At 53.2% G+C, this 118,037-nt stretch overlaps 7 protein-coding genes across 57 annotated transcripts in view; 2 read left to right on the top strand and 5 right to left on the bottom strand.

Annotated features, from left to right (window-relative positions):
• Positions 1-10,944: 10,944 nt before the first annotated feature.
• On the bottom strand, positions 10,945-13,842 carry Inha (inhibin subunit alpha). The gene is given in 2 exon segments (NM_012590.2): positions 10,945-11,992; positions 13,496-13,842. Coding segments are annotated over 2 exon segments (1,101 nt in total). The 5' UTR covers positions 13,767-13,842; the 3' UTR covers positions 10,945-11,162.
• Positions 13,843-14,416: 574 nt separating this feature from the next.
• On the top strand, positions 14,417-40,455 carry Obsl1 (obscurin like cytoskeletal adaptor 1). Of its 14 annotated transcripts, none has more exons than XM_087566756.1 (21): positions 14,417-15,780; positions 17,202-17,471; positions 17,549-17,800; positions 17,946-18,248; positions 18,398-18,694; positions 20,406-20,678; positions 22,065-22,337; positions 23,097-23,369; positions 26,116-26,388; positions 27,132-27,407; positions 27,482-27,769; positions 27,924-28,199; positions 28,792-29,061; positions 29,177-29,449; positions 30,123-30,389; positions 31,168-31,280; positions 31,794-31,950; positions 32,090-32,251; positions 32,564-32,668; positions 32,976-33,245; positions 40,367-40,455. In XM_087566756.1, exons 1-21 carry the CDS (start codon positions 14,769-14,771, stop codon positions 40,375-40,377), a joined length of 5,694 nt encoding a protein of 1,897 aa, XP_087422882.1. In that variant the 5' UTR covers positions 14,417-14,768; the 3' UTR covers positions 40,378-40,455.
• Positions 34,176-41,602, bottom strand: Tmem198 (transmembrane protein 198). 5 transcript variants are annotated; one of them, XM_087564341.1, is made up of 7 exons: positions 41,432-41,602; positions 41,288-41,322; positions 39,851-39,978; positions 39,340-39,544; positions 36,625-37,200; positions 35,315-35,517; positions 34,193-35,034 (listed from the first exon to the last, which is right to left on the bottom strand). In XM_087564341.1, the coding sequence occupies exons 4-7, from the start codon at positions 39,503-39,505 to the stop codon at positions 34,897-34,899; spliced, it is 1,083 nt and encodes a 360-aa protein (XP_087420467.1). In that variant the 5' UTR covers positions 39,506-39,544; positions 39,851-39,978; positions 41,288-41,322; positions 41,432-41,602; the 3' UTR covers positions 34,193-34,896.
• On the top strand, positions 40,409-45,127 carry Chpf (chondroitin polymerizing factor). 2 transcript variants are annotated; one of them, XM_087566335.1, is made up of 4 exons: positions 40,409-40,935; positions 42,177-42,472; positions 42,959-43,138; positions 43,468-45,127. In XM_087566335.1, exons 3-4 carry the CDS (start codon positions 42,962-42,964, stop codon positions 44,722-44,724), a joined length of 1,434 nt encoding a protein of 477 aa, XP_087422461.1. In that variant the 5' UTR covers positions 40,409-40,935; positions 42,177-42,472; positions 42,959-42,961; the 3' UTR covers positions 44,725-45,127.
• Positions 45,128-45,383: 256 nt separating this feature from the next.
• On the bottom strand, positions 45,384-66,698 carry Asic4 (acid sensing ion channel subunit family member 4). The gene is given in 10 exon segments (NM_022234.2): positions 45,384-46,194; positions 46,342-46,446; positions 46,629-46,708; positions 46,788-46,879; positions 47,350-47,503; positions 49,662-49,718; positions 50,151-50,313; positions 50,499-50,626; positions 50,728-50,872; positions 65,806-66,698. Coding segments are annotated over 10 exon segments (1,620 nt in total). The 5' UTR covers positions 66,388-66,698; the 3' UTR covers positions 45,384-46,080.
• Positions 66,699-73,949: 7,251 nt separating this feature from the next.
• On the bottom strand, positions 73,950-81,290 carry Gmppa (GDP-mannose pyrophosphorylase A). 17 transcript variants are annotated; one of them, NM_001025056.2, is given in 13 exon segments: positions 73,950-74,217; positions 74,514-74,682; positions 74,870-74,962; positions 75,120-75,166; positions 75,317-75,414; positions 75,535-75,669; positions 76,584-76,714; positions 77,862-77,921; positions 78,208-78,394; positions 78,693-78,796; positions 80,223-80,320; positions 80,421-80,481; positions 81,041-81,290. In NM_001025056.2, coding segments are annotated over 12 exon segments (1,263 nt in total). In that variant the 5' UTR covers positions 80,461-80,481; positions 81,041-81,290; the 3' UTR covers positions 73,950-74,116.
• A 3,605-nt stretch (positions 81,291-84,895) lies between these two features.
• The window catches only part of Speg (striated muscle enriched protein kinase), a 57,418-nt gene continuing 24,276 nt past the window's right edge, over positions 84,896-118,037 (bottom strand). For 11 of the 17 annotated variants that reach the window (XM_087566741.1, XM_087566742.1, XM_087566747.1 and 8 more), the window contains 35 exons: positions 116,226-116,401; positions 115,818-115,906; positions 114,917-115,092; positions 112,207-112,467; positions 110,930-111,088; positions 110,634-110,823; positions 110,313-110,536; positions 107,112-107,231; positions 106,651-106,755; positions 106,280-106,486; positions 105,806-105,929; positions 105,546-105,721; positions 102,222-102,334; positions 101,489-101,657; positions 101,242-101,338; positions 100,923-101,123; positions 99,553-99,610; positions 98,933-99,010; positions 98,668-98,846; positions 98,220-98,246; positions 97,629-97,781; positions 97,022-97,064; positions 95,950-96,018; positions 93,790-95,749; positions 93,351-93,482; positions 90,301-90,417; positions 89,971-90,138; positions 89,741-89,863; positions 89,385-89,552; positions 88,689-89,268; positions 88,023-88,262; positions 87,714-87,937; positions 86,827-86,902; positions 86,399-86,548; positions 84,896-86,131 (listed from right to left, as the gene is read on the bottom strand). In XM_087566741.1, the coding sequence (XP_087422867.1) occupies positions 85,939-86,131; positions 86,399-86,548; positions 86,827-86,902; positions 87,714-87,937; positions 88,023-88,262; positions 88,689-89,268; positions 89,385-89,552; positions 89,741-89,863; positions 89,971-90,138; positions 90,301-90,417; positions 93,351-93,482; positions 93,790-95,749; positions 95,950-96,018; positions 97,022-97,064; positions 97,629-97,781; positions 98,220-98,246; positions 98,668-98,846; positions 98,933-99,010; positions 99,553-99,610; positions 100,923-101,123; positions 101,242-101,338; positions 101,489-101,657; positions 102,222-102,334; positions 105,546-105,721; positions 105,806-105,929; positions 106,280-106,486; positions 106,651-106,755; positions 107,112-107,231; positions 110,313-110,536; positions 110,634-110,823; positions 110,930-111,088; positions 112,207-112,467; positions 114,917-115,092; positions 115,818-115,906; positions 116,226-116,401 (7,325 nt within the window). In that variant the 3' untranslated portion in view covers positions 84,896-85,938. 17 annotated transcript variants of the gene reach the window in all.

Genomic DNA, 118,037 nt, shown 5'->3' with positions numbered 1-118,037 from the left:
GCAAAAGTTGAGGTGGGAATGACTGGAAGCAGAGCTCGATGGTAAAGCACGTGCCTAGCATGAAGCAGTCACTAAATTAAATTCTTACTACTTTAAAAACAAAAACAAAAACAAAAACAAAAACAAAAAAAAAAAAACCCACAAACCCAGCGCTTTAAAAGATACACACACGGGCTCAGAAAAACAAGCACCATATGTTCTCACATGCAGATCTCAGCCTCGAACAGTTAAATGTGTAGATCCAAGAGGAATTAAATATGGGTGAAGGCCAAGAAACTAGAAAGGGGCCTGTGTGGCTGAGAGAGAAAAAGAGGCCTTATGTGAGGAGAGTGAGGGAAAGCAGGAGAGAAGTGGGAATTGTTAGGACCGGCTTCAGCTGGTCCAGGGAGAAGGGACAAACCCCCTGTATTACTTTGTAAGCTAATTTGAGTTTCCTTGGAAAAAAGAAAACAGTTTTTAAAGACACAGAAATACCATGGGCCAGTAACAGTGTTACATGATTTATTGCCATGAATGAAATTGCTTTCTCGAAGAATGCCATGACATCATGCTCTCAACTTGTAAGTAACAACACACCGCTAAAACCAGAAATGTGTAGCTGGCCCTGCCAAGCACGTGACCAAGACTTCACAGCACAGCAGGGGAACTGCCACTCGAAAGTCCCTCATGTTCCACCCCCAGGATACAGGAGGAGAGAGCTGCTGTTGGTAGCTTCTTACCTCCCTTAACTTCCCTGGAGTAGCCTCTGCAAACACTTCTATCAAAAAGGATTGAAGAAAGTTGTGGCTGTTGCTGGCTTAGCCTGCAGGCCAAGGGTATCTTCACACCAGGACAAGTCAGAAGCAGAACACGGATCTGAGAACCTGGTTTAAAGCCCGCTTATTTCTGATACTTTGGAGCATGGCTGCCATAGAGGAGTGATGTCATAGTTCACCTCTACGATGTATGCTATCGCCCCGACCTCCCTACTTCTGATACCAAAGAAGATCAGAAGCCGAAACTTGAGAGTTCTTGCAAAAAACAAAAGTGTCACAGAGGGGTTAGTGGTGGGCAGAGGGAAACTGAGAGATCTACTTGTTCTTATCCACATGGTCTGTGCTTGGGATGGGAAGGGAACCAAAGAAGGGAAATAGAAAGGTATGAACTGGCTTCCACAAATAGTTTTGGTGAATGACCTTATACTAAGAGAAGAGAAGTGTGTGTGTGTGTGTGTGTGTGTGTGTGTGTGTGTGTGTGTATGTGTGAGTCTCTGTGTGTGAGTCTATGTGTGTGTGTGTCTGTGTGTGTGTGAGTCTCTATGTCTGTGTGTGTGTGAGTCTCTATGTGTGTGTATCTGTGTGTGTGTGAGTGTGAGTCTCTGTGTGTGAGTCTCTATGTGTGTGTCTGTGTGTGTATGAGTCTGTGTGTGTGTGTGTGTGTGTGTGTGTGTGTGTGTGTGTGTGTCTGTAGTACACTCAGCTCCAGAATTGGATGGTAAGAAGTCCTTGTTCCATGAGTTTCCTCATTGTGTCTCCTGCCTCTGCTACCAGACCTGGCCATCTTGGATTAAGGAGTGTACCACGTGAGTTTCACCAAAGTCAAATACACAGGCGCACTAGAGGAGGTCTGGACTGAGAACGTGCACTAGACCTTGAACCTGGCTCCTGAAGACACTGGGATGAACCTGGGCTTGCAGAGGAAATCTAAGGAGAGATGCGGAGGCTAGCTGTATGTGCTCAGAGAAGCTGAGGGCTGGGCATGTGATTCACAACAGAGCATGTGCAAGGCCTTGGGTTTGATCCCCAGAAATTAATTAATTAATTAATTAATTAATTAATTAATTAATGGGAAAAATGCATAGAAACTGGATCCTGAGAATAGTCAGGAGACGAGAAAGCAACAAAATAGGGATTTTCCTATGTTGGTGGCCCAGGAACAGCACTGCTCACCCAGCCTGAGAAGCATTCTGCATCGAATAAACAGAAGGATGCATGGTGACCTTATAACCCAAGATAACTTAAAAACTGTTTCTGCTTACTTCATCTGCCCTACAAACCCATGCAGGTAGTTAAAGACAGGCTGTAAGATGCTTAGCTTAATACAAGACACAGAAAGGGAAAGGAAAAATGGAGGCTGTGTTATTTACTCAGACCGGTCTAAAAAGAGACAAAGTTGGAGAGGAAACATAGGTAGAAGTAGCTATGGGGTAGAAGAGAATGACCAGAGAAGAACCACCACCGCTCATCATGCACAGCAACACTGAGTTGAAGAAGTGCAGGGCTAGAGAGATGGTGGGTCTGCAGTTAAGGGCACTGGCTGTTCTTCCGGAGGACCCAATTCAATTCCCAGAGCCCACATGGTAGCTTACAACCATCTATAACTCCAGTTCCAGATGATACAGCATCCTCATTCAGATCATGCATGCCAGCAAACAGCAATTCACATAAAATAAAAATGAATACATTTTTTTAAAAAATTGAAAAAGTGTTTCCCTTGTGTGTGTTGCAATCCTCAGCATGAAGAAAAAGAAAGAAAGAAAGAAAGAAAGAAAGAAAGAAAGAAAGAAAGAAAGAAACCAAGCAAGCAGACATAATTCCACACTTGAGAGGATGAAATAGGAGGGTTGTCATGGGTTCGAGGCCAGCCTGGGCTACAGAGTAAGACTGTCTCAAAAAAAGAAAGAAAGAAAGAAAGAGAGAGAGAAGAAAAGGAAAGAAGAGAAAGAAAAGAAAAGAAGAGGAAGAGAGAAGGAAAGATGTTGGGGAGGGGAAGTCAGGATCTGGGAGAGAAAGAAAAGAACATCAAACAGACGACATCTTGGGCATAGTCCACAAAGGCCTGGTGCAATCAGTTACCTATGTGACGCAGGTTTCCTACCTCAGTTCTTCCTGCACAAAGAACGAGAGGGAAGAGACACAGTCCACAGCATAGGAGGAGACAGTGGGTGAATGAACAGTGAGACATGGGGCACAGGGAACTCTGGGAAAAGGTGAGAACCCGGGATTAGGTCTGTGGGAAGGAAGTGAGTGGGGGTTTCTCGGGGGTCTCTACAGAACAACTGAGAGGATTCTTTTATTCTTTGTTTGTTCAATCTTTTCTCAGCCCTTGGCTATGGCCCACGTCCTTGGGGCTAGTTTCTAGGTAACGAGAGCACACAGAAGTGCGGCTCTTTTCCCAAGATTAGTCCTTAGAGTATGGAAGACTCAGCCATCACTTTACGATACCGTCTCTCATTCTCACCACCACCACCACCACCACCACCATTTGCTGTGTCAAATGGCACGACCTTTAGTTACCAAATTTAAAACAACGCAGAGTCTCAACGTAAAGACCCAAATAGATCTCACTGGGTTAAAATTAGTGAGTCAGCAGGGCTTGATCCTCTACGGAGCCTCTGGGGGAGAATTCCTGTCCTTGTATTTTCCAGATTTAAGTGGCCACCTGCTTCTCTGGCCTGGTTCCCTTCCTTCTTCACAGCCAGCAATGGTTGCCTGAGTATCTCTCACAACACGGCTGACTGCCCTTGACTCTCCTGCCTCCCTCTTTAACACCCCTGCTGTCGACACTGAACCTGCCTGGAAGATCCAGGATGTAATCTCCCTACTTTAAGGTCAGCCGATAAGCAAACAGAATTATATCTGCGATCTTAATTTTCCCTTGCCACATGACAACATATTTACAGCAACCAAGGATGCAGACATCTTTCCTTTCCCACAAACACGAGGCGCGCTGCAGCCAAGTTAGCACCACAAGACATGGTTCCCGTCCAAGGTTGTGTATGGAAAAGATGCTGCAGCAACCTCCGCCCTCTCCCCACACCAGCCCCAACCCTACACCAGCCCGCTCCGCCCCCCACCATCCCAAACTAACAGAAAGAGATCTGAAAATGAACAAATTCATAAACATGCTGGACATGAGCCCTTGTACACTCAAAACTACAAAAAACTCTCAGGATGGATGGCAGAGAAGAAGCGCCACGTCTCAAGGACGCATAGTGAGAGACACGCTGAGGAACGAAAACAAACTAGATAAGGTACTGCAGTGATGGGCTTGCCCAGTCCTGAGTTCAAGCCTCAGCACATACACACAAATAAAAAAAAATCAAAGACCAGAAAGCAGCCTTACATGGAGGGATGGAGGTACTAGAAGAAGGGCTTCTTGTAGACACCAACAGGACCCTGATTTTCCGAGATAACTACAGCAGGTACACCAAATGCCAGGCACACCACGCTTGCCTTCTCCTGAGGACGTGTTGGCCTGTATATGGGAGCTACGGCTATGAAATCATAGGTAGAAAGCGGGGCAGTGCTCCCAGAGGCTAATAATGCTTTGGGTGAGAGCAGAGAAAGATCCAGAAGTTCAAAGAACCCCCACTCAGTACTGTATCGTACCCCTATAAGACAATTACACCATACAATGGCAAATGCCCTAGATTGCAACCTCCAAGCCACACACAGAGAAAGCAAAGACACAGAGAACCTCGATCAAAGATGCTGCCATCATTCATAAGTACCATGCAAACAGAGTAAAACTTTTCATTTTGTTCTGTTTTTGAGGCGGGGCCTATTATGTAGCCCTAGTTAGACTGGAACTCATTATATAGTCCTAGCCAGCCTCGAACTCACAGAGATTGGCCTGCCTCTACTTCCTGAAAGTCTGATTTTCGGTTTTGTTTTTATATAATTTTTATTTTATTTAATGTGTATTGGTGTTTTGCCCGCATGTATATCTGTGAGAGGGTGTCAGAAGCCCTGGAACTGAAGCTTCAGACAGGTATGAGCTGCCACGTGGGTCCTGGGAATTGAACCCCGGGCGGGTCTTTTGGAAGAACAGCCAGTGGTTTTAACCGCTGAGCCATCTCTCTAGCTCCCCATGAAAGTCAGTGTTTTAAAAAACAAATAAAAGACTCGACATACCAAAGACCCCTTGTGAAATTGCTTATAAAGAATAGGACTTTAGCTGGGTAGTGATGGCATACACCTTTAATCCTAGCATGCAGGAAGCAGAGACAGGTGGATCTCTGTAGATGATGCCAGCATGGTCTACAGAGCTAGCTCCAGGCCAGCCAGGGCTACAAAGAGAAACCCTGTCTCAAAAAACCAAGCCAAACAAACAGAAGAGGCCCTTAGAGTGTTCTATAACCATGGAGAATGTCACTCACTGAGAAGTACACACGTGGTCAGTAAGCAATAGGCATTCACTGGAATGACTTCCAGGGCACACTAAGAATGTGTGTGACCCCGACAGCAGAATGTTAATCCCACAGATTCCAGGAGAAAAACCACCAACTCAAGTCATCATCACCGCCAAGTTAAAGCAGACTTTTTTGTTCATGTACACAGGGCTGTCTCTCTGCTAAGGCATGGTTCAAAAATTCAGCATGGGGAAAATATGTTTTGGGTTTTGTTGGGTTTTTTGTTTTTTTTTAAAAGTATTTATTTATTTATTTATTTATTTATTTATTTATTTATTTATTTATGTGAATACACTGTTGTTGTCTTCAGACACACCAGAAGAGGGCATCAGATCTCATTACAGATGGCTGTGAGCCATCCTGTGGTTGCTGGGATTTGAACCCAGGACCTCTGGAAGAGCAGCCAGTGCTCTTAACCTCTGAGCCATCCCTCCAGCCCCCCCCCCTTTTTTTTAGCTCCAGAATAGGGGGTTTCCAAATGAGGGATTTGGAAGGCAAATGAGTGGAGATGTAGAAGCAGATGTAGAAGCAAGTCGATCATAAAAGCTTCCGGGAACAAGGTGGTCACTTTTTGAAACAAGGCATACTTGCCATTTCTGGGAACAGGCAGTGCAGAACCTTTTGTAATCAAGGTTGCAGGTAGGTGAGGCACAGCCCAATCCTTGAGAAACAGAGGTTTAATCATAAACAGAAATGAACACAGTTTGACTCTCCTGTAAGACGGCTCTCAAGACTGAGACGGGAGCGGGTTCTTTCATCAGGACCTCAGACGTCTTCTTAGCCCATGCATCACACAAAATACGGACAGTGTTTGTTTTAAAAATTAAAACGATGGGGCCAGCAGGATGACTCAGGTCAAGGATCTTGCTACCAAGCCTAATGACCCGAGTTCCAAACCCGGGCACCAAATGGTAGGAAGAATTGATTGCCAGAAAATTCCCTTTCATATATGTGCTCTGGAATGAACACGCATATACAAAATAAATAAATTAATAAAAAATAGAACTTACTCTGTAGTGCAGGAACTCAGAGATCCTCCAGCTTTTGCTTCCCAACTACAGGAATTAAAGACATGCACTTCCACTCCAGGCTTGTATTTTTTTTAATCTTAATTCTGAGAATCAACTAATACTTTTGATGTCACCTGGAAGTTTCGAAATAAAACTGGAGTTAGTGGTGGTGCATGCCTTTAATCCAAGCATTCCTATGTCCTAAACCAACTCCAAGCTGTCCTCTGACAACCACATGTATACCAGGACATGTACACACACACACACACACACACACACACACACACACACACACACCCGGAAAGGAAATTTCAAAAACTAAAACAAACAAACAACACCCGCCACCCAAAAAACACCTGGTGAGTTCCAGGCCAGCCATGGCTATAATGTGAGACCTGATCTATAAATGGCAGATGTCTGTGAGTTTGAGGCCAGCCTGATCTACAGAGGGAGTTCCAGAATAGGAAGAAAAGCCCTGTCTCAAAATCTCAAAAGAAAAAAGAAAGGAAGAAAGAAAGAAGGTGTGAGAAGACATTATATTCAAACAAATAAAAGAAGGAAATATCCAAAAACATAGGAAATTCTGTTTGAAAAGACCTAGCAAAGGCCAACCGATGTTTGTAAAATTAACATATAGGTCTATTGTGATTCGATTGCAGGCACTATAATAAGGATTCCCCTCCCCCCCCCCGGAAAAAAAATCAAGCAAGTGAAGAAAAACTTCTAATGTTTAGAGAAACGTCTTATTAATTTCAAAACTGAAAGACTTCTTCAGAGGTCTTATCGCCCACAGACCCACTGGGAACCAAAGAGAAACACTGGCATACAGAAGTGAATCCATGAAACAGAGTGGAAACAAAAAGTAACATGGACAGGACTGATAACGTTATTCAGACTGGAGCATAAGACAAGCTCAGGCAAAACAGGCAGGAAAGTGGGGGAGGGAAAGGAAGAGAGGGAACACAAAATGGACAAGATGATTTTAGATTACAAGTGATTGTCTGGGTTCAGGATGTCCTCCTCAATGGACACAGATCCTTCTGTCTCTTCAGGAAGTAGGAGAGGGCGCTGGTATAGAGGCACACACATACTTGACAACTTCTGGAATCTGAATCTCGGCTCTATCACTTTCCAGGGCCTCATCCCTATGTGCACAATGGGTGTGACGTCAGCGCCTGCTGACATCAGTTGTCCTGCTCAGTTGTCCTGAGCCTTTAGCTGTATTGTACTAGCACTAAGTGCTGTGCATAGCAGGGAATGAATAATACAATTAGCAAGGCAAGTCTATTTCTTCCAGGGTAGGGGCTGTGATCGCTTAAAGGGAAAAAAGCTGGAAAATAAAACTAAAGAAAACTCCGGAGAGCCAGTGAGATTCATGGGGCAAAGGCTCCTGGAGCTAAGCCTGATGACCTGAGTTCAATCCCTGAAACCCACATAGTGGTAGGAGAAGCCAAGTCCAGGCTGTCCTCTGACAACCACATGTGTGCCAGGATGTGTACACACACACACACACACACACACACACACACACACACACACACTTCAAAAACTTCAGCAAACAAGCAAACAAAAAAATGTAGTGAGTTCCAGGCCAGCCAGGGCTATAGAGTGAGACCCGATCTATAAATAAATAAATAAATAAATAGATAGATAGATAGATAGATAGATAGATAAATAAATAGATAAATGTAAAGAAAACTCACGAATATAAATCTGGACATAATAATACCATTTATAGAAAGATCTTTCTTTCCTTTCTCTCTCTCTCTCTCTGTCTCTCTCTCTGTACTCTGTCTCTGTCTCTCTCTGTCTCTGTCTCTCTCTGTCTCTGTCTCTGTCTCTCTCTCTCTCTCTCTCTCTCTCTCTCTGGGTATGTGTCACAGGAGAGCCCAGCCACTTCCTTCCACTGAAGTAGCTGTTGACAATGATTCAGGTGAATTTCATTTTTATTTTTCATGTGGAATCATTACCATGAGAATATATCAACATATTGTAATAATTTTTGAAAGTTGAGATTAAGGAACAGGAAGCAACCAAAGAGACAGAGGCCCCCTGCTACTTAGGAGTTAGGAAAGAAGCACGGAGGAGGTGACATCAGAGCCATTGTTTTGAAAGAGGCAGTGCTTTAGCATGGGAGATGGGCAGGAGACATGGGGACTTGAGAAACTGATATGATTGAGCAATGACCAGGATTTGTGTCCTCGAAGTCTGGAGGGCTGTGATTGGGTGCTGTCTTGGTTTGTACCTTATGTAGGGTGATTTTGAAATAACAGAGCTTGGACCGGAGATGTCGCTGTGTGGTGAACACTTCTAGCCTGTGAAAAGTCCCAGGATCGCATCAGATAAACAAATAGAACCTCTCACTCCCCGAGACTGGAAGTGCGAGGTCACAGTACTGACAGATTCAGGACCCAGTGAAGGCACACACTCCCCTGCCCAGATGGTGCCTTGTGGGGTCTTCATGAGGTTGAAGAAGTGTGTTCCCTCACACACTGTTAGGGGCTCCTGGGTCTCCATAACCTCATCGGTCTCTTTTTGTTCTTTCTTTGCTTTTGTTTTGGGTTCTGGTTTTTGGTGGCCCTTACCTATATTTTCAGTACTCACGAGGCAGGAGAATCTTGAGTTTAAGACTAGCTTGGACTACATAGTGAGTCCCTACCCAGAAAGAAGGGGCGGAGGGGCAGAGGAGATGCCTTGGGAGGTAAAGTGTTTACTGGAAGAGCATGAGGGCCTGAGTCTGACCGCCCAGCATCCGTGTAAAAGCCTGGTGTAGAGGCTTACGTCTATAACCTCAGCACTGGAGGTGGGGGGCAGGGAGAGGTGGACCCCATCTGCGTTCAAGTGTGCGTGACAGAAAAAAAATCGAAATGGAAAGTAATTTCAGAATAAATAACGGTTCTCTAAAATGAATGAATGTACGCTGTGGAGGATCTTTACTTCTTGTTCTTTGTTTTTCTTGCTTTGTCTTGGACATGTAAACACTTTTACTTACAAGAGCCATCTGCCAGCTAGCCTAGTGCAGGGTCTTGCATCCCTGAGTAGAGCTGTCCAGCAGCACAGACACATGGAGGGTCTCAGCAGGAAGAATACGGAGCAGGCAGGTCTTAGAAGATGAAGTTCCCAGGGAAAGGCCTTAGTGTTGGGGCAGAGAGAGAGGTCTAGCCTGGAGGCCAGGGAGCGAACAAGGGATCATAGGCAGCCTTGAGAAAAAGCCCCTGGATCCCCACTGGCTAAGCCTGTGCAGTGCACTCCCCAATCCCGAGTAGGGACCACCGAACTCTAAGTACAACACAGTTCTAACCCTGGTGGAGATGAAGGTACTGGGAAAGCCTCAGCTGTGAACTCAGCCCATCTGCCCTATGCCTTCAGAGCCTCCTAGGGTGAGTGAACCAAGTCTGGGTCTTATGTGGGGACCTGCACTGGGGCCCCTGTGCTGCCAGGAATAGAAACTCCTTCAGGTTTATTCAGGTGGGGGAGGGGTGTCGAAAGGACTCTGACCTCTGGGATTCTTTCCCTCTGTGTCTGCACCCTTCACTGAGCTGCTGGAAGGAAGCCTTTGACAGGCCTGAGGCTCTGCTAGCACGAAAACACATTGGAGTCCTCAGTCAGGAGCCAAAATTACTCCTGTGTCCCATGCTGATGGACCGAATACTCCAGCCCACTCCTACACACATTCCATACTGTGATAGGACCAATCTACTGGAAGCCCTCGCATAAGGAAGTGTGAAAAAATCCAGAGAAGGAAGTTCTGAATGTCCCATTTTGGAGGCAAAACAAATGAGGAAAAAGAAGAGACAGAGAGAGGGAAAGGGAGAGGGAGAGGGAGAGGGAGAGGGAGAGGGAGAGGGAGAGGGAGAGGGAGAGAGAGAGAGAGAGAGAGAGAGAGAGAGAGAGAGAGAGAGAGAGAGAGAGAGATTGTTAAGACACTCTGCTTTCCTCGGAGTGCATATAAAGTATATGGACCAGTTCACCAAAAAATACATTTCTCCACCTGTGGCTACTCTTTTCCATTTTCCTGACATTATATGCTAAGTTAAATGTGTAAAGATACAGAGGAAGCACCAAGGGAGCCTGAGTCCCACCCAGGTTAGTGAGGCTATCCTGCAATCCCTAGAGCTTGGAAAGATGCCTTCAGTTCAAAACCAGTCTGGGCCATAAGATGAGCAGTTAGGGGAAGGATGAAAGGCCCAAAACCGGTTTCTTAGCAATCCTGACATCATCAGCTCATGGAAATTCTTGTATCTTCCTTCTGGTCATCAGACTTCGGATGACACTGCCTCTCTCCTTGAGAATTTCTCTGTGACGCTGTCAACTCATTCATTTGCCCCTTCCTTCCCACCCAAGCTCTCAGGAGGCATCGAGATCTGCTCTGCTCTGGACAACTGCCCAGTGGAGTTGCAAAGTCTATGAATTCCTGACCTTGAGGTAGACACCAGTCAGCCAGACCAGAGAATGGCTGCATGTGTGGGGGTGGGGGTGGGATATGACAGCCTTAGATGAAACCACTATGCTAGTAAATTTCTTTTAGGTGTGGCAAGAGAGACTATGTGACATATCCAGTTCAGCTTGTGAGGGGACAATGTGTCCCTAGAGTGGGTGTCCAAAACTCTGGGACACTTGGCATCTTCCCAACAAATTCACATCTAATTTTACCTCTTAGACTATAGATCTCTAAAGCCAAAAGCAGTTAACTCAAAATCCCACAATGCAATTCTCTCTGACCCCAGACCTCCCCAACCCCTTATCAAAGTCAGTCTGGAATGCATACAAAGTCATACACACTTCCTTCTTTATTGTTATCCACAGGACCTGGGTGGAGTGGGGTGTGGAAGCCTCAGACAGAAAGATGAAGGGAAAAGGAAGTGGAAACTGTCTACTTTCCACACCCCACCTTCCTCCTAGCTGACGACCGACCGACCGACCGTGGGATGGTGAGGTGATGGTGGCCAGGGGCTGTGGGAGGAGGAGACGAGGTGCTTTTAGATACAAGCACAGTGTTGTGTAATGAGGTTCGGTACCATCTCATACTTGAAAGAGTAGCCTCCATCTGAGGTGGTTCGGACGCGTAGGGACCTCATGCTCCCTGGTAGAGCTGCACAGCAGGGCTTGGCCCCTGGCACCAAAAACAGGGGCTGAGCCGGGGTAGGGGGAGCCCCAGGGACTGGCAGGGGCAGATCAGATGTGGGCATCCCGCAGCTACCATGGCAGTAGTGGAAAATGAAGCTGGGAGGGTGTACGATCCAGCGGTCCCAGCCCAGCTCCTGGAAGGAGATGTTGAGGGCAGCTCGATGGCAGAAGGCATGGGCAGAGGGTTCCTCTGGAGGCCTCTGCAGCAAACGCAAGGCTGCAGGAGACCAAGGCCAAGGCATCGAGGGAGCTGAACGTCGAGCCCTCTCCCCCGCACTGGGGGCTCGAGCCCTAGTGTGGGCCACCAGGAAAGGAGTGGTCTCAGGCCGGCCTGAGCAAGAACAGAGTGGGCACCGCAGCAGCAACACGAGGATGGGGTGGGTCAACAGAGGGAAAGCGGAGGCCGCCAGGTGCAGGACAGCCCAGCGTGGGGGGCTCTGTCCCAAGGACACAGGCACAGCCATGGGCCCCCCAGATGACAGCACCAGAAGATCTAGCAGGGGCCTAGAGCTATTGGAGGCTGCTGTGCTCTTCCTGTCGAGCCCCGTGTGGAACCACAGCTGGGCTGAAGTCACCTGGTGGCTGCGTATGTGTTGGGATGGCCGGAATACATAAGTGAAGAGACCTTCCTCAGGCTCCTGGGCAAGCCCTCCAGCAGCTGCCTGATCCTCACAGGTGGCACCTGCAGGAGACAGAGAAGGGAAAGAGACGATAGCCTTGATCTGTGGGACCTGAGACACCTCCACCTGAGAAGAATGTGGACATCATCACCCAGAGCTGACTATGTATCAAACATCGAGTGCCACTTAGACCCAGACACCCTCTGGAATCTTGGGAAAAGTGAGAGGGGCTCCCCAATTTTCTATTCATCATCAAAACACAACACTGGCAGATTTTCTCCTAAGCAATGTGTAAGAATCCATTTCACTCTAGAGTTCGTCCTCAGGTATACTTGTGAAGCTTAAGGTAGTGGTCAGCAGATACCCTGAAGTAATTCTCATGCCTTGGGGGCATGGGCGTGTCTTTTTGCTTTTGCTCTATCCTGGCATGTCAGAAACTTAAACGATACATTTCTTAAAGTAACTGTGTTTTTACACAGTTACTTACAGGGTAGGGAAACAACTTAGATGGTCAAACTCTTGTTGCTTTATCATTAAGACCAGAGTTCGATCCCAGTACTCACATAACGAGCTGGGTGCACTCCCATAGTACTGAGGAGACAGACACCTGGGGCTTGCTGGCCAGTCAGTCTAACTTATAAGTGAGGTCCTGGTTCCGTGAGAGAGACTGTCTCAAAAACTAAGGCAGAGAGTGACTAAGCTGCCCTCTGACCTCCACACACGTACAAGCATATGCATGAACTAACAAAGAGGAGGAGGAAAAGAGAAAGAATGGACGGAAAAGGAGAACAGAACAGAGGCCAGTCCGTCCCAGGAAGTGCAGCTGCCATTCCTGTCCCAGTGTACACACAGACTATATGGTAAATATTATGGACCAGCTGTCATCAAGACTGGCAGTTGGGGCCGTACTAGAACACGGCCTCTCTCACTATAAATTCTAACAACTGATCCATTCTCAAGACAAGACACTAAAGTGACTGACAGTCAGCTAGTTAAGTGGCAAGACTGGGATTCCACTTGATCTGAAATCCACAATTTCTGCTACTATGCTGCCAGGGGCTGAAGGCACAGAAGCTAGGAGACCTCAGAGTGGGCCAGATGAGAAAAACCCAGCAAGAGGACTTTACCTATCCAGTCATCCATCAGGAGATAGAAAACACATACTGGGGTGAAAATGAGACTCCTGGGAACATAGGCAGGTTTCCCAACTAAGCATTCTGCTGCATCCCTGAAATCCTCTCAAGTCCCAACTGCCTACAGCTAATGAAACAGGATGTGTGTGAGGCAGGGGACACACAGGACAGACAGCAACCTGAGCTCTGTCTCTACAGAGCCTTAGCTTTCCTATTCCAGGCATGCTAGGCTCACTGGATCAGTCCAGCTTGAGAAAGAGAGGTCACCACTTATTTGATGCCGATCAGAGTGCCTTAGGAACTGACCCCTTGCTGCAAAGCCAGCTGAGCAGTAGGGCTGCCATTTTTGCCCAGAGCTGCCTGACCCCCAAGCCCATGAAATAGGTACCGGCTACTTTTCAAAGTTGACCTGCCAGTCCCCAACTTCATTACCTGTGGCTGGGAAAAGGATGGCCTGGGAGACATCCTCCTCCTCTGGTTCAGAGGTCCTGTGCATGAAGCCCCCAAGGGCATGTCTTCGAGGCAGCCGCCTTATTCCAGGACCCCCACCTTCCCCATCCATTGCTGGGGGCCCCAAGGCATCTAGGAATAGTGCCTTCACTTTGGCCAGGACAAGCTCCCGGACAAGTTCTGGCCCCTGGCAGCTGTCCACATCCTGTAGAGTCAACAGCAAAAGGAGCAGCAGAGACGGCTGGATCACCATAGTTCTCTTGCCCTGACGACAGGGAGCCCACACTCTGCCCTGTGCCCTTTCTGTCTAGGACCTCCCCACTCTTCCCTCCCCATCCCACTGCTTGCCTTCTTCTACCCTTCTTCCCCAGTCTCCCCCAGTCCTTCCCACGCCCTCCAGTCCCAGTTGCCCCTGCCCATGGCATTGAGACCTCCTATCTCTGACGCAGATGTCTGTGGCCCTGAGCCTTATCTCCCACTCCCGCCAAGAATGTGGGGGAAGGGGCTGTGATGGGTATTCACCCCAAGTGACCTGACCCATTCAGGCAAGCATACAACCCACCACACACACACACACACACACACACACACACACACACACACACACACACACAGGGTGCTTAGGGTTGGCCAGTCATCAAATCATTTGTCAGGAGGACAGAATGCCCCAAACCCCTCAGACTTTCTGGGGCTCTTTTCAACCGTAGCAGCTGCTAGGCCAACGTGGGAGGGAAGACCTGGGGTTGAGGCTCTGGGTGGAGGGCAGGTGGTCCTGCCTGCTCTATCTATACTTAGCCTGGAGGAGCCAGTCTGGGCTCTTGACCTCCAGCTGTGTCATCAGAGAATATTTTTGGGATTGGCAGCTGCAGGCGACAAAGTCACTCAGGCCCAAGCCTGGCCGGCAGTTGGAGACCTGGCTGCTGGAGGTGGGAGGGAGGAGGGGAAAGAGGCCCAGAGGCCCAGGCTGTGGGAGGGGGCTGGGAGAGGCTCCTAAGAGCAGGAAGCCAGGCCGCGGGCCGTCTAGGCTGTAGGGCCCCTCGCTGCGCAGGCAAACAGGAAGGACTGCCCCCTGAGTTCTGGGCTCGGGGCCCGGGAATTGCCGCGCAGCAGGGCTGCAGCCTGGGTCCAGGATAAGGAGACGAGCAGGCACCAGCGGTCACAGGAGTCCCACCGGTCCCTGATCCCCCTCCGCCACGCCCTGGTCTCTGCTCCCGGCCTTCCCGCGCTCCCAGGCAGGCCATCTGCAGCGGCCGCAATGAAGGCCAGTTCAGGGGATCAGGGGAGTCCCCCGTGTTTCCTACGCTTCCCGCGGCCCGTGCGGGTGGTAAGTGGCGCGGAGGCCGAGCTCAAATGCGTGGTCCTGGGAGAGCCGCCGCCCACCGTCTTGTGGGAGAAAGGCGGGCAGCAGCTGGTGGCCTCGGAGCGCCTGAGCTTTCCAGAGGACGGCGCCGAGCACGGCCTGCTGTTGAGCGGCGCGCTGCCCACCGACGCCGGGGTCTACGTGTGCCGCGCCCGCAACGCGGCCGGAGAGGCCTACGCGGCGGCCGCCGTCACCGTGCTGGAACCCCCGGCCCCAGAGCCCGAGCCCCAGTCTTCCGAGTGTCCGCCGCCGCCTCCGGGCACCGGGGAGGGCGCCCCGGTGTTTCTGACGGGACCCCAGTCCCAGTGGGTGCTGCGAGGGGCGGAGGTGGTGCTGACGTGCCAGGTGGGAGGCCTCCCGGAGCCCAAGCTGTACTGGGAGAAGGATGGGATGGCCTTGGACGAAGTGTGGGACAGCAGCCACTACACGCTGGAGCCGGACCGCGGCGCGAGTGACGGGGGCGCAAGCCTGACGTTACGCATCCTGGCAGCGCGGCTGCCCGATTCCGGGGTGTACGTGTGCCACGCCCGCAACGCGCACGGCCACGCGCAGGCGGGCGCGCTGCTCCAGGTGCACCAGCCCCACGAGAACCCGCCCCAGGATCCCGATGAGCCCCCCGTACGCGTGATAGAGCCGCTCAAATGCGCGCCCAAGACCTTCTGGGTGAACGAGGGCAAGCACGCCAAGTTCCGCTGCTACGTGATGGGCAAGCCTGAGCCCGAGATCGAATGGCACTTGGAGGGCCGCCCTCTGCTCCCCGACCGCCGCCGCCTCATGTACCGCGACCGTGACGGTGGCTTTGTACTTAAGGTGCTCTACTGCCAGGCCAAGGACCGTGGCCTCTACGTGTGCGCGGCGCGCAACTCCGCGGGCCAGACCCTAAGCGCGGTTCAGCTGCACGTGAAAGGTAGAGCACTGTGCCTCCAGTGCCCTCAGAGATTCTCCTTGCTCATGTCCACCCCCACGTCCTGAGGAATATTGAATTCCCATTTCCAACGTGCCTCCCACCCTCAGGGATGCAGATTTAGATGTCTCCAGTGCACTAGTGTATTTCTTAGCAAACTACCCAGGCGATTTCAAGGCAGATGGTGAAAAACACTAAGCTAAGGAGTAGAAGACCGCGTGTAAACCTTACCAGTTCTAGAACATTCCTATCCTTTACTCTTTTAGGCCTCCTTTCCCAATTGGATTCCCGTCGGTAGCAATCTCTGTAAAATAATAGACCCAAGTTGTGGGTGTAAATAACTAAGGCTAAATTTATAATATGCTAATCAGTGAGAACAAGGGGGCTGCTGTATTGGAAACACACATTTGGAGTGGAGGCTGTGTTCACAGCTTCAGGCCCTGAATCTGTTAGGAAGGCTGGCGCAAACCTCCCTGGAGCCACTGTTCATTCACAGGGGATCTGCCAGAGGAAAAGTACCAGGCAGTCTGTATTCTCTTTTTTTTTTTTTTTTTCTTGGTTCTTTTTTTCGGAGCTGGGGACCGAACCCAGGGCCTTGCGCTTCCTAGGTAAGCGCTCTACCACTGAGCTAAATCCCCAGCCCCCTGTATTCTCTTTTAAGTGTCAAAGATAAAAGCAAAAGACATGAGGGGGAAAGTTTACCTTACATGTTTTCAGAACTCATGAGCAGAAAATCCAGAGAAAACAAGACACTCTCACGTCACACTGGAAGCTAAAGTTCCCCGTAACGGGACTTGATCACAATTTGAGACATTACATTTTCACTGTTTGTTGCCCAACTTTCTCCTGCCAAGGAAAGCATGTTGGGAAATTCCCTTGAGTGCTGCCTGGCACTTAACCAAGTACCTGAGCTGTGGCAGCATCCTCACAAGTCCTAACTCAATGTGCTGAAACTTGCTAGGCCAGTGAGACACTGGAATGCCCTCAAGAAAGTAAAGGAACTTCTCTGAGTGGAACCAAGACTTTTTTTCCCCAGCAAGTTAACTCTCTACCGGTTTCCTGTTTCCGAAATACGGTTTTGAAATATGGTTAGAATGCTGTCAAAATGAAATTCAGTGCAGACCCTTGCAGAATTACAGAAAAGTTGTAGAGTTGGGGGCCAGTTTGAAAATCACTGATCTGGTTCAACACTTGCCCTCCCTACCTTCCAATTTAACACAGGAGCAAATCGAGACACAGAGATGGTATAAGACACATTCAAGGTGATAGGGCTGGTGGGTATCAGGGTCAGGCTGGATTAGGCCAACTAAGTTTGCTGGGAATTCAGCTGCCATTCCTAGCCTGCTAGGGAGAGGATTACTGTCTGGTATACATTATCCTCAGCTAGTCTCTCTCCTGAGCTTTCTCTTGTTCTCTTTCTACAGAACCGCGCCTCCGGTTCACAAGGCCTCTGCAGGATGTGGAGGGTCGAGAGCATGGGATCGTAGTCCTAGAGTGTAAAGTACCCAACTCTCGGATTCCCACCGCCTGGTTCCGAGAGGACCAGCGACTGTTACCCTGCCGCAAGTACGAGCAGATTGAAGAAGGCACTGTGAGACGCCTCGTCATCCACAGGCTGAAGGCAGATGACGATGGTGTCTATCTGTGCGAGATGCGGGGTCGAGTGCGCACGGTAGCCAACGTGACGGTCAAAGGTCAGCTGGCCAGTGGGAGGAGGCTAAGGCCGGTGGTGCCTCGTTCCTGGGCTGACGGATTCCCACCCACATCTCAGGACCCATCCTGAAGCGCTTACCCCGGAAGCTGGATGTCCTGGAGGGAGAGAACGCGGTGCTGCTGGTGGAGACTCAAGAAGCTGGGGTCCAGGGGTGCTGGAGCCGTGATGGGGAGGAGCTGCCAGCCACCTGCCAGAGTAGTTGTGGTCACATGCATGCCCTGGTCCTTCCTGGGGTGACCCGAGAAGATGCTGGCGAGGTCACCTTTAGCCTGGGCAACTCCCGTACCACCACCCTGCTCAGAGTCAAATGTGAGAGCAAGAATGCTTGCAAATAGGAGGGTCGGGTCAAGGGGGGTGCCAGTTGCCACTGTCTGGGTTGGGAAAATGGATGTAAAGCAGGAGTGTGGCTAGGGGCTTGTACAAGGTTCAGGTGAAAATCCCACCCTTATCTTAGGTGTCAAGCACAGTCCTCCTGGGCCCCCTGTACTGGTTGAGATGTTCAAAGGCCAAAAGAACACAGTCCTGCTGACCTGGAAGCCCCCAGAGCCACCTCCAGAAACCTCCTTCATCTACCGCCTGGAGCGGCAGGAAGTCGGGTCTGAGGATTGGATCCAGTGCTTCAGCATTGAGAAAGCTGGAGCCGTAGAGGTGCCAGGGGACTGTGTACCCACCGAGGGTGACTACCGCTTCCGCATCTGCACAGTCAGTGAACATGGCCGCAGTCCCCATGTCGTGTTCAATGGCTCTGCTCACCTTGGTGAGTTAGTCCTTTGCGACCTGCCCATCAGTGTCTGTGCCCAGTCACGATCTCCGTGACCTTTCTTCCCTTCTCTGACCCTTAGTGTTTTCCCGTCCTCCAGCTTGACCTTTTCTGGTTCTAACAACCACACCCTGTCTCTGCCCCAGTGCCCACAGCTCGCCTGGTGTCAGGCCTGGAAGATGTGCAGGTGTATGACGGGGAAGATGCCGTCTTCTCCCTTGATCTGTCCACCATCATCCAGGGCTCTTGGTTCCTTAATGGAGAGCTGCTCAAGAATGATGAGGCAGAGGGCCAGGTGGAGCCTGGAGCCCTCCGGTACCGAATAGAGCAGAAGGGCCTGCAGCACAGACTCATCCTGCAAACGGTCAAGCACCAGGACAATGGGGCCCTGGTAGGCTTCATCTGCCCTGGTGTGCAAGATTCTGCTGCCCTCAGTATCCAAGGTTGGTAACTGGTGGACACCTAGGCAGACAGGTTCAAAGCACAGAAGGCGTGTTTGCCCGAAAGAGGCGGATACTGTGCCTGCTCCCGACAGCGGGGCTGGAAGAGTCAGGGGCGTTCATGATGGGCTCAGATTGAGAGCACGGGCGCCCAGTTTCAACTCCCACATATAGAGCTTCTCTTGGGCTCACAGCATTATCCCCATTCTTTGGATTGTTTGCTTTGCAGTCAGGCTAGGCATGTAGCTTGTGGTAGAGCACTATGCCCAGCATGGGATCAACTCAATACTACTACTACTACTACTACTACTACTACTACTACTACTACTACTACTACTACTTATTATTATTATTATTATTATTATTATTATACTTGTCCTCTCATTTGAAAGGTATGGGTCCTGGCCCTAGTCCCTGCCTGCTTTCTGTCCTCTTGTCTAATTACCAAGTAAGACCCTATCTCCTAGCCAAGTCCACCTTGAACCAGGCACAGCCCTAATCACTTGATTTAGGTAATTAGCACCATTCTGCCGATAGCCTCATAAAACAGGTTCTTAGCCATTTCCCACTGTACATGTAGGAAGACAGGCACAGGGAGGTTTAATGGCCTGCTCAGAGTTACAAAGTTAACGAGTGATGGTTCTGGATTGTGAATCCAAGTAGTCTGGGTCCAGGACTGCACCCTACCCCCATACTTCATTTTTTAACAAGGAACAAGAGGGAATATACCATCATTCGGGGCTGGGAGAGCTGAGAATTCAAGGGCTATCCTGGCGCTCAGTTTACTTGCTATGGCTAGAGAACCTGGGGTCTTAACGATGGTAGCTTCCAGCATCAGCGGAAGAGAGCAAAGTCAGAAATGTCAAGCTCAGCATTTCCAAGTAACAAAAGACCACTAACACCAGAGGGCTTAGCCACTTTTCGGTTGCTGTAACAGAATAGCTGATGCTGGGTACTTTATAAAGAAAAAAAATTGTTTAGCTCACAGCTCTGGAAACTGAAGTCTGAAGTTGGTCAGCCCAGTCTTTAGTGACCCTTACCCCAGCTTTTCACTAAGTCAGACCATGACAAAGAAATAGAGGGGCAGTCATGACGAGAAGGAACCAAGTACATAGGATGAACTTGCTTTCTAGCAACATATGCAAGGACTCAGTGGGTTCCTTTGAGAGCTACCTCCCACTAAGCTTCAGCATTAAATACTTCTTCCTTTTCCTCCTCCCCTGGGCTTACCTTCTTAGATGTTCCATACACTGCCACCCTGAGGACTACAGTCCCATCACATGAATGTCTTCCTGGGAATAACTCGGAACAAACCATAGCAATGCACAACCCTTTTCCTTTTCTAAGTCAGGGAATTGAACCTAGCACCTTATGTGCGCACTCCATAGATGGCGCAGCCGCCGTTCCCTTCCCCCTTGACCCTCAAACCTGTTTTTTTTTTTTTTTTTTTTTTGGTTCTTTTTTTTCCGGAGCTGGGGACCGAACCCAGGGCCTTGCGCTTCCTAGGCAAGCGCTCTACCACTGAGCTAAATCCCCAACCCCTCAAACCTGTTTTTAAACATTCTAACGGACATCCAGGCTTTAGTCACTGACAACAGTTGTCTACCTGGTGTATTCGCCCCTACACCAGCACACAGACTAGGTAAAGGGTTGCATATCTGAGGAGCAGAATAGCCCAGAGATGTTGCAAGTGACCAGGTTTCTCTCCGTGCAGAAAGCCCAGTGCACATCCTGAGTCCCCAGGATAAGGTGTTGCTGACCTTCACGACCTCTGAACGGGTAGTGTTGACCTGTGAGCTCTCAAGAGTGGATTTTCCAGCAACCTGGTACAAGGATGGGCAGAAGGTGGAGGAGAGCGAGTCGCTCGTAGTGAAGATGGATGGGCGCAAACACCGACTGATCCTGCCTGAGGCTCAAGTCCGAGACAGTGGTGAATTTGAATGCAGAACGGAAGGGATCTCAGCCTTCTTCAGTGTCACTGTTCAAGGTCAGGAACCTTGCTGGCTGCTTCTGGCTGAGGCTGATTTGGGGAGCTTTGTAAACCCTGCCCCTGTGGTCTGTTGGCTTGGTGGGGGTCCCCTTTTATAGAGGGCTTTTTGCTTGCTTTGTGGTTTTTGCCTGGGGCCTAGGGCCTTGTGGGTGCTGGGTGAGCATTCTACTACTGAGAAACATCCATGGTCGTGCATTTGCATCTTAAATCTCTCATGGACCCCCACATCTAACACACTTGCCCACCTGTGCATATATACCCTCTGCTGGATTCCATGAGGGGGCCTAATGCAATTGAGGGAGGAAAAGGGGCGGGGCTGGCATTTATTGAGACCCTGCTCTGGAGCTAGAGTTATGCTAGGTAATTTGCACGTATGCTATTTTGTTTGGTTTTCATATCTCAATAACACATAATCTCCAGTCCACAGGTAAAGACATTGAGGCCCAAAGAAGTATTGTGACTTCCTTGTTATCAGGCAGCCAACATAGATGGTGGCCTGGCTTTTTCTTGCTACTTATGGTGGTTGTAGTAGGCGGGAGTGTTAAGTATATTGGTCCAGGGGTTCCCATAAGACAGGAGTACACTAGAAGTCTGTTAAAAATGCATGTTCCCAGGTCTCCTGGGCCGTCCAAAGCGGAAACATTCGGGACTGAGCCTGAGGGATCGTCTCTCTAGACAGCTGACAATAATGACAGTCATTGGGGTTGGGGATTTAGCTCAGCAGTAGAGTGCTTGCCTAGCGAGCGCAAGGCCCTGGGTTCGGTCCCCAGCTCTGAAAAAAAGAAAAAAAAAGTAATGACAGTCATTCACTCAGCTGGGTGACACATGCGGATTTGAGGCCAGCCCCAGCTGTGTGAGTCGCTGACTCTCAAGGCAGTCAGCATAGGCGCTACTGATCCCTTTGAGTTGAAATCCTGCTTCAACTCAAGAAACCCTGTGACCTAAGGTTTTCCCATCAAGCCACTCCATGGCACCATGATGGTACCAGCTTGGCCTGCAAGCCCTTAACATCTGGGCCTTAAGCATACCACTGCCCAGAGGAGTGGTTGCTTCATCCTGACTGAGTCATCCTCCAGGCCTGTCCTTTCTGCCCTGTCCTTGAACAGTAAACCCAGCCAGGTGCCTTGTGGTTCCGATCTCCATTCTGCCTGTGTCAATGTTGGCTGCCACTGTGTGACCCCTGGGTGCCTCCTACCCTCTGTGTTCCCACTCAGCTACCTTTGGGGATCTATTTCATCTTCCATGACAACAGGATCTCATGCCGCCAAACTCCTGCGTGGCATGGCTTTAATTACCCATCCCTCCCTACTGCCAGTGACCTCCTGCTGCCCTCGAGTCTCCTGTGTAAGGGGTACTTATGATCCCTCTCTGTTCCCCATCAAGATCCCCCAGTGCACATCGTGGACCCCCAAGAACATGTGTTTGTCCATGCCATCACTTCCGAGAGTGTCATGCTGACCTGTGAGGTGGACCGAGAGGACGCAGCTGTGCACTGGTACAAGGATGGGCAGGAGGTGGAGGAGAGTGCCGTCATCGTATTAGAAAAGGAAGGGCCCCGTCACCGCCTGGTGCTTCCTGCAGCTCAGCCCTCTGACGGGGGCGAGTTTCAGTGTGTGGTGGGAGACGAACGGGCCTACTTCACAGTTACCATCACAGGTGAGAGCAGCTATCCCACGTGCTCCTGCGTGTTGTCACTCTTGCTGCCCCCTCTAGCCTCCCTGTGTTATTGAGTCCTGAACACATGAGTCCTGCTACTCATCAACAGGGAGCCCTACCTTTTACATCTTCCAGGAGACCCCCTGCTAAGAGGGTTCCTGGGGACAGTAGTTCTGTTACAGAGCCATGGACTAGGTGTGGAAGGGGTCAAAAAGTCTCAGAAGCCTATATGGTATCCCAGTCCATTTGAGACCCAGCCCCCTTCTCACAGTACTTTTGTTTTTAATTATTTATTTTATGTATATGATTACACTGTGGCTGTCTTCACACACACCAGAAGAGGGCATCGGATCCCATTACAGATGGTTGTGAGCCAAAATGTGGTTGCTGGGAATTGAACTCAGGACCTCTAGAAGAGCAGTCAGTGCTTTTAACCGCTGAGCCATCTCTCTAGGTCCCCCATGTTTCATTCTGTCCTTGTCCTACCCTAGAGACTGTAAACATTCTACAGTTAATGTTGATGCCACACTCCCCATTACACAGCTTCCACACAAGCTTGTGTGTACTCTGGAAATTATGTCAATGATGGCTACTCTCGGGGACTTATGTAGCACTAGCTGTGAGTGACTGCCTAGAGAATGATTTCTTCAACACGTGGCTGACTTTCAAAGCATAGGAGAGGGGCCTGGATTAGGAAGGGTAGCAGGACACCCCAGTCCTGTCCCCTCTTGCCTAGGACCAGATGTCTCTGTCCTTCAGATGTCTCTTCATGGATTGTGTACCCCAATGGCAAAGTGTATGTGGCAGCTGTACGCCTAGAACGTGTGGTGCTGACCTGTGAGCTGTGCCGGCCCTGGGCTGAGGTGCGCTGGACCAAAGATGGGGAGGAGGTATTGGAGAGCCCAGCACTGCTCCTGGAGAAGGAGGATACCATCCGGCGCCTGGTGCTGCCCTCTGTCCAGCTTGAGGACTCTGGCGAGTACCTGTGTGAAATCCATGATGAGTCAGCTTCCTTCACCATCACCGTCACAGGTGTGGGCCCACCCCAGCCCCCAGAGTCACCAGAGGACAACCCTGAGCCCGAGGGGTGTTGAGTGAATGTTTCTCCACATGCGAGCTTGCTGGTGTCAGGGAGGGAAGTGTGGGTTGAGGGTGCATGCACCAGGGACCCTGATGGAAAGAGCCTGGATCCCAATTGGAATCAACGAGTCCTTCTCTGGTGTCAACAAAGCCAGGTCTAGCTTTGTCCCACCAGGCTCACTGACTGAACCCCACGTAGGCCAGGTGTCTGGGCTGCTGGTCAGTTAGCTGCCAGACTAGCTGAGGAGGCAGTTGCTAAGCAGGGGTCACGAATGGGGAGACCCTTGGACTCCGACTCTGTGCAGCCCACAGATGTGTTTTGTTTGGCCTGCAGAGTCATACCAAAGTCAGGACAGTCCAAATAACAACCCGGAGTTATGCGTCCTCTTGAAAAAGCCGAAGACCCAGCGGTTCTGGTCTCGTCTCCCACCGTGGCGACGAACAGCTGGCACTGAGTAGCAGCTGCCCCATAGTATGGGGCCCCCATTTCTCTGTTCCACCCTCCCTGCCATTCCTCCTGCCTCTCCCCAGACTTCTTTAGCCATTGACTTAACCTTCTTGGCCCTCGCAGTTTGCAACCCCCGTGTTAAACCAATAAATGCACCAATAAACATTCCAAGAAACCTCATGATAAATAAGTTCACTTAGGGTTGAGGGCTCCACAGAACAGACAGGCAGGGAGGACCTGGGAGGAGGCCTTTCAGAGTGACTAATATGGGCTGGGCTCCATGTATTCAGCAACATATGAGCAGACATGTATTTCCTCCTCAAAGAGCACAGCCTAGTAAGAAAGCCAGACACATGTCAGAGTGTAGGCTGTCAAGGACAGTGCAGGAATCCCTGGGCTGCTGGCCACTCTCCTAGTCAGGGAAATGAAGATGTTTATCTGCTTGTAATGGAACTAAGTTGAGTTAAGGGAATATTCTAGGTATGGAGAAGTAGAGGACAGCTAGAAATGTCGCTGGTTTATGCCAGAGTCCTCAGGATTATAGCTCACAGCCCCATTCCCAGTGTGCATGGTAGAGGAGGGGGCATTTAGGCACTTCCGGACATCACAGAAGAACCACAGTGGTAGCACAAGGACAGCTACCCTATTCTTCACAGTCCTCTTGCCTTCTTTCCTGACTTGCCCAAGGAGCCATGCCCAGGATGAGCTGCTTAGGGATTTCCACTCACTATACCCCAGATGGAGTCCACAATTGCAACAAGACTCCTTCTCTAGTTCCCAGCCCTGACCAGACATCACAACCACAACCAAAGCACCATAGGCTGTCACTGTAAAGTTCACACAAATGCCACCTCACCTCCAGGCCTGAGTGGATCAAGTCCCACCACACCCAATGGCTTCTGTAGTTATATCTTTCCCCCATCTCACTGCCCCAACCTCTTCCACAGTCATTCCATACAGAAGAAGCTGCCTTCTGTAATCCTCTGGCCTTGTCATGACTGGATCAGACATTTTGAAAAAAAAACGCCGTCTTGTCTCCACAAGACATGGCTGTTTCTGAGCTCAAGTGTACTGTGTGGCTGGGTTTGGCCGGGTTTGGCCAAGAACTGAAAAATCTTAGGCAGGAAAGCCAGCAGTTCCCTTGCCTGACCACAAGGGGGCCAGGTGTACGCTAGTCTTCTGGAAACTATTTGTAGGAGAGCAAGAGGGGGTGGTATTATGGACAGGCAAGCTTGGGCTTGCTGAGGGTCTAATAATACTGACTTAGCTCCTTTTCTGTGGAAGAGTGATCTGCCCCTGAGTACAAGCTCCCTGAAACAGTGTAGCATCCCTGGGAAACTTTAGACAGGTCTTAACAACTTTGGTATACAAGGATTCAGTCCCTAGTTGCTTAGGAGGCTTGGATACCCCCTCTCCCCCACCTGCAGCAGGAAGCCTGCCTAGGACAGAATGCTCCCTCTCCTGCTCCAGGAGCTGTAGCTGTCCCGGACCTTAAGGGCAATCCATTGCTTAATCATTTCATGACTCAGTTCTTTCATCTGGAAAATGGAGACAGCATAGTGCTTTCCTCCAGACATCAGTGTGAGGCTCAACAGTGCTCAGAACCACGACTGGAGCATTAGGAAGTGTTTGTTTTTTACAGATCCTGGTTCCACCCCTGCACAGTTTTGAAAGCCCCCAAGCCCTCATAACCAAAAGGCTTCTTAAAAGTTCAATAGTCGTCCGCTATGATGGTTTACACCTTTAATCCCAACCCTCAGGAGATAGAGGCAGGTGATTCTCTGTGTTTTCCAGACTATCCTGGTCTACATAGTAAGTTTCAGACCAGTCGGGGCTATGTAGTGAGATCAGAAGTTTGGCAGTTAAAATTTATTTCACTAAAACTGAGTTTAACTGATGCATACTTAATTATTCTTTAATTATCTGGCAGGGCTAGTATATCTGTATCTCTGTGAGACTTGACTGTATCTTTTAGTATATCTTGCTGAGGGTAAATATATTAGACAGCAAAAATGTCAATGGGAGTAGTTATAAGAGGCAGAGGCAGGACCTGAAGGTATCTACCAAATGAGGAAAGTCCAGAAGATTCTGGGTTCTGTAGATGACTGGTCTTGAGGATTTCAGGGACAGACCAGGAACTTACTGTTACTTATTACTCAGAATGCAGGGCCGTTATTAACACGGGCCAGCAGGGGCCCCATGCTCTGCGCGGTCATGCTAGTTGACAGTTGTGCTTGCCGTGTTCTGCAGAGCCCCCTGTGCGGATCATATACCCCCAGGATGAGGTGACCTTACATGCTGTGAGTCTGGAATGTGTGGTGCTCACATGTGAGCTGTCCCGAGTGGACGCTCCTGTACGATGGTACAAGGACGGGCTAGAGGTGGAGGAGACGGAGGCCCTGGTGCTCCAGAGTGATGGGCCTCGTCGCCGCCTGGTGTTGCCTGCGGCCCAGCCGGAGGACGGGGGCGAGTTTGTGTGTGATGCTGGGGATGATTCAGCCTTCTTCACTGTCACTGTCACAGGTGGGTAGTTTCCGCAGACACCTCCAGGGAGGTAAAGAGACGGGGTGCTATAGGACTTACATCTACTCTCCCTACTCCCCCCGTTTCCCTTCCCCCATGCCTCTGCCTACCAGACTCCTCAGTCTTAGTCATCAGAGAACTCAGTTCAACCCGGGACAGTGTCCACAGGCCTGGTGAGAGGGAGCCTAGCAGTTAGGATCATTCATTCATTCATTCATTCATTCATTCATTCATTCAGCAAATGCTTATCTAACAACTAGCGTATGCTTGGCACCATCCTAGACGCTGAGGTACAAAGTGAACCAGTGAGCTACAAGTTTCAGTGTTCGTGGAACTCATGTTGGGAAGTGGTAGTGAGGCAAAAAAAATTTAAAAAAAATAAAAAATTTTTTAAATTTTTAAAAATTAAAAAAAGAAAAAAGGAAAAATGGATGGTTTATGGAGGAGCAGTAGCTGTCAGAGGCAAAGCATAGAAAGGAAGGAAGTGTGGATGGATCTTTTTGGGGGGTACCAAAATTTTTGGGTAAGTAGTTTTTTGGGGGTCACCAAACATTTTTGGAGGTACCAAAAGCTTTTTGGGGGTGGTGGATCTAAGGAGAGGTGAATGGATAAATTTGGGTATAAGTCTGTCTACAAGTCCTTTTTTTCATAGAAGCCCCTCAGGTCTTTACCATAAAGTGTATTGGAGAGGTAGGGAGAGGGCATCAGTCAAAACCGTATGCCCTTTTCTGCCCACCCACCAGCTCCACCAGAGAGAATTGTGCACCCAGTGGCCCGATCCCTGGATTTGCAGTTTGGGGCTCCAGGACACGTGGAGCTACGCTGTGAAGTGGCCCCGGCTGGGTCTCAGGTGCGCTGGTACAAGGATGGGCTAGAGGTAGAAGTGTCAGATGCACTGCAGCTGGGTGCGGAGGGGCCCGCCCGCACTCTCACCCTGCCCCACGCCCAGCCTGAGGATGCCGGGGAGTATGTATGTGAGACCCGAGATGAGGCTGTCACCTTCAACGTCAGCCTGGCTGGTGGGTGTGCTGGGCCAGCCTGGGGTGGGGAGGAAGGGGCTGGCTTGGGCTTACGACCCCCTTTCCTCGTACAGAGCTTCCAGTGCAGTTTCTGGCTCCAGAGGCAGTCCCAAACCCGCTCTGCGTGGTTCCTGGGGAGCCAGTGATGCTGAGCTGTGAGCTGTCCCGAGCAAGCGCACACGTGTCCTGGAGCCATAATGGGAACCCTGTGAAGCAGGGTGAAGGACTAGAGCTTCGAGCTGAGGGTCCTCGCCGAATCCTCTGCATCCAGGCTGCAGACCTAGCTCACACAGGTGTCTACACCTGCCAGTCTGGGACAGCCCCTGGGGCCCCAAGCCTCAGCTTCAATGTCCAGGTGGCTGGTGAGTACAGCCTGGGCAGAAAGCCTTCGTAGTCCCCATATCCAGGGCTCCCCCACTTCCTAAGACATCATATCTTTCCCTTGCCCCGTTTCCCCAGCCTGTCTCCCTGTCCTTCTCATTGCCCTCCCAGTGACCCCTAGCTCTGACCCCACAGAGCCCCCGGTGCGGGTAGTGGCCCCCGAGGCAGCCCAGACGAGGGTTCGAAGCACCCCAGGCGGGGACCTAGAGCTGGTGGTGCACCTCTCCAGGCCAGGGGGCCCTGTGCGCTGGTACAAGGACGGGGAGCGCCTGGCAAGCCAGGGGCGGGTGCAGCTGGAACAAGCCGGGGAGAGGCAGGTGCTGCGGGTGCGGGGGGCACGGAGAGGGGATGCTGGGGAATACCTGTGTGACGCATCCCAGGACAGTCGCATCTTCATCGTCAGTGTGGAAGGTAACAGTGCACCCCTGACACCCATTGTTCTCTTGCACCCACAAAGACCACCTCCCGTCCTCTGGGCCCTTTTCATCTCCTACACCTCACTGCTCTCTATGGCTCCCACCAATGCGTTTGTGATTGTCACTGTAATAGGGCAAATTCCTTTTTCCAGCACCCTAGCATGGCAGGATGTATGGCCCAGTGGATAAGAAAAAGACCTGTAGAGTCAACTTGCAACTCAGACTCAGTTCTCTGGGAATTGTGTGACATTTGCATAGCCGTTTTATTCCTCTGAGCCCCAGCTCTGAAATGGGATGGCAGATAGGTTGCTATGACTACTAGATGCTGGAACAGGGCCCATAATAAATGATGTATTGATACTAGAGGGTTGGGAAGGGGAGCTAGGCTGGGATTTCATGGAACTTACTGAGTGTGGCCAGGAATTGGCCTCCTGGTCTTTGGGAGAATCCCCACAACCAGCACACAGCAGAGCCTCACTCAAGGTGTAGTAATTGGTGGGAGAATGAGAGCTTGAGTCCTGAGGAAGGGTGGAGAAGGACAAAGGGAGAAAGAGGTATCCAGTTCCCTGCCTCACCCCTCCTTCCAGAGCCCCCTCCAGTGAAGCTGGTCTCGGAACTGACGCCCCTGACAGTCCACGAGGGTGATGACGCCACATTCCAGTGTGAAGTTTCGCCACCAGATGCCGAGGTCACCTGGCTACGCAATGGAGCCATTGTCACTCCAGGGCCACAGCTGGAAATGGTCCACAGTGGTTCAAGCCGCACTTTGATCATCCGAGGCTGCCAACTCAAAGACGCAGGGACCGTGACGGCACGAGCTGGAGCCACTGACACAAGTGCCAGGCTCCATGTTCGAGGTTTAGTGCGACCGAGCATAAAATGCTCTGTTCCCTGTAACCCCCTGACGACCGTGGCCTAGAAGTGAGATAGGCTTCAATATCCGGCTCCATGATCTCTTGTCTTCCCTTCCAGAGACAGAGCTGCTCTTCCTGCGGCGGCTGCAGGATGTGCGGGCGGAGGAAGGCCAGGATGTGTACCTTGAGGTGGAGACAGGCCGAGTAGGTACACCTGGAGCTGTCCGCTGGCTACGAGGTGGGGAACCTCTTCCCCTGGACTCTCGCCTGACCACGGCCCAGGATGGCCATGTCCACCGTCTCTCTATCCATGGCGTCCTGCTTACCGACCAGGGTACCTACGGCTGCGAGAGCCACCACGATCGCACTCTGGCCAGGCTCAGTGTGAGGCGTGAGTGCCCAGTCTTCTCCTAATTCATCATTTACTTGGCTGGCCCAGAGTCCCCGAGACCCACCACCACCACCAAAGTGCTCCTTTCTACTGAGGAAAGCCTGCCCTGGCCCTCCCAACCTGGGGTTAGAGCCAGAAGGCTCCTGCTCAAATCAAAAACCTCTTTTTCTACTGTTTTCTAATTACCTCAGAAGTCCAAATGGACTTTGCTTTTCACTCCCAACTTCCCAGATGGCTCTGCTAGCAACATAAATGTTATACTCTAGAAAGACTCTCTGTGGAGTTGGGGATTTAGCTCAGCGGTAGAGCACTTGCCTAGCAAGCGCAAGGCCCTGGGTTTGGTCCCCAGCTCCGGAAAAAAAGAAAAAAAAAAGACTCTCTGTATTTAACCCCCATACCCCCACAGCGCTCCACACCGAGACTCCTCAACCCTCAAACTCTAACAATCCCATGCTTTTTTTTCCTTCTCCTAACCACAGTACACCTCTCCCCTGACCAAATCTAGCCAATTGTGTCTGTCCTTTCCTCCCTCCCTCCCATCCAGTCCGAACTGTACAGCCAAGGCCTTTGGTGGAGTGCTGGGGGTGGTGCAGAGCATGCTGGGAGTGAGTGAGCCCCTGCACTCTGCCCAGGGTCAGAACTGGCATTCTCCTTCTCTCATCTCCCACACTAGCTCGGCAGCTGAGGGAACTTCGGCCTCTGGAGGATGTGACCGTCCATGAGGGGGGCAGTGCCACCTTCCAGCTGGAGCTGTCCCAGGAGGGTGTGACCGGAGAATGGGCCCAGGGTGGAGTGCGGCTACACCCAGGGCCCAAGTGCCACATTCATTCAGAAGGCCGCACTCACTGCTTGGTGCTAAGCGGCCTGGGTCTGGCTGACTCGGGCTGTATCTCCTTCACTGCGGATACCCTTCGATGTGCCGCTCGGCTCACAGTGAGAGGTGTGGCCTCTGCGCCCCTGCCTACTAAATCCTTGTGTGTGACTACTGACCTAACCATGTGCCTCCTACTGACTGCCCTGACAGAATGGGGAATCCCTGGACTCTTTGGATCTGTGTGGGCCACAGTGACCACCTTGCTTGAGTACAGCTGCTCCTGTTGTCTGTAGCCCTGCATCTGGTGCTACCATATCTGTATGGTCCCTTTTGTTTGCCTACCTGGACATGTCCCCACTGGCTACTTACCATGACTCAGTGACTTTCTTGGCCACCTATGTGTGCCTCCTGTAATACTCCCTCTGATGAGCCACCAGAGAAAGCTCTAGTACTAATTCTGTCCGTGGCCCCCATGTTTTAGCCCTAATGATCTCCCCATTAGCCTCAGCTCTAGGGACCCTCAGTGCCCTGTGGAGCATTTTATGCCCCCCCCAGCCCAGTGTCTTCAGCTGTCCACTCCAGCCATGTGGTCACTGCTGCCCGTGTTTGTGAGTGATTCTTTTGCCATTTCTTCTTCCACCTCTGCCATTGCCCTCCAGCCCCAGTGTGTCCCCTGCTGACGACCTCAGAATGTGACCCCTAACCCATTGGCTCTCTGGCCCTCCTATGTCCCCTACTCTACAGCACCTCTCAAATTTCCTGACCTCAAACACTGTCCACTCAGTAGTAGCCTCCATGGACCACCTGCATGTGTCTGCCACTGACCCACTGTGTCTGTGTCTTGTACAAGTCGGATTCTCATTCCTCACCCTGCTCCTTGGCATTTCTCCCTACCCACTCTCAGAGGTCCCAGTGACTATTGTGCAGGGGCCACAGGACCTAGAAGTGACTGAAGGTGACACAGCCACGTTCGAGTGCGAGCTTTCCCAGACTTTGGCTGACGTAATATGGGAGAAGGTCAGCGCATGGGCCTAGTGCACACCTATCGGCATAACAATAATTCGAGCAAGAAACTAACACTCACTGGACCTGTGAGACTGGCACTGGGCTGAGATTGATGTCACATTTAATCCTTTTTAATCCTTACAACACCCTGTGAAGGTACACCTTGTTGTTACCAGGCTTTCTAAGGAATACATTCTGTGAGATGAATTAGTTGCTCAAGGGCAGACAAAAGTACAGCCTATGTTGAAAACCAATTTTAAAATCCACACTCAGTGAGTCCATGCATAACTTTGGGCTTTCTGAGCCACTGGTGCCAGTTCTGTGTTCTAAAGTCCTCAAGGGATGGCATCTTCTCAGAGAAGTGACCAAAATGGGAAGATGTGGGACAGTCCTAGCTGGGGAACACAAGGAATCCACTAGTGCGCTTCTAGCTAGCTTGGCATCCACAGAGGACAGCGCCATCTTCCAGGGTCGCAACCTCCAGAATCCTACTGGGGTCGGTCTGACCTATTATCCCACCCTTAGGATGGGCAGGCGCTCTCTCTCAGCCCGCGCCTCCGGCTCCAGTCTCTCGGCACGCGCCGCCTTCTGCTTCTGCGGCGTTGCAGCTCCTCAGACGCCGGGACCTACTGCTGCGCTGTGGGGACAGCTCGCTCGGGGCCTGCGCGCTTGACCGTGCGCGGTGGGTACTCAGAGATGCCAGGGTATTACTTTGAGCGCCCCTACACTTTACCCGCGTCTAGGGAGGGGGCGTGGCGGATGTGTGTCCTGGCTCCGCCCCGCCCCCGTCTCACGCTCCCGCCCCCCCCCCCCCCCCCCAGAACGAGAGGTGTCTGTGCTCGGTGAGCTCAGGTCGCTTAGCGCCCGCGAAGGAGACAGCGCTACATTCGAGTGCACCGTGTCGGAGTCCGAGACAACCGGACGCTGGGAGCTCGGAGGCCGCGCGCTGAGACCCGGAGGCCGCGTTCGCATCCGACAGGAAGGTGTGGGCCTCTTTCTACCCTCTGTGACCCCTTGTTACCTTGCCCAGGGTTCAGGCAGACTCCGCCCCATTCAGATAAGCCCCGCCTCTAGCTTGAGCAGGCCCCGCCCCACCAACCCGCTGCTAGGGTCTTCCGGACTTTCCTCCGCCGCCAGCTCTGAGTCCTGCCTAGCTCCTTTTGGCGTCCTCTCTCCAATTCCGCGCGCTGAAACACTTCGGAACCTCCCCGGGACTTTGCTTGGGTGCCACTCTCCTTCTCGAATTCTCCCGGGAAGCGGCTGAGACCTCAATACCTCCCCATCCCCAACCCCAGGGAAGAAACACATTCTGGTGCTGAGCGAACTGCGAACCGAGGACACCGGAGAAGTCTGCTTCCAGGCGGGACCCGCCCAGTCCTTGGCTCGGCTGGAGGTGGAGGGTAAGCTTCTGAGGCGAAGGCGACAGGGAAGGGTATCATCTCCCGTCCTGGGACTGACTGACTAGCCGCTGGTCCTAGAGATGCTGCTTCTTCATCGCTCCTCTTGAGGGACTCTCTTGGGGCAGGTCACAGAGAGCAGGTCATTTCCTCAGGAGGAGACCGAGAGGAAGAGACTTTGAACTGGGCATGCAGGGAAACGGACTGGTGCATCGGAGGGCTTGTGCCAGGAGTGGAGGTCGTAGGGAAGATGCATCTCTCCTCTAGGGGCCGTGCTTGTCCTTATTAAGCCCCTGTCCCCCAAACGCAGCGTTGCCTCTCCAGATGTGCCGCCGCCCACCTCGCGAGAAGACGGTTCTGGTCGACCGCAGGGCGGTGTTGGAGGTGACTGTGTCCCGCCCTGGGGGCCACGTGTGTTGGATGCGGGAGGGGGTCGAATTATGCCCGGGAAGCAAGTATGAGATGCGTAGCCACGGCACCACCCACAGCCTAGTCATCCATGACGTCCGACCTGAGGACCAGGGCACATACAGCTGCCAAGCAGGCCAGGACAGTGCTGACACACAGCTGCTGGTAGAGGGTGAGTAGATCCCACTGGGCAGAGTCACAAGAAACAGGTTGCCCAGGCAGGAGGGGCTACCTGGAAGCTGCAGTGCCCAGCTACACCTATGGGGGGTTTTCCAGGACTCAGGGAAAGATTCTTGGCAGTGGGTTCTGATGCAGGTGGCGGATGGGGAAGGGGGAGGGGTGGGAGAGATCACACTCAAGGCTGAAGAAGAGAGAGAACCCAGTCTCAAAAGAAGCTTCCCTGACCTTCCTAGGGCCCTTCCTACTAGGGCTTCTCACTTTCCTCTGCTTGTGGCGCGTGCTTGTCTCCCCAGAACACCTGATTGCTACTAGTTGCTCCTTTCCCCACTCTCCACCAGCATCTGCTGGCACCTGTCTTTCACCTCCTCCTGTCCTCTTTCCAGCTGGCTTCTGGTCACCTCAGTGGGTTCCACAGCAACCTGGGAAGTTCCCTCTATTCTTTCCCTCTTTGATGTAAGAAGCACCCTCTCTACCCTATCTTTGCATTTCTTTCACATATTTTGTTGTGCGTCCCACCCTACCTGCTCCCACCTTCTTGGCCCTACAGACATCCTTGCCAGAGGCTCTGAAAGCTTGGGACCCAGCTCTTCCCAAGGGTATCCAGACTCTGCTAGGAGAGGAAACTGGCTTGGCCCTACTCTCCCCACCCCCAGTCCCACATGCACTCGTTCCTCTACAGGTGACGACTGATACACACCAAGCAGGTGCCCTCGGACCATTTGGAAGGATCGTACCCTTATACTGGGCAGGGTGGGGAGGGAGGAGCCAGAGGTATCAGGTAACAATAAAGACTGTTCACGCCCACACCTGTCTGTGTGCCATGGGAGGGCAGACCATGCTTGGAGCCCCTGTAGTCAGTGTCACGGCTCCAAGGCTGCAGTGTTTCCAGCTTGGTTGATGAAAAGTACCAGTTATTGAAGACTTCTGGCAGAGGCCGCATAGTTTGGCACATTTATAAAAGATGTAAAACAGGGCGGGAGGAGACAGAAGCATGAGGTGTCTAAGGTGGCATAGCAGACACCAGACATGCACCGTGCATTTAAGCCCTTTTCCCTCCACCCTCCCAAACCCAACCCAGAACAGCACCCCTCACCCTCATCCTCTGCCACTGCCCTCAGGCTGGTGGCTTTGCAGAGGTCAGGGGACCAGGGTGAGGAGTGCTGCTATCAGTCCCGTGGACAATAACAAGAACCCTTAGATGAATGGTTGGAAGGTAGAGCAGTAGGGGAGGCGGGTGGGCCTCCTCCACACAGACATGCAGGAGAGTGGCCCATGGGACCCCAGCAGCGGGGACAGGAGGCGGAGCTGGCCCTGAAGAAGCCCTGCCAGTCAAATCTAAGGCAAGGGTCCCAGTATCCCCGCCAAGCCTACCCCTTCACACACATGTATGGGCAACACACAACCCTGAGCACATCCCAATGGGGCTCACACCCCGAGTCCCTCGGGAGCTTGGACGGGAACTTCTCCCTCAGGCCAGGCCTACCTAGCCTGAGACGCAGCCTCCCTTCTGGTGGCTGGCCAACCCTCTCCAAGGAGGCGAGACAGCCAAAGGCCACAGGGCCTTGCAGCCTCAGTAGTGGCCTGGCAGGCGTCTCGAAGATGTCAGAGCTGGTGACTGGAGAGCCCAGACAGCGGGAACATGACTACACCCGTACAGGGGGTCCCGAGCAGGCTGTCAGTGGTCCCCGGGACCCATACTCATAGTCCGTGTCTGTAGGTGAGGCCATGAAGGAGCTCAGAGAGCTCCCAGTTTGCCGGTCCCGGAAGCTCTGGATGTAACTCTGTGGGGAAGGAAGAACAGGTCTGAGTCCTGCCGGAGAACTACCTCTCCACGTTCCACCCAGGCCTGCACTAACTCAAGCCATCTCCAAACTGAGCCCACAGCCCTGAAACCCACCATATACCATATCCATTTAATGCCAGTACTTGGTACACCTGTCCCTATCACCAAAGCTGAATCAGAGCCCAGGTACAGAGGTTCTGTCCCCTAAGAAGACTGAGTACTGTGTGGTCAGTCTACATTCCTCCCACCCTGGGGCTGGAGGGGTTCTGGGGCCTCACCGGGGAGAGAACATCTCCATTGAAGCGTTTAATGGGCACTGGCCTGCGTCTATAAGCAGGGTCAGGGGGACCAGGCCTTGGAGGTGCCCGAGGACCTCTGGGAGGAGCCCGAGGGGGTCTCTTCTTCCGCCGCTTCTCCTTGCGTTCTTCCTGCTGCCGGATCCTCATCAGCTGCACTCGCCTTCGCTGCCGGCTGATGACCACTGTAGAGGAATGGGCACAGAAGAGACTCAAGTCCACATAGCTCTTCACAGGGGCCCTCTTCCTCTCTTCCCCTCAGAGGCTTTAGGCTTCCACAGGCCCTTGCCCACGACTACTACCACCCCCTTCCACCCTTTCCTGATTTCACACCTCCAAGGCCTGTATGCCTAATATCAGCCCCCCCCACACACACACTGTTGCTGCTGTCCCTGGGTCAGACACCATCCCATCATCTTTTAGCTGGACAGCTCCTTCACTATTTCCTTTCTCCATCCACCTCCCCCCTCTAACACAGCAGTTCTCAACCTGAAGGTCCCAACCCCTTGGGGTGGTTGAACAACCATTCACAGGCGTCACCTAAGACTACCAGAAAACAATATTTACGTTACAATTCATAACAGTAGAAAATTACAATGACGATGTAGCAACAAGACTAATCTTATGGTTGGGGGTCACCACAACATGAGGAACTGTATTAAAGGGTCATAGCATCTGGAAGGTTGAGGACCGCTGCTCTAATGCATTCTACATTCCCAAACATTAGCCTATGTTCTTTCCTCTCCTACTCTAAGCCCTCCATGGGCGTCTCACTGTGCTTGTAACAGAGTTCAGCAAACCTCACGAACTGACCTGCACCAAGCAGCCTTCCTTGACCACCCTTGTATCTCTCTCCATACCACTCTGCATAAGAGAAGTTAACTTATTGTCTGTTTGCATGATCTATGATCTGTTTCTTGATCACCTTGATTGCACATCCTTCATAAGAGCATTAACCTTCTCTGGTAGCCTTTATCAAGCCAAAGCCCAGCACATGTTGAGCAAGCATGCTACCTGAGCTACATCCTCTCCCCTGCTTCTGTTTCATCTCTGCTATATTACCCCAGTGCCTAGAGTGGACTTGACCTAGAGCCAGTGTTCCACACATTCTTTGGGATGAATATTATTACTTAAGCCTGTTTTCCTAGACCCTGTCCAAGTCAACTTTCTAACCCATCGAGGCCCTGATTTTTCATGTGTAGTTTCTGTCTCTGCTCACTAACCCCTCTATTTCACCACCCGTCTTCCTCCACCCCTTCTTCCCATGCCCACCCTAGCCTGTGTCCTCTCACCTTCCGTGTGGGAGTCCCTCTCGGTTGTCACCCTCCACTGCACCAGAACGCCCATCAGGCTAAGGAGAGGCCAGAGTGCCAGCAGGGCCCAGCTCCGCCAGCAGAGGGGAGGCACAGGGGCAGCCCGCAATCGCTCCACCACGTAGCGCCCCAGCAGTAGCAGTTCGGCAAAATAGTCTGCGGCGGTGGCAATGAGTGCAGCACCCGTCACGGCAGTGGCAAGGGTGGTGAGTGGCCGGGGCCAGCGCAGCGTGAGCAGGGCACAGAGCAGGCCGCCTCCCAGCAGCAGCCCCAGTGGGCCCCATACGGAGCCAGGCTGGTAATAGGGTGCGGAGCCTAGTAGGGCAGCAGCAGCGAGCAGCAGACCGAGCAGTAGCCCCACCAGGAAGAGGCCCACGCTGCGTACCAGCATGGCTACCAGTCCGCAGAGCAGTCCAATGCCCAGTGCGATGCCCGCGCTTGCCCCAGCACTCAGCTGCGTCTCCAGAACCCGCTCTCGGTAGCACAACAGGAAGATAACCACTGAGCCAAACAGCAACCCAGTGAGGAAGAGTACAGCCTTGAAGCAGCGGTAACCTGGAGGGGAACAGGGCCAGTGAGGGGCCAAAATGAGGTTACCAGACTAGAAGTCAGAGGGGTCGGGGACATGAACAAGGGCATCAGAGACATGGGTGCTAAGAATTGGAGGTCATGAGAGCTCAAGGGGGAGCTATGGAAGTCAGGGGAGATCATGTAGATGTTTTCTGGGAATCGTTGGGAAGACATGTAATTATTGAACTAATGATCTAAAGCCTTTGAAGGTCAAAGTTAAGAATCACTGGAGTTGAGTAAATCGGCCATGGGGCAATAGGGTCTTTAGGATCACAAGCTCCAGAAAGATCACTGGAGTCACAAGGGGATCAGAAATGGAGTCTCCGGTGCCTCCGAGGAGGACTATTCAGACATGAAGAACCTGTAAGTCAGGAAAAAAAAATCTATAGTGCTGAGGTCACATAGGTTTAGAAGGCATATCCTTGTGTGGTCACAGGGCTTCAGAGATAAAGCAGTGCTGGAAAGTTATGGAGAGGACAGAGCTTGGTTTGGGGAGAGGAGGTCTTTGTAGGTCAAGGGACTGGACAAGAGTAGTGTCATTAAGATTATTAAAGACAAAGTGGAACACTGAGGCCAGAGAAATGGGAGCACTAGAGGCCACCATGTGGAGGATCAATCTATTGACTGGAGTTACAGGGATCAGATAGAACCAGTGGGTGAATACTAGGAGCTAAGAGGTTGCAGAATCTAAGAGGACTACATGGAGAACAGGGGGTTGTAGGAACTTGGGAGCCATTAGTGGTACTTGAAAGAGGAATGGGGTGCAGAGCATGAACAATGGGGAAAGTAGAAGTCAGAGTTGGGAGTCAAGGAGAGGCAGGGAGAGCCAAAGAGAAAGATGATAAAGAGAAAAGGGAGATTTGGTTCCAAGAATGGGTGTATCAGACCCCAGAAGGTTCTGAAGTCAAGAGGAACAGAGTTTAGAAAAGGCTCTGAATCTCCAGTAGGGACATCCAAGAAGGGTAGGATGATACAGGAGCTGAGGGTAAGGAATGAGGCTATTCAGAGCACCATGCAGAGGGAAGAGGTACCCAGAGCAGAGGGGGCGGGATCTTTGGAGACCCACTGCATGTCCTAAACCCTTGTGGGGGGCATTTTTCCTGCCCACTCTGCAAATGTACAAGAAAGACGAACTGATCCTATATTCCACATCCTATATTCCCAACTATTCTAACACACTTCTGGCAAACCATGCCAGTCTCCCTGCCCAAACTGGTTCTGATATGTATAATCTTCTTGAAGGCCTTCTTTGGGTCCCTATTCATAGAAGACACTCTTCACTGTGAAGTTCTATAACTTTCTGAAGAATCCACTGGGCCTTTATTCACTTTAAGCTGACACTAGCCCACAGGTTTCCTTTGTGAAAATGGGAAAAAGGTATACTTTTCTCTAGAGAAGGTAGCCTTGGGCCAAGATAGTTGTCAAATGGACCCACACACACCTGTTCAACTGAACTGCAGTTACTACTCACCCACCCCACCCCACTGAACTATGTAATCCTTTTTGGCTTTGAGCTTCCGTTCCCTTGCTTTGGCTTCCTGAATGCTGGGATTACAGGCATACCACGCCCTCCCCCATACAACCCTTGACAACAACCATCCTTATGGGAATCTGCCTTGTAGGCGATCTCCATGTGTATGACTACCATCCAGCCCACTCTAATATGTATCACAAGTGTGAATATTCCAGGTCCCACCCCCACCATACAATATGCCCTGTTGTAAGGGACCATGTTTAATCACCATTCTTTTTAGTGTCTGCTTATCCTAGTGATCCAAACATATCCTCACCACGATAGCCATCATTCTATGAGTACCTACTAATTCTTGTCTGTATGAGACGAATGTTGTTGTCTTTGGCCAGGTGAAAAAGCTGAGACCCAGGTTAACATGCCCATTAGATCACAGTGACTAACATAGAGCCGGGTTCAAACTCAAAGAGCCTAATTCAGAACCTGTTCTCTGTAGAACCTAGAGTCAACGATCTACAAATATGTTTGAGATCAGCAAGAGAAAGAGATAGCCATGGGGGTCGGATGGGCTGAAAATGATTTTGGAGACACCAAAAAAAGGAACCTTAGGGAAAGAGTGGAGGGCCACAGGTGAGGGATGAGGGGGATCTCACCAAAGAAGCAGTAGACGACTCCAAACAAGCAGCACATGATGCAGACGAGGGCAGGCAGTGCCTGATACCTGCGCTCCAGAGGCTGTTGACAAGGTGCACCCCAGAAGGTATCATCCGGCTCCGGGGGCAGCAACTGAAACCGCAGAGTTTCCATAGTACCCGGCATAGTGCTGGGAATGAAGGAGGGTCACCCTCCCAGGACAACCTGACGGGGAGGAAATCGGGGTCAAGAGTCAGTCGTGGGTCTCCACCAGAATAACAGTGCGAGTGGGGGAATTCAGCAAGGGCACAGTGGACAAAGGAATGGTGCCCACATCAGGCAGCTCTAGAAGCGTCTCTAGAACAGGGAGCAAAGACAAAGGGAAACAAGTGCCTGGCTAGAGGCGGCTGGGATGGACTTAAAAGAGGGACTAGATGGGGCTAGACGAGGAGAGGGAGGGTGCTGCTGGCAAAAAGAGGCAGCCTGAACACCATCTGTGGGAGGCTTAATTTGGAAATGTCCAAGATCTACCTGGGCTGGAGGTGACCCGAGCTTCCGAGCAAAGGAGGGTGTGCAGGGCCGGAGGATCGGAGGTTGTTGGACGCCAGAGGCTCCGACTAACTGGGGTCCGGGCAAAGTCCTCCGTGCGAAGGGGGTTGCTGGGCCGGAGAGACGGGTCTCTGTGCGACGGCGTCGTCGCCCCACCTCCAACACCCGCTGGCACTGCAGCCCCACAGTCCGGTGACTCGGGCCCGGCCCGGGGAAGAGAAAGGAGCAGGAGCTCGGGCTGTCCCGGAGCGCGGCCCCATGCCCTGAGCCCGCCGGCGGCCTTTGGTGCTGATGGACAGCTCCGGCCTCTGCTCCTGACGTCACTCAGGGTGCACCATCCTGGCAGGGGCGGGCTGCTTTGACGTCATCCGGGACGCACCAACCACGCAGGGGGAGACAGGAGACTCCGCCCCCGGCGTCTGCCTCTCCGGCGCTGAGGAGGGGGCACTTCCGGGGGTCCTTCCCCTTTAACCTCCTCCCCTCTTCCCTTTCTGGTAGCTGACGGCTGAGACCCCACCTTGGGGGCGGGGCCCTCTCGGTGACACGTCGGACAGCAGCTGCCTGGGAGGCCCCGGCGCGCAGTGCTGCTCTAAGGGCTACAGACCTACCCGGGGGTTCCGGGCTTGAGCTACTATCTCTGCTCCGCGGGGAGGGAGCGGGCCCGCCTGCTGGGCTCGGGCCCTCCGGATCCGCCCCCTCCCCGGTCCCGCCCCCTCGGAGCCGCCTGGGGCTGCGCGGGGGCCCGGGACCCGCTGTCGGGACGCCATGCGGGCGTCGCTGCTGCTGTCCGTGCTGCGGCCTGCGGGGCCGGTGGCCGTGGGCATCTCTCTGGGCTTCACCCTGAGCTTACTCAGCGTCACCTGGGTGGAGGAGCCTTGCGGACCCGGACCACCCCAACCCGGCGACTCTGAACTACCGCCGCGCGGCAACACCAACGCGGCGCGCCGGCCCAACTCGGTGCAGCCCGGAGCGGAGCGCGAGAGGCCCGGGGCCGACGAAAGCTGGGAGCCTCGTGTCTTGCCCTACCATCCCGCCCAGCCAGGCCAGGCTACCAAGAAGGCCGTCAGGTACTCATCCGCTCCGTCCGCCCTAACCCCTCAGGCACCAGCCAGGATGCGCGCGCTAAGGAGGCCGCCAGAGGCCGGGTCAGGCTCCGGAAGGAAGGGGCCGGCCGGCCAGGAAGTCCTTGGGCCTCGATTACTTCCTATGACCCTGCTTTGCAGGGAGACCGAGGGCCAATTTGAAGCTTTTTCTGGATCCCGTCCGGGTCTGAGCTGAGCTAAACCGACTCCATCCAATAGTACTCCAAAGACCCTCTTACCCCCCCCCCCACTGGTCTGTTTAGGATTAGAGAAATTAGTGTTAAGGAGGATACGTGTATAAAAAGGGGGAAAGAAAAAGGAGGGAACTGGAATTTACCTGTATTTCATTCCTAGATGGGTTTGAAGGGCCACCTTGGGATGAGATGGGAGAGGGAGGAATGTACTCATCACATTGATGTCTCTGCCCACGAATTGAAGTAATTTCTTCTAAGTAACAGTGAATTCCAGTTGTACAACTTACCTTCTACCTTAGGAAGGTGAGTCACTGTCTTAGTTTGCCCCTCTCCAAAAGACATTCTCTGCACCACTATGCCATATGCTTCTACACCTCATTTGTAGGTCATATTTGGGGGCGGGGATGATGGCCTATTCATGCAGCAGGAAGTTTATGCACTGTGTGCCAAGCATTTTACTGTTTAAATGCAATCAGTCCCATTTTACAGATGGCACAAGTTAAGTAATAGGCTCAGGGACACAACTACTAGGTTGCAAAATCTGGAATTCTCTCTAATGTAGCTCTCTTACCTGCATCTGCATTGGAATTGCTATCTCCTAAATGCAATACCGTCTGTGAGACCAATATTTCACTTAAATCATGTCTCGTGGGAGAGAAGTTATTCTTATCCTCTTCGTGGGTGCAAAACAGGTCCAGAGAAGAAATAACAAGCGAAGCTGTATGCTATCTTGTTCATAACTGTCTTTTCCCAGAACTCGGTATATCAGCACGGAACTGGGCATCAGGCAGAAGCTGCTAGTGGCAGTGCTGACCTCACAGGCCACGTTGCCTACACTGGGTGTGGCTGTAAACCGAACTCTGGGACACCGATTGGAGCATGTAGTGTTCCTGACCGGTGCGAGGGGCCGCCGGACACCATCAGGCATGGCGGTGGTGGCACTGGGCGAAGAGCGGCCCATCGGACACCTGCACCTGGCGCTGCGCCACCTGCTGGAGCAACACGGCGATGACTTTGACTGGTTTTTCCTAGTGCCTGATGCCACCTACACTGAGGCGCATGGACTGGACCGCCTAACTGGCCACCTCAGCCTTGCTTCAGCAACCCACCTCTATCTTGGCCGACCCCAGGACTTCATCGGTGGAGAGACTACCCCAGGCCGTTACTGCCACGGGGGCTTTGGAGTGTTGCTGTCTCGCACACTACTACAGCAACTGCGCCCCCACCTGGAAAGCTGCCGTAATGACATCGTCAGTGCTCGCCCAGATGAGTGGTTGGGCCGGTGCATCCTTGATGCCACAGGCATTGGCTGTACTGGTCACCATGAGGTAAGAAGATAAGCCTCCCGATAGTATCTCCTGTCAGAGCTTGCATACTTCCCCAGGAGAGATATGGGGTAATGGAGAGACAGGTCTAGGTTTTCTCTATTAATCTTTTTTTTTTTTTAATCTCAGCAGCTCTCGGTAAATTACTAGATCTGAGCTTCCATAGCTTCATGCATGCTAATGGAAACAATTATTAGGCAGGGCTGTATAGGGATTGGAGAAAGTAAGAGGTCCTTGCACATAATATATATTCAGTGTCAGCTATTTTAGTTAGCTCTGTGGACACCTCTGAGACAGCTTTCACAGAGGAACTCACAGAGACCTAACCAGTACAACATCAGCTGGTAAAATAGACTTCAAATCCACAGAACTCTGACTTCCAAGTCCATAAGTGATTATAGGATTAGAAGACGAGGCGCTAGCTAAGAGATGGAGGGAAGACAGCTCTGTCATTGCTCCCATTTTGAATGCTTCCCTTCCTCTCCCCAGGGAATGCACTACAACTATCTGGAACTGAGCCCTGGGGAACCTGTGCAGGAGGGGGACCCTCGTTTCCGCAGCGCCTTGACAGCCCACCCTGTGCATGACCCTGTGCACATGTACCAGCTGCACAAAGCTTTTGCCCGGGCTGAGCTGGACCGCACATACCAGGAGATTCAAGAACTGCAGGTACAGCTTGGGCTTGAGGGTAGGGGAGTCAAGGGATGAAGGGGAGCAGGTCCTGAGAGACCTTGGGAATAAAAAGTCAGTGATAAAGTTACAGAGCAGGCCCACAGCCAGGTCCTTGACCTTTGTGGAACCACCAGGAAGCTCCCTTTTTAACTTTTAAACTGTCTCGACCTGTGGAGAAACTGTTGTGGGGCCCTTGGGTTTACAGGGCAGAGGTTTGAGGTAAACTGCAGGTCCTCTCTAAGTATCACTGACTGCTCACAAAGCCTCCAGATGTATACTGACTATGTGATCCCCTGCCTTGCTCATGGCCTTTTTTTCCGGCCCAGTGGGAGATCCAGAATACCAGCAGACTGGCTGCTGATGGGGAGAGGGCTTCTACCTGGCCAGTGGGCATTCCAGCGCCGTCTCGCCCTGCCTCGCGCTTTGAGGTTCTGCGCTGGGACTACTTCACGGAACAGCACACTTTCTCCTGTGCTGACGGCTCACCCCGCTGCCCGCTGCGTGGGGCCGACCAGGCCGATGTGGCTGATGTCCTAGGAACAGCCTTAGAGGAGCTCAACCGCCGTTACCAGCCAGCACTGCGGCTCCAGAAGCAACAGCTGGTGAATGGCTACCGGCGTTTTGATCCAGCCCGAGGTATGGAGTACACACTAGACTTGCAGCTGGAAGCGCTGACGCCCCAGGGTGGCCGCTGGCCCCTCACCCACAGGGTACAGCTCCTTCGGCCCTTGAGCCGAGTGGAGATCTTGCCTGTGCCCTATGTCACCGAGGCTTCTCGGGTCACTGTGCTGCTGCCTCTGGCTGCAGCAGAGTGTGACCTGGCATCTGGCTTCCTAGAAGCCTTTGCCACTGCAGCACTGGAACCTGGCGATGCCGCAGCCTTGACCCTGCTGCTGCTGTATGAGCCACGCCAGGCCCAGCGGGCAGCCCACGCAGATGTCTTCGCACCCGTCAAAGCCCACGTGGCCGAGCTAGAGCGGCGTTTCCCTGGTGCCCGAGTGCCCTGGCTCAGTGTACAGACATCCGCGCCCTCTCCGCTGCGCCTCATGGATCTACTCTCCAAGAAGCACCCGCTGGACACTCTGTTCCTGCTGGCCGGGCCAGACACAGTGCTCACACCCGACTTCCTGAACCGCTGCCGCATGCACGCCATCTCGGGCTGGCAAGCCTTCTTTCCCATGCACTTCCAGGCCTTCCACCCTGCTGTGGCTCCACCTCAGGGCCCTGGGCCACCAGAACTGGGCCGTGACACCGGCCACTTTGATCGTCAGGCTGCCAGCGAGGCATGCTTCTACAACTCCGACTATGTGGCGGCCCGTGGACGGCTGGTGGCAGTCTCCGAGCAGGAGGAGGAGCTGCTGGAGAGCCTGGATGTGTATGAGTTGTTTCTACGCTTCTCTAGCTTGCATGTGCTGAGGGCAGTGGAACCAGCCTTGCTGCAGCGCTACCGGGCCCAGCCATGCAGCGCTCGGCTCAGCGAGGACCTTTATCACCGCTGTCGCCAGAGCGTGCTCGAGGGCCTTGGCTCCCGCACCCAGCTTGCCATGCTGCTCTTTGAACAGGAACAGGGTAACAGCACCTAAGGCCTGCACCTGTCCCTGCTCTTCCGCAGTAACCTGGAGCTGCATGCCAGCCTCGCTGGACAGGGCCGGCTGTAGCCTCAGACCCTAGGGCAGCCCACTGGTCCTTTGTCTCTTGCTTTGTTGGACCCATGGGCTCAGGACAAGCCCTGAGACAGGTGCCCTAGAGCCATCCTTTCTTGTCCAGTGTCCCTGCCCCCTTGACGCTGCTGATTCAGGCTGTGGCCTCTTGTGTTTATGCCTAACGCCAGCCATGCTTCCGGGGCTCTTGTCCTGGGGGCTGGGCTGTAGATGAGTTGTTGGAGAAGGTGAGAGCTGAGAAAGGAGGGTTACGGGATCTACTGCCTTCTCCCTTCTGGATCCACGGTGAAGCCCTGGCTTAATAAACTGGCTAAGAGTGTCCTGATGAGTGGAGACTGGTGATTCAGTTTGGCAAGGAAGGAGTGGGAGTAGGGGATTGACTGAGGATGGAGGAGCCCTGGGGCTGCAGAGCCTTCTTTTCCTTTCACAGGGATCAAGTCATGGATGCCCAGCCCCCAGCAAGTGCATGGACGAGCTCTCGCTCTCCTGCCTCTCTCCCACCCTCTCCCCCTACACACACACACACACACACACACACAAACACAGAGAGAGAGAGAGAGAGAGAAACAGTCACACAGAAACAGACACAGAATTCTTTGTGTCTCTTTATTCCCAAGTTCACCAGCACTTTATAAAACCAGTCTCTAGGGAGCAAGGCCTGAGAAGGCCACTCCCTCTCCCCCTAAGCTTAGCCAAGGTCTGAAAGGTCTTTCCACCCACTCCCCACGAAGGGAACTTGTGGTGGGGCTGGTACAGGGGGAACTGGGAGCTGGGCCAGGCCTGCTGGGCCACCCACTCCCCCTGCCAAGAGGGAGCTGGGCCTGGAAAGAGGGAAGTAGAACCAGCCCAACATGCCTAGGTCCCAAGGAGTTGCCTTCTGCCATTAGGGTTGGGACCCTGACTATCCTGTGTCACCCTCCCCTGCAGCCCCACCCTTCTATGTCTGTGTCCCACCCCCACCCAGTCCCTAAATATATACAAATGTACAGAGGGGCTCTACCAGGGTTCCGCCTTCCTCCCTCTCTTCCTCCCTCCCCTCCTCAGGGGCCTCTAGTCCGGTCTCTAGCCCTTCCTGGACACCTGCCTGGGAGCAGGGAGTATGGACAAGAAGGACTCTTGTGCAAGGCAGCTGAGCCTAGGTCAGGGAGAGCAGGACCCTAGTCCTGGCCTCTCAGTGAGCACCACCCCTTCCCTTAGCCCTGGGCTGCCCCAGACCTTCTGTCCCAGGAATAGGAGATGTGTGGGGTTTCATGGGTACTTTCCCCACACAGCACCATCCTAGCAAGCAAAGTCTTCAAAGAGGCTTCCTGGGGGGCCGTGGGGGTGGTGATGGTTGGGAAGCAGGTTGCTAGCCCCACCACCCTCAGCACGGCCTCGACTTGGACAGGGACTCTGAAATGAAAAGGGGACAGATGGGACAGTGGTCAAGTTGTGTTTTCAAGTCTCAAGTTGTCTTCTCCCTTGGGGTGTCTTGGGAACTTTCAGGAAGTGGCTCTGGGGAAAGGGAGTTCTTCCAGGTTGGGAGGAGAGGTCACCTACCTGTTCCTTCAGTTCCTGCAGCCCCAAAGTGGAGATGCCCCCAGTGGACGTCCTAAGTGGGGTCTTGGGCCGTCGCCACACCCTCTTGAGTCGATCCCAGGAGACCTTGCAGGTCAAAGTAGGGTGTTGAAGAGGCCTCAGTTGTAGGACTTGGTGCCTAATAAGGCACCAGTAGGGCTCCACGTTCCTCAACCCAGCCTCTTCAGACCCAGGCTCTCAGGCACTTCTAGAACCCCGAGTCCACTGCCCACTCAGGAGCCTGCACCACTCTCTCTGCCTTTCCTTACCTCATAGATGTAGTCAAGGATCTCCAGCAAGGTGAGGATGCTAGCCCCAATGAACAGGCCCATCTGTCCCCCAAGGTCCCCTGAGAAGAAAGAGGGGAAGGGTCAGTGGGAACAGGCTGGGCTGATCCACACATGAGTGTGGCAAGGGTCAGGACTTACCCAGCAAGGCTGACAGACCATAGGCAGCTCGCTGTTCCATGGCTTCAGAGGTTAGGGCCTCAAAGAAGACATCCAGGACCAAGAAGTTTTCCCTGGAAGACATGAAATGATACCTGTGTGGGGCTACTGGTCTTCCTGAGGCAGCTGGCAAGGTCCTCCCCAGTCCAGCTGATTGATCCTCATCTAAGACCCCTATGTGCTGTGAAGCTGGCAACCTCAGGGTCCGGCTGTGTTAGCTTTGAGTTTTTGTCGTGGTGGTTGTTTTGCTTTGTCTTTCTGAGAAAGGGTTTCATAGAGCCCTGGCCTTGAACTCCCTATGTGTCTGAGGAGAAGGACATACAAATGGGTCTAAAGTGGTGTCCTATAAACGGGATCTGTGCAGTGGCAGGGATACAAGGAGCTGTGGCAGCTCAGAAGAGGACCAGGATGTAACGCAGATTGTGAATGGCACTCTGACAGAAGCCCAGTACACACAAAGAGGGCAGCTCCTTCTCGGTCTTTTCTGTGCCCCAGGCCTGTTGAAGGGCTCTCCCCACACAGCTCCTCTGTGGGCATGTCTTACCTTATGTAGGTCTCATTGCGGTTGTACTTCCTCGCCAGGTACCTGGCAGAGCCCCTGTTGGGGATCTTGACCATGGAGATCTCTTTGCCGTAACGAGTCAGGTTGCAGGGTGTAGGGCAGAAGCATGGGCCCTCAGAGCCCCCACCCAGGGAGTCTGCAACACAAAGGCACCAGTTGCAGCAGGGAGGGTGGCCCACAGGCACAGTAGCTATGGGGACAGGCACAGAGACTATCTTGAACTGGCATGTCTATTCAGAAGGCCAGACCTGTCACCTTCTAGAGCATGCTGACTGGGGGCCCCGTCAGACCAACTTTAAATGACCCATGACAGCTGCATCTATACGTCTCTCCCTCTGTCCTTAGCTCCCTGGAACAAGGAGATCCCATGGCTCAGAAGGAGGTGAGAGCACATCTGCCAGAATTAGTCAGTGTGGGATCTCAGACACACAAGCAAGGGTTAGGGAAAGGATGCTGGATGGGATGGGTGGGAGGGAGGATGGATGGATGATGGATGAATGAAGGATGGATGGATGGAGGATGGATGAATGAAGGATGGATAGATGAATGGATGATGGATGGATGGATGATGGATGGATGGATGGATGATGGATGGATGGATGGATGGACGATGGATGGATGGGTGAACAGAATAAACTGACAGGATCACACTTGATGGGCTAGGATGTCTCTGCTTGCCCCTTTGGTCCCCCATTTCACTCTCTTCTTGTCTTATACCCAGGGGCTGATCCTTGCCAACCACATAACCTCGACACCTTTGCCCTCCAGCCTGTGGTCAGGCAGGTCAGAGGGAGTGGGAGGGTATGTATGTGTGTACTTCTTTCCAGTTTCTCCAGTTACCAGGCTACGGATAGGTTGAGCTGCATTCTTCTGTGCCACACTGCCCTCTCAGACAGCCCCAAGTAGGGGCAAGCCCCCCCCCACTGCCCTCCCTACCCCCTTCTCTCTGTCTGTCTCAGTTTCATGGTGCTCCTTCACACCTTCAGGCCCAAGAGCGAAGGCTCCCTGGTGTCACCTATTGTGTGACTCCCTTACCCAGCGGATACATCTGTTCCTTTGTTTAATGCTCTCCAGTCACACACTTCACAGGTGCAGGTGTTATGGCGTATAGAGGAGAGCCTGGTATGCTAGTCTGCTACCCTAGTATCTCGAACGCATCCCCAGAGGCCCATCAAATATAGATTTCTGCAGTGAGTTCTGGTGCCCTGCTTCAAACTCTCCATTCTGATCACTATCTCACTCACTCACCCTTTTACTTCGCCTTAAGTCCTGTCGGCTTCCAAGAACCTCTCTTTTCCACTCTCTGCTCCCTCCTTTGACCTCTGCCTCCAGCTCTACTGATCTGTGGGTACCCTAGACAAAGCAAGCTTTCTCTAGCTACAAGTTCTCTGGGACATAGGACATGCTATCTCTACTATGTAGTCAAATCTTGACTAATATGTAAGGGGCTTTTCATGTAGAATCATCCCTGCCTTTCCAGACTGGGGCTACGTGCTCCTCCCCAGGGCCTTATATAACACCCGTGGGATACCCCTGTTAAAGAACCATTGCTCTGTGTTAGCATGTGTCCTTACTAAGTGTTCATGGGCAGGGCTCTTGGATCCTCATTCACTCTGAATGCACAGAACAAGTTGAGCAGGTCTAGAGAATGAATCAACCAGTAGTTAAGTGTGGATGGATGGATGGATGGATGGGTGGGTGGGTGGATGAATGGGTGGGTGGGTGGGTGGATAGATGGGTGGGTGGGTGGATGGATGGGTGGGTGGGTGGGTGGATGGGTGGGTGGGTGGATGGGTGGGTGGATGGATGGATGGGTGGGTGGGTGGATGGATGGGTGGGTGGGTGGGTGGATGGGTGGGTGGGTGGGTGGGTGGGTGGAAAGGTGGTAGATGAGCTGCAGCTCAGGGAGACCTGTGTAAAGATAGAGTTTTGCCCATATTGACATCCAGCAATGTATTTTTCCTAGATCTCAGAGAGGTCATTTTATTTTTTCAGAGAAAGGGGGGTTGGGGGTGGGGGGGTATGCTGACTGGGAGAACTGAGACAGGCTTCACTCCCAGTCTTGGTTTTCTGTAGCATCCCCATGGTCTGTCATCACTCACCAAGTGTCTGAACCTATAGAAGCCATTAGGACCCACCCCCACCTCCATCTCCCACTGAGATGTGAACAGCTCAACTTCAGCAAGACCCCTCTAGAACAGACTGGGAGGAGAAGTGACAAAACACAGGGGCGATGGGCACACAGAGGGATGAAGGAATGATGAGAGTCAGGGAAGGGGGAAGGCAGCACACACCCAGTGTGTGGTCGGCACATTCAATGTAGATATTTGGCGGGCAGATGGTCTCATTGCCTGAAAAGAGAGAAGAACATTTCTGAGATCTACAGTCCTTTCCCTTCTCCCTTACCACACACCCATGTAGACATCTACATGTATGCGTGTTTGCACATATGCATAACAGATCAATGTATACATACACATGCATAAAAACAGTGAAACATACACGCACATATGCAGGCAATTGTATGTTTGCATACACAATCATGTGTGCGTTCTTCAGTTCATACACACAACCCCAAAACACATACACACGAATACATATCAGCATGCATGCAAGCATGTGCACCCATGTGTTCCCAAATACACAAACACATGTAAGTATCCAGACATACACATGAGCACATGCTCAGGCGTGTAGATGCGTGTACATGTTGTACACATTTCTGCCCCTGGAGGTTCAAGAGCTCAGAAAAGTGGCACCGAAGACTGGCTGGAGGTGCCCACCTGGCATGTGCACCATCCGGCAGTGGCAGCGCTGAAGCACGGCCTCCTTCTCACAGCGCAGTCGGCAGGCAGACACACTATAGGCTGAGTAGCCCTGAAGCTCAGGCTCCCTGAGCTTGCTTTCCGCCCGGCAGTTGCCCCAAGGCTGGGGCAGATAAGTTAGCTGCAGAGATGGGGCATGACAAGGTCAAGGCCAAGTGTGCCCGTCAGGGCCAGTCCTCCAGTGTCAATAGCCCAGCAAGGGCCACTGGGCTGGCAGACTGAGTATCTGCAAGGCAGATCTGGCCAGCATCCCTTTGAGCGGTGTTTTGCCCTGTGCTCAGCCTAGGCCTAGCTGGGAATGCTCACCCGCTGTTCCTGGCAGGACACAAAAGTCTGGAAGCCTGGGGACACACCGAACCCCAGCTGGTGGATGTAGGGAGGCTCCTCCTGGCTGTGGATCTGCACCCGGATCCCTGCCTCGAATGATGTCTCATCTGCACAGCAGAGATGAGGGGCTTCAGAACCCCCGCTAGGCGGAGAGCAGAGCCCAGGCCCCATCCCTGAGTTGGCCCTTATCCCTTTCCCGCCTGCATACTTGTCTCCCTCCATATGGGTAGGTATTCCTCCTGCTGGATGTCTAGCATGATCTCCAGGCCACTACCCATGCCGCCTGCCCTGCTGGGCAGTGAACTCTGAGGATCTGCATTGAAGGTGTAACACTTTCCATAGCGAGTATAGACCTGGAGGGAGAAAGAACACAAACAGAACTCTTTTATTTTTTGGGGGGGGTGTGTCAGGTTTTTACTGTTTAGTTCAAATTGGATGTGCTTCTCCCCAGGGCCTTGCAGTACCCTAGAAATTCCCCTACCCAAGATTTGCTATGCTGTGTTAACAAGAGCCCCCTGTGTAGCTGGCCTTGCATTCCCAATCCTCCTGCTTTAACTACCCAAGAGCTTGGAGTACAGAAATGCACCACCATGGTCAAGGCTCCGAACTCCTGCTATCCCACCAATTCCTGTTCTCCCTCCTCTGAGTAAAGGGTCCTCCCACTGCTACTTAGGGTTCTTTTGGTTTTTGGGGGTTTTTTGAGTAAGGATCCCTAAAACCTTCACCCCCCTACCCCCATAACAATTCTAAAATGGTCTCCACCTATGCAGTCTCCCTTCATCTATCCCTTACCTCTGTTTTCCACACAGCAGTCAAAACACTCAAGCCAAGTCTCCTGCCAGACTCTAGTCTCTATAGCTTACGTTGTAAACCTCAAGTACACAATAAAACTTATTTTATTCTTTGTGCATGTGTGCATATTTACATGCGGTGAAGGCCGGAGATTAATGTCCGGAATTTCCCTCAGTCATTCTCTCCCTTACTTTTGGAGACAGAACCTTTCACTGAACATGAAGACCATCAAGTTGGCTAGGCTGGCTGGCCAGTCAGCTCTAAGGATGCTCTCGTCTCTGCCTCCCCAGCACTGGAATTACACACACACACACACACACACACACACACACACACACACACACGCACACGCACACACACGTGCACATGCACACACACACCACTGAACAGCTTTTTACATGGATGCTGGAGGGCAGAGTCCTCGTGCTTGCACAGCAAGCTCTTCATCAACTGAGCCATCTCTCCAGTCCCAGCAAAAGTTATCTTTAAGCAAAACTAAACGATAGCTTCTCACTTTCCAGAGAATAAAGTCAGACTCTTTCCTTGGCCTTAAAGTTGCCCTTCAGTGTGACCCAGGCCCTCTTCCTCCTTTTCCACTCCTGAATCTGTGAATCAAACATCTAGTCCTATTCACCTCAGGCCTTAGTTGTTGTTCCCTCCCATGGAGTGGCAGAGCTGTCTACTTACCTCAGACCTGAGACCTTGCTCTGCTGCTCATCTCCCCATTTCACGGTCATTGCCCATGTTCCCCAATGGAGATCAAATGTACGGGTGTAGGGAGCCTGTCTGTTATCCCATGCATTTGTCCCATCGTGGGGACACTTTCATAAACCTTTACTATCCAAAGCCCATCTCATGTCTCCTGGACAAGCATTCTCCCCAAACAACACCAGATGGCGCTGGTGACCCAAGGATGAAGGCACAGGCTCGGACTGGGGATTTTTGAGGCTGCCTGGAGTCGCGGAGCAGCTGGAGTGGGAGAGCTACTGAGAAAGAGGCAGATTCTAGTCGCCGTCCCCCTGCCCGGCTCACCCCACAGGGATGTGCCCCTGGGTCAAACCCATCACAGGCAGCACCTTCTCTGGGAGTGAGGGGTCAGTGCGCTCCAACATTACCCCTCCCCTTTTCTTGGGAACGTGTTCACACTGTAAAAGCTGGGAAAAGGCATGGAGTGGCTTGGAGAGAAGAGATCTGCTCAGACTCCTGCAGCAGGAGAGTTCTGAAGGGAGAGGCAGAGCTGAAGGCGGGAAGTGGGGCTCTGGTGCAACCTGAGGGCACCATCAGGGACACCTTGAGGGTAAAGTTCTGTCCTTCCTTCTCTGCTGAGCCAGTTACACCTGCCCCTTCAGCAACCCTTCTCCTACCACCCCCACCCCCGGTACAGCCTTTACCCAAACTGATATCTGAAACAACAGAATACACATAGCAGGTACCTTGACATTTATAAAACATGAAAACATCTACTGCTACCTACACCATGTCACCCACCCAGTGCTTCTGACTTCAGATGTGCTTGATGACCTTGGTTCCAGAGAGGGAAACTGGGGCTCAGAGAGGTGAGGTGACACTAATGAAGCCACACAGCTAGTGAGTAGATGGAACTCATGAGAATGCAAAGGTCCGGAGACTCCCATAATCCATTGCCAGCCTCCTACCACCCCAAACCTACCCAGCTCCCACCTCGGGGTGGAAAGAGGCAGGAAGTGCCTCATCCTGGAACTTCCTTTTCTCTGTTCTTCTTTCCCTTCAGCCCCATCCTCTCCATGTCACCTGCCTTTCCTTCCTCATCTGTCCCTCCCCAGCTTCTGGATTCTAGTCCTAGCCCTGATCTGTATCACTCCTGTGTCCACCTGGACCCACCATCACAGTCTGTCCCTGAGGGGCAGGAATGGACATCACAGACATCTTAGAGTATGTTAGGTTAGGTGCTCAGTCTAATGGAATCATCACAATTGCCCCCAAGGGCAGCATTACTATCTCCTCATTCCACAGACAGGAGTCAAAAGCTCAGAGAACTGGACCAGTTTGCAGAGGTCTCCAAGATCAGCGCTCCTCAAATGCCAATTTGTACCCAGATCCCCTCTGTAAAGTGCTGGTTCTGGTTTAATACATGGAGGTAGACGGATTCCCAGGAATGAAACTTGCTGATCTATGGACCACACAGTAAGTAGAAAAGTCTAAATAAACAAGGCATGGTGTCACAAGCCTGTAATCCCAGCAGCTCTGGACCAATGCAGGAGAACCATGAATTCATGGCCTGCCTGGGCTACAAACTGGGTTCAAGGTTAGCTCTAGTGACTTAGTGAGACTCTGTCTCAAAAAGTAGAGGGTCATGGGTCTAGCTCAGTGGTGGAGTGATTGGCTACTATGGGAGGTCCTAGGTTGCATCCTTGGCACTGAAACTGAAAATAACTAGAGGCCATACAAGAGTCAAGCAAGACAGCTTGGGTCTAGTCATGGGCTCTCAGGACATGACAGGAGAGAAAGGAACCGGAAGTGTTCTGAGTGCAAGTCTCCTGGCTTCCTAGTGGTGTGGGGAAGGCAGATGATACAGGAAAGGAACAAGTAAGCACCCAACATTTTCCTGGTTCAGGCCAAGAAGATTCTGGAATCAGTTCTTGCCAACTCAGCCAGTTTTGAGTGCATGCTTGAGTTGAGAGGCTAAATGAGACCCAAGCTCTGTGAGGGAAGCCCGGGTTTGTGTTGCTCACATGACCGTGTCTGTCACAGCCTCCGAAGCTTGGCCTCACTCACAGGTTTTCAACTCCCTGAAGCCTGGGGTCCTGCTTCCCTCTTAGCATTCCAAGTCCTGTGAGACCAGGAAAGGGAGGGGAGGCGGAGGACAGGAAGGAGAAAGGCGAGCATGATCAAACATCCTCATTTTTGTCCCAGATCAAAATTTTCTTTCTTTCTTTCTTTTAGAATTTCGTACATGAGTACATGTCTCAGGTCTTTTGAGAAGTGCTTTTGATAGATCCTCTCCTCGGATCCTTTCACACGAGCCACTTGAGGTGATCATTGTTGCCCCCTCATGAAGGATGAAGTGATTGAAGCTCAGAGACGGAAAGCAGCTAAGTATACACAGCAAGCAAAGAGCAGCAGAGGTTTGAACAGGATGGAGCCCTACTTAGAATACAGCCAGGACTTGTGAAGCACCCTGGTGGCTGCTCCGTGGGGGAAAGATGTTTGAGGCTCCTCCTGTAGGCTTACATGTCAACATGTGTACACAGACACATCTGCTACTGGATAGGGTGGAGCTTATTCCTGACTCAGGAGGAGTCGATTACCTGGCAGGTGCACAGGTGAAGTAGTTGTCCTGGAGACAGGGCAATGGGTGACACAGAAAGTAGTCCAGGTCCAAAGGACTTTCCACAGAGGCTGGACAGGCCAGACTGGCAGGTCTGGGCCACCTGCACAGCTTGGGTCAGGCCCCACTGCTGGGAAGAGCGGGTCGTTGCCCTGGAGACAGTCCTGGCCCAGGCAGTGATGGTGGAGTCAGCCACCAGCTCCTAAGTGGTAGAATTCTGGTGTCAGCACAGCCCGCAGCCTCTTCCATGGAGACGGCACGACTGTTCAGCCACAAGGTCCCACTGGCTGTCCACTACTCCCTCCCCACAGGCTGGCCTGGAAAGATGTGTAAACAAGAGTGGAGAGCCCAGAGGCCCAATCATAGAGAGTTGGTGCTGGACCAGGAAGTGTTCTGATGGCGGCAGGGCCATCTCCAGATAACCTCAGCTTCTAAGCTCTTCCCATGGGGCCTTGATCCTATGATCAAGGAGCCCTAACACCTCCTCTCCATCTTGGCTTCTGAACCTCTGCTACCTGCCCTAGCTGGGGTGTGTGACCTTAGAACTTCCTTGAGCTGAAGGCGAGTGGTCTGTAAGCAGGTCACCCTAGGATCCCTCTGCCAGCTTCCTCTAGCTAGCCCTTCACTGGTCCCTCTCTGACTATCTCTCCCTGCAGCGCTGACCTGAATCACTGCCAGTTTCCTGCTCTAGGTCTATCTCCCAACCGCTTCTGTAGATCCCTAGGTCTACATTTTCTGGGTGCCCAGCCCGTTAACCCTCCAGACTCGGTTTCTCTGCACCCAGCCCTTGGCCGTCCTGTTTACCATCCCAAACCCCTTGCTCTCCCAAAGCCTAGATGCTGCCTGCCCTCTTTGCCCCTCGCCCTCTGTTCCTCTATCCTACTTGTTTTTCTCTCTGTTCATCTTCCATGGAAGTATTCAGTTCCTACAGCTTGTCTTCCTCCTAGATTTTACTAGGGGCCCAAGGTTGCCCTGAGGTCCTCCTCCCTGTAGTCTCTCCCTCCCCATCTGCCCGAGACAATGATCAGGAGCTGGAAGAGATCTGTCCAGAGCTTGCTTTCCTGAGCGATGGCTTCTCTCTCAGCCCTCTGAGCTCCATCCATCCACAGCTCCCATTTCCCAAGATAGCTCTCCCTGCCCGGTTGCTCCCCCCGCCCCAACCCCTACCCCAGCCCTCCCTAGCTCTTCTTCCTCCCTGTAGCCACAGAGCCCACAGGGTTAATAGCCAATTAGTAGGGCCAGGGCTCAGCTATGTGGGAGAAGGCCCTGGGCCTCCGGGAGATAAGCAGCAGCCAGAAGCAGCAAGGACCAGGCAGCTAATCCCACAGCTAATCTGCAGCTTGGGCCTTATCTACACCGCCTTCTGGGCACCCAGCTTCTGCCAAGACCCCAGTACCTCCCGCTTAGCTACTTCTCTGTGGATGGTAGCCCTTCTCCTTTATCCCTCTGCCCTCCTCTGTGAGACCCACCCCTATGCCTCCTTCTTAGGTGCCCTGGAATGAACTCCCCTTCACCCTGCAGTACTCTGGCATCCACTGTGGACCAATAGTGGATTCTTCTTCATCCAGCCCTGACTAGCATCTCCAGAGGGAGTGTGCCTAAGACATGACTTTACTCAGGGGTGACCCAGGATGCAGGCTCAGTGCTTCATCCTCCTCTCGCCTCTCCAGGGGCAGAGGACGAAACTCAACACAAATTGCTTGGATATCTGTGCTGGTCAGATGTTTGGGGTCACTCAGACCAACCCCCAGCCCCATGACCCATTGTGCAAAGGCTAAATCAGAAACCATGAGATGCCAGTTCCCCATCCAAGAACACACAAATGAGAAGATTCAGCATCGCAACCCAGCCTGCCTCCCCAACTAGTGCCAGGAGGCTTTACTAATTTTGTCCCCTCCCTGGGAGTCACTAGACAGACACTAAGTCCAGCAACCTGCAGTCTGAATTAGTGATTTTTTTTTTTACTTTTCTGAACCTCAGTTTTCTCTTCTGTCAAATGGAATCTTCCAGAACATTTCTGCCTGACTTGTTTCTGGGGATAATTGTAAGCTTTGAAGGGAAAAAAAGTAGCAAGCCCCAAAGCAAGCAGATACTCAGGAGTCTAAGGCTGGAGGATCGCTTCAGCCCTGGAATTTGGGTGACATACTGAGCTCCCCTTAAGTAAACAGACATTTGTAAAAATGAAATCATATTTATGATTCCCCAGCATTGGTCTGTGATGGTGGAATAGAAGCCAGAGAACACGGGAGAAGGGACAGAGTTGGGAGCCCGACAAAGCAGTGTTCAAATCCTGTCTCTTCCTCTAATCTTAATAAACAGCTTCTAGATCAAGAGCTGGGTGCCTGACAGGCCTTGGTTTGCTCCTCCATAAAAGGCAACCAGCAATTCCTCCTCCTCAGGTTAAGACTGCAGATTAGAGATAAACTCCAAAGTGATGCATGACCCTGGCACTCAGCAGGAGGGGGGAGGGGGGAAGGCAGGGGGTGACCTAGGGAAGGGAGCATCCAGCCAGACAGCACAGCCCGTCCATCTTCACAGAGCATCCTGCCTCTCAGTAAAGATGTCTGCCCTTGGCGGGTGATCAGCGGAGCTCTTTCAGAGCACAGCTCACAGGCTCTGAGATGTGGCTCTTCCAGCAAAGGGGAAGCTCAGCCTGGCTTACCTCCAAAATTTGTTTTTATTGAGGTCTGTGGGATTCAGATCCCTTTGGCCCTCCATATTTTCATCTGTGAAATGGGAATAAAATCAGATACCCTTCAAAGTTGGCATGAGAAAAGAGATAACTATATAATACATTAGCAAGAGCAAAGTTTTTGGAATGCCTGCTCTGAACCAAGCAGTGACTTGAGTACTTTGCATAAATAAACTCTTTAATGTTGGAGGAAGAGATGATAGAAGCTATTCTTATTGCCCCCCCCCCCATTTCACAGGTGAGTGGTGGAGGCACAGAGAGGTCAAGAAACTTTGCCAAGGTCACATGATGTAGCAGAACAGAGAACAGTGGGTGTTGGAACATCCCATGTGTCCAGCAGTATTCCTTAAGCCTTTATGATGTGTCAGGCACTGTGTTTGACACAGAGGATACATCCCAGAACAAAACAGTTTTTCTGAAGGAGTTTGCTGTGGGATGTGGAGGCATGAATTCATTTAAAAACCTGAGCACCTACGCCATGTGCCAGGCATATTCAAAGTGCCAGGTCCACAAGAGGGAACAGAACACAAACCTCACAATCACACAAATAGATACTACTGGCTGTGCTCCATGCTGTGGTGGAGATCCCAGCCAAGGCAGCTGCTGCTGCTGCAACAGGAGGTCGCTTCCGGTTGGAGAATTACGGAAAGCATCTTTTGAGGAAGCTGGCTGGCCCACTCCCCAGGAAGGACATCAGATAGACCTATGTCTTTAGTACCCAGTTCTCAGTACCTAATGCCTTCCACGTGCTTTTCAAGTTGTCTTCCTCCCGGAGGTGGGTCTGGGAATGGCGGTGGTAATGTTGGTTCAAACGTAAGCATGAGACTCATGAGTGTGAAGGAGGAGTTGGCTAAGGTCCAGTAGCCAGCATGTGAGAAATTGTGGGAGTAGAAGTATGGAATGGGAGCCCAGGGTTGTTTTCCAAGTGGAAGAAGGCGGGACTCCAGGACCCAAGTAAACAGTTACACCTGTTTCCAGGCAGCCATTGCCTAAAAATTAAACCCTAGAAAGAATTTCACAGGCGATGATGTTTTCAATCGGTAACTAAGTCCTTCCCTGGCATCCCCACCGCCTGATGCAAACAAAGCCTAGAAGAGTTTAGCACTCAAAGTTGGTGGGCGGGAGTTTTCAATTCCAAGACTTGGGGATCCGTGGAGTAGGAGTGTGTGTGTGTGTGTGTGTGTGTGTGTGTGTGTGTGTGTGTGTGTGTAGGGTGTCCATTCGTCCGCTGGTTGACGAGTAGGTGGGCTCCCATCAGGGACCCCCTGCACTAAGGCTCACTTTGGCAGCACAGGCCTAGCTGCCCATCTCGCACTGCGAGGCTGCACCCACGGGCAACGCTTCCCGCTGGCCGCCTCTCCTGCGGGGCAGGCATCCATCACCGAGCAGCGCCCTCCCTCTGTCTCCTCCGGGTTCCTCGGCTCTCCTCCCTGGGTTCGCCTCATTTGCATTCCCTCGGCTCCCGGCTCCTCGGCAAAGTGACCTCCGTGCACACAGCAGCGCCAGAGGCATCCACCGCGGAGGGAGACACCGTCGCCCGCCGCCCGCCGCCCGCCGCCCGCTGCGGCCCGGGAGGAGATCAGAGGGGCGGGAGGAGGGACGGCGCTGACCCGTGTAGACTGAGCTCTGGGCCAGAGCTGGGCGTGGCCAGTGAGCCTGGGAACTACCGAAAGGCCTGGTGCTGAGGCAGCGCTGAAGGACTTGAGTCAGATTTGAACCGGTGACCTCAGCCTCTAGCCCTACTGAAGTGAAATGTGGAAGTCACTCACCCCGAGGTCTGGGGAGCTGTCCCCTAGAAATGAAACCTCCATTTGAAACCAGAGGCTCCCAAACATCCCAACCTCCACTCGCATTCCTGATAGGGAGAAGCCTGCTCCACTGTGCAGTGGCCCAGGAGTCTCCAGTCCTCCCCAGGGCCTGTCCAGTCCCCTGTCCCCACTCCCCTAGCCAACCAAGCTGCCTCCCCCGCCCCCACTTGGTATTTACACCTTTCACACATTTGTAAGCTATTATCCTGTCCACGCTTAGTCACCGCTGAGCCAAGCGCCACGGATTTAGCTCCTTTAATCTTTCCTCCTAAATCAATCCTCCATTTCCCCTTAATCATCCCGTGGCTCCTCTCTGAACTCTCGCTGCTGCCTCGCCTGCCGCAGCCTATGCCTATCTCTCTGGAACTGCTCCCCCAACCCCAGCCCCAAGCCGTGTCCCAAGGGCACTGTGAACATTCAGGGGGGTGGGCTGGATATTCTACCCTGCTACCCCCTGCTTGGGAGCCCAGGGAAGAAATGCAGGCATCGCTGCCCTTTCTGGAAGACACACACACAGCATTGGAACTTTGCTGTTCTCAGTCTGAGACTCAGTCTTCCTACCTACTCCCGCAGCACAGGGGGGGTGGGGTAAGGTGGGGTGGGGGTGCTCTGAAGATCCCTAAGCCTCTGTCACAGCCCACCAAACCCAAAAATAACGACAACAAAATGCACAACAATTCTGGTAGGTGAGGGCTTTTCCCCACTGCCCATGGAGCTGGTTGTCCCACCTCCTTGACCCAGATGCTTAAAGGAGGTGGATACGGGAGAGCCTGGAAGGTGGTGGGGATTGGGAAAGCTCTTATCTCCCCAACCTGAGGTTGCTGTCTTTTCTCCTCCACCAAGGGGATGGACCACCCTTAGCCTCCATCCCCACTTACTCCTCTCCCTGTCCAGGGTTGGGTCCAGTAGCCTAGAGACTGGACTTTTTTGAGATCTATAGGACCCTTTCGCCTCCGGGTTTGATCCTTTCTGCCCCTCAATTCAGACCTGGATCAGCAGCCCTGCTCTCCACCACAAGAGGGGGCAGGTTTCTCCTGGAAGCCCAAGGACAGGGATGGGGGTTCACGAAGGAGGCCAGGAGAGGTACAGTATGGGGGCCATTTCTTCAGATGCTAATCAGCATCTTCCAGCAGTGCGCGAAGCTAGGTTGATAATGAGCCCAGCTCGGGGCTGATTCCTGATTAATGAAGAGGCTACAGGGCTTCTCGAGTGGGGCCGGGTGGGGCATGTCTCTCACGACCCTCCCCACTGCCCTTGAGGACCAGCCCTCTGTGACGATTGTCCCTGCTCTTCCCTTCAGGCACACTTCCTTAATCTGATCCACCATCTTCACTGCCAATGCGGCCAGGCTGAGAGCGCCCCCTCCAGGAGGACTCGAGGAACAGCAGCCAGTACAAAGTAAGAGGTGTGCTTTACACACCTGGGTTCTGCAATCTGAGCAGTAGGAAGTCTACAGGATTGTTAAAATTGGGGAACTTTTTTTATTGAAATGAACTAGATTTGGAGCTTCTTTTGACACCTTGGAAGGCTACCGACATCCTCACATGGGCAACAGTTAGTTGGAAATGAGGCTGAGGCTCCACCCTTCGCCATATATGATCATTCACTTTTCCCTCCTAGTTCCTCAAGGCAGGAGCAGCCTTCATCCAGATGTTCACTAAATGTGCACAAGGGTCACACCTCAGGACACAATGGGACCACAGGGACAGAGGACTGCCTGGGGGGTTCCGGCAAAATTAATAAAGTTCATCTGGAAGGTAAGAGGCCCGGCAAACATCAGAAATGCCCTCCATGACCCTCCCCCCAGAACCAAGGATTATAGGAAAGGTCTGGAGTTGGGAAGTGAGCATGGAATTACCCCTTCGATAGACAATGGCACTGGGTTAGAAATTGAGCCCACCAATATTGACAGAACTATAACACTAGGCAAGACCAGGGACAAGGAGGAGGCAAAATAGAAAGAGGAGATTGCTGAAAAGCCTCAAACTGGGCATCAGGGCAGCCAGAGTAGCACAGGGCTTACATGAAGTCCTCATTGCCTCAGAGTTGTCCTGGGTATCGGATGGGGAGGGCTGTGAAGGGAGGAGGAGGGCAGGGGGGGACTGCCCAGCTGGAAGAGGCCTTGTCTAATTGTGCCTGATTAGTAGAGAGGAAGAGAACAGGGCTAGTGATTAATAGTCACGGCAGTCACCAGCGTGTGGGGAAGGAGGATTGGGAGGGGGAGGGAAGCCTGTGAGCCAAGGGGGAATGGAGAGTGAAGAGGCCATGGAGCCTTGGCCTCCTGCCCTTCTAGGGGCTGTCTGTATGCTTTAATGGGGGGGCTGCATTGAGGAGCTGAGACCTGCCCCCACCTCCTAAGGGAGGCCCTCCTCCTTCCTGCTTCAATTTTCAGGCAGGGGCACAGAAGAGAAGAGAGCAAGGTCATGCCTGCCTCTGGGAAAAGTAGTATCTGCATCCACACGATGCGTTCAGACACCCCAAAGCCTCCAGCCATGCTCAGCTTAACCCGGGACCTCAGCTCGACTTTGTCACACCCTACAAAACATCACCATGTAGTCTCATCAGTAATTCCAGCCCTGATTCAGCCAGACAACCTGAACCTTAGTCACTGGTATGCTGTCCACGAAAACACACACTAGTTGCACACGCCACATCGCATTTCAGTTGCTCAACAGCCATGCGTGGCTAGTGACTACCTTGTTGAAAAATACAGACATAGGATGTCTCTATCTTTACAGGTTTGTCATCTAACACTGACCCATAGAGTGTATACACGTATACACACGTGCATGCTTGCTTGGGAAGGCTATAACCACACAGTGGACAGCGAAGGTCTGAGGGAAGACCCAGAGGATGGAGAGCAGCGTTGCTCCAGAGCAGGGGTCAGAAACCATCAAGTGATACTGAGAACAGTGAGATTAAGAGATGGCCAGAAGCTGCCCCAGTGGTGTTTGTGACAACTGGCACTCGCAGAGTGCACACTGTGTGCGTGCCAGGCAGCGTACTAAACTCTTTTCAGCCATCTTCCTCTCAAAAGCACCCCAGAGACAATGTAATAAATACACAAATGGATGCTCGCAAAAGCATTTTGGTTTCCTTGAGGCCACATGAGGGAATAGAACTGAGGTACAAGTCCATGCGGTCAGACAGCTTCAGAACTCACACATAGCGTCCTGTCCCCCGTGGAGCGGAGATGCTTGGCTTTTAGAGCTGCCACCTTTGCATTTGTACAGAGCAAGCATGAAGGCTAGGGAGAGAGCTACTGCCTCCTACCAAGCTGACAGACTAAGCCAGGATGGGTGGGTGGGGACCTGGGGCTGGGCACACAGTTGGGGGATAGTGGAAACAAAGAGGAAGGGAGAGCCCTCTACCGTGTCAGGGTGACGGGGTGATGGGGAAAGTCTGAAGTACAAGTGGGAGAGGGCTGTGAGCTGACTGGAAGAGAGAAGAGAAGAGCTGAGGGGATGGGTGGAGGGGGCATGCATGGAGGACAGTGGCGCCTTCAGAACCCCTGCCTCTCTTTCTCTCCTCTCGAAACCTCACTCTGGCTGCCTCATCCTTTAAGCCTCCCCAGCCCTCTTTTAGCCCAGAGTGGCCTCTCTCTCTGAACTCAGGCTCTTACCATCATGCACCTCATCTGGCAATTAATCCTGGCACCTTATGACATCGCTTGCATGGCTGATTAACTCTTGAATGGTTGCTTAGGCTTTTGAGGATCCCTGTCCTGTTCTGCCATGTGACTGAAGGCATCTTGAGGACAGGGGTTGAGGACTAGGGCTTCCCCTCCCCCACAGGTCCTAGCAAGGAGCCCAGTGTGCATCGTGTGCACGCCACAGACCAGCATTTTGAGTGCCTGACTAGGAGTACATGAAGGGATATTTGGGAGCGTGGGGGTGAGCACGATCTCAGTGGCACCAGAAGCAAGAGCAGCAGCTTAGGGGACTGGGGGAGGGCACATTACCCAGAGTAAAAATAGGCTGGAAAATGTGACATTTATTAACTTGGATTCCGGAGGAAAGGTCACAGCAGAGTGGGGAGTGGGAAGGAGGAAACAGAGAAGGCAACAGAAAACACATAACAGTCCCTCACTGAAGCCTGTCTGTCACCGTCTCTGGCCATTTCACCGCCCAGTCCCTGGCAGGTGCCACCTCAACCAGCTCACATTTTCAGCTCCTCACCCAAACCCTTCAAATCCCTATCATGTACCCCGACATCCTCACCACAGGGCTGAATCACCGACTTCATGTCCTCACCGGAGGCTGCTAGTCTCACCTAGGAAACACATCCAATCTTCTCCAATACCATGGGCCAGCTCCTAACTGTCTCAGACTCAACTGAGTACTCTGGGTCCAGGAGGGATTATATGCAGCAGGTGGGGGACATGGTGTGAGCAGGAGGCTACGAGTCCAGGCTCGGATGGGCATGGGGGGATGGGAACCTCAAAAGGGGAATTCTGTCCCCAGTGCTTGTTTGGTCCCACTTGCACTGATGTCCCTGAAACAGATCCACCAGTACAGATCTACCAACTTTCTCTCTCTCTCTCTCTCTCTCTCTCTCTCTCTCTCTCTCTCTCTCTTTCTCCCTCTCTCTCTCTCTCTCTTTCTCCCTCTCTCTCTCCCCCCCCCTCTACCTCTCCCTCTCTCACCCCCTTTCCATCCCCCAGGGAATCTAGAGAAAGCTCTTCCTGTGCTTCCTCTCCCCCATCCATCCCCAGGATTCCAAGAACTTAAGTCAAGCTTCGGTCAAGGGAATCCTTGCCCCTGTATTCTCTGGACACCTCTTATCCTAACAGAAACCCTTGGTCACCTTCCCTTCACTCCCTAAGTGCTCTCCATCTCTCCTCCATTGATGTGTGTCATCGTTGTCCTTCCCCTCTCCTGCCCACCCCAACTGGAGCTAGGACGCAGCAAACTCAGGGAGACAAAGACCCCATTGATTTCTGCCCCAGCAGCACCTGCTGAGACTGAGTTCCTCCCCACCCCCACCACAGAGGGGTGAAGCTGCAAGGCAGGAGTCCCACAGATCCCAAAGGCCACACTCACTTCGCACACCACTTCCCTCTTAGCTCTGATCTTGGAGAGCAATGTTATATTTTCCTAGAAGACAGAGTGTGTAGCTAGACAACAGACTGCTCTTCCCTAATTCCACTCCTGGTACAATCTCCTCCCTCCTGCCCCTCTCTTCATGCTAATTCCTCCCACCAAACCCACCCACACAACCCAAAGCAAGAGGCCCTCGACTGCAGCCGTGGCGGGGCCAGGAACCTGGTTGAGGCATGTGTCCTGGTAACACTGAGGCAGGGACAGAGGGAGAGCTTGTGAGTGAAGAGCCAGGCTCTCAGGAAGGAACGAGCCCCTTGCTGCTGGCAGATGGGGGTGAGTGGGCCCCTCGGTGGGTGCCACTATACATTTACTCATATGCCACAAGGATGAGACCACACACACACACACACACACACACACACACACACACAAAGATAGGCGTCAACTGGGGACTGGGGACAGACTCAAGCACACTGTGAGTAATAGCTTGTGAGTGTGTGTGAAAGGAACTCTGATAGACCTGACAGCATCCAAGACACATCCCCCACGCTCATACACCTGATGGCAGGAGGTGTGCAAGGGGAGCAGGCAGAACTGACTCTCCACTTCTCGTGAGGGTACATGTATTTGTGTTTACATACATGGGGGTAATGGTGCTAGTTGTCTCTGCCTGGAGGATGGTGGACAGAAGTTGGGGTACGTTGGTCTCAGGAGCTGGGATGCCAACCCCAGCACGACCCCATTCTTGGCAGCAATGAGCTGTGGTACAAGCAGGCAATGAGTATCTCTCTGGGTGTGTGGGTGTGCAGGTGTGCATATGAGTGTAGTGACAGGGACACTGAGCCGGCATGGCAGGGAAACCATGTCCCTGAGCAGTAGAGTGTGTGTGCGTGTGTGTTCGTGTGCCAGCTCTGAGGATGAGTTATGCACATAGAGGGAATGAGTGATTCCCAGTGTGAGAGCCAGAGCCAGGCAAGGGAGCAGCAGGGACAGGGGAACCGGAGGGGGTGGGGGCACTGGCAAGCAGGACCGATCGACGAGGGGGGAGCATGAAAGAGGGGTGTGTGAGAACAGCTGTGAAGGGCTGTGTGTGTGTGTGAAAGGCACAGAAACGAGAGACTGGCATCCAGGATACACGAAGATCATCTTCATCCAGCTGGCTGTCTGGGCCAGCTCCCCAGAAGGCAGCCCTGAGTCCTTCCTTAGAGAGGGACACCTCTCCCCTCTAGCAACCCTCTCCCTGTCACATCAGTTTGGTGGGAAGAAGAATCCAGTAGCCCCCCAAAGAAAACGAGAAGAACAAAGTGGGGCTCAGTCTGTCTGGCCTTGGGATGAAGACCAGCTCCAGGGCCCTGAGTCCATCCACCCCTGGCCCCTGAACCTCGAACACAGCAGCAGCAGCAGCAGCAGCAGCAGCAGCATAGAAGAGGAGGGGGAGCTGTGCCACCGGGGTAAGCCCTTCCGAGCATCCACTGCTCCTGGGCAGAGGAACCAGAGGGAAACACCAGCTGAGGGAGACACGAGGCCTGCCTCTGGTGGTAGAAGGAAGGGAAGCCCTGTTGAGGATGCCCTCACGTACCACCCTCCACCTCCACATTAACTTCTGGCCACCCCAGGTTTAGGTGACCCAGCTGGTAGAACTCACCACAGAGAAGTTGCTGGCGGAGCAGTGGTGCCCACTGAAGTTGCAGCTCTTGAGCATGTCAGCAAGCTGGTGGCCAGTGCGGTTGAGGATGTCTACCATGTCAGGCTCTGGGTAGCGAAGGCCAGCTGCACGGTGCCCATCCCGGTCTTTGGGGGGCAGCCCTGTCAGATTGGCCAGGTGGAAGATATCAGCATCGCTGAGTGCCGAATGCCGGAAGCGGTTGATGTTGCAGAGGGTGACAGCCGGAAAGCCCGCCACTGGGGCTGGGGCAGCAGGGTCCATGGCTACCAGGTGAGGCCGGGTCAGGTAGCCCCTGGCCAGGCTGGCTGCCTGGTACAGGAAGGCAGCCAGTGAGGTGAGTAGGGCCAGTACCCACAGGGTTCTGCGCAGTCCATGGGGGCCTGGGCCACAGGCCCGGCCCAGCCCATGTAGAGTACTGGTGCTGGCAAAGGTAGCCAGGTCCCGAGGGGCTGCTGGCCCCTGAGCAGCCCCCAGGAGGCTCTGCTCATCCCCTGCCTCCTTCTCCTTGGGTTTTGCATCCTCCTCAGCAAATTTGATTTTGCACACAATCTCGATCGGCATCTGTCCCCGGCTGCTGGGACTGGCCAGAGCCTCACTGCTACTGTCCTTCCCTGGACAGCAGCCCTGGTGCCCTCCGGAGTGGTGGTGGTGGCAGCGGCTGCTCTTCTAAACTCAGGGCAACCAGGAGGAGGATGGGGACAGGGTGGGGGCCCGAGGTGGGGGCGTCACTCCCACTCCCAGCAGCTCCGCAGCCCCGGCGCTGCCTCTGTCGCTGCTGCCTCTGCTGCCGCTTGTCTCTCTCCTCGATCGTCTCCTTGTGGCTTCCCTTATCAGCACCCGCACAGCTGTCAGCCCCTGCGTGTGTCCCTGCGAGCAAGCGAGTGAGCGAGGGAGCAAGCGCTGCTCCGCCACGCCGCGCAGCCCCAGCCGCTCCGCTCAGCATGTGCTCCGGAGCCCACCCCGTGCTTAATAATTCAGGACATGTCAACAGCGTTTCACCGTCGGGCACTGGCACGGAGGCAGGAGCCAGGGCAGGGAGGGAAAAGCCCCACCCTACCCCAGCCCAGAATGGAGATTCCAGGACCGGGGTGCTTGTGAAACTCTCTCGCTGTACCTTAGAATGGTGTGGGGGCCACGGAGAGCCTAGTCTCGGGCCAACCAGGGAATGGTGCTATGCTCAGAGTCCTCAGACCATTCCTTGCCACTTTTTCTGGGCCACACCCCCTCAAGGGTCAATCAACCCCACCTCCTAGCTACCTTGACTCCTGACTCCAGCCTTAAGCGGATCTCACTGCCCTACTCACAGCGGCTTCCAGCAACTCCTTGTGAGAGCCACTTGTTTGAATGAGGGAGGGGAAGGAAAGGGAAGGCAGGCAAGAGAGAGGAAGGGACAACTGTGGCTTCACTCAGATTCCCCTTCCCTAGGGGACTGCTGATTCAACATCCACCACACCCTACCCCCTCCAGGAGGGATGCTGCTTCCCTTTCTCTGACTTTGCCCCCAATCCCAGGTTCAGTTATTCTTGTGACTGAAGCAGAGTCCATGCTGGCTGGCTTGCTCATCTGTAGCCACTTTACTAGTCCTTTAGTCTCCCAATCCCTTGTTATGACCAGGCTTGGGGAAACCGAGGGAGAGGGCTGGATGAGCCAGACCAGGGAGCAAAGAGCTCAGAGGCAGGAGAGAGGGAAATGAAGAACCCAGGGGAGGTATTAGAGCCAGTGAGAAGATGAGTGGGGGCTTCAATAGAAATACTATGCTAAGGAAATTAGTGCCCAGAATGTCCTATCCTCTGGCATAGCTAGGCAGGGTTGCCTTGCAGGCTGCTATCTTGGAGAGGAAATCAGACACACGGGCTACCATCACAAGAGGAAGTGGAAACCCCTCTTGGCTCACCAGGAGGGGGTATGTTGGTACCTCCCGCTTGGGGGTAGCCAGAATGGTCCACTTGTGCCCCCTGGGAGGTGTGTAAAAGTGTGAGTCCTCATAGGGGAGAGGAAGTACTTGTCCTGGAGGAAAGGGGGGCTGATTAATCGGGGCGCTAATGAGCAGCAGGGAGAGGAAGCTCAGAGGGGAGGGGGAGGCAGCTCCATCGATCCAAGCCATGGAACCAGCAGCTGAAAAAAAAAAGCGAGAAGGGAATCGATCTGAGGGAAACGGCAGCTGCTGAGGATTAGAGCCCGAGGTCCACGCGCTGTCCAACGGCCACCCCTCCCCTGCGTCAGCCTGGCCCTGCAGTCTCAGGCTGGCCCCCGAGGGAGAGTCACAAGCGCAGCTTCCCTTGAGGGTTCAGGTTGCTGCTCAGCCTGCCCTGGCTGCAATACCAGGTCGGGCCCCTGGTGAGGGGTACCCCAGTGTGTAATCCCCCTGCACACCTGGTCCTAGCCATGCATGGTGCTCTGACTAGATGCTCCCAGCCTTTCAGCAAAGTGGCTTCCCAGGGTCCCACAGCTGGGTTTCCCCACAAGCTTCCTTCCCGAGAGTCTTAGGTCAGCAGGTTCCCAAAGCTGGGAAGACCCCTGGGGACAGGTTCAAGTGCTGCTTTTGGCTGGGACACAGCAGAAGTACAGTTGGTACTGGAAGCAGGCGCTGAGTTCCTATGGAACAATCCAGGTGACCACACACAGCTAGCTCCCTCTCTACCCCGTACCCTGGCAGTAGTCTCCCCTACTCTTCCCCCACTGGTCGACTTCCAGACCTTTCCAAAGTCCCCCCCCATCCCCACCCCCCTGCACCACATATCCCTCCTTTTCTTTCTTCCCCTTTCTCCCAATATCGATTTTTCTTTACTGGGGTTTTTTTTTTAAAGGTGATTTAATTGCTTTTTTAAGGTTACTTCAGTTTGGGGCTCTGCCAAGAAAGTGGGAGCTGCCCCCAAGTCTCCCCCCAGCCCTCACCACTCCCCTGATATCCTGTCTGAATTCCTTGCTATCTGCTGAGCTCTCAGGGTCAAGCTGTCTCCACCGTAAGCTGACCTCCATCATGACACCCTCCCCCGCTTCTGATCGGCAGGGACTCTTCCACCTCTAAAAGGGAAGACGTTGGGTGGTAACTCCATGCCGGGGGGTTGGGGTGGGGTCTGTAGGGGAACTCCAGGGCATTGGAATGAAGCCGCAGTTTGTTACACGCAGACTCTCACCATTGCCCGGTGGCCAGCTGTCTCTAATTGTCCGCAAGTCCCTACGATCCAGTCTCCCAGACCTCCTGGAATCAGGTCATGCTCAGTGGGGACCCCCGTCCTCCCATCCCATCTCTTGGCGGTTTCCACTCACTCTCCCCACCCGCAGCCCCTTCTGGCCCCCTTTCTATTCCTCCATACCCCCTTTGCCTCTGGTCCTGTCCCCTCTCCCCCCCTTCTCCCTGCTTCCCTGCCTGCCTCCTTCTCTGCCCGGCTGCAGTTGGGTGATAATCTCCCTCATTTAGCCTCCCGGCTGCTTCCCCGGCTCATTGCCCAGCTGGTCCCTGGGGCCCGGCCCAGTTTCTTCCCCACCCCCACCCCCATCCCTGCGCCCAAGCTCCCTCAGCCTTTCCCTGTTTCTCTCACCCATTCCCTAGGGACCAGCTGCCCCCTCGGGGGCGGGAGTGGGGTGGGGAAGCAGGGCCGAGGGGAGCTGGCTAGGACCTGAGCTAGCTGTGAGCTAGTAGGAGGGGCTGCCAGCGACCCCGGAGTTTGGAGTGTGGGGAGGGGCTACGGTCCCGGCAGAATGTGGGCCCCACTCCGGCTCCTCTGCCCTCCAGTTATCCCCATTTCTCAGATGTGTTCACCGCCCAGTTCTCCCCGCCCTGAGATTCGAAATAAGCTTCCTGAAACTGAGAAAGAGCAGGTTAGCGAGAGAGGGAGGCAAAGGTCAGAGTGCATCCGGTTAGGCAAGCCCGGGAAAAGGGTGGAGACAACAGGGAGGTCAGGATGGATTAGTCAGAGATATTGGGAAGAAACTTGGAAGTTTTACATGAGCAAAATGTCTCTCCAAAGGGAGACCCGAGACTCCGGTACAGAACCTGAAGGGTTTCCCAGGGAACCTCTTAACAGTCCAGGGACTCCCCCAAAGGAAGCCTTTTCTGTTCTTTCCTGTCGTTTGAGGGCTCCTGACTCCCCTGGCTGGCTGGCTAGCTTCATAAACTACACAACCTTTGAACTCCTAAGGAGCATTCTATAGATCGAGTCCCCAGCCTCCAGATCCCAAGGGACACCTCCTTGACACCCGCCGCAGCTCAGAAACCAGGACCTGGTGCTGACCAGGGGGTGGGAAGCCAGTGTGGGACACATGTAGGCAGGGAGGGACAAGGATGGGGGGGGTGAGTGCCTGGCCAGGCCTGGCTGGCGAGCGAGCAGCAGTGACAAACGGGCTGTGCGGGGGCCGAGGGGCGGGGGGCGGACGGCGGCTGATTTATCTGGGTTATTTATGCCACGGACGAGGCAGGAGAAGCGGTTAATGAGAGTCCCGGCGAAGGGGGATGGGAAGGACCGGACGTGATCTGAGGCAACTGAAGAGGGTTAGCGTCCCATCGCCAGGCCCTGCCCCCACTGTCACCAGTACTCTGCACCCCCACAGGGCCCTCCCTGGGCTATCCCTGGGAAGCATCCGCTCCTCTGCCTTGCGCTCACACAATCTATCCCTACTTGGGTATTCTCAAGCGGAGGTCATCGGTCACCAGGAATGGAGAGGGTGGGATTGAAGCTTAGGGAAATCCTGGAGGAACTAGGGAGGGGACGTGGAAGGGGAGGGCGGAAGAAGAAAGATACACATCCTGACTGGCTGGAAACGGACGAAGTTTAAGGGGTCAGTGGAGAGGGCTGAGGTAGAAGAGGGAGGGTGGGAGTAGGTAGGCAGCCCACAGACCCTGAGCAGACGCTAGAGACAGGGCAAAGGGCCTTTAGGCACTAATCTGGTGTCAGACAGGGAGCCCCGAGATGGGGGTCTGAGTGACAGAGAGGCTAGGCAGGAGGTGGCGCTGGTCGGAGAGCAGAGAGAACAGGAAGGAGGGAGAGAAGATCCAGGGAAGGAGGGGGAGAGGGCTTTGCTGCAGCGAAAGCTGCTGGGAGCAGATAAGGCAGCACGGCAGCAGGAGGGATTAAAGCTCCGAGGGGCATGGGGGGGTGGTGCCGAGTGGGATGATGGGAGGGGGCAGGGAGGAGAGGGTTGAGGGCAAGACACCGGCCACAGAGATGAGCAGGGAAAGGAGATCTTTGAGGAGGCAGGTTTAATCAGGGGCTATTAACTAGGAGAGGAGAAAGAAGAAAACTCTTGATCATCCGTTCTGGGAAGGAGGACTTTCCGGTCATGAACGTTTCTACACCCTACACATGCCTGGGGTGGCAAAGCTAAGCCAAGCGATGAACCGGAGAGGGTAGAGGACTGCCAGATAATAGGGTTGGCAGAGGCTGGCCCCTGGAGCCGCTCAGAACGGATTTGGAGCTACTGAGGGCACACAGCGCCGCCTTGCGGTGGCCAGTGGAACACGAGAGTCACAGGAATAGGTCCACTGGCATAGACCCTCACCTGACTAGGGTAGGCCTCCTTACGGGGAGGGGTACAATCTTGGAAAAGGAGTAAGTTGCTACCCGGGATGGGTTCCCAAGGCATCCCTTACCATCCCTTGACCTACTAGAAAGGTGTTCTTGGTGCCAATGAAACCCCTTGCTCCCCTAAACCTAGCCTAGGATAGTTCAGAGATGGCTTGGTGACAGAAGGCAGCCTTAGTGGGAAGAAAAGGAAAGAGAGGGGGGTGCGGGAGGGGAGCGGAGGTGGCAGGCGGGGCCGGGTAATTGCGTGTTTGCCAGTTCTCAGTCTCTGCACACAGGGAGCGTGTGTTGGTGGGTGTTGCTTCCCTTTGAGGAGTGTCTGTTGGCAGAGGTGTCAGTGTGTCTATCTCAGGGGTCTGGGCTCTCCTTGGTTCCCACCCCCTTTTTGTTTTGGGGAGTATGGCTCTGGGCACACCCAGCTGTGTTCCGTGCTGATGCGGCAGATGTGGCGGGCCCCAGCTGTGCCTGCTTCCCAGAGAGGGGGAGGAGGCTGCAATCTGCTCCCCCATAATAGCTGCTAAGTGCCAGGGGGAGGGGCTCTGATAGAGGTAGGATTGGGACCTGGGCAGCCCCAACAGGACGGAAGTGAGAGGGAGCACCGACTCCCTCAGCCCCACTCTGACCAGTCCCCCCAACCCTAGCCAGTGTTCTTGGCTCTCTGTCTCTATCTTGCTTGCTCCTGAAGCCCATCCAAATTTCTCTCCATACTCAGTCCCTGTCCTCAGCTCTCCTTCCCTGTCACCCCATCCAGCTTGATGCCAGGGACCCACCCCCCCTCCCTGGCCCCCAGCTCGCTCCCCTTCACTGATTTCACAGAATAATCTTTTTATGGAAACCAGGAAAAAAAGCACTAATGGCAGGAGCGCACCCCTCCCCCGCATCCCTCCCCCTGCTCACCCCCCCCACTTCCCACCCTAGTTGCTTCTGATTTCTCTCTTCTCAAACCCACCCCTGAACCAGCACCCTCCTATACCCTACACCTCTATGAGGCTAATGAAGGTTGGGTGCAGGTCCCCAAAGGAGCAGATAAGGGGACTCCCTGCTACCCCTCTCCAGACAGGGTGCTCCCACATCTTGGGCTGTGAGCTGCCCCCTTAGACAGTTGGGGCTTTGGCTTCTCCCAATGCAGAGGAGTGCTCGGAAGGACTGAGGGTGTCACCCCCTCACCCTTAAGACACTTTGCACCTGTGACCCCCCCCCCCCAGCCTGGGCAATGTGTTGAATGTTTCAGCTTCCCTACTCCACACCACCTTCAAACACTGACCCTCTCCCCTTCCAGAGCCTCTTGCCATCACGTCTCCACCCCCACTGGGTCTAGGAGGGGGGTCCGGGGGGCCAGGGCCTGACACAGACTTATTGGATTTCACGGTGTTTTGCTGAGAAAATAATTAAATTATCATATTTATGATGGAGCTGCCATGGCCTCTGCCAACCACTTGGAACAGAAGGGTCAGGGTAGGGGGAGGAGAGGAAAGGGACCCATAGCCTGGCCTTGTGGTCCAACCCTCTCCTGGCCCCTTCCTTAGGGAGCTGACCCCAGGCTGAATGGGTCTGCAACTCTGCTGATGGTTGCAGACATGACAGTTGTCTGGGTTGGAGGCAGTCTGGGAAGAAACTAGAGAAAGAGGCTATGGAGGTTACAGGTTAGAATTGCTAAGACCTTGGGCCACCTCCCATGGGCCATCCAGCCCTCGTGACATGGGAGGTCATCTCTAGGGCAGTCCCCAGGTCAGCCTTGGTCCAGTTCCCATATTTCTTTTTAACTGCCTGCCTAGGAAACTATGAAATCCTGAGCTCTGTCCCAGCCCCTGGTGTTGACAATAAGGTCCTGACACCCTGCTGCCTGCCACCCAAGCCGGCTGCCAGGACCCCCTCCTGCCTCCCACCCAAACCCTGCCCCCCTATTCTCTTCGGGTAATTAGATTCCTCTCAATTAGCAGATTACGATCATTACCAGCTCATCTGGCAACTAAACTCAGCACCCACAGCTGTGGAAAGGGGGGTGCCAAGAGGGGCACACTCGGGTCATGGGCAAACATGGAGATGTGGAGAGCAGGGCTAGGACCCGCCAGGTATCAGACTGCCAGGAGGTAAAGGGGCCTATTCTAAATCAGACCTCTGACAGGGGAGGGAGACGGATTCTGGAAGACCCCTGGGTAGGGCCAAAACCCCCAACTCCCCAAAGCCAGCCTGGGAGCAGATGGAGCTGGCAAAGCGTTAAACAGGCCAGGGCTGGGTCTTGGCGTGGAGCTGAGGAGAGCAGGCTGCTGGGTGTTCAGCCTGGGTCCAAGCCTCCCAGCAAGTGTGCCCACTGAAATCCTTCAGCTTTCAGCATTCTGGAAAGCCAGGCCCAGGGAGGCAGGCAAGCAAGCAGGGTGAAGGTCGTGGGGGCCAGCAGGCCAGGGAGCCTGGAGGGCCTTCCTCTAAAACAGCTAGTGCAGAAGGCTGAGGAAGTGGGAGGGGGAGATTTACCAAGACTCCGAATTCATTATTCATGAGCCAGCAGCGACGACTCCAATTTAAATGCTAATGTGGGGGGGCCTGACTCAGCTGCCCCTCTTGTACCTCCACCCCCAGCCCAGGCACAAGCGGAGTCCAAGCTGGCTCCAAGGTTCACAGGGGTTTATTTGGGGGTGGGGAGGGAGGCCAGGTGTCCCCAGCCACACACATGGCTCCCTATGAGGTGGCTTCCTCAGGTCCTTTCTGGACAGAGCTGGTCAGGCAGGCGGCATCCCACAGGAGAGTGGGTGGAGTCCTTGGGCAGCACCTCACAGAATGATTTGGTTGGTGAAGCTTCGACTCAGCTCCTTATGTGGTAGAACAATCGAGTTCAAGATAAGCACCTCAGCGGGGATCCGTACTCGGCAGCCTGAAGCATGGAGGAGGGCGCCAGGAACAGGTCACAAGAGAGCTGGGGCCATGGCTTGGCTCTGCCTGTCAGTACTCCAGGCCAGGCCTCCAACCCCAGTGATTTCACTCAGGCTGGGTACATGGCAGGATTTTGGTAAATATTTGCTTAAGGAACACACACACACACACACACACACACACACACTCAAGCACAGACATGCACAATACATAACAAGAATTAAGGTTCCCTGCGGACTCCAGCCATCACCTGTGGAGCTCCTCTACCCTTACCCCTTACCCTCCAACAAACCATACCCAGGATGGTGATGGCAGGAAGTAGCTTTCCATCTTTGAAGAGGCTCTCGCTGTCCATGCGGGCGCGGGGGTCATTGGGATTGGGGTCATTGGGAGTCCCCTCTACGCGGGCCCAGCGCCCCACAGTGCTCCCCCAGCCCACAATGCTGTGAAGGACACAGGTGTGTTCCTGCCAAATAGAATGGCTCAAGGTGAGTGGGGTAGGAGGCTGCACGAGAAGGTATGGAAGGGACACTCAGAGCCTGGGGGTGGGCTTACCCCTCTTGCTCTGGAAGGCATACCTGAATCCCCCCCCCCCCGCCCCCGCCCTCTTCAGCCTCTTGGGTACCACACACTCCTGTGTGCCTGGTTCCTACCTGCAGTGTGGCTCCATGGAGGACAATACTCTCCCGCAGACGCACACCCTCGCCTATGGTCACCCCCTTCCCAATGGAGACATTGGGGCCCAGCTGTGGAGAAGACCATCATACTCTGAGAATGGAGGGACTTGGGGACACAAGAGGTATTCCAGAGCAGGTGGGGGAGACAGGCCAGCACCTGAGTTTAGTCCCTAGGTATCCCCACGGATCCCAACAGCCTCTCCCTGAAGTTGGGGCCACAGCTTACCACAGCTGATGGGGCCACTTTAGCAGTTGGATGGATGTAAACATTTCCTGGAAGCAGAAGAAACAACCTGGGGTCAGGTACCCCAAAACACATCTGGATAGGGAGGGGAGGAGACTGAGCCTTCATTTCCACCTGAGGTGAACAGTGTAGGCCCAAGGATGTGGGGAGTGAAGGGAATAATGGGGTGGGGTGGGTACCTCTGATTCGTGGGCCCCCTGCAGTGTGTCTGGCTAGCCGTTCTGGGTGGGTGATCTGGTATCGCCCCAGATACAGGCGGGAAGCATAAAGGGCCGAGCTAGGGACCAAAGCAGGGAGGGGCACTCAGGGTCCACAAGGGCCTGTGCCCACCACCCCAGTGCCACGCTCTTAAGAGTCTCAAGATCTGTGGCACAGGCTCTTCTCCAGCCCCACATACCCTGCCGACTTGATCTGGCTCCAGATGCCGTCGGTGAGGTGCACATAGATTTGGCCCTGCCCAGCCAGGGCTGAGAACACATCCTGCTCTAGTCGGATGGTCCCTGCACCAGGCCAGGAGCCTGGAGATTCCTCCCTGGCCAGGAAAGAGGTAGATATCAGTTCCCTAGGTGAGTCCAAATATGGAGTCTCTCCAGGAAGGAATTGAAGGGGCTTTTGCCACTCTCCAAGCCCTCCTCTAGCTTGGCTCTTTTACCAAGGTCTATTCAAATCCTAGGCACTTCTTGTACTACCCTTGACTACTGCTTTCACTGGGAAGCCCCAGGCCTAGACCCCACTCCTCCCGTCCCTGCTTATGCCCACCCTCCCCCTATTCACCCATCTAGATTCCCCCCTCACTGGATGGCACAAAAAAACAAACAAACAAACAAACAAAAAAAACAAAAAAACCCAAACTCACCCCAGAGCAAGGCAGCTGGTGAGGGCAGAGACAGTCACAGAGAGGGGGGGGGAAAGAGATGGTACAGATGCCAGCTCAGCGGAAACAGAGATAGAGAGGGCAGGAGAGATGGAGAGAAGCAGAGACATGGTGGAGTGAGAAATGTTGTCAGCAGATGAACGAGGCGTGAGATGGGAGCTGGGTTGGGAGGGGAGACCTAGTGGCCAGCTTTCAGGCTTCCAGGCTTCGGGAGGGACAAACCTGACATTAGCCAGCAAGGCAGCCTGAGCGAGAGTGTGTGTGCGTGTGCGTGTCTGCACTTGAGCGCATGTGCACCCAAGTGTGTGTTGCCGTCTGTTCTCAAAGATGTCTCTGGGACAACCAGGGCTGGAGAGAAATGGACCAGAAGCGGAATGGGCAGGCGGTGACAGAGGAGGGGCTGGGGTGTGGAAGGAAGAGGGACAGAATGAGGTTAAAAGGGAACTCGGGAAAGGGCGAAGGGAGAAAGACAGGGAGCGGGGTGACATGGGGCCTGCAGAGCCTGGCAGGGGGCACGGGTCGGGGACTGGGATGCTTGGGGTTGGGTCACAGGGTCATGGAGCCTGCCTCACAGTTGCCCATCCTGCTGATTACGCTGGAAAACATCCCGGAGAGGCTTCAGGGCTTCTGGGGAGAAAAGGTAGATGCCACAGTTGATGATGTCGCTGATAAAGGTGCTGGGTTTCTCCACATAGTGCAGGACCTAGGGAAGTGAAGGCAGAGTTCATAGTGGAGGGCAGACCTCCACCACCACCACCACCACCACAATCACCACCACAATCACCACCACCACCACCACCACCACCACCACAATCATCACCACCACCACCACCACCACCACCACCACCACCACCACCACCACCACCACCACCACCCCTGGCTCACACTACGTCACCCCCAGGCTCCTCTGCTGCCAAGAGCAACTCCTGAAGGGGTAGCTCACACCTTGGCCCTACCTGGCTTTACATCCCCAGGGGGCTACCCATGCTCCACCCTCCCTAACTACGGGCATTCCAGGAAATAACTGGGAAATAACCGGCCACTAGGATGTCCTTCTCTGCCTCCTCCTATGGACAACCCTCTGTCTGGAACCCAGTTGACACTGTTATTTGGCACTCCGTTGTCAACTCCGCTTAGCTCTTCCGACCTGACACCCCCTGACCTCTGGTCATGCCTCACCCGGGCCACTGTGCCAAGGTTTGGCTCTTGACCGTCTTCCCTGCTAGACAGGTTTCCTGAGAGACAGGGAATGTGTTGTGCGGTTCTGTTTTTCATGTCTAGCTGGTGCCTGCCACAAAACTGCATGTATGTAAGCACACGTGTCCGCTTCATATAGATTTTATATGTATTAAACTATGAACAAGTAAAATGGTTTGTGTGTCAAAGTCCATGAGATTCAGGGGCAGGGATCTTCACAAACAGGGACAAGGTCCCTCTTGCCTCAGTGACTATGCTCCCACCTCCATAATTATGGGTCACCATGCTACTTCCTGCCTGCCTTTGCACAAACTCTTCTCTCTGCCTGCAGTCTCCTTCATCTCTACCTGTTTCTTGAAGGAAGCCCTGCCCCCCTCATGTCAGGCTCTTGCTGGGCCTCTCTTCTGTGTTCCGTAGTGCCTGGTGCATACACTTATTAAAACATCACTCCTACAGAAACGAGCTGGCGCCCCTTCCCCCTGTCATTCTCTCTTAAAGATGATTTACTAGGGAGGGCTAGGGGAATGGCACACAAACTGTCCTATCTGTTTGACAGGATGGACCCCTCCCAAAAGTGTTCTCAGCATCCCCTAAGAGGTGTAGGGTATGGGGTTGAACTTACAGAGAGGCACCCAGCCCCATTCCACTCTCACCTCATGCGTCTGTGGATTCTCAACGATGCAGCCGTAGTTGAGAGATTGTGTCCTGTTCGCCTGAGAGACAGACATATCGAAGACAGTGACCTGCCTCCTCCAGGGCGGCCAAGGCTGTTTTCTCTCCCTTTCTTTCCTTCCCCCCTAGCACCTGGCACGCAGCTCTGACACTGACAGGCCTTCAGCAGAGTTGAGAGCTGACAGCTGCCCTCCCTCCCCCGACTTCCCAGCAACCAAAGGGCTCAGGGTTGCCAATGACACCTCTGTAACTGTTGGAGTAGCACACCTCCCTCCCATTCCTACTCCAAGACCCAGAGTGGTCTCTGCCTCTCTACAGCCCTCTCACCGTGGTGCCAAGGAGTAGGAAAGGGTGGCGTTGGAGCCTGTGAGCATCCAACATGGCACTCAGAGGGAAGTCAGAACAGACATCAGCATTGAGCACGAAGAAGGCCTCAGGTGCGCCAGCCAGGATCTGGTCCCGAAAATGGTAGAGGCCACCCCCTGTGCCAAGGGGAGTGAACTCCTGCAGATACCTGTTCCCAGGAACCCCAACCAGCTCAGTGAGACACCATGAGCCAGGGTACCCGACACACCCTCCCCTGATACCTCCACCCTTGTCAGGAGTACCTCTGGCCTAGGCCTGCAAGGAAACCTCATATTAAGTAATTCTGATGCCCCAAATAAGTATCTTGGGTATGGGGTGAACCCTGGTGAATATTACTGACTCAATCCATTCCCAAGAACTTTGAGACTCAGACACACACACACACACATAACACACACACACGCGCACACACACACACACACACACACACACACACACACACACACCTGACTGGAAGGTTAAACTCCTGCTGTGCAGCTTCCAGGAACTGGGTGAGAGCCTCATCAGGCTGGTAGAAGCCAATGAGTAGAATCTCCTGCATCCCAGGGACCTAGGACAAATGAGGAGGTTGGCAGAGAAACTTCTGATGAGAACTGGGAAGGTCTGGATACTGGTCCAGAAGCCTAGAGGATACAGGCTCAGCTCCAGTGGTTATCCTGGGCAACCAGCCATTCTGCCCTGCTTTTCCCTTGGACAGTGAGGAAGTTAGAACGCTCAGCTCCATCCTTCCACTTTTTATTTACTTATTGTTTTAGATTTATTTGTTTAGTTTATATATGTGAGTGCACTGTCCCTGTTTTCAGATACACCAGAAGAGGGCATTGGATCCCATTACAGATGGTTGGGAGCCACCATGTGGTTGCTGGGAATTGAACTCAGGGCCTCTGGAAGAGCAGTCAGTGCTCTTAACCACTGAGCCTTCTCTCCAGCCCCCCTCCCCTTTTTAAGATTTCCCTTTTTTTAAAAAAAAAATAGTCTCCCATGCACCTGGCCTGGAATGACCTTGTCCACCAAGCCACAGTCCTCCCCCCTCTCAGCAAGACCAAGACCTCATACATACTAGACAAGTGTTCTGTCTCTGAGTTGTATCTGTAACTCATGTACGTTCGTCCATGCATATGTGGGGGTACACAGGCCCTTGTGTAAACAATCACATGGAGGCCAAAGGTCAATCTTGGATCTCCAATGGATCTGTCCTCAGGAGTAGCCCACCTTGTCAGGGTCTTTCACTGGGGTCTGGAGCCTAACGATTAGGCTGGACCGGCTAGCCAGTAAGTCCCAATAATCCCCCTATCTCTACATTCCCAGTGCTGGGGTTACAAGTCCATCACTAAGACCAGCTCTTTAGACGGATGACTGACAGGGATCGAACCCATGGCTTGTTTGTGCAAGCAAGCACTGACCAACTGAACCACCTCCCACTATATATTATTCTAAGCTTGAAGCTTGTCCCCAGCATAAGATGACAGGGTCATTTATCAAGGGTCTGCCTTGAATGAGGCATTTTACAGCTTCCACCCTCTACCTGGGAGGTTTAATCTCCTTTACAGATAAGAAAAGTGGAGCTGAAAGAAGTTGAGATTTTGCTTGCTCCAGGTCTCAGCAGGAAGAAGGGGGACTCAAACCCAAACCTCGCCTAGCCCAATAACAAAGCAATAAAGAATAGAGAAGCTACAATACTGGGCTCTGCGTTTTATTACCAGTACCCCCTGCCATGGCTCTGATGCCTTTCAGATGCCTGCCCGACTTCACATTCCATAAAACTAGCTGTGAGATCTGAGCGGCAAGAGGCAGGGAAGTCAGGGCTGGCTGCATGCACAACCTGAAGCAGCGCCATTCACATAGACATCTGTGAATGACAGCCACGGTAGTTGTACTGGGTGGGAGAAGATCATGGCTGGGAGAAGGAGGACAGACACACAGCATGAAGGAGATGAGCAGGAAGTGTGGAGTGAGAGGAAGGCCTACGGGGTTACCTGGGCACAGGCTTCTATATGGTGCTGGATCATAGGGACACCTGCCACAGGGAACAACGGTTTGGGCACTTCAAAAGACAAAGGCCTGAAGCGAGTCCCTGAGAGAGGACAGGAGAACATTTTAGCTTCCTATTTCCTACTGTCCCAACCCCACCGGCAGCTTCAGCCTACCCACTCCCTTATTCCCCAGCTCCTCACCCTTCTGGGGTCCTCCAATGAGGATCACAGCTTTGAGCATGATGGTGGTTGTGACCTAAACCTCCAACCACAACAGAAGAATTACAACCATATCCCATAGTACAATACATAGTCCTTTCCTAGGATGTAAACTCAAAAGTTCAGTATAGTCCCTCTGTGGGCACATTGCCACAAAGTTCATCCCAATCCATACCTCAGTTGGCTTCGGAAAACCTCACTCCACCCTTTTATCTCTAATGACTTCTCCTTGGCCATGAACAAATTCTGTAAACTCAGGTACTCAACGGACCCCCTTCTCTGACCCCAAATCTCAAAAAACCTGAGACGTTCAATCCCAATGCTTTGCGAATGCCTGTTTCCTCTTTCTAGATGTTCAGCTCCAAGTCCCAGCAGTGAATATGAAACCACAAACCTCGAGTGAGCTCTGGGTATTTAATTTCAATCCTAAGAATAAACTTCAAGAACTGAACTAACACTAGTTTACATCTGATGAGCACCAACCTCTAGGTGCTGAATATGAATCCTACAACTATCTGCGTGTACTAAAGCTCGAAACAAAACACAGTTTCCCTTGATATGTCAAACGCTGAGCCTACTACTCCAGCAGTGCACATACTGACCACCGGTGTGGAATCTCTGGATTCTAAAGATTGATTGCTGACCTTCTGGACCCCACAATTGAGTCTGTCCAATAGATGTCAGCTTCTCGTAGCCACCAACACAAGCGTGGGCATGAGGAGAGCAAGGCAGGCCTTGCGAACCCTCCCTACGTCGAGGGTTCGTCCCTTACCCCTACCCTGCCTACCACCCCCTCCACCATTTAGGTCCTTTTACCACTAGTTCCCTTTACGCCAGCTCTGCCGTCTGCCAGTGCTTGCTCCTTCCGTGTACGTGTCTCCTTACAACCCGCGAGAGCACCTTCGCAGGGGCTGCTGGGAATTGTAGTTTTGCAAATGTCCTCTCTCCAACTCTTATTAGACAGTTGGGAAGTGTGCTGGAAACCTTGAATTTGGTCAAGGCATCGTGGGGCAAGGCTTAAACGAGGAGAGAGAGAGGAGTAGGATGAGGGTTAAGAAGATAGGCCTGGAAACTAAGTTTGAGACCTAAACTTTTCTAGTATGGGCTCAGGGACAGCGGAGAACTAAGTCACAGGAGAATCCTGTGGGTGGCCAGCTTTGGAAGGGGCTAGAGTGTCAATAGCCGGGAGCGGCAGCGCTTAGACTGAGCAAAAGAAAAGAAGAAAGAGTCATAGCTTCAAAGTTTGTCCAGCTGAGAAGTTTGACACGGAGAGAAATCCTATTCCAGATTACTACTGCCTGTAAAATGAAGCACCAGACTAGGCTGGCTTTCCAGATTACCTAGTGACTCCAACATTCTGTGACCTTGGTATGTGGGTCTTGGAATTGGTATGGGACAGGGGCAGGGGCAGGGGCAGGGGCAGGGGCAGGGGCAGGGGCAGGGAGAGTAAATGGCAATGGAAAACAAAAAATAAAAACAAACAAACAAACAAAAAACCCACAGAGGGTCAGAAGGAAAGCAGTTTTATTAAGCCAGGCAGAAGAGGGTTTGGATCCCACCAGCACTTGGGCTTACAGCCAGGGCAAAAGGTCTAATGGTCCCTTTCAAGCCACGTCCATCTGAGCAAAGTGCTGGGCCATGCCGAGTGGGGTAGTCCTGGAGAATGGTAAGACAGTGGTGGTGTTGATACGGATCTCAGCACCTTGGGGAAGGTGTTGAGAGACAGAGGGTGGAGGTGTGGTTATCTGTGTAGTGAACTTGGTTAATTTTAAACCTCTGTTCTTTGCAGTCCAGTGACCCTTTCTGCAAAGTTTCTGGGAACAATACCACACAGGTTCCCTTCTTGGGCTCTGCCTTTGGTGCAGATACTAGACCTCCTTGTCATAGTCTTTGATGACCTATCCGTGCTTGGTCTAGCAGACATGGCATGGACTTGATGAAGGGCAGGAGAACCCAACCAGTAAGGGACCTAATGGTAGGACCTTCCGAAGAAATATCTGGCCCTAAATCCACAAGGGACATTTGAATTCACAGTATGATATCGGACATATGACTAGCCTTTAAATTTTATCTCTTTAGCTATTAAACAGGACTTAGCCCTGTCCCTTTTTCTCTGGGTCAAGTAGGAGATCAAAGAGATACAGCCCTCACAAGTACTTTGGAGACAGCTTTGTGTAAGGAAAGTGCCCTGTGGGTTGGGAGCCAGAAAACTAGATTTTAAATCTTGGCTCACACTGTGACCTTGGGCCCTGGAATCCTAGGATGGGAGCCCAGGGTTGACTTCTCAGTCAGGGTGGGATTAGGTCCTGAAGTAGGGGAGGAAATTACTAGGCTTGTCATGTCCCCCAGTCAGTGTGGAGGCTCCTCATCACTCTGGACTAGGGCCAGCTACAAACTCCCTTTCTCCTGGACACTACCACTGCAGATGCCCACAGCGTGGCGCTGTTTTGAGCACAGGGCACGTGAGCGTTCCACAAGGATGCCCATGGACTCTGAGCACTGGCAGGAACACTTGGCTAAGTGATGCTGTACCAGGGCCACCGCTGCATCAGCATCTCTGGAGACAGCATTACTTAGGCCTGTGGCACAGCTCTTGCATCCAGCAGGTAAACAGGTCTGGGAAAGTTGAAATCCATCACGTCAGCTTGGCTGCTCTGCCTTCATCAGAACTATGTCCTTCAGAGCCTCCAAAAGCCAGAGCATGCCCTTCTCCCTCGGTTCCTTTTGAAACACCCCTGTCCCTCCAGGCTGGGATGGTATTCAGAGCACTTGTAATAGAACTGAGGCCTGTTCCCAGCCCAGTCTGCCAGCACACCATCTCTGCGCTTTACCCTTAACCCACTAGACACCTGACCTGGAAATTGGGAAAGGTAACCCTGAACTGTTATTCCCAGTCCTCTCTTCTGTCTTTGTGACAGGACAGGGCCTGGATGGTCATTACCATCCTCGAAGGTTAGGATTATAATTGATTCCCCAACCCCTAGGTCCGCTGAAGTCCTTTGGGGGCATACACTTTGCATAGGGGACAAGGCTACCTGTGATAAAGATCATCTCTGGGGGCTTGAGTGGAGGGCTGTCAAGGCAGGTTAGGGCACCCGGTGGGAGCGCTGTTTCCCTTCATTGTAGGTACTGGCTTACGAGAGTAGGTGCTTGCTTGCCACTTTTTGATCAAAACGATTTTGATATCTCTCTGCTGACATAAATCACCTTTGCTCCTCCGTGTTTGGAATAAGCAGTTCACATGCCATTTCCAATGGAGATGGGAAGGAAACTCCCAGATCAAAAGGGACGGGAGAGGAATTTTTTTTTGCCATTTATCAAGATACAAGTTCAGGCATCTCAGTTTTATATGAATGCATCTGCGATGTGTGGGGGATTGGAGATCCTCGCGGGTGAACTGTAGATCTTCACAACTGGAATGGTGGGTGGGCAAGGTATCACCCTCTGCTTTTTAACATCTTGTTATTTTACTATGGTCAGCCTTGCCTCCTTCCTGAGATCCTGGAAGGCAGAATGGCTATAGAAGCTTGAGTCAAGGGGTCCTCAAACCAGTGCCAAAGCTCTCTGCTTACAGTCAGAAGTTTGTTCCTTCCATTTTGCCAAGAGTAGAGCTTCAAGGTAGAACACAGGAAACCTGGCTCCTTCTTTCCTCTACCTCAGATCCAGGATGCTTATTTCTGGGACCTGGTGACCATCCTTCAGTGCTGCATGTATGTCTAGTCCTTGCCCAGCAGACTCCTAACTTGCCTTGGAGTCAAGAAGGTCTAGCCTGATGTGCCCCTTGAAGACAAGAAGGTCTAGCCTGATGTGACTCTTGGAGACTAGAAGGTCTAGCCTGATGTGCCCCTCAACCCTAGGAAAATGCGGGACATAGGCACTCCAACTGCTCCAGACATTCAGATCTGTGTTTTAATCCCAAGCACCGAGGCCAGGGCCCCTCCTAGTTCCTTCTCCAGCTCTTCACACTGCTTCTTTTTACCTAATTACTGAGATGAAATCCATTTCTCCCTAGTCCCGAGGAAGGACAAGAGTAAAGGAGTCTGGGCCAGGCCTGCCATGTGGCTGGTCCATTCCAGAGCCTGGCACTCTTCAAGTTACAAAGAGGGAGCATATGAGCAGAGGTGGGTCCCTGGGGTCAAAAGAGAGGGTGGTTATGGGAATTCAGTATGTCTTCCAGCATCCTAGAAACTGCAAAGCGACTACAGTCCCCCTTCATCTAGCCAATCAAGGAGGTGAGGGGCAAGGGAAGGATTGGAAGGTCCCAAGGTACTCAGTGGCATAGATGGTAGACCCCTGAACACACTGTCATTTCCTGGAGAGGGTGAAGCTCCACCCAGGACTCACTCCAAGCCACCCAGCACCCTCCTCCTCCTCCTCCTCTTCCTCCTCCTCTTCTTCCTCCTCCATCGCTGCCACCACCACTGCCTCCTCCCCCAATCCCAGAGACCACACATAGGTCCTGCCACTTGCTGTTTTTTATTTTCCTTGTGACAGACAGACAGAGAGCTGCACAGATGGCTGGATGGCTGAGGGGATGGTCGGGACAACATAGGCAATAGGGATTGGATAGAAAGGAAACTCCACAAAAGGCAATAAATAAATAAATACAAACGGGAAGGAGGGCAAAGGCCATGGAGAAGCAGTGAGAACAGCCCTGGGCCAGTGTAGAATGCCCAGAACTGCGTCGGCTGGGACAGGAGACCAGCCGCAGTGGCCTCAGGTACACGTCTCTTTGCCTTTCTCCTTGCTCTTTCTTTTCTTTTTCTTTTTTAATTTTAATTGATTAATTTATTTATTTTGTATGTGAGTACACTGTTGCTCTCTTCAGACACACCAGAAGAGGGCATGAGATCTAATTACAGATGGTTATGAGCCACCATGTGGTTGTTGTAAATTGAACTCAGGACCTCTGGAAGAGCAGTCTGTGCTCTTATCCACTGAGCCATCTCTCCAGCCCCTCCTTGCTCTATCTGAAGATGCAGCTGCTGGCCTGCCCTGCCACCCCTGAGCCCACTCCTGTTGCCTTCCACCTGTCTGCTCTCCCTCATGTCTCTGCTCTGGCTCCTGTCCTGTCCTCCTCTCCAACATACTCCCACATCACAGGACCCTGCTTCCTCTTTAGCCATGTCCTCCTCTGGGTTCTCCCTGAGATATAGCACTCCAACTCCAGCCCAGAACCTTCCTCAAGCTCCTCCCTTCCTGTACTCCCCAACTCCCTTCCTTCTTCACGTCCCAACTCCTTCCTTGCCTCTTTCTGCTCTCACCCTTGCCCAGCCTGGCCAGTGGGTCTCCTGCTCTGGTTGTGGCCGGGTGACATCCGGCTGAAGCCCCAGGGCCTTGTCCTCTTAGGTCCATGAGGTAATAGCCCAGCCAGATGTTGCCGCTGCTGGTATCTGAAGCCCCCGCCCGTCCAGCTCGGCACGGGTTCTGGAATGTCCCTTGGCAGCGTTGAGTGAGAACCCAAGGTTGAAGCCCGTGGCCGGGCTGTGGTCCATGCCACCTAGGGGCTGCCAGGGTAGGAGCGGAGCAGCACCTTGTGACGGGTAGCAGCCTCAGCCCGACGTCGACGCTGCTCGCCCAGGAATTCCTTGAGCCGGTTGGTGGTGAAGGTGAGTGTCTGGCGACGCAGCTTCATCAAGTAGGCATCCTGCAGCCATGGGTGGGCCAAGCAGTCCTGCAGGGAGGGCCGGCTCCTGCCAGGCAAGCCAGGGATCATGAGCCAGGAAAGAAGCTCTTGGAGAAGGCAGGTTGTCCCCTTTACCCTCCCTGTTCTGATGCTGGGCAGCTCAGTTTCCCAGGCTCTGCAATAGGAGGGATCCTCTTTCCTAGGGCTTTAAATGGCAGGCAGTGTGACAGCTGCTGCTGCTGCTGCACTATATGGAGGAGTTGGCCAAGTGAAACCATGGTGGTCTGCATTCAGAGGTGAGTAACACTGGAGGGTGGGTAGGTAGGGTACTCACCAGGGATGTACTGAGAGGACCTTTCTCAAGAAGAGGGTGGCACTCTGGGAGGTGTTAGGGTACAGCTGGAAGGCATCAAAGCGACCCCCAACAATCCGAGCCTCTGTTTCCTGGGGATCTGGCTCATAGAATGGGGAGTACCCACTAAGCCTGTTGTGGAAGAAAAGCGAGTTGGCGTATCAGATGCCCCTCTCGTTGCCTCTACCATAGAAGGAAGTTCAGCTGAAAGGCCTAAGAGACATTTGTGTAGGGCATCTGGGAGGGGCACACTATTCAAAGACAGTGCCACTTTGCTATTGGTTGTGTGCTGGGGAGCCCAGGCAGGAAGGATGAGGGGGTGTGCAGAAGTGGGCTGAGATCCAGAGCAGGTAGAGGGAGGAATCAAGGGCAGAGGAAGCATGCGGATGGACCAGGCCCAGGCCACTCACATGATGTAGGTGAGCACACCCGCTCCCCAGATATCCGTGGCAGAGCCGATGGGGTCTCCCCTTACCATCTCAGGAGCTGACAAGAGACAGAGGTCAAGCTGACCTAGATCCCCTGTGGCAGGGGAACAGGGAGAGGCAGGCTGGGTTGGGGGGAGGGCTCTGGGGCCTTAAGAAGCAAGGCCATGGCCAAGTTACCACAGCACGATTAGAACAGCAGGCCCTTTTAGAAGCCAGCAGGACAAAAGTGGGGGTGATGTGGGCCACCCAGGCACTGAATAATGGGAGATTCCAGAAGACCCAAGGTGCAACTTCACAAGCTTCCCTGGTTCAGCTCCAAAGTAGTACTCTTCATTCACACAGAGTGTGACCAACACCGAGATGAAGAACCTTCGAAATCAGCCTGGCTGGCTCGAATCCCAAGCCTGCCTCTTCTAACTATGGGACCTTGGGCGATTTACTCCACCTGCCTGGTTCTCTCTCCATTGTCTCATCGCTACAGTGTGGCCTGTAGAATAACTCTAAGGAATCAGGGTAATAAGTATCAGTTAGCAGGGAGCTAAACAACTGGTTTCCCCTGCTCCATACAGCTGTAATTGATTCTCCCGTCTTTCCAGCTTTTGCAAATCCCATTTCAGTTCTTTGTAACTGTCTAATTGGACAAATACTTAATGTCAGGGTGCTTCTCCTTCCTCATCTGTAAAACGGGAGCACTATTACGCCGAACTCCGGGGCTATTGTGACGATCAATGGAAAGAACTGTTCATTATTTACATAACAGTTAATGTATATGAATGGTACATGTGGGGGGGGGAAGGGTGGGGGGAGCCTGGCATGCCCTTATGGCAATTCTCCAACCCTCCACCATGACTGGCTGCTGGTCCTCTTACCCATGAACTCTAGAGTGCCTGTGCGGTGGCCAAGCGGCTTCAGGGCCTGAGGGTTATAGGGCTGAGCACTGCCGAAGTCCACAATCTTAAGGGCATTGTCAGCGGCCAAGAGTAGATTGTCCGGCTTGATGTCCAGGTGCAGCACATGGCGGCCATGGAGGTAGTCCAGGCCTTGTAGCAGCTGCACCACATAGGTGGCCACATCATCTTCTGAATACCGGAATCTGGGGGGGGGGTATCACCAGAGGCAGATCAGGTGATCTTCCAGTCAGCCTCCTCGACTCCTGCACCCCAGGAACACCCAGCTACCTGTCGCTGAGCCCACAGAGAAGTTCCCGGTTGCCACAGCTCTCGGCGATAAGCACAAGGTACCGAGGGGTGATGTAGGCCTCGTGCAGGGACATGAGCCGCTCGTGGTGCAGTGTCCGAAGCACCTCATATTCCTGCAGCACTCGTCGCTTGCCCTCGGCAGCATACGGCACGATCTTAGCAACGAACGTTCGGCCTGTAGCATTCTCCCGGCATGACCGCACAACGCCAAAGCGGCCCCTGTGTGAGAAAGAGTGACAGTACAGACTCAGGGTAGACACTATCAGTGTGAGAGCTAAACTGGGAAGCAGGGACCATGAGAACAAGAACACAGTGGGCTTGTGCATGGGCTTCAGAGTTCAGTGATATGAACAAAGATTGGAGCTCTCCTGGCTCTCTACCTTGGGGAAAGCACATAACCTCAGTTTTCTCATCTGTGAAAGGGGTGATGGTGACAAGGCTGTGCCTCCTCTCACAGTTCTGAAGAGCACATGGCTCAAGCTTCGGGCAGTAGGTAGCTGAACTCAGATGGTCCTAAAGGCCCACATCTTAGCATCCTCCTCCAGGTCTAGCCAGGGCGTCTGCTCTGCTCTCTGAGACCAAACCGTATCCCTGTTCCCTGTGTCCCATCCACTCTCCCATCTTCCCCTCCCTGTCCCTGCTTGCCTGGCCTTCTCCTCAAGGAAGGTGTAGGGTTTCTGAGGAGGGCCCTGTCGAAGAGTGGTGCTCTCAGGTGTTGGGGAGCTGACCACCTCCTTGGCTGGGCTGAGGCTTCGAACAGTCACCTTGGTGGGCTCGGGAGGGGGCTCAGGGGCTGGGGGCTGGGGGTCTGGAGGTGCAGACACGAAGGAAGTCACCATATACAAGGAACTTGAGGAAGGTGCTGGTTTGACCCCTTGAGGACTAGAGGTTGGGGTCAGGGTTCCAGTGTCAGGGACAAAAGACTTGTGTTCACTTGGGGTGACCAGGATACTGGGTGGGGATGGCTCTGCTTGCTGGGTGGCCAGAAGCCCCCTGTGCTTTCGTGGAGGGGTTGCGGGTGGTGGACCCACAGCCTTGAGAGAGGACAAGGCCTGGTTGGCAGACATGGAGGAGGTTGAAGGGCTGAGTGTGGATGCCTGGGAGACTTGGGGAGCAAGAGGGGGGGTAGGGACCAGTGAGGTAGGAGAGTCAGGCGGTGGGGCCCTAGTTGGCCCTGAGGTAACAGGGGCATCTCCGGGAGCAGCAGCTGACTGAGCTGGAGAATCTAAGAGAAGACAAAGAAAATCATCACTGAGTGTTCTGGGAGCAAAGCTGTGATGCTCCGAGGAATAGAGAGGCCCTGGGTTCGGCCGACACTACCACCCTACACCTCCTGCCAACCTTGAGTGCCTCGGATGAAGACCTTCTCAGAAGGGTTGCTGAAGGGCCCCTGCCCAGCACGATTGGAACAGGCCACCCGGAACCTCACAGTCACACCAACAGGCAGCTGAGTCACATTGTAGTAACAGTCGGGGATGCCTGAGCTCACAGGGTGCCAGACGGATTCCCCTGCAGGCAGCACAGTAGAGGGTTAAGGCCACAGAATGGATGGCCCCAGCTCTCTGTGCTATCCATAAAGAGGCCAGAGAAGATGTCTCTATCTAGAGAGGACACTGGCCTTCCCAAGCAGCCCCACCCCCACCCTCGCTCTGCCACTTGCTGCCTCCCCCTTCCCTTCATCCCCGCCTGGCCCTCACCATCTACCCGCCGCTCCAGAGTATACGTGCAAGGTGCCCGACTGTCTCCCGGCTTCCACAGCACCAGCGCCGTGTCACAGTAGGTCTGGGGCACCTCTGGAGGAGCCAGCTTTCCTGGGGTGCCTGGAAGGAGAAGGACAGTCCCCGGCTGACTTCGGGTTCACCAAGCCCTAACCCACTTCCTCATCCCTGTTACATTGGCCCTTTCCCCCCACCCCCCACTAACTCACGGGCCACTGCCACAGTACAGGAGCTGGTAATGCTGCCTAGGACGTTGGTCGCTGAGCACTCATAGAGCCCAGCATGCCGCTTGCTAGCCCGGGGTATGCTCAGCAGCTGCCGACCATCTTTGCAGGACACAATGACCACCGAGGGCTCTGACCGCAGGGACTGCTTATCTGGGGACAAGAAGGCATAGACGGAACATAGAGTAAACCCAGGTTTCCCTCACTTACCTTTTATTTTTCTGCCTTCCTGTGGCCCAGTCTCTCCCATGCCCTTTACTAGGAGCTGCTGTGTGTCACCGCCTCCCCTCTCCATGGAAGATACAATCTGTTTACCTTTCATCCAGGAGATGCGGGGTGTTGGGCAAGCTGCTGGTAGGCAGAGCAGGGTAGCTGCTTCCCCCTCCAACAGCACCTGGTCCTTGAGTTTGATGTGGAAGACTGGGGGGAAATCTGAAGGAGAAGAGAGACAGCTCAGGGCCCTGGCTGCTTGCTGCTGAGGGAGAGACAGATGCCAGTGAGCCTGGTAGGACAGGCCCAGTAGGGAGCACAGTGAATGGTTCTCTCCTCCCTGCCAAGTGTAGGGGAGTAGAACCTCATGCCCAGTGGTCCTTTAAGGATTTTCTGGTGTTAGGCATCACCTTCTCCAGGCCCTCAGCATGTGCAGAACCATCTCCTCCCTGACTGATGACTGAAGATGCGGGGTGCTTACCTCATGTTTGCAAATCACTCAGAGCTGAGACCAGCACTAAATAAGTGTTCTATGCGCATTTGTTTTTTTTTTTTTTTTTTTTGTTTTTTTTTTTGGTTCTTTTTTTCGGAGCTGGGGACCGAACCCAGGGCCTTGCGCTTCCTAGGTAAGCGCTCTACCACTGAGCTAAATCCCCAGCCCCACTATGCGCATTTGTTAAAATAAAAACAAACACAGTTTGAAAAATGGTAACAGTTAAGACCCTGCAATTTAAACTCCCTCTGGGCCACTGCAGGGCAAATGAGAAGGGGAAGAGGGCGTGGCCTGAGCTAACACGGGCTGGGCCGGGCTGTGCGCAGCTTCTGTGATCAGAACGTGCAGTCTTAGAGCCGGCGTGACAGCTCAGCAAGTAAGGGCACCTGCCGCCAAGCCTCAAGACCTGAGCTCCGCTCAACAAATCCACGTGATGGAAGGAAAAAAATAGACTCCTGAAAGTTGTTCTGTCTTCCACACACATGGCGTGCCATCCACACAATACATAAACGTTTAAAAAAAAAAAAGACTGCAGTCCACGATGGCGCACACCTTTAATTCCAGCACTTAGTTGGGGGTAGGAGGATCTCTGAGTTTGATGTTAGCCTGGTTTACATAGAGAGTTCCAGGACAGCCAGAGCTACACTGAGAAACCCTGTCTCAAAAACAAAAATTAAGACTGTGCAGTCTCAAGAGAGCTGAAGCCAACCAGCGCCCCCTATGGGCAGCTCCTGGAAGCGTGCCTTTCTGTCTCTTGTCTCCTTGGGGTGTAGGGGAGGGAGGCTCCGACATTACCGCATACTCATTCAGACCACTAAAAAGAGCCAGAGAGACAGAGACTACAGGACTCTAAGCAAGTCACACGCCCCTTCTGAAGCGGCATTTCCAATCTGTGAATTGAGAGGCTGAGATGGATCAAGCTTGGGTGAGGAGGGTCTGCTGCGAGAATGGATGGAGACAGAGTCCTGGTGTGTGTCTGGCATGAAGGAAATGCTCCCAAAACATTAGCTTTTCTCGAGGTTGTTACTATGATCTCTTTAATACGCCCAGCAGAGAAGACAGGAGCTGAACCTGGAAAAGGGGATTGTTTTAGCAAAACAAAAAAACTGCCTGGACCCTGGCTGGTGACCTTGCTCAAGGCAAGGGGCTTGGAGTTTTGTGCCAGTTCTGCAGGGCTGCAGATCCTCAGAGGCGTGGTGATTTGAATTTGTGGTCCCCAGATTGTTCCTTAAGAAAAAATAATCCAACCTGGTCTAGGTCACATGGGGGGGCATATCTTCTTCACGTGGGGAGAGAGAGCTAAAGACCCCTAGGAAGGCAGTATGGTAGACCTAGGAGGGAACTGGAATTCAGCGGAAGTACATGAACGATGTGTCTCTTCAACCTGTACCCCATTGTTCCCCAAGAAGGGGGCTCAATCTTATCCTCCATGTACTGAGAACTGTCATCAGTTGCTACCCCAAGTCCTAGGGGGGAGGGAACAAGCTAGCACAAGAGGTAAAAGATGACCTACTGTCATTAGACCAGGGCCAGCCCCCATTGATAAAGGACATGGGAGGGGCTCCTTTGTGGGGGTGGGGTGAGAGAGAATGGGGTCAGAGGGCACTGCTCAGCAGAGAATCAGCTGCACTGAAAAAATGGAGGCCCCAGGTGGGAAGGGATTAGCAACCCCCACATTTCTTCCTGGATGCTCTTTCCATCCCCCTTCCCACCCTCTTCCAGCCAGCTTGTCCCCCACCCCCTCCCACAAGTCATACAGCCCCCCAACCCTGACAACAGTCCTCTCAAGCCCAGCTGAGGCAAAAGCAAGTTTAGGTCCATTCTACCCAAAACTGAGCCAGGAGAGAGTTGGTGGCTTCTAAAGATCATGTACATGCCCTTGCTTCATGGCTTCCTTCTAAACATCCTGCTCGCCTAGAAGCCTGACTGCCTTCAGTAATGCTTCTTTTTCAGGTAGGAGGACACCAGGTGGAATACCTCCTTCCCTGCAGCCCCAGGACATTTGAACAAGAAACAGACTGTGGGATATTGCAGGCCTTTACCCAAGCCAAAAAAAAAAAAAAAAAAAAAAAAAATGCCTGACGGCCACTTCCTCTGAAGACACGCCTTGGGGGTGATGTTGGGGGGACGGGGGTGCGTGAGGGTTGTGGGGCTGGGCACCAGAAGTTCAGAGTTGTATAGAGCAGACCGTGCAGTCCAAGCTGGGTTACAAGTTGTGTCTTTGAATGCACGTTGTTTGAGATTCTGGGTGCACAGTAGCAGGTTTTTGAGGCAGCTTTAAAACTACACCCAGATGCAGAAACCTTCCAAGAGACAGGAGGCCAGCCAAACAAAGGCCTCAGTGGAGTGGCCTGGAGATGCTTCCAGACTCTGGCTGCTTCCCCTTATTAGACCTGTGATTCGGACAAGCACCGCTTCACTAAGCTATTTCCCCAACGGTAAAATAGGATGCGGAGGATCATCCTTCTAAAGAATGCTGTGGTGTTAAACAAGACAGCGTGTGTGACATGCTTAATAGGACACTTGCCTTCGCTAATTGATGGCAGCTGCTACTGTAATTATCATCGTTGTTTTCCTAACTCGAGGCCTCTTCCATGGCGGCCCGAGGTCCTCATGGTGGTCTGTTTTCACCCAGCCCTGAGAGCAACCTAGGGCCTCTTACCTGACTCACTGGGCACATACTGGTGACCCAAGTCCTCTTGGACACTGGCGGAGAGGTTTGGCTGCGATAAGCCCTTGTCCTTGCGCAGCCTGGAAAGGCCCCACCGGTGCCGGCTTCGGCTTTCCCCTGGAGCTGTACACACCCAGACTCATGAGCTCTTGTGTAGCCATTGCCACCCAAGCACCCACACATTCCTGTAGCTCTCAAACTAGAAAAACAAAAACAAAACAAAACACAAAAACAAAAACAAACAAACAAAAACCCCCAAACCAAAACAAGCAAAAAACCGTGTCCCTCCTCTTCCTAGCCTCTGCCTCCCCACCTTCTTCCTCTCTATCTGCCCCTGCCAGCATCACCCTTCCGGCTTCTGGAGCTCCCTTCTCCTTTCAGAGCCTCTTTCTAGCACACCACTCCCATTACTCAGCTAGTCCCTCCTTACCTGAGGAACCCGATGTGCCGCTGGCCTCTGAGCCCAGAGACTCAGCGGACGGTGTGGTGGCACCAGTCTGCGAAGCCAGCTGATTGTGCGGAACACCGAGGCGTCGCAGGCTCTCCCCTTCGGAAGTAGCCCTGCGTAGCCGTCCAAACAGCGGCGTGCTGCGACCCGAGGCGCCCCCGGAGTCCTCGCTGCTGCCGCTGCGCTGCAAACGGCTGGACAGACGCTCCAGCGTGGAGCTGAGTCTCCTGCGCACCGCCAGCACCGGGGAACCCCGAGCTGAGCTGCCGCCCTCGGAGCTCTCTCCATCTCCACTGCGGGACTCCCACGCAGGGTGTCGCTGCCCGGGCGGTGTCCGCCGCAGCTTCTGCGACAGGGACAGCGAAAGGCGACGCACAAGGCCTGGCTCTCCGGCTACCCTGAGGTCCTGCACCGAGCGCGAGCGCTCCGGCCGTCGCACCAGCTCTAGCGGCGTTCCCGCCGGGCTGGGCCGGTATATGCCATCGTCCTCCGCCCCACGGAAGGGACCGCGCTCCTCTGAGCGCGAGCGGCTTAGTAGCCTCAGGCCCCGCGACAGTGGCGATTCGCGGCTACGCTTAAACTTAGCCTCGAACACGGCCTCTGACTCGAGGTTCTCGATGCTACCGCTGAGGCTGCTGCCTGGCCTGGGGGGCACCGTGGGGACTCGGACTTTCTCGGCTAGCACTGGGGGAATTCTGGCCGAAGGCACGCGCTTCTCAGAGGCTCCGGGCGGCGGAGAAGCCACCCTGGCAAACACAGCCGCGTGGGGCTTGGGCTCTGATGGAGGCACCTGTGGGGACAGGGTGGGACTGGACAGCTGGAGCGACTGCATGATCTGGGCATAGGGGGTGAGAGACTGCGCTGGCATTTGCAGAGCCAAAGGGGGTTGTGCTGGTTTGGCAGCTCGGACTGGTTCTGGTTTGGGCTCTGGGATCTTTTCTGGGACAGGCTGAGGTGCTGGGGGCTGGGGAGAGTCTCTGGATGTGGCAGCGGAAGGTTCCGGAGACTTGGTGATACTGGGTTTGGGGACGCTGGGCAACGCAGGACTCGGTGGCTGGGTCTCACTAAGGGCAGATAAGGAGGGAGACTCCTGCAGCCTACGGGCCCCAAGCCTAGCTACGGGGATTTCGAGGGGTGCCCCCGCTCGGCGGTGCCGACCCCGGGGCTCTGCCTCACCCTGAGAGAAGCTGCTGCTCTTTTGCAGGCCGCGGGACTCGGGAGGGGGCTGGTGGTGGGGTGCAGCCTCACTGGAGGCAGCCCGCGCCATCCTGGGATCCCGTGCTCGGCCCCCCAGGCTCTCCAGCAGGGGTCCCCTGAGACCGCTGACCTTGCCATCCTCCGGGCCTCCCCTCAGCAGCCGCTGACGCAGGGCCTGCAGCCTCTGGGCATACTCGCCCTCACCCAGGCCTCCCCGAGTCAGGCGAGTGGCACCCGGGCTGGGGCTCCTGCGCTGCGGCAGCTCCACCGATGCTGCTTTGTGCAGGCTCCGGCCCGGCTCCCGCGACCCGACCCGGGGCAGGGCGCTCTCAGCAGAGCTGCCCCTACGGAGTTCTGGCCGCCTGGGGCTAGGCCCATCAGGGGACTCCTGGCCTGGAGAGGGGAGTGCCTCAGGGCTGGGGGCCTCCTGGTCCTTAGAGGGAGCCCTTCCCTGCTCTTGCCAGTCCATGGGGGTGGCAGCCCCAGCTTCCGGGGTCCCCAGAGCCTCATCTTCGGTGGGGATGTCGGTGAGGGATACCCGAGAACCTGAGAACTCAGGCTGCAGGGGGCGGGGTACTGAGGGAAGTTCCTCCAATTCTTCCTCTTCTGAGTCTGAAGAGGATGAAAGTCCCCCACTCGGGGGTTGTCTTCTAGGCATGGCCACCCACACCCGCTCCGGGGGTGCCCGTAGCAGTTCCGGAATGGGTCGCAGCACCAGGTGGCACTTGTAGCTGATTTGAGAGCGCTGCAAACAAGGTTTTACAGTTAGACCAGAAAGGCCCAGAGGCTTAACTGGTTCCCAGGCCCCTTTCAACTCTGGAGAAAGATATGGCGAGGGGAGGGTAGTTCAGGCAGGAATGGGGGGAGGGGTTTCACCATTGAAAAGGAATATTGGAGGAGGAAATCAGCGTGAAAAGGACAGAGGCGGGGCCGGGACAAACTCACCTGCCACCTCCTCCGTGACAGAAAGAGCTTCAGATGGTCTGTGCTCACCTCTGCACCCTTTGCTTCTGTCTGCAAACCCAGGAAAGAGGGCCTGAGGGACAGTACTCTGTCAACCCAGATCTTTGTGAGAGACAAAGTCCACTGTGGAGCTTGGAACAGGAAGTACTGACTCCTGAGGGTCTTGTCCTCACCAACTGTCTGTCAGGCTAGAGCTACCCCTGAGACAAATTCTTTGACTACAGGAGGAGAGGCAGGTAAAAGGCAGTGCCAGAGGGTGGTTTTCCCTGGTATACTGGATATTCTAGTAGTCCCCAGCTCCCTTCTGTCTCTGTGTATCACCAGCATCCTGGACAATGGAGGTCGGGGTGGTCCAGACTTATAGACAGTGCCTGAGGCAGCCCACCCAGGCTCACTCCGACCCTACTTGTTTCTGATCCATGGAAGGAAACCCTCCAAGAGTTGCTAGCAGAATGGCTTGTCTTTGGCTGACCCAGCACAGTGTTCAATGACAAGCCCTTTGTTTTGTAGGATGATGTGCGTTATGCTCTGGGCTTGAACATGCTAGGCAAGCAGTCTGCCACTGAGCTATATGGCGTCATCCAATGGCAAAGGATTTAGATGCCTTCTCTAACCTCATTTGCTGACCTCCTCCTCACCGGTGCCTGCCACTGTGTCCCAGGATGCTGAGGCATAAAAATGATAAGAACCCTTCACATGACGTTCATAAGTGAGTGAGCCAGGCCACCCGGTCACCAGTGTGTGGAACCAACCCAGGACAGAGATGGCCACACAAAATGGAGGTAATTAGGCCAGGACTGGTCTTGTGCACCAGTAGGAACCCTGAAGAGGACCCTCTCCCCAAGGATAGGAAAAAGAGTCCAGGCTTATTCTTAGAATCTGTGCTACTCCAACTTGATCATTGGCTTGGGCCTCAGTTTCTTTATCAACAAAATGGGAATAATATTACAATCCTTTATAGATCTACTGTGAGCCTAATAGGTCACACATTTATAAAATATCATAGTTAACATGCACAATGCTCAGTAAATGGAGTTGGTAGGACTAGACTCACTTTGAACCAAGGATGTTCCAGAGTCTCTTCTGCAGTAGGTCTCCTGTGAAGGAATAAGAAGGAATAATTTATCATTCATTCATTTGTGAATGGTTGAGAAAGTGGGACCTCTTAAGGACTAGGGATTTGACGCTAGAGAGATGGCTCAGTGGTTAGAAGCAAATGGTGCTCTTCCAAAGGACAGTTCAGGTAGATTACAGGTGTCTGTAAATCCATCTCCCAGGGTTCTGATGCCACTGGCCTCCACAGACACCATCACTCGTGTGCACACAACACTCTCATGTGCAGACACACATGAACACATAATGAAAAATGATAAAAATTAGCTAGGCAGTGGTGGCACATGCCTTTCATCCCAGTACTTCCAAGGCAGGGGAAGATGGATCTCTGTGAGTTCGAGCCGGCCTGGTCTACAGAGCGAGTTCCAGGATAGCCAGAGCTACACAGAGAAACTCTCTTGAAAAAAATCAATCCATCAATCAATAAAAACAAATCTTTGAATTAAAAAAAAAAAAGAGCCAGAGGTTGTAGACTTAAGGGCAGGGGTTTGGTAGGAGTAAGCAGGTGGTTTGAGGGGCTCTCTGCAGTTAAGGGCTCTTGTACTCACAGTCGATCCTGCACCAGCACTTTGATAAGGAAGCCCCGGGCCTCCCTGCTCAGACTCAGGAACGTAGTCTCTTCAAATGCCACGTTGTAATTTCGGATATTCATGAGTGTTGTCCGGTCGTTCTCTCCAACAAATGGGGAGATACCCGTCAAACTGCAGGGGCAGAGTGGGCTATGGTAAGAGGTAGGCAGGGCCTTGAGGTGAAGTACAATGCCTGTGGTAGAGGGTCAGGAACAAGTGGAGACCCAAGGTTGTGGGACACCAGAGGCAGGAAGGACAGGAAGCCAGAGTTTTCACAGTCTGGTCCTGCCCCCACTAGAGGTCCTTGGATAGGCAGAAAGGCAGCAGTGCCTAGGGAGCTGATTACCATGCTCTGGACTTTCTAGGATCACCTTGTTCCCTGCCAAGATGTTAAACCCGCACTGGCCTTTGGATCCAGTGTGCCCACCTCTTACGGAGCTGCAACATGCCAACCGGGGTAACCACACTGATGCATGTGAAACCCCTTAAGTGTAGAAGAGAAGGGAGAGGGATGTGGACCCTGAATGTGTTAGGGGTGGGCCAATCAGGAGACCGCAGTGTAGTCCTTACCAGAGGAAGGCAACGACGCCCACGGGCCTGTGGGAAACCAGAAATATGTGTGAGAGGCCAGCCTATTCCAGGTAGAAATGGGTAGCTCCCTCCACCACCATTCTGAAAAGGGTGAGTCCTCCCTGGGAATACTGCATAGGAGTGTGTCTACTTCCGGTAGGGACTCAACCCAAAGTCAGGGGCTGTGGCAGGGTTGGCTGAGGAAGCCCAGAATTCTGAAGACCAATAAGCGTATACCAGTCTTACGTGGGGAGGCCCGGCCCCAGGGATGCTGGGAGCCGAAGCCCAAAAGGACTAGGTTAGCCCTGAAAGGTAGAAGCTGGGAATTACTTGGGAGGAAGGGAGACCTTAGGAGCAATGCTGTCCACTGACTGCCAGAAGAGGAAGCCAGAAGCTCTTCCCAGTCAGTCAGTGAGCAAGCCCGGCGTGGCCAGTGTGACAGCATTACCAGATGTCAGTGACTCCAGACACAGGGCTCTGGTTGACAATCTCAGGCGCAACAAACTCTGGCGTGCCAAACTGGCAGTACTGGGGTTCTCCTGGAGTGAGTTCCTGGGCGTTCCCGAAGTCACAGATGCGCACCTGCTCCTCACCCCCGGCACCATCCCACACCAGCAGGTTCTCCGGCTGTAACCAAGGCACGGGAGCTGATTAAAGAAGGACACCCTTTATGGTCACCCCACCTCCCACATGCTTGCCACACGCCTACTCACCTTGACATCCAGGTGCAGCACATGGCTCTGATGCAGATAGCCTATCCCCTCTAGCACTTGGCGCATATAAGTCCGAGTCTGTGGAAACAGGGAGGCCAGAGTCCGTGGAGGTGGGGAACACTTTGCTTGGTCAGCACCAGAGATGTGGCAAGAGGTCAGGCCATGCCCAAGCTCTGGCCTTCAGACGGTTCATGAAAGCTTCATCCGTGGCTCTCCACACCGGATGAAGGATGCTAAGACTCAGGGTTACCATGTGCCGTTGCACGAGTTGTGCACAGTACATGTACAGAGAATAGGGATTTATATTATACTAATAGAGCTGTGCAGTCTATAGCTTGTACGCCATAAGGTGAGGTCAAAGTCTAGGCAGTTTCCATAGAATGTTAGGGAGACTGGGCAGCAATGGAGTTAGGAATGTGTCGGCTGCTGTTCACAGAGGACGGTTCAAGTCTTGTCTTGTGGAGTAGGGAATTGTGCGGTCTGTGTAGCTGTGTTCTCCACTGCCAACCCTGGCTTCCTTGTGGGCACAAATGGCTTGTAAAAGACCCACCCAGCATTCTTAGCGTTCACACAGGTGACAGATGGTACACAACCTCGCCCCTTCCACCCACTGCCCTCACCTCAGACTCACACACGGTGGGCTTCCTGGCCATGCGCTCTAGAAGCTCTTCTGTGCAGCTGCGTCATAGGTCAAGGAGGAAGGGTCAAGCACTAACTGCCCTGCTCAGCCCCAGGACTGAATCCGACCCACGCTCAGAGCTCCTAGGGCCCTCGTTCCCCACAGAGCACGTTTGACATGGTCAGACAGGTCAGATACTGTGATCCACTTTCCTGGCAGTTGGATAAGGAGACCTGCTTGAACCTGGACTCTAAGGCAAGTCCCTCACCCATTCTGAGCCTAGATTTCCTCAAGGAGTGAACTGCAGGCGACAAAGCCTCTCCAGGCTTATGAAGCATTTTCTAGGGCTTGAATTATAGTAGAATCTTATTGACTAAAGTCGGAAACGTCTTGGTGATATTTGAGAGTAACCCAGAGGTCCTCATAATGAAATTATCTGTCATTTTGCTGAGGTCTGGACTTTAACAATGCAGAGACTGTGAGCTGGTGTGCAGGTCAGAGTCACCCTGCACCAGGGAGATCAAGCCAAATGCCAGCATTGCGAGCTCAGTGTACAAGAGAAGGGAGTGGCTTTACGAAGAGAGTCCTGGTAAATAGAGCAAAGTCTGGGGTCTCATCTGGAGCAGGGTCTTGTCAGATGTGCAGATGCAGTGTACTACACCCCGTGATGGAATACAGTGCTTGCTAGCTGTTGGACCTTAGACTACACTAGTTAACCTCTTCATGCCTCGTTCATCAACCATAAAACAAGGATAAAGTTCTATCAGGAGGATATACATGAGGGCTGAGTGTGTACTGATTATGAAACCCACACAGCATTGCCAGACACACACTAAATGCTGTATAAACTTAAGCTTCTTTTTTTTTCTAAGACAAGGTTTCTTATGTAGCCCCTACCCGCCCAAGAACTCTTTGTAGACTAGGCTGGCCTTGAACTCACAGAGATCCACTTGTCACTATCTCCTGGAATTAAAGGCATATACTACAAATATGGTATAAACATAAAATTTTGTTGTTGTCGTTGTTGTTGTTTTTAAGACAAAAGATCTAGAAACAGTTTTCATTCCAATTGTCAACAGGCCTACCTTTTTTTTTTAAGGGTTTGGCATAGCCTGGACTCAGGTTATGTTGACAGGAATTACCATAAGCTTCTGATCTACCTCCCCTGTAATGGGATCAGAGGCACGTGTCTCCACACGCATTTTTATGCAGTGCTGTAAACTGAACCCCGGGCTCTGAGTGTGCTAAGTGAGCTGGACCCCCATCCCGGTTAGGGCCCTAGCTCAAAGGACCACTTTGCAAAGGGTAAAATGCACTCCAAATTCGCCTTTACAAAGAACAGTCTTTCACCCCCATCTCGACCCAGGATACAGCTCGGTGACTATGACAAGTCCCCTGCGCCTTTCGAAGGCTTCGTGGAAGTAGAGCACACAGTCATGCTGGAGTCGGGCCAGCAACCGGGCCTCGCGTCTCGCTGATGCTTTAGGCTTGGCCTGACTAGGGATGAACTTGGCTGCAAACTCCAGGCCAGAGCTCCGCTCCACTACCCGCCGCAGGTAGGAGAAGGCACCTCTGGAAGACACGGAAGATGACAAGTGCTGTCACTACAGCACTGACCCTCCGTCCTTCCCCGCCCTCAGACCCAGCATCCCCTTCTGGTCCTTGAAGCCAGTTCTTCCTGGCCCCACACCTGCCGATCTCTTGGTGGATGTCATAGTAGTCGCTAAGTCTTCTTCCTCGGTGCTCCTCATCCTCTCCGACCCCTTCGACCTCCATGGCTGTCTGAGCTAGGGAGGAGATAGATGTCCCCATGTTGGGAGGACAGGTAAGAGACAAGGGCAGAGAGGGGCAATGTGGGAAGATTCAAAGGGCACAGGCCAGAATGCTGGCACAGGGCAAGATGCTGCCTGTCTCTTCTCCCCAAAACACTAACCCACCTGAGTGCACAGACAGCTCTGCCTTGCAGGAGACTTCGCCTGCCAGGTTCCGGGCCGTACAGGTATAGACGCCTCCATCCTGGCTTCCTGCACTGAGCACCACCAGGGAGCACTCGTTCTCTTCGTACACGAAGCTCACATGATTGCTCTCGGCCAGCAGCACCTCATCCTGCAGAGGTGGGTGTCCCTTGTGGTCTGGGTCTGGCTTTGCTGTCACCTGAGCCTAGCTATTCCTCCACACCTGACAGCCTCTCTCATCAGGACCTGAAGGCCAAGAGCCTGCCTAGCACTGTCTCTACTCAGTTCCTCTGACCCCAGGGACCAGAATCATCTGCTCCATGATCTCTTGTTAAGAGCCCCTAACTCACGCCAGGTGATAGTGGCACACACCTTTAATCCCAGCACTCACTCAGGAGACAGAGGCAGGCAGATCTCTAAGTTTGAGTCCAGCCTCATCTACAGAGCGAGTTCCAAGTTCCAAGACAGCCAGGGCTACACAGAGAAACTTTGTCTTGGAAAAAACAAAACAAAACAAAACAAACAAACAAACAAAAAAAAAAACCAAACCAAAGCAAACCAAACAAACAAACAAGACCCCTAACCCTTCAGTTAGCCCCCAGAGTCCAACCACCCCCTCCTAACCACACCTCTGCCCAGACACTTCGAAGGCCTTCCAGGACTCCACAACCCACCTGCTCTCTGCAAGCTACCGCAGCCTGCATTACCCACTGACCTTGTACCACATGATGTCCGGCAGTGGTTTCCCCTCAACCACCACAGCAAAGCGAGCGGTTTCTCCAGGCCCCACCTCCACATCTTCCATGATAGACTCAAACCGAGGTGCCTCTGCAACAAACAGGGACAGGAGGGGACCAGATGTCATCACATGGGCCTGCTTCTCAAGCCCCATCCTTGTCAGCAACTGGATGGTGAGAATACCAGGCCCTGCCTTCCCAACTTCCCCTTCACCTGACTGAGGACACCAGAGTTCCTGGCTTGGCTCTCACTGCAAATCCTAACGAGGTCCTTTTCCAGGCTCTGAGGCACAGTACTCTGAAGTACAGTCTGCTTTGTGTGACACTTAGGATTCATTTGATGGCTTCAAAATTAGGATATTTTCACACACAAAAGAAATCTGAATGTCCTATCTCTCTGGTCTGGCTATCCAGCCCTTCCTTTCTGCAGTGACCACGAGGCAGGTGCAGTGTGGCTCAGAGCTGCCCCCTGTGGGTGACTGCTCTTCTCAACACCCTACCTGGCGGCCTCAGACTGCCTGCCTTTAGCCCCTGCAGGAGAAGCTGGGGCTGTGACCTAGAATGCAGCTCCTGAAGGGCACAGCCTCTATCTTGAAGCTTCTCTCTGATTTTTAGTTAAATTGTCTAGGAAGCCTTCTACCTTCTGGGAAGTGGCAAGTCGAACGAGAAAAGCACCGCCCAAATATTAACTGGACAGTCTAGGAGTAAACTCTCTGCTTCTCCGGCAAACCACAGCCACATCCTTCCCTGCAAAGCAGCCTCTGGTTCTCACGGCAGAGTTACACTCACTTTGCACTGTGCCTTGTGAAGACTGTGATTCCCAGGCCCTGTGTTCTGAGTGCATCTCCAGGACCCCGGAGGAATAAAAGTAATCAAGCCCCAAAGGGAAAACGTAGAGCGGCTGGGTATAGATTGCCACACCACAGGGACCTGCCTGGCTTTATATAGACAACAGAAGAGGCTATTACGGGGCTAGGGAAGAGGCTGTTATGTGGCAGTCAAGAGAAGGGGCTGCCTTTCTTCCTACCCAGCCTGGCTCATGGTGAAGCAGGGCATTGCAGAAGGGGGTATCTGCTATAAGACCCAGGTCCCTTTGGCTCTGAGTGGTTAAGATAGTCTTTCTCCATCACCTCCATCTCAGGCTAGGATGCAGGGCTCCCAGGCCTGCCAAGAGCCCTGAAAGGGTGGACAAGTCTAGCAAATACTTGTCTGTGGATAGGGTGGTGACTAAGTAATTTTTTTTAAAGTAGAAACGTTTTCTCTTTTTTTAATGAAATTTTTTACATTTATTTATTTATTTATTTATTTATTTATTTATTATATGCGTGTGAATATACTATCTCTTCAGACACACAAGAAGAGGGCATTGGATTCCATTACAGATGGTTGTGAGCCACCAAGTGGTTACTGGAAATTGAACTCAAGACCTCTGGAAGAGCAAGTCACATGCCCCTTCTGAAGAGCCATCTCTCCAGCCTGTGACTGAGTTAGCAATGCAGGATAGGAACTAGACAAGAGAAAAACACTCCTAAGATAGAAACCCCATCAACACAGGCCCAGGAGGACCCCAGCTCCTCCTCATCCCCCATATGGCTGCTGCTTCCCTCTAGGAACACAGTTCCCTGTCTGCTGAGAGAGGAAGCAATTTGTCAAGGTCAAAACTCTGGAGGTTTTTAAGCGAGCTTCAATGATTTTTTTTTTTTAAAGCTACTGAAAATGTCCATTTGCCCATAGATTGTCTGTGCTAACTAAAATGTCACTTGGTTTGCTTTTGGCTGGAATTGTATCCACTCAGCAGGTAACAATATTCAGTTCAGGTGGATCTGAAGTTTTAAGTGGTGGTTACCGATGCTGGAGTTAATTAGCAGTCCAAACACAAAACGGTGGCCATTTAATGCATGCTATAGCCCCAGAAGCTCTGACTTTAAAGGAGAAAAAGGGAGGGGGGCAGAAACTTTGGTTCTGGACCTCCACAGGCTTATGGTGACGGTGGTGATGTCAAAATGGCTGTGCTAAAGGGCAACTGGGAGCCTTGGAGCTGAGCACAGGCAACAGGCTGTGCTTGAGGGCTTTTTTTTTTTTTAAAGATTTATTTATTCTATATAAGTACACTGTAGCTGTCTTCATGATACATTAGAAGAGGGCATCATATCACGTTACAGATGGTTGTGAGCCACCATGTGGTTGCTGGGATTTGAACTCAGGACCTCTGGAAGAGCACTCAGTGCTCTTAACCGCTGAGCCATCTCTCTAGCCTGGACATTTGCTTTTTAATCAGCTTTTCCTTTCATACTGTTTTTGCTGAGACACTGTTTCCTTGTCTGTTTTAGTACACAAACTAATAGTACTCAGAGCTTTGCAGTGTCTGGTATGGGGATTTGAACCTAGCTCTTTTTTAAAAAAAAAGATCTATTTATTTTATATGAGTACACTGTTGCTGTCTTCAGACACACCAGAAGAGGGCATCGGATCCCATTACAGATGGTTGTGAGTGAGCCACCATGTGGTTGCTGGGATTTGAACTCAGGACCTCTGGAAGAGCAGTCAGTGCTCTTAACCACTGAGCCATCTCTCCAGTCCCTGAACCTAGCTCTTGTACTTAGAGTCTGTGTTGGGCCAGGCTACTTAACACTTTGACCGTGTTTCTTCGTCTGCAAAATGGGAATGACAACTAGTCCCGTCTCATATGGTTGAGGCATTAAATGAGGTATGTGAAGTACTTCACAGTGACCTTGGCACTTATGAGATGCTAAATACTATATATGACATTGTACACAATGTTGTGTATGTAGGTGTGTGTGTGTGTGTGTGTGTGTGTGTGTGTGTGTGTGTGTGTCAGTGCTAGGGATCCAACCTAGGGCCTCGTGCTGGACAAAGACTCTACAGTAAGTTACATTCCAGGTTTTCTTTTTTTAAAGTCTAGACCTTGCTGGGCAGTGGTGGCACACATCTTTAATCCCAGAGCTTGGGAGGCAGAGACAGGAAGATCTCTGTAAGTTTGGGGCCAGCCTGCTCTACAAAGTGAGTTCCAGGACAGCCAGACATGCCCAGAGAAACCCTGTCTCAACTAGACCTCCTTCACTTGTAGCCCAGGCTGCCTCAATCATCCTGCCTTCATCCCTGAGTGCAGTGCTAGAACATGTTGCTATGTTGCCGTACATGATCAATAAATAGTACTATTATTTCTTCTATTATCACTAATACTGGCATTGTTACTCGAAGGACAGGCCTGAGTGGAAGGACATGGGATAGAATCTCCAGCATGCAACATGCCTCAAAGGGATGAAGAGATTGTCACTTACCTGCCAGCTCTAGGGTGATCGAGCAGGCCTTTGTGCCATGGCGGTTTCGGGCACTGCAAGTAAGGGGTCCCAGGTCTCGTCGGCTCACCCGGCAGATCCGAAGGCAATATTGGTCGTCATCTGGCTGACTCAGTTCATACACACCCGTGCGCGGCTCCAGGAGGGCTCCCCGGCAGCTAAGGAAGACATGAGGATGGCCTTGCCAGGCGGGGTTGGGGCTGGATGATCCCAGGTAAGGGTAATGGTGAGCAAGGACTCACCTCCTCCAGACAACCTGGGCCTCCACATGGTTAAAAGTGACGGTGACACAGGCAGGCTGGCCCTCTACCACATACACAATGTCCTGCTTGTCCAGCACGGCAGGTGCCTCTTCCAGGGGTGGGCCTGTGGGCGGAAGAGAACACAGGCTCTGTGCTGGGCTGGCACTGGGGCCGTGGTACCCTTTGCACCGTCCTCCCCTGCCCCTCTCCCCTCTCCTGTACTCCTTTGGAGCTCCAGTTTTACGGATGGAGAAACTGAGATTCAGAGAAATAGAACACAGCCAGGAAGTGCCTAAGGAAGCAGTGATGGGCACACCAAAGCTTTGTACCGAGACCACTGCCACCACTGACAGGATGGGGCCCCGCCCTGCAACCTTGCCCATACTACAGCTACCAAGTCCAGATAGCCCTTGAGCCTCCACCACTGACCCTCCCCCACAACACACACACCCATCCACACTGCATTGGGCTCACCGTGCTCTAACAGCTGTACAGGTTCCGATGGTGCTGAGGGTTTGCTGCTGCTCTTGCCGCTGGAGCTGAGGACCCGGAAGATGTGCTGGAGCCCTTTCTTCAGCCCCGTGGCTGCCCACTCAGGCTCCCGCAGGCCCGTGACCAGTGCTGTCCACTGGTCCGAGCCCAACACCTGGTGCTGCACTGTGTATGTCAGGGAATCTGGGTCTAGCAGAGAAACAGCAAAGATGTTTCTAGATCCCACTTCTAGAGTCCTATCCTCCCCTGTCCCCCATCGTATGCTCAGAAGCCTGGGCCTTGTGGTGCCCCTGCCTGAGCCTTCTCTGTTTATACCTCATCCCCATCCTCTGACCTGTATGACCCTCACCTACCAATAGCCATGTCCAGACTCCTGGGTGGGTTCCATGAGAGTGTGACCATCCTTCCGGTCACAGCCACTACTTGCGGAGCGCCATCTGGAGGGCCTGGAACCACATCTGAAAGCCACAGGTGGGAGGTGGGAGGTGGGAGGTGGGAGGTGGGAGGTGGGAGGTGGGAGGTGGGAGGTGGGAGGTGGGAGGTGGGAGGTGGGAGGTGGGAGGTGGGAGGTGGGAGGTGGGAGGTGGGAGGTGGGAGGTGGGAGGTGGGAGGTGGGAGGGTGCTTTAGAGTCTCATGACTCCACAGGATCACCAACCCTTAGAGAGCTAGGCCTGAGGCTCAGCCACAGGCACAGGGACAAGGCCAGCTGCTCCCTCAGGAGTGGAGAAGGATCTGGTGTGGAGCACCACTCCCCCGACCTCACCCGTAGTTGGTGCCAGTGGACACAGCTACTAGAGAAGATGCTTGCCTCACCTGTGACATAGAGATGGGCATAGCAGGCTGCTTTGCCCAGCTTGTTGGCGATGACACTCTTGTAGACACCAGCGTGCTGAGGCCCCACAGCTGGGAACACCAGGCGATGTATATCCCTGTCTGTGGGGGAGGGACAGCGATACATGGCTGATCAGGGGGACCCTTTATGGGTTGAGCCCATGGCAGCTCAATCCAGGCCATTCGTATATTGCCCACTGCAGAGAGAGGGCAAAGGAGGGAAGGACAGGGCAGCCACCAAGAGGCGTATGTTGCCCGGAGTCAAAGATAATACTTGTTCCTTGGGCATTTCAAGCCTAGCCACTTGTCACCTTCTCACACAGGGTTTGTCTGTCTGTCTGCCGCTCTGGCTGTGACAGCTCCCTTGTTCCTGTACCTCCAAGGAGTTACTTCCAAGTCGTCGTCCTGACACGGGTTTCTTAGTAGATTTCCCCTCAGTCTCTTCTCAGCCTAACAGCCATTGCTTGGCCCTCATCTCCAGCGGAGACCGAGGAAAGCACACCAGAGATCAGCTAAATCCAGAAACTCCAATATCCATCCCACCATCTGGCTGCCATGCCTTCCTGACTACCTGTCCATCAGGACCATGGACAAGTCAAGTGGGTTCCACCACCGAGTCTGCTCCGCCATACTCTTCCCTTTCAGAATGTTCTCCACTCTTACCTTCTTTAAGACACAGTTCGGGCACAACAGCTCTTACTTGAAGCTTCCTTTTTAAAGACACAGATCGGTGCATGACCGTGAAGTCCATCCTGCCATGGCCCCACACCCCTCCTTCCAGTGCCCTGATGCCCTCCCTGGGTCTCCAGCCCTCTCAAAGCTCATCGCTGGGTACCAGGGCCCAGTGACTTTAGAGATCTCTCCTTCTCACTCCCATGAGTCACGGCTCCTGTATAGCTCTGCTTGTTCTGCCTAGAATGCAATGCTTTGCATGCAGTAAGTGCCAAATATATGTCATATTATAAATTATAGTAAGAGTTGCCTGCTCTGTGTTCGTCTGATGCCAGGTACCTGACACGCTTTCCTCAACCCTAATCCTTTCAACAACTCTACAAAATGATTCCCATTTACCCAGGAGGTCATGGACATTAATTGACTTGTCCAGGGTTACACAGCTAGTAAATGATGAAGCAATGGTTTGAACTTGAGTTCCATTTCATTCCAAAGCTCGTTCCTTGCACTCTCCTCCATCAATAATAAGAATGCTGTTGTCTGGTGGGACATGAAGAAGTGGTGGCCTGTGCTGTTCTCTTTCACACCAGGGATGTCCCCAAGCCCGCCTGCCTTCCTTTAGCAAGCTGGAAGTGGCCATCCATTCATTTATCTCTGCCTACATTATTTAAAGGGGAAGAGACACCAAAGGCTGCCAGTGACCCCAGACACAGGCACAGCAGAGATGCCAACTCCAATCCCGAGACAGACATCTACCCAGGGCCTCCAATGGGGACACAGGACAGTCTGTGACTAAGCAGTGACAGCTTCGTCTGCTGCTGGCACTAGGAATGAGATGGGGGTGGAGTTTGGGGAATGGGGTGTGAGCGATTAAAACCAGTCTAGTTCTCATTTCTTCATATTCTCTCTCTCTCTCTCTCTCTCTCTCTCTCTCTCTCTCTCTCTCTCTCTCTCTCTATTCCTCCCTCCCTCCCTCCGTCTCTCCCCTCCCCTCCCCTCCCCTCTCCTTCCCCTCCTTCTCTTTGACAGAATTTCATGTAATCCAGAGCAGCCCGGAAATCACTGTGTAGCTTAGAATGACCTTGGACTTCTGATCCTCCTTTCTCTATCCCAAAATGCTGGCATTACTGGTGCGTGCCACCATGCCTGGCTTAGACAGTAGTAGAGGTCACACCCAGGCCTCCGAGGATGCTAGGTAAGCACTTTATCAACTGAGCTACATCCCCAGTCAGGAGTCAAGAGCTGTCCTTAAGACTTGGGTCAGGAGGACTTTGCTTACCTTTAAGGAAGTGTCTGTACCTGTCTAAGCCTCAGTTTCCCCATCTGTAGATGGGCATAAGAGTACCTGCCTCACAGGCCTATGGCAAGGTAAGACTGTCCCTGTCATGTCTCCAGGATTTGGGGTGCACCACATAGAAAGCACCTACTAAGGGGCTTATAGGGGCAGATCTAGAAGAAAACCATCACGAGCGGAGGCAGGAGGAACTCACATGAGATCCATGTCGCTTCAACAATAGAACACAAATGTTACCTTGGGAAAATAACCAGGCAAGAGAACTGACTCCTACCCAACTCCTGACTTCCTCTTTCCTATTTCCTATTTGTCAGCGACCCTGGTCCCGCTTCCCTTCAGCAAGACCCTGCACACGCCAGCCCTTCCACTGAGATTTCTCAGGCTTGGGGGAAGCTCTGCTTTATCCACAGTGAGAATAGTGGCAATAAAAACTGTCGTAAGATTTATCACTTGCTGACTGCTTGGGATCTACAAGGCCCCGCTTTGGGGTGATGGTGGCAGTGGCTCTGTGTGTGTGTCTGTGTCTGTGTGTATGTATGTGTCTCTGTGTGTATGTGAGTGTGTCTGTGTAAGTATGTCTGTGTGTCTGGGTCTGTGTGTATGTGTGTGTGTCTCTGTGTTTGTTTGTGTCTGTGTGTGTTTGTGTGTCCATGTATGTGTTTGTGTCTGTGTGTATGTGTGTCTCTCTGTGTGTGTCTGTGTGTCTGTGTGTCTGTGTATATGTGTGTCTCTGTGTCTGTGTGTCTGTGTGTGCTTGTGTGTGTCTGTGTATGTGTTTGTGTCTGTGTGTATGTGTGTGTCTCTGTGTGTGTCTGTGTGTGTATGTGTATGTCTATGTGTCTGTGTATATGTGTGTGTGTCTGTGTCTGTGTGTGTGTCTGTATCTGTATAATGAGCTGATTTGATTCTCATCACAGCAGTTGCAAATGAGTGTAGATCCCACTCTGGATTCTGTAACCTGCTTACAGTCCCCATGCTGGTCAGCAGCAGGCTATGCTGCCTGCTCAGTAAATGCTAACGCAGCCACTTGGGGGTGACTCAGCAGATGGCACTATGTGGACTCAAGAAGGGACAGACTGACCTCAGAGCCCCAAAAGGCTCTGTTTCCCCAGGCCCTTCCATATCTAACCAGACTACGAAAGGAAGACCCTGAGGGAGGTTCTAGGGGGAGGATTAGAAAAGTCAAGAGGTTGCTGGGTCTCTTCCTGGTCACATACACTGTGTCATGCGTCGGTCGTCATTGCTTTGAATGCGGTGGCCATTGTGGAACCAGCTGATGGTGGGATAGGGCAGGCCGGTCACTTGGCACTCCAGCATGGCTTCCTTAGCTAGTCCCACTTCCAGATCTTGCAGTGGCCGCAGGAAGTCAGGAATAGACAGCCTCTCTAGATCTCCATGCTCCGGCTCCTCAGGGATAGATGGCATCTTCTCCAGCTTCGAGCTGTAAGAACCACATGGCTACCCAGCTATACCCTCCTGGCTCAGGGTAAAGGTCCCTTAGAGGCACTGCAGGCAGAACCTGGGGTCCTAGGTGGTACCTGGGGCCAGAGGCCGCTGTCCGAGGCTCCTCCACATACAGCTGGGCAGAGCAGTGGGCCTGGCCATGAGTGTTGGTGGCACTGACTTCATAGAGTCCCTCGTCCTTGCTGCCCACCCGGGCAATGTGCAGTGAGTGTAGCCCCCCATCCTGCCGCAGCCGCAAGTTTTCACTCTCATTTACAGGGTGGCCTGGGGGCACAGATGTAAATCTACTAAGGCAGAGGGACCTGTCCTCTGGGCACGCCCTGTCACACCCACGATGTTTGCTCAGCCTATTCGGAGTGGGGAACCATACCAAAATGAGTCCAGGTAACAGAGGGAGGCGGGGTGCCGCTGATCTTGCAATCCAGGCGGGCAGCACGGCCTTCTAGCACCTCCACATCTTCCAGCAACCGGGTGAACAGAGGCGCCAGCGATGGCCGGACCGTCAGCCGGGCACTGCAGGTCAGTTCATCTGGGAGGAAGTGGGTAGCACTGGGTCAAAGGAGGCTGTGGAGGCCCAGACACAATCTCAGCCTTAAGAGCTTGAACTGAGCCCCACAAAGACTCAGCATGAGGGCCGAGGCAGCGGGCCAGGATTCATAGACCAGGCCTTCCTAGGAGTCAACAAAGATGGGCAGCAGCGTGCCAAGGTGGGCTGGGGACATTATAGCAGGGGACCTGATTAAGCTCTTACCTTATCATGTTCATTCAAGATGAAACATAGTTGGACTTTGAGGTTTGTGAGGAAAAGCCCACTGCCTAGACTTTCCTCTGTGTCTGGTTCATGCCCACACTCTGTCCCACCTGTCACATACCCAGAGCCGATACCTCTTGGTCCCACTCTATACCCCGACCCCAGAGGCAGGTGCTCTCATCTCTGCTCTTCACAGAGAACAGGATCGGGCCAGCGATGCCCTTGATAGTAACGGCGGCTGGCATCCCGAGTTGCCAGCCTTTGACTCATACAGGGCTTTGTTCTCGGTAGAGGTGATCTCACTAATCCTGCCAGTCCCCCCTGCCTGGTAGGTATTAGCACCATCCACTTTCACAGATGGAAACAATAAAGCTCACACAGGGGAAGTGACTTGTACAAAGACATGTGTTTGTCAGCTTGCAGGGCAAGAATAGAGATGTCTGGGTCATAGCTCCATGGACTTGCTCTGTCTTGGGGATAGAGGACATAAGAACATTTCTGTCCCAGGTATCCTCTAAGTCAGAGGTTCTCAACCTGTGGGTCGCAACCCCCTTGAGATCCCAATGGCCCTTTCACAGGGGCCACACATCAGAGAGTCTGCCTGCCAGACATCTACATTACAATTCATAACAGTAGTGATGAAATAAGTCTATGGTCGGGGGTCACCACAGCATGAGGAACTGTATTAAAGGGTCACAGCATTAGGAAGGGTGAGAACCACTGCTCTAATTGCTCATTGTTTGGGGGGGATAGGGTGGGTGTAGAAGCCCAATACTATCTCCTGGCCCTGGCAGTTAGAGTTCCATTTCCTGGACACCTATTGTGTACCCAGCTCCTTCAGTCGCCTCCCCAGCTCTGGGGACCACAGAAGCCCTAGAACCTGAGGAAGTAGTTACCTTTGACTGTGCTCAGCTTGCAAGTGTAGACACCGCTGTCGTCCTCATGCACAGAGGTCAGCAGCAGCTTGCACTTGCGGCCATCAAAATGCATCTTGCATTTGAGCAGCGCAGGCTGCAGCAGGCGGCCACGGCACAGCCAGTCCACCTCGACGTCAGCTGGACCTGCCACCAGGCACTCAAACAGCGCCATCTCCCCGGCCCCCACGTCCACGTCCTGCAGGGGGGCCAGCACGGCCAGGGACCGGCTTTCAGGGTGTGCTGAGGGGAAGGCAGCCACAGTGGGCACAGACAGAGCAGAGACACACAGGGCAAGGGAGACACACGCATACGTACACACAGAGAGACAGACAGATACAGAAAGAGAGATGCATTTGGTTCCTCTGGAGACTGGGAAAGCCCATCCACCCCAGGCAAGACAGCAATGAGCCCCTAGACCTGGCTCTGAGATGGGAACCCATGTTGGACCCCTGGGAAGGGGAGAAGTGGTGAGAGGTGAATCAGAATTGAGGGAGGGGATCTGAAACGAACAACGGCGGTGGTGGTGGTGGTGGTAATGGTGGTGGTGGCGGCGGCGGCGGCAAAGAAAACACAGCACACCAGCTGGGTACAAACTGGACTTTATTTGAGCTACGAAATAGTGTTTCCAAACCTCCAGTCCCACTATGACCTGCTCCTGTGCTCAGTCTGGCTACTCTCTCATTCCCAGACAGAGCGTGTCGGATGTGTCTGTGAAGAAGGGTACCCCACTTGGTCCTAAGCTTGCCAGCAGTCAGGGCTTAATCCCAGACCTCTAGCTTTTGGTCTCATGTGGAATAAAAAATGTTGTGCCATTTAAAACCCATTTCTGCAATGGTCAGTGCCCTACCCTTCCCAGAGAGTCTCCTATCCACTGTGCCTGCCCCTCTGGGCCCCTGCATCTCACAGATGCTGTGTTCTATCATCTTATTCTGTCTTATCCCACCTCAGCTCGAAGGTTTTCTTCCCTGACTGTCACAGACACACAGGCAGACAGACAGAGAGACAGACAGTGGCCTGTAGCAGCATAGCACATGCATTCGCTGGATGCTCCCTACATGGAGGCTGGGGACGGGGGGAGCTTGTCACAACCTCATGGCCATCCCTTCTCAACACTCAGTCCTTCTGGGGGCCTCCTGGTCTGCACAGCCACATATCCACTTGGGGAGGGAGGATCCACAGGGGCCCGATGGGTTACCCCAGGGTGCTGTATGGGCTAGGGAGGGAAGGGGAGCATGGGCTATGTCCGGGCCGGCGAGCCGGCTGGGTCTGTGGGCAGGAGGCAGTGAAACACAGCGAGGTCCAGGAGGTGCCTGAGACAGGGGTGCAGCTCGGAGGGTAGCGGGGGCAGCGCAGGTGGCCCCCTGAGCTCACTCGCCTGTGTACAGACAAAAACCTCAGTCAGCAAGCGGCAGGTTAGTGCGGCACACGTGCACACACACACACACACACACACACACACACACACACGCACACACGCACCCATGCACCACACGCACACACACCACAGACCTCGCTAGGACCCCTCTGGATATGAAGTTGCCTCTACAGTGGTCACTTTTGGCTCCCCATAGATCAGCACTGGGACGAAAGGGCCAGTAGTTAGCCTGGTCCCCGGGCTCCTCAGGCAGAGACCCTGAGCAACAAAGGGGAGAAGTATTCATAGTCGTTAGGAACACCCCAAAGCCTACGGACTGTTGGAAGGAATCCCAAAGAGAGAGAAGCACCAAGACACAGGTTAACACAGAAAAGCAAGGCAGAACCCAATCCCAGAGAAGGAAGAGGGCAGAGGCTCAAGAGTTTAGAGCTCAAAGAGGTGGCAATCATAGCAACAAGAGGAATGGGGGACAGTGAGGCAGGCAAAGCCTGGCAGAGGAACTAGGACTGTAGGTCTGGGCTCTAAGGGGAGCTTAGCAGTGCCTTGGGAAGCCCCTAGAGTTGGCCTTTGCCAGGCCTGAAGGACCGGTTCCCAGTGAGGGGCAGGGAAGGACGATGGAGTGATAAAGGGCCGAGGAGATGCCGCTATGACATCACATGGAAGGGAAGGTCAAACAGATGGCCAGCCTCTGAAGGGGTGACCCCGCAGCCTCCAAAGGGCAGCCTGGATAGATCCTGTAATTCCTGCTGCTGCCTGAGAGCCCTACCATATGTCCCCAACTCTCCATCCTTCAGGGCTCTGCAAACCCTGGCACCCCTGATGTCCCTCCGATGTTCCACAATGATGGTACCCTAAGGGTCCCTTCGGACGGGTCCAACCACCAGCCACTGCCCACTGCTACCCCAGTCACAACAGTTTCTGAACGACAACCAAATGTGTAGGGAGAGTGGGGGTGGGGGTGGGGCACGAAAGGAGGGTAAGAGAGCTGGTGAAGAACAGGCCGCACAGAGCAGGCGGTGAAGGCTTAGGGTGTGGAAAGAGGGCTGTAGGATGCAGGGCCGCCAGCTACTGCCGGCACTTATGATGGAAGGTGGGGAAAGCAAGTTGGGGAGCTAGCTGACTATGGAATTATTTTCTGTGTGATCTTGGGCAAGTCACTTCCTTTCTCTGGGCTTCAATTTCACCAACTACCATATAAGCAGTGGGACCAGGGGACCTTTCAGTGTGGCATCTCATAACTGAGGTTGTATGCGAGCTGTCTGGTGGGGTAAGGATGGAGAAAGGCAGGGATTTCATGAGTGTACGGCCTCTCACCTCGGACCTCCAGGCGGGCCTCACACTGCCGAGCGCCATATTCGTTGACCGCCTTGCAAGTGTAGAAACCAGCATCTCCCCTCTCAGCAGCCAGGATCCTCAACCGGCAGAGCCCACCCTCGGCCTCCTCTGCAAAGCGCCGCTGGTCTGGGCGCACAGGCTGCCGATTCCTCAGCCTGTCAAAGAGACAAAGCCAGAACCTGAAGCCCTTCCCTGCATTCACAGCTACAGGGGGTGGTAGGCTGCAGAGCCACCCACCGCCTTCCCTTCCAACCGGCTTCCTAAATCTATATGGCTGATCAATGCACCCCGGGGATCCGAAGCCAGGTTTACCCTGCCTCTACTTGGATCTCTCAGAACCTGGTTCACATCTAAATAGTTCGTAAATGTCCCCTATCTTACTTCCACTTATTTGTAGTAGAAACATAGATTCTCACTCCCTAAAAGAATATGAAGAACAATCTTTAAAAAAAATTATAATTACGCTAGAGACCACATAATCAATTAAAAATGAAACCCAGAACCCAAAACAGTGTAGAGGCAGGGACAATGCTGAGAGGAATGGTCCAGCTCAGAAACAATGTGTGGGGACTGGGTTTACCCTAGGCTGGGTACAGAATGGTTTGGCTTCAAAAATCACTGTGCGTCAGCTGATGGTGTAAGTATGATCAACCCTCTACAAGGCAAGAGGTGTCATTCAAAGCTGGTAGACACGAAATCGCTAATCGCTCCAGCACCTCCCCAACAGAGGAAGCCCTGGACAGGCAGGGTGGTGCTGCTATAGCTGAGATGGGATCCCAAGGGAAGGTCTCTAAAGTTCTGCTCCCTTCTACCAAAGCTGGTGTAGCTGGGGTGGGGGATGGGGTGTCACTGGTGGGTGCTATAGGTGGTTGTAACTTACCAGGAGACCACAGGCTTGGGCTCCCCCTGCACGCGGATGCTCATAATGACATCTTGACCTTCTCTCACTGATTGGTCCATGAGTGAGACCTGAAGGAGAATCCCAAAGCATCAGGGGTGACAGAGAGCTAGGGGGCCTGGGACAGAGGTCTCTTTCACACCAGTCTGTCTCTGGGTAACAGTGGTTAATGGGGAAAGATTCTGTTCCGCATAACGCTTAAGAATGGCCTCAAGAGGGCTGGGGATTTAGCTCAGTGGTAGAGCGCTTACCTAGGAAGCGCAAGGCCCTGGGTTCGGTCCCCAGCTCCAAAAAAAAAAAAAAAAAAAAAAAAAGAATGGCCTCAAGAATAAGGGGTGTGCATAGGGAATGGTGTCCCCAGAAGGCTGGATACCAGCCTCAGGGGCTGACCTTGAAGGTTGGGGGTGCCTTGGAGGAAGAGTCAGAGGAATCTCGATCCTGGCTGGGACTGGGCTTCATGGTAGGGGTTCGGGACCAGGTCTCCCCAGGTTCTGGGAACTCCTCTGGGGGGCTCAGGTACTCCTCATCAGAGGTGATTGGGCTGCTGAAGGGGGATGTGGACGCGCCTGGAAGAGAGATAGAGGATATCAAGGGAGAAGGATGGATAGAGTCAGCTAAGAATATTGCGAAGGTAAGGTATCTCCTGCAGGTCCAGCTCTGACTTCATCGCCTGATGACCATGACCAACCACTTCCTCTCCCTGAGTCTGATTCCTCCTGTCAAGGCCTGCCAATTCTGACCCTGATGATATTCTACAGAGAATAGCCTGGAGCAGTTTGGCCAGCAGAAGGGCCACTAATGGCTTTTGGGGCAATGCTGAATTCTACTCAAGCGGTTAACTTAAGTTCCTAGCAAGACGCTCCAGAGGAGGCAGTAGAAACCTCTGGGACCCCACAATAGCAGGACGAAGCACTGGTTTTTTAGGTGAGCTGGGCCTGGCACAGAAGAGCAGCACACACCTCAGACAAGCCCCATCCTGACCTCTGTCCCAGGCCAATGAGGCGGCAGTGTCCAGGCAGCCCTTCCCTCTCTCCCTTCTCAGCTTCCCCAGAGGCACCTGTTGGCCCCACCCCTACAGCATGAACCCCAGATTCTCAGGAAATGGGGAAGCAGAAGTAGATCACCCATAGAAAAGAGCGTTCAGCCTAGGAAAAGAGGAGAGGGACACTTGAGTCTGCTTTGGGGGAGGGGTGTCCCCAGGGCCCTGAAGCTCTCCCCTACAACTGGCCAGGGGCCCGGCTTCGCTGAGCTGGCGCTTATCCGACTGCCAAATACAGACATGAATCTGCCACAGCCCCCTGGTCCCTCCTCCTGGTTCCCCAACCCCAAGACCCCAACAGTATTGCACCCCAACTCACCCTGAGGCTGTGCAAACGGACCCCGTCTGCACCTTCCTTAAGTCTCTGCCTTGGCACCAGGCCCTCTTGCCCACTGCCCACTGGCCTTAGCTCCCCAGGGAACAGGCGATCAGCCTGCCCAGCCCCACTCACTCGCTGACCCAGCTGAGGCCCCGCACTGAGCCAGCCCTGGGGGAGGGGAAGTGAGCCTGGGAAGGGGGGAGTAGGTGGGGGTGGCCAGCAAGAGACCGGGCAGCAGGCAGGCGCTGGCTGGGAAGGTGGTGCCTGCTGAGACCATGGGAGCAGCCCCTGGAGTGGTGGAATGAGAATGGGGGAGGGGCAGAGCCCAGACCAGCTGAATTTAGCCTCGGCTCATTCCAAGCAGCCGGCTGTCTGCCTTTCCTCTCCTTACAGCTTGGGACACTGACAAGAGCTGAGCCCATCAGTAGGGCCTGGACTCCAGGTGTGGGCACCCCAGTCTTCAGAGGGGCATAAGGGTGGGATGGCACTGCACTGAGGCATTTAATATCCCTGCCTGGGCTGTAAGTGTTGACGATACACTATAGGAAGCATCATGCTTTGCCCAAACCAACAAGATTCCTGACCTGGGAATACCTAACTAGCCAGCCTTAAACCCTAGAACAAGCCACAACCAGCTCTTTCAGACACAGAGAACCAAAGAACTGTCAGGGCTTTGACCCTCCTTCCCAGATTTGTCCCTTGTCAGCCTAAGGAAACAATGCATGGCTGCAACCCCCCAGGTCCTGCACTAGGCAAGTCCAGGAGAGCAGGTACTTCAGGACACAGGCCTGCATCCGGCTCAACTATGGGGTCTACTGGATCCCTGCTGGCAAACTGCCCTTCA

The sequence above is a fragment of the Rattus norvegicus genome, chromosome 9, assembly GCF_021556685.1.
Source record: "Rattus norvegicus strain SHRSP/BbbUtx chromosome 9, alternate assembly SHRSP_T2T, whole genome shotgun sequence".
Taxonomy (NCBI): domain Eukaryota; kingdom Metazoa; phylum Chordata; class Mammalia; order Rodentia; family Muridae; genus Rattus; species Rattus norvegicus.
The sequence above is the reverse complement of the archived record's forward strand: the minus strand, read 5'-3'. Positions and strand labels throughout refer to the sequence as shown.

What these genes read in the sequence shown, in the direction of transcription:
- Obsl1 (XM_087566756.1), top strand. Translation starts at nt 14,769, where the DNA reads ATGAAGGCCAGTTCAGGGGATCAGGGGAGTCCCCCGTGTTTCCTACGC. An exon ending in CTTCACTGTCACTGTCACAG is followed by an intron (nt 26,389 to 27,131) that starts GTGGGTAGTTTC and finishes CCCACCCACCAG; the next exon opens with CTCCACCAGAGAGAATTGTG. An exon ending in CTTCAATGTCCAGGTGGCTG is followed by an intron (nt 27,770 to 27,923) that starts GTGAGTACAGCC and finishes CTGACCCCACAG; the next exon opens with AGCCCCCGGTGCGGGTAGTG.
- Chpf (XM_087566335.1), top strand. Translation starts at nt 42,962, where the DNA reads ATGCACTACAACTATCTGGAACTGAGCCCTGGGGAACCTGTGCAGGAG. An exon ending in AGGAGATTCAAGAACTGCAG is followed by an intron (nt 43,139 to 43,467) that starts GTACAGCTTGGG and finishes TTTCCGGCCCAG; the next exon opens with TGGGAGATCCAGAATACCAG.
- Gmppa (XM_087567322.1), bottom strand. Translation starts at nt 80,460, where the DNA reads ATGCTCAAAGCTGTGATCCTCATTGGAGGACCCCAGAAGG. An exon ending in TCCATGGAGCCACACTGCAG is followed by an intron (nt 74,683 to 74,869) that starts GTAGGAACCAGG and finishes TCTATTTGGCAG; the next exon opens with GAACACACCTGTGTCCTTCA. An exon ending in TCCTGCCATCACCATCCTGG is followed by an intron (nt 74,218 to 74,513) that starts GTATGGTTTGTT and finishes TCCATGCTTCAG; the next exon opens with GCTGCCGAGTACGGATCCCC.
- Tmem198 (XM_087564341.1), bottom strand. Translation starts at nt 39,505, where the DNA reads ATGCCGGGTACTATGGAAACTCTGCGGTTTCAGTTGCTGCCCCCGGAG. An exon ending in AGTCGTCTACTGCTTCTTTG is followed by an intron (nt 37,201 to 39,339) that starts GTGAGATCCCCC and finishes GTTCCCCTCCAG; the next exon opens with GTTACCGCTGCTTCAAGGCT. An exon ending in GAGGGACTCCCACACGGAAG is followed by an intron (nt 35,518 to 36,624) that starts GTGAGAGGACAC and finishes ATTCCTCTACAG; the next exon opens with TGGTCATCAGCCGGCAGCGA.